Below are 144179 nucleotides of genomic sequence, written 5' to 3' on the forward strand. Positions count from 1 at the left end.
GATCCGATCGCGCACCTCTCCGATCCCCTCGTCAATCTTTTTCCCCAGTTGGTTTTACCAACCGGGTCTATAAATAGATCTTTTGTCCCGGTTGGTAGCACCAACTGGGAGTAAAGCGTATGGCGATCTTTTTTCCCGGTTGGTGTTATCAACCGGGACTACAAATAGATCTTTAGTCCCGGTTGGTGTTACCAACCGGGACTATTAATATATAATCCCACATATCATACACACATTGTGTCTTGGAGTTCGTGCTACAGCTTGGTACAGATCTATAGCCTGCTGTTCTCCTCTCTCATTGTTTATCTCATTAAAATATGTTTATAGCCGGCTAATACCTTGCTATTGTACCTGCTCTAAGAGAAAGGACAAGCGAGTGACTATTTAGCAGCTGGGCTGCACACAAGCCCCCAAGAAAAGGTGGGATCCGCTAACTAGGCTAGGAGAGGAGTTAATGACGTCACATGCAGCTATAAGGAACCGATAAAGGTAAAGCGAGAGAGAGAATTTAACTTTCTCTTAGGGCATTCATAGTGTAAGGACGTGCGGTTCCACCCCACGGCAGAAAACCGAATATTCGGCGCCACATCAACAATCCGCGGAGCCAAACGAAGTTCTGGGAGCCAAAACTAGACACTCGTTCTTCACCTCGCCTGAGGGCTTGTGAAGCATGGAGGAATGTGTGCAACCACGTTGTGGAGGACGGAGCCTCGTGTGGTGTGTCTTCAGCGAGGGAACACCCCCAACACCATCTTTTCCTTTCCCGTGCTCTTCTTCCTCTCACGCCCTCACCCCGATTAATCCCACATCCACGGAAAGAGAGAGGAAGGCATTGCCAACAAGGCTGCCACCGCCATCGCCACCACCTTACGTCTGGCCGGATCTGGAGAGTGAGATAGTCTCCGTGCCGGCTACAGTCGATTTGCGCCGCCGCAGGGGAGCACGTCGGCCTGCCGCCTCGATTTGCATGGAGGGGACGCTGGTGGGGGTGGGGGTACAGTCGATGCCACGAGATCTCCCCCCGAGCTCGTCACCCTACACGCGCCACCCCATCCTATGACAGAAGCTTGCCGGCCACGCTCCGCCGCAGGATCCCACCGCCGGGGAAAGGAGCGGCGCTGCCGATGACGAAAAAGGAGCGGCAGCCGGAGTAGGAGGAGGGGAGGCAGCGTTGGCTGGAGGAGGAGGGGAGGTGGCGACGGCCGGAGGAAGAGGAGGGGACGCGCGCCTGGCAAAGAAGGGGGGAGACGCACGGTTTCTCGTGAGGGAGAGGATAAGGGATAGAGGAGAGAGGGGGAGGGGGAGTGGGTGGTTTATTTTTTTTTCTAGATTTTAGGGTGTTCGGTGTAAATTTTGTATCTCTATTCAAATAGAAAAAAAAAATAGAACTAAAAAAAGGTGTTAGGGGCTGAAATATAAAATTAAGCCACTCATAGAGCCACTTGCACTGTGAAGAATCTAGATTTTAGACTCGTAGCATTGGTCTATGTGGCATTGTGAGGCTCCTCAGACTTGTGTGACGCACTGTGAATGCCCTTAGATGTCTCATTTTACTGCAGAGATAGCACTCCACCTCAATGGATTTCCCTCGCACAGCCTAGGCACAAGACTGCCTAACACCAAGCCGTGAATCCACAACTACGAGGAGGGGTAACCAGCAGAAGAAGAAGATATGCAAGAGTATTAAGCATACAAGAACATCAACAACACAAGCAAGGGGACGGGAGGGGAGAGCACAGCTGGGCCGCCGCCGCCGCTTCTCCTCCCACCAGATCTGGCGAAGGGGAGGGAGTCGCCGCCGGGCTAAATATTTTGCTAATTACCAATATAAAAAATATGCAATTACCAATGTGACAAAATCTGGTTGGGGTGAATAGGAGTTACTCGATGCATTGGCTCGAATCGAGTAATTGGTAATTGGCTTCCGAAGTAATCTATTTATACCCTAGATTACAAAATATGCAATTACCAATGTGACAAAATCTGGTTGGGGTGAATAGGAGTTACTCGATGCATTGGCTCGAATCGAGCCGATACATCGAGCCGGCCTTTTATTTTCATTCCTAGGACCTCAAAGGTGCTGGTTCTTAAACTAAAACTAAACCAACACCTTTGAGAGAACTCAAAGATGCTGCCTGCTGCCTATCTAGGGTTGACAACTGGCACATTGTTAATGACCAAATTTGGTAATCCAAGTATCGGAGATGAAGAAGGAATTGAAACGGAGTTCAAGATGGAGATCGTTCCGGAAACAGAGTAAGGATCGGCTGGAGTCCGAATCGGCTGCAATCAGGATCGGCATAGTCCGAGTAGGACAAGGTTAGCCGATTGATTCGAATCTGACAATATGACACGACATACATTGTCGGGTTGGGTTGATGTACTTCTTGAGGATGCCACGCATGGTTAGGGTACTAGGAAGGCAATTGTATCTATTAATTAGGATATTTCATGTAATTTCCTTAGAGATATGTTTGGGCAAAATTCTGCCGCAAAGACTTTTGGTATCTTAAAGTTTGTTAGAGATAGGAGTCGTGTCCGATATGGACATATTTTGTAATCTCGGGTATAAATAGACCCTGAGCCCCATGTAATCAATCTAACACACGTTCTATACAATCTCGGCGCATCGCCACCCTTTTACTTTCGTTTTGTTTCGACGAGTTATTGCTTTGGGGTTGAGCTGCATCGGTTTCGATCTTCAACAAGAGGTAAAATTTGTTATGGCGGCTTGCGTTCTCGGGATTAGTGCTTCTATTTTTATGATACTCTAATATTGTTTATGTAATTCATTGAGTTATCATATATCTTACATAATCTTTGGCAATATTGCTATCTAACCTTCAATCGGCTAGCGTCTGTTACTAGAAGGTAGCCGGTTAGGTTATATATTAACGTTGACTTATATTATATAAGATATCTACCACTCTATGAAACATTCAACAGCTTGATTATGTAGATATTGTCTTTCTTTTCATATTTATAGCTGCATCAGTTGAGTTTGATCTTATGAGGCGTGATTAGAATCTCAATCTCTAGCCTGCCTTTGGTTGCCGATTAGGGTAGCATCGGGGTTTCAGCCAATCTTACCTGATTTAACTAATATTTATCTTGTGTGCTTAATTGACATGTTAAATCTGCCCTTTATGTTAAGATCTTGTTGCATTTAAATATATTAGGCTTCGGTTTGGTATATTCTACTTGCTTTAATATCTTAATATATAGTAGTATCGGAGTATTAGCTGATACATGCTAGATCTATCTGATCGGTTATGCTACGAACATATATAGTCTTGTTGTTAATATATATTTCGATCCAAGTGATTTATACTGTCTCGGCATGGCGACTGATCTATCCCAATCACTTGATTTAAGTATATATCGACATAAGGATTATATATTGTTAATATCTACATCCGATCGAGTAGATTTAGTTCTTTTTTACTTATTCATGATTGCCGATCGACTCACATATGACATCGGCTCAAAGATAATATGATATGTCATCGGCAACTAGCCGATCGGCTATCGTTTATGGATTTAACCGCGGTTTCTTTGTCTTTGTTTCTTGTCGATTGCAGGATCAAATCAACTGGCACGCTCGTACACCTAAAGGCAAGCTTTTGGACCTGCACTGGATTTAAGCAGATCTCCAAGGCCTCATGTTTTTACATCAACACATGCATAAAGCCTTTTTCTTTTAGTAGTGTTGCCATCAAACCTTGAATATTCATCTTCTCATCATGCTACCCTAAGCGCTGATCCTAGCGAAAAATATTACTTGAATACAGATATTGGCTTTCATTTTGCGAATTGGAATTGTATATCCTAACTCATCCGGTACGATAATCATTGTTAGTGCGACAAGTCTTTATTTGTTTTCCATAGCAGTGGTGCATCAGCTTCACGTTCACCAGGAAAGGAAAACCAACACCACTCAATTTTCGATACTACCGTACATTAATCTCTAGGACATTAGTTAAGCAGACAGTACATTTATTTTGTTGAGCAGCGCAGACAAACCGGATTGACTGGTTACTTGGGCTTGGCCATGTTGGTTACAAATAGAATTCATATCATGGCGTGCTTAGATGTGGAATTTGAGGTGGTGTTTGGATCCAGGGATTTAACTTTAGTCTCTGTATTTAGACACTAATTTAGAGTATTAAATATAGACTACTTATAAAACTAATTACATAAATAAAAGCTAATTTGCGAGACAAATTTTTTAAGCCTAATTAATCTATAATTAGAGAATGTTTATTGTAGCATCACATAGGCTAATCATGAATTAATTAGGCTCAATAGATTCGTCTCGCGAATTAGTCCAAAATTATGAGTTTTATTAATAGTTTACGTTTAATATTTATAATTAATGTTCAAACATCCGATGTGATAGGGGACTTAAAACTAAAACAGTCCCATCTAAACCGGGTCTGAGTGCTGCATGTGCTCGGAAGTCGGATGAAAAACAGAAGTCTTGATTCCGCAGATATCAGCTGACAATCAATTAGTTACCAGTCCATTCGGTCATAGTCCCGCATTGATGCCGCCTGGAGTCCCCACGTATATATATCAGGCTCATTTATGCAACAGTATCGACGGTAATCATCATCATCCCCTTCCAGTCGCAAACGGGAAGTTTCGTACGGGGCTGCGTATTAAAACGCTGCCAATAATTACACGTATACTTTGAAACAGAAATTTTGAGAGCTCACTGGTTTCTCTATTCTCTATTTATTCGAGTATGTGTGAAGAGAATAAAATGGCACTCGCGTGCATGTATATAATATGGAGTACGTAATCTGTATGCCCTTGTAGTATGGAGTTTCAAAGAAAAGCAAATAATTAGCATGTGGTAGTTGCAAAGTCAGCAGTCGACGATAAATACTGGGAATGATGAACGGTCGCGTCTCGCGTGCCTACGGCGACGTCGCCGTAGATGCCGACGGATCACCGGCAGAGAATTCATTCCGCAGGCAGACGTCCATCAATATTGCCCTGACCCAAAAAATGGCTCCAACCTCCTGGCTGCCGTGCGCCACTGTTGGCTCGTCGCCTGCAAGCATATGCTGCGGGATGGCGCGCCACCGCCACCGCGCGCTTCCTCCTCACCGCAATTCTTGAGCACGCCCAAGCCTGCGCATGTCATCCCGTCCACACCACCGCGCGAATAATATGCGTGACCGCGGTATGTGGGTGCCATGCATCTTCACCGCCCATAACTAATTAACGATCGATATCGGATACAGTTTACGGGCCTACCAAAACTGGAGTGATATTCTTTCAAAATAGTAGATTTCGTAACATATATTTTACACTTTGAATTTCATATCTGATACTACATAAATCTTGTATATTTTTTTAGCAAGGGCGATTGCCCCTATTTCTATTACCAGAAATGAAACTTAGGGCATGTTAGTTCGCGAAAAGAAAATTTTTTAGATGTTATATCAGATGTTTGACCGGATGTCGGAAGGGGTTCTCGAACATGAAAGAGAAAACTAATTTCATAACTCGTATGGAAAGCACGAGACGAATCTTTTAAGCCTAATTAATCCATCATTAGCATATTTGGGTTACTGTAGCACTTATGGCTAATTATAGACTAATTAGGCTTAAAAGATTCGTCTCACGATTTCCCCTCTAATTGTGCAATTATTTTTTTTAATCTATATTTAATGCTCCATACAGGTGTACACAGATTTGATGTGATGTTTTTTGAAAAATTTTTGGGAACTAAACCAGGCCATAGTAGCTTACAAGGTTCAGAGAAGAAAGACAATAAGAGACAGCATAAAGACTAAAAAAGACAGACAAAAGGAAAAGGACCAGGTTTTTTGCGCAACAGGAGTTCCACACTATCAAGCATATGGCCTTCCATCAGCCGAAGCAGAAGACACACAAAAACAGCCCTTCAATTTAGTTTAGTCTGGACCAACCTTATCTATACCTGAGTATGTGCTTTTACAACATTTTCATACGGGTTTAGGTAAGGTGTCTACATTCTATCTGGACATAACCGCCGGAGGATCATTCATGCATAAAACGCCGTCAGAAGGAAAAGTAATTCTGGACCGCATTATAGAAAATACTTCCTTTATGACGCCATGCGATGAACCTCCACTAGAGGCATCCGTGTCTAAGATAGAGGAGCCTTTAACAGTCGAATCACACCCTGAACCTTCCACATCGACCGACTCGACTGATGAAGAAGTTCCCGAGCCGCCATTCGTTGAGAATAAAGAAATTCAGACTCCGGATCGTGCCGCAATTCCGTTCAGGGATGGTTTTGATGAAGATTACGGCAACACCCTGAATTATTTCAGTAAAAAGAAGCCGATCGTTCCTTTGCCACCTACCGATCCTTTGGAACTTGGGTTCTTAAGGGAAACTGTCCGGGAGCTGACATCCATAATGAGTGACGAATGGCTAAGGGAGGCAGAGCTTTCATCCGAAGTAATTCTGATAAATACCGCTCCCCGAGTTATTCCTTGTCATCTAGAAGGGAACGATGTCAGTATCCTTTACAGCCCAACTGTCGGGGTTAATCTCGTCTTCGACGCATTTGCATTCACTTACCTAAGCGATAAAGCAATAACCCCGACAAACAAAATTTGAAGCACCCGAATGGAAATTTTTCAAGCCATTCGTAGAAGGATTCGGGATTGTACAAGACATAACTGTCTACTTTGAAGATAGGGAGGCAGTCTTGGATTTCTATGTCTTTGAAATCCAAGACTTTGACATTCTGATTGAGCTGCCGATTGAGCAACTCATCATAAACATGCCCCGATCAGATAGCCTCAAGATAACTTTGGGAGGGAACGAATTTCCAGTTCCATTATCACGAGCAAGGTTCGCCTTGACCGACTCACTCCTAGAGAATGAGTATGCGGAGGAGGTTACGGCAGTTGCCCCTCACGAGTCTCCCGAGACCCTTCTGGAAAATGAAGCGGAACCCAAAGAGACTCGAGCTTCCAATCATGGAACCGCCGCCTCGACCTCCGATTGAGCTTAAATATCTGCCTCAAGGCATGCGCTGTGCTTTCCTCCACAACGACAAAGAAGCTCCTGTCATCATAAGTGACAAGCTTTCTGAAGACAAGACTCAACGTCTTCTATCTATGTTAGAAAAGCATCGTGCCATTCTTGGCTATTCCCTCCAGGATCTCAGAGGGATTAATCCCGCACTTTGCACTCATCGTATCCCTATTAAGCCTGAGAGTATTCCCTCCAGGGAACCTCAATGACGGCTTAATAATGCAATGCGAGAAGTCGTAAAGAAAGAGGTCCTAAAACTCCTGCATGCCGGGATTATTTATACCGTTCCATACAGTGAGTGGGTCAGCACAGTCCAGGTTGGGCCGAAGATGGGACGAATGACGGTCGTTGCAAATGCTCAAAATAAACTTATCCCGCAACAAACCATAACCGGATGGAGGATGTGCATAGACTACAGGAAGCTCAACAAGGCTACAAAATAGGATCATTTTTCGCTACCCTTCATTGACGAAATGTTGGAACGGTTAGCAAATTGTTCATTATTTTGTTTCCTTGATGGGTATTCTAGGTACCATCAAATTCCCATCCATTCGAAGGACCAGAGTAAGACCACGTTCACATGTCCATACGGCACCTATGCTTATCGTAGGATGTCCTTCGGACTGTGCAACGCTCCTTCATCTTTTCAAAGATGTATGATGTCCATTTTTTCAGACATGATTAAGGACATTATGGAAGTCTTCATGGATGACTTCTCTGTCTATGGAAAGACCTTCGGTCATTGTCTATAGAATTTGGACAAGGTATTGCAACGATGCCAAGAAAAAGACCTGGTACTCAATTGGGAAAAGTGTCACTTTATGGTCCGTGAAGGGATTGTTCTTGGTCATCGAGTGTCCTAGCGAGGAATCGAAGTTGATCGTGCTAAAATCGATATGATTGATCAACTTCCTCCTGCTGTGAACATCAAGGCGATCCATAACTTCTTGGGAGACGCCGACTTTTATAGAAGGTTCATCAAGGACTTCTCTACAATTGCCTGAGCACTGACCAACCTGCTAGCTAAGGATGCTCCCTTTGAGTTCGACGATGCGTGCCTAAAATCCTTTGAAATACTCAAAAAGGCACTCGTCTCTGCTCCAATCATCCAACCTCTCGATTGGACATTACCCTTCAAGATTATGTGTGATGCAAGCGACTTTGCTGTTGGTGCGGTTTTGGACCAAACCAAGGATAAAAAGCATCATGCAATCTGTTATGCTAGCAAAACTCTAACCTGAGCTCTGTTGAATTATGCAACTACTGAAATGGAGCTGCTCGCGGTTGTTTTTGCTATCGATAAGTTTAGATCTTACTTGGTGGGAGCAAAGGTGATAATTTACACTGATCATGCTGCTCTAAAATACCTGCTCGCTAAGAAAGATGCTAAACCACGCCTCTTGCGATGGATTTTGCTACTCCAATAATTTGACATAGAAATTAACTATAAAAAGGAAGTAGAAAATTTAGTAGCAGATCATTTGTCTAGGCTGCAAATTATTAACATGCGGGAACAACCGATAAATGATTTTCTAAAAGATGACATGCTAATGACGGTGCGCGACTCCAACTCCGTGGTATGCCAACATAGTAAACTACATGGTCTCAAAGTACATACCACCGGGAGAAAATCAAAGAAAACTGAAATCCGAGAGCTACCGTCATATATAGGATGAGCCATACCTATACAGGGTCTGCTCTGAAGGTTTATTAAGAAGATGCGTGCCAACTGAAGAGCGACTTAAGATCATAGAACGATGTCATGCCTCGCCTTATGGTGGCCATTATGGTGCATTCCGCACCAGGCAGAGAATTGGCAATATGGTTTCTACTGGCCAACAATGTATGAGGATTCAAAGGAATTTGTTAGAAGATACCCAAGCTGCCAGCGGCAAGGAGGAATTACTGCTCATGATGCAATGCCTCTTACATACAACCTATAAGTTGAGATATTCGATGTATGGAGTATTGACTTTACGGGACCTGTTCCCAAATCCCGTAATTGCGAGTATATTTTGGTAGCAGTTGATTATGTCTCCAAGTGGGTTGAGGCTATGCCGTGCAGTGCCACGGATGCGAATCATGCTAAGAAGATGTTCATAGAAATCATCTTCCCAAGGTTTGGTACCCCAAGGATGGTCATAAGTGACGGAGGATCACACTTCATCGACAAAACCTTCCGAGACCTCCTACGAGACATGGGAGCCAAACACAATGTTGCTATACCTTACCATCCACAGACCAGCAGTCAAGCAGAAACATCGAACAAACAAATCATGAACATTCTGCAGAAGACGGTCAACAAAATGGGAACGGGATGGAAGGAGAAATTGTCGGACGCACTGTGGGCATACCGGACAACATACAAGACACCCATTGGAATGTCTCCCTATCAGATCGTCTACGGGAAGTCATGCCGACTCCCCGTAGAACTTGAGCACAGAGCCTACTGGGCCATCAGAAATTGGAACATGGATTTTGAGGGAGTAGGAGAATGGAGGAAAATGCAGTTAGCTGAACTAGAAGAATGGAGAGAAAAAGCATATCACAACTCCAAGATATACAAAGAGCGGACAAAGCGCTGGCATGATAAACGAATAAAGAACAAGAAATTCAAGCCAGGAGACAAGGTACTGATGTTCAACTCCAGGGTTAAGCTATTCGGCCATAGAAAACTACAAAGCAAATGGGAAGGACCGTTCGACGTCATCGACACCTCTTCGCACGAAGCAATCACACTCCGCGACGACTCAGGTAACATAATTAAGGTAAACGGTCAACGTTTAAAGATTTTTCTTGAGCCGAATGAAACTTTAGATGAAGTGGGTATTATTGAACTAATTGATTATGAACCATGATGATCTCATCTAAAACATGCTTAATTTCCTGTATAGTTGTCATTTTTGTGCTTAGCTTAGGTTTGTCTGGGCCCAGGAGAAAATTGGCGGCCAGCCGGACCCACCAGGGTTCGGCCAAACCACGGCGGCGCCCGTTTGGTCCCATTTTCAAATGATCGTTTCCCCCGCTCACTTTTAGTTCGTTTAGATGCGCGTTTAGAGGTAGAACGATCGGATCACGCATCAGAGTTAGTTCTTCTTCCTCCTCCTTTGCAAAAGTTTTTCCACCAATTTGCTCAATCTCCTCTCAACCCAATCCTTTGATCCATCAACTTGTGCCATTCATAGCTGGCAAATCTCTCATGCCATACATTGGCTCCACCTTAAACTACACCTATAACCTTAAAGGAGAGCCAACACGGGTGAATCAATTGATCCTGGTGAAAAACTACACGATCGAAGGAGTGAACGCACTCTGGGCTCAACCCCTTGCGACGGTGCCGGGCTCCCCAGCAAATTTGGAGCCCGTCGATGAGCTCCCTCGGTTTGGCCGAACCCATCACGGCCTCGTTTGGCCCCCCGTTCGGCAGTGCGCTCCCTCTCCCCCCCTCCATGTCACAAAGACAAAAGTGCGGGGTGATTCGCCTGCACGATGGCCGACGATGGGCGAGCTCAGTCTTTTGAAGGCGAGACGTCTTTTCCAAGACGACGAGAAGGCCGCTCCGCCTTCCGCTGAGCGGTATGTGGGCACTCTTTACACTAAGGTAGGGGATGAGGTGCTCCACAAGTATACCACACCCACCGCCACTCCATCCACCACTAAGGGGGACTGTTTTTGCAATTGGGGAGTGCGAAGTCCCGGCGGTGGGTATGGCAATAGCTTACTCTGGCCTTTGACGACATCGGAGAAGGAGGGGGCAGCAGAGTCCCGTAGCCCTCCACCTATGAAGGTGAAGCGTCATTCGATGCCTCCTCCTATCATGAGGGCGCCCGGGCAATTCGAAGATAATGAAGTAAAATCGCAGGAGCCCTCGGTCCATAAGCTCGCTGCTCAAGTGAACAAACTTCGCAAGGAGAATATTGAGCTTAGGGACAGCAACGCGGAGCTAGAGGTAGAGCTTGCTGAGCTTAGGAATAATGTAGATACCCTTAGTCGCGGTTTGTGCGCTTAGATAAAGCGTGCATTCATAGAGATGGAGAAGGAGAATAAGTATTTTGCTAAATAGATGTCTCCTTTCTCATGAATAAAGTAGTAGTAGGTGCTTGGTCTTTTGTTCTCAAATAATGTGGCTCATTGGTTTTAACACCAATGTTTGCCAAGTTGTTTTTGTTTCATGATTAATAAAGTTTAGGTTTCAAATAAAAGTGGGGGAGATACCTCGGCTTTTTGACATGCAAATTCAAAAAATGAGACTGAATATCTGAACACCTGATGTGCACTGGACTCTGCAGAAAATTGCAGAGTGATTGGGCACTAGAGTTGTTCGGCCGAACCCACACTGGCCCCAATCACTCTCATTTTTCACAGGTAAGCAAGTGAGCACGTCTACTGCCTATATATCTCCACCATTGCATAGTACAAGGGCTGGGAATTTAGAAAATATTTGGTTCAAGCAAAATTGAAAAGATAAAATTTCCAACTAATGAAATTCTTCCTATGATTAATCTTGTATATATTTTATTCTTAGCTAAACTTGTTACTTGTGAACAACCATCCATGTTAGGGAACCTTATGCATCTAAGTAATTGTTATATGAGAGATGGTTAAAGATGAAAGAAAATCTTGCTACATTTGCCATGACTTTTGGGAATTTGTTTTTCAAAATAAAAATTCTTTTTCAATGCTCATTCCTCTAATTGACTTCATCTTATACCTATCAAGGCCATATGCAAGTATATCAATGATAAACCTTATTACGCATATGATTGCAGCTTTGTCAAATTTATATGACTCGTGTTAGATATCCTTCATACTCTCATGATCAAGAGGCCATTTCCACTTTCATTTTCATTTCCATATATATAATCAAGCTAAGCTTCTACATTGGAAGTTGGCTTCCCAAAAAAAAATCATTCAAATAAACTCCTATTCAGACTATGCTTTCTTCTCCTAAAAAACCTTGGCAAAAGAAAGAAAATGAAAAAAAGGAGGGAAAGGCATGGCTATAAAAAAAGAGAGAAATAAAGCTTGCCCTCAAAACATTGAGCATGATGAAAAAAAACAGTAGCCATGCCCCTTCCATATTTATGCAAGGAAAAGTGGAGAAGAAAGTATAGGAAAAAGGAGAACCATTTCTATTCCACCATTACACAAAATATTTAACTTTTCTTTTTACCACCTCAAATAAAGACCCTTGATCTAGAAGTATGACTAATAATCTTCCTGAGTCTGTATATTTGGCTTTGCAATATATATGATGCAGGTATGTCACAATTTATCCCTACCGAGCCCAACATATCAGCTTGTAAAATAGGGATAAAATATGGCACAATCTGCCTTGGTGAGGATCCACAAAGTCAAAAATACTTGAGTGATAGAGAAAAAGTCATTAAGAGGAAAAGAGTTGTTTTGCGAAACTTCATAAAATCCCAAGAGTTTGATAGATGAAGTAAGAAGGACTGGAATCAAGACCATTCCATTTACCAATTACCCAAGATGGTAAGTTAGCCACTGATAAAGTTCACAGGTATAGGTATGGTTTTGAATAATTTATATGCTTGAGTTATATCTTGGAAAACTTCATTCTACACCAATATTTACTCAGGGATGAGTAAAAAGCTAAGTGTGGGGGGTTTTGTTGGCGGCTGTTAAATGCCGATTATATACCACCAACATCTGCATAAAGTCCAGATAATAAAACATCCAACATACTGATAGGTGTTAAATCTCACATTTTCTACAAGTGTTAGTATATATTTGTATGTAGATGGTAAACCTAGAAGTTGGGAGGAAAATCAGACTAAAGTTGGAGAAGGAACTTATTCATTCAAGAGTAGGCTTTTTAACTTCCAAAGAATCAGCCCGAAATTTGCAGAAAAGGATAAGGCAGGTCAGGGGAAGTCCACAGGCCAAATCCTGGGCTTGTTGGGCCAGGCCAGGGTTCAGCCGAACTCACATCTCCACCGTCGATCCTATGGTTTGGCATGGACGTCCCAGATGCATTCCTAATGGCGGTTGCAGGGCACTTCGGACAATTCCCCATCCACAACCGTCATTACCTGCTCTATAAAAGGAGCTTCACTCCTTCACTTCTTCAGACACTTCCGAGCTTCACCTGAATTACAAGAGACTCTATTGTACTATTTGTATACTAGAATTAGGAAGAGAGTAGAGTAGAAGAAGTCGGGAGAATTCCGGAGCTGTCGGTAATCCTCTCTTATTTCTTTTATTCTATTCATAACTCTGATATTAATAGAATTATTTTTCCTGAGTATTTTAGATTTATCTTGTGAGAATTATCTCTTGGTTAGTTCGTAAATAGCATATGGGATTTTTGTCACTATAATCAACTAAAATATAGTGATTGCTTTGGTGAGTTATAAACACTAAGGTATATATTAATTGCTTAGACGTGGTGTTTAGGTAATTATTATCCAGTAATTATTACGTATCCCACAGTACGTTTGAGGTAGGTAGAGGTGGTGACAGCCCTCAAGAGCACTTAAGTCCTTCCTGTCCAGGTATGTAGTAGAGCGATATCTGGAAATAGCGGGTTCCCAGTGCCTCAAGTATCACGTTACGATTAAAGTTAAGCTTTTCCTAGACACTGTTTCTCACTGGTAAATCCTCTCTATCCTAGCCTATTCTTTGCTTGGTGTCCTTAGATGAACCGGAGGAAGAATTAATCACACACGTTCCCTTCGATTCGATACCCTTGGAATACTCCGTAGGTGAAGTGCTACATTGGTATATCAGTGCGCTTGCGGATTTTATCTGTGACCATAAGAATTACCAATAGCGGCATCTACCACTCCCTACGACGACGCGTCTCCGGGTGCCGCCACGGGTTGCACATAACGTGCTCAAGGTGTGGCGGTGAGTTTTTCTCTTTCCTAGCACTCTCTTTCCTCTGTCATAGTATAGAAATGACGTGTTAACTTTTATAGCCCGTTTATGCAGGACTAATGTACCCGCTTTAAGTGCATCTTCACTTTCCTCGTAAAGGTAACCTTAAACAATAAATTAATATTTATAGTACAATTCTTTATATTAGAAGATAAACTTAAATTAAGATGTTGCTATGGGCGATCTTAAGCTTAAGGCAATGTTACATACCGTTGATGTGAAAAGATGGCAGCAAAATTTTGTTGTTAACACATACTACATTTTCCCAACTTATGCTCCCTTCTTTTTCACGCGCATGTGTTCCCTAACTAGTAAACCATGCATTTTTGTGAATAGATATATTGAAAAGTTGTTTTCAAAATTCATATTAATCAATTTGTAAATGTTTTCACTAATATTGAATTGGTCATGTGCTAATTCATCGTTCCATTGTGCATGCTTGGGGTGAGTTCCCAACTCTTATTACCCAACACAACCTAAAGCTACACCACAAGGTACAAACAATTACGCTATTTTTTTATTTTTAAATTGTTCACGAAGCAGGTTAGACCGCTGCTTATGGACCAGTTTGACCGACGGTGTGTGGGCGGTCAGACCGGCAAAGTCTGACCCCGACTCCACTACATATTGTCGGGTCTTGGGTTTCCTTGTTCCGGAAGGTATGTAGAGGGGGACCAGTTGGACTCTAAGTAGACCAACCCCTATATTAGGGACAAGGTCAGTTCAATCGGAGGTATAATCTACTCTCAGCACAATTTAGCCAATTGAATCACCTTTTCAATATTGCATCTACTTTTCGCCTAGTTTTAGCCAAGTTCGTCCATCTTTGTCAATTTGTGCTGTAAATCGTCCGCCTTCACTGTGAGAGTGCGAAATCCTTTTGTAGTTTTGTCCCGTACACTTTCCGTTCGCCCATGAGACGAGTGTTACCGCCTGTTTCATCTAAATCGGCCCTGCTAGCCGGTTTAATCTATCAAAACTCATCTTGAGCTAGGTTGAGCTGGCTAGCCTGTTTATGTGTCCCAGTCATGATTGTCTTCTTGTCAAAAAAAAATTACCAACATATATACAGTAGTATTTGCCGATAAGTAGACCGAATTTATTGTGTTGGATAAGTAGAAGTTATTGTTTTGGATTGAGGACAACTAGAAGAACGATTTTTCATAGCGTTACCCTATAATTTTCGCTGGCGGCAATACGTACAAACCGCCAACAAAAATATAACGAGGGGGGGTTACGGACCGCCAACGAAAACCGATTTTTGCTGACGGGCACACTAAGAGATCCGTCATAAAAGAAACTCTATTTTTCGTAGTGGACCTCTTAAGTGTCCGCCACAGAAAACCTGATTTTAGGTGGCGGACCAGGAAGAGCACCACTACAAAAAATATATGTTTCACCGCTATTAAAAATGCACCGCCTCTCCCCCCCCCCAACGCTCCACGCTATTAAAAATCCATGCTCCGTCTCCTCGGCTCCCCCTCCTCTCCGGCTTTCTCCCTCCCACCTCTCCCCAACCTCCCTCCCACCTCCTCCTAGCCTTCTCCCTCCCACCTCTCCCCAGCGGCGGCTGGCTGTGGCAGATCTAGGGGCGACGGCAGTGGCAAGGAAGGGCGATGGCAGCGGTGGGGTGGACGGCGGCTGGCAGCGGTGGCGGGCGATGGTCCGGCGGCGGGCTCTTCGTCTCCCCCGTGGTGGCCGGCTGCGGCAAAGGGCGACGGCGGCCAGATCTGGGGGCGACGGCAGCAGCGGGGAAGGGGCAACGGCTGGCTGCGGTAAAGGAGGCGGTCGTCCGGGGGCACGGCATCGACGACGAAGACTGCGATGGCGATGGCAGAAGGAGCCGCCAGCGGCGGTGATGCTTGGCGATGGGGCTCACACATCGGTGCTGCTCGGTCGGCGACGGCGGCGGGGAGGCCGAGGAGGAGCGGCGAGCTCAGGCGTGGGTGGCGACGAGGAGGCGTGTGGGCGGCTGATCTGGCGACGGCAAGGTCCCAGGTCTCTCTCCCCCACTCCCCCGCTCCTCCCCTTGCCCTCTCCCTCTCTCAGATCTGGCGCAGCGACGGACTGGGCGGTGGTGAGGCGGATGGATTTTTTTGAGAGAACAATGGATGGAATGTTTTTTTTTGGTATTTTATTGTGATTTGTGAATGGATATGTTAATTTGTGATTTGTGAATGAATCTGTTGAATTTATTATGAATGGCTAGTATTTTCTCTTGTGGCTGGCTCAGTGTAACCCACTAGCGAAACTACATTTTCGCTGGCGGTCGTCTTAAGCCAGCCGCCAGCAAAAATGGATCTTTGCGGTCGTCTTAAGCCAGCCGCCAGCGAAAATGGATCTTTGCTGGCGGCTGTCTTAAGACGACCGCCAGCGAAAAATACTGGCGGCCAATAACCGCTAGCGAAAATCTTGATTTTTCACTAGCCTTTGCTTTGTGGCGGCTCCAAATTCCGCCAGCGAAAACCCAAACTGACCGCCACGAAAGATGATTTTCGTAGAAGTGGAGCCCTCTTGCTAGTGCAACAACTGTAAGTACTGGCTCCATCTTCTGTTGCTGCTGATGCTGCTTGCCCATCATAGTGATTCTCATTCTATAGGCGAGACGAGCTGTAGCAGTGTACTCGGCGTGCATTCATGACGCCCATGATTTGGCTCGTCCGGGTCGACAATTACCGCTCATCAGCTTTATTCTCCATGAGGTTGACAATTGATCGACTATTTGTGGCGACTCCCAAATCATATTTATTACCATCCGATTTGGCATCTACTACTTCACTAACAATTTATAATGCCATCATGCAGCTAGTTTACACTACAAACCTATCGCTGCCTAGCAGGGGCAAATCTAGAATGAGGGCGACGAAAGCTCAAGCCTCCACGGCTGACAATAGGACCACCATAAAATCCCCAATAAAACTTTTTATCACATGCACATACAGAATATACATACGAAGAAGAGATATATATAGCTTTCTCAAGTTTACTGAAACCCCTCGTTATTTTCTTCTTGATCCATCAGTGTCTAGAATATTAATTTGGGTCAACTTGACGGTCCTTCTTAGGGTGTGTTTAGGAGGTGAGATTGGGAACTCACCTTTCCCGCACGCAAAATAAAGCAACACATTTTCTTATGATTAATTAAGTAATTTATTATTTTTTTAAAAAAAATTGATTAATATGATTTTTAAAACAACTTTCTTACGTAAACCTTTTTTAAAAAAACACACCAGTTAGCAATTTGAAAAACGTGCACATGGAAATGAAGAAGGTGAGTTGAAAAAGATGGGGGAATAACACAGCCTTAGACACAGTACAAAACATATGGATGTAACTGTACAATATTAATTTTAGTGCGTCTGCTAGCTAGATCGAGTCTGTTTCGATCGGTTCTTCCATTGGTACACACACGTCCTAATCTATTTATACCGTGTACGTAGCACAAGTGCACAACTGGTGAGATTCTGGGCTGGACACATCAAATTGACGAGGGCCAGCGGGTCTCTCGTGCGCCCGTGCTTTTGCCTGTCTCTAAAACGTTGATCGGGTTCATGGTGCCATGTGCATTCTATCCCATGCACTGCAATGAATGAACTTAACTGACAACCACCGTATCATGCCAATTGATAGTAGAAGCAGTATTAGCTAGCTCTGGCCCGTAGTTGCAGAGGAGTACTATACTGACTGGCAAGAGCTAAAGAAAACTGTACTATATATTCAGTGCTGTGGCGGCAGGAGAACGCACATTCCGCTGGTCCAGGCAGAGAGACCAATGGCGTCTTGCTGGGAGCAGCTGCAGGGCCTCTGCGCCGCCGGCCACTTGCGTCGCCGCTGCCGCGGTAGAAGCTTGGTCCTGCTGCAGCAGCTGCAGCTGCTGGGGGTTTTGGTGGTGGTGGTGGCCGGGGTTGCACCAGGCATCAGTGAGGCACAGGTGAGGAGCCGGTTCAAGGCGATCTTCATGTTCGGCGACTCGATCGTGGATCCAGGGAACAACAACGGGCAACTAACGGAGGCGAGAGCCGACTTCCCGCCGTACGGGCAGGATTTCCCCGGCGGGGTCGCCACCGGCAGATTCTCCAACGGCAAGGTCCCCGGTGACTTGATAGGTACTACTACGCACGTACACACGTACTCCTAAATTAATTTCCGAGAATAGCTCCGAACAAATATTTATCTATTGGTCTTTGAATTTTTTTTTTATGGAGGGAGTACTCCTTCCTATAGACGATGCACTCTCTGGATACTTTCTGCTAATTAAGTAACTGCACTTAATTGCTCTATTTTTAGCTATTTCCTCTGTTCCAAAATAAGAACAGCTCTATTAATTTAAACTGTGTGGGGCTACACTTATTTGCAACAGAGAAAGTATATAAGCTGTGACAGCGTGTTCGGGCTTATTTTGACACTAAATAGTCGTAGCACCATCATTTTGTGTAGCTTCGGTTTACAGCATGTTTATTTAAGGAGTACTCCACGTCCTATGGTTTGCACTATGTAACACAATTAATTATTATTCTCTAATTCTGTTTTTAAGTAGGAGTATGTTTTTGAGATAGAGATAGAGTACTCCCTCCGTCCCAAAATATAAGCATTTTTAAACTTGCATACAGTTTTTGATATGCTATTTTGACCACCAATATCTATAAAAATATGATATTTTAAATAAAAAGAGTTACATATTATGATAGTTTGTTTAATAATAAATCTAATAACATCAATTTTATATGATTGATCTTTTTTATTTTTTTACTACTAATAGTTAAAGTTAAAAATATTTGATTTTACAGTATACTAAAAATGCTTGTATTTTGGGACGGATGAAGTACCTCTTAATTGGTTTGCACCACACGCCCTATGCAACACAATTAATTACACGCACCAAGCGACACAGTTAGTTTGCTCACCGTGGGCCATAATGGAATGAGCGATGCCGCATGCTAGCTTGACGCGGCTTTGTTTGGATCCTCCGGGTTATTAAATAGCCCTCCGAAATCTTGCTATTTAGGAGTATTAAACGTAGATTACCGACAAAACCGATTCCATAACCCCTAGGTTATTTTGCGAGACAAATCTAATGATGTATATTAATCCATAATTAGCGGCTGATTACTGTAGCATCACTGTAGCAAATTATGGATTAATATACCTCGTTAGATTCGTCTCGCAAAACTAGCCTAGGGGTTATGGAATGGGTTTTGTCAGTAATCTACGTTTAATACTCCTAAATAGCCCTCCGGATCTAAACAGGGCGGTAGGTCAACACATTGTCATTAGATTGGTCGGCCGGTTGTCTCATCCACGGTTTATGCTCCAAAAGTATTTTTTATTTGCCGGATGAACGGATTAAATTAGTAACTAAGTTGGATCAACGCATCGGTCGGTTTAAGTTTCACGCACTTTTTGAAATTCAATACAGCTGGATTTATATTCTTGACGAAGTTTTGCTTCCACCATCTGTTGAAGTCGTACTCCAAATTTTGCTATCAAGAGTTGTATCTTACAACTCGTTTTAACCATTTTTCAGTTAAATTAAATATCTCTATTCAGAACAATTACAGTTGCAGTTAGGTCAATACCGTTATCGATCAAATTTAAATGCTTCTGCATTTTTTTTTACCCAGATGATGTTGTGTAAATTGTGCATTTTTTTTACAAAATTAACACAACATCATATTGATATCGCTCTTACATGTGTTGGTTCCCAATGAGGGTATTCCTACTTGTGAGAATTTTGAATATTTTAGAATATAATATTTTTTGTAAAAGTATTCCTAACTTTGTTTAAAATTCAATATTCTCCCAAATTAATTAAGTTATGCTGAAATTTAATTACTGTACTTTGAAAATTTTCAAACTACAACCTCAAAACTTCAAGTTAGAACTTTCAAATTTTGAATTTCTATTCCTCGCATAAGAAAATTTTCGAATTGCTATTTTATAATTTCAGAATAACAACAAATTATTTGAAAACAATGCAGTCTGATAGTTTCATATAATTAAATATATTCTTAAGTTCATTTGGATGCATGCCGTCGGTCCATAGTGTGATATTTTTCTCCTGCGACCTTAATGCAAACCACATTCCAACTACCCTACTGGTCACCATTAAACTTATGAATAGTTCTCGGACAACAGGGCTATAATGTATTTCGCCTAGTTGTGGGCTTGTGGCATGATTAATTTACTTGTCAGAACGTTTGGCTTTGTAGCCAATCCTGTAATAAACCTTTTAGAGCACCTTAGGCTCTGTTTAGATGGAACTAAAAAACTTTTTAGTTCCTATCACATCGGATGTTTAGACACTAATTATAAATATTAAATTTAAACTATTGATAAAACCCATTCTATAATCCTGGACTAATTCGCGAGACGAATCTATTAAGTCTAACTAATTCATGATTAGCCTATGTGATGCTACAGTAAACATGCGCTAATTATGGATTAATTAGGCTTAAAAAATTTGTCACGCGAATTAGCTCTCATTTATATAATTAGTTTTATAAGTAGTCTATATTTAATACTCCAAATTCATCTGATATGACAGGGACTAAAGTTTAGTCCCCGGATCCAAACACCCCCTTAGTAAATGAACACTAAAATGCAGTAATAGAGTGTCATTACTCATTGAATTCCTATAAAATCAAAGGAAGGTTACATAATTATAGTTTGGATAACACATAAATTTGTGTCAACGAAAGAGAAAATTAAACATGAGGTAGAACCTCATGTCCAAAATTCATATGAAATAGCCCATTTCACAGGAATTTCAAAGAAATTTGAGAGAGAGATTCCTTTGCTCCAAAGGATCATATAGTAAAAAAGAAATTCATAGGTATCAAATCATCAAAAATTCATCTAGTTTTCCTTTGTTGCAAAGAATCTCTTAGCATAGAAGTGTATTATAATAGTTGCGTACATTAATGAAGAACATAAAAATATTATGGCGTGCATATGAAAAGATTTATCGCGAAAAGATGTTATAAATTTTTAGTACATAAGAAGTAAAAATTCATCACTGAGTTTATCCTGGTTCAATGATTTGCCATTGACATTGTCAATTTCCGTAATATACTACGACTTTACTAAATTGTTCTACAATATGCCATTGTATTGCATTTCTTTCAAAAATACCTAAAATACCCTTATAAGAAGGTTTGAAAAAAATATGCCTTTTTATACATTATCTTTATACTACATGGAAGTTTGTGTATAAGTTTTTGTGTGCTTTTGTTTTTTAATGTAAACTAGCTAAATGCATGTGCTTTGCTACAGATAAAATTTATTTTTCATGAAATGTTCCACCTGTCGTGTTGCTATGGAAAACATTTACCTTAATTTGATTCTATGCATCGATATCCTTAGATTGATTGTTATTAATATAAAGAAGCTCAGGGGGTGATTTCTAAAATTTACAATAGGAGTAGCTATAAGGTGACAAATTCACTATTCCCCCACTAGATCCTCTTAAAGTAGCATAGATCATCTTTCATATGGTAAAAAAAATATTTTTGTGTTGTTATCTTTTGTGTAAGCAATTTCACTATCATAAGCCAAAAAAATTTAAATAAAAAATACCAAGAAAACTTGAAAGTTATATACAAACTTCCAGGTTGTGTAAGAAGGCTACACTAAAATACGTAGTTTTTCAAACTTCTACTGAGATAAATCGATTGTTGACGTGGTACATTTTTAAGGGTATTTTGGGTGTCTTTGAAAATAGTCAGTCCAATGGTATATTGGAGACCAATTGATGAAGCCGTCGGTATATTATAGAAAACATCAATATCTATGGCAAATTATTGAACTGAGACAAACTCAGTGACATGGAGTAGATTATCCCTAAAAATTATTATATGTCTACAATTAAAATAATGTTCATTATATGATTTGCCACGATGATGTCATTGAACTACACTAGGATTAAAAAAAATAATGGAAAGGACTTGGTAGCTATAAATGATACACACTGCTATGGAACACATCTTTTACGTGACCAGGCACTCCACCTGTGACTAAAGGCTTTGAAAAATCGACGATCTTCCCAGATAGGTCACAAAAGTTGATTTTTATAGTTACAGCAGGCTATGGTTAAGCGGACTACGTGAGAAAATTATTTTTTACAGGCAACTATATGAAGCCAACCGACTGGAAAAAATATTTTCAACAAAAAAAAAACAATGTATGCAGCTGCCTTATGAATGACAGTTGCCAAACCCATATCCATAGATCAAGACACAAATTAGAGAGAGAACAATTCACATGATTGGAAAATGAAACAAATCAAGTTGTTCCATAATAATTTGTATTCACAAATCCAACCCAGATTCACAAGCATACATAAACATCAGAAGCAGGCCAGATCGGGTTCGAACATATTTATTCTCCCCACACGGATGAAGGCACTTGTAGCAGCAGCAGCAGCCCTCCTTGCTCACCTCCTCACAGCAGCTGGTCATCGTCGCAGCTACCATTGCCACCAGTTAGCACAGCCCTCGCATCGGGCCTGGAGTGGCGCAAGGCCAGCATTGTCACCGCCAACCAAGGGCTTCCCCGCGGCCGCTAGTTACGTTCCTCCTCTTCGTCGTGTCACCACTAGCTCAGGCAGTATGAGGCTACTCCTCCCCTTCACCATCACTGACACCCCTACCCTTCTCCTTCGCCGCAGTCGCCTTCACCAAGCCCTCCGCCGAGGCTCGCCCTCGAGCTTCAAAGGTGACCTCATTGTCGCTGCCCTCTTCTGAAATCAGTTATGCCTAGATGTGGTTCGTTGACAGAGGATAACTTAGATGTGGATATATAAGAGAATTGTGGTGGTAAAATTTCCTAGTGGGTTGAGTGAAGGGTGGTCGAGCCAAACCATAACTTTGGTAAGAAAAGGTCACCAAAAGTGCAATTCACTCATTAGTCATTTTAAAACCGCCCTCTATGTGTCATCATACATCCTAGATTAGCCTAACTGCAATCGGCTACGAACAAGACAACTTGCAATTTTTTTTAGAAGCGTCATGCAAGAATAAAAAAAATTAAAGGGTCCATCTGAAGAAAGATGAGCAACAAACATACAAGTTCTTTACAATTATTACATATTCGGTCATTCCAAAATATAACATACTTTGATTTCTAACGATACCGTATAATTACAATATCAGATTGTTTTGTGTTACATGGTTAGCAAATCAGGATTGTAGTTATGTCTTTTTTTTCTTTGTCCGTATATTTTTTTTACTGGATTAATCATTGATTAAGATTAAGTCAGAACAGAATGAGTTTATTACCGTATAAAAAATAACCATGCTATATGTTGTATATATGACTTCAATATTTGTTATCATACAGCTTCTAAGTTGGGCATTAAAGAGCTATTGCCAGCTTACAAAGATCAGGACCTTGAACTAAATGACCTACTTACTGGTGTGGCCTTTGCCTCAGGAGGCAGTGGATATGATCCCCTCACTTCTATATCGGTATAGTTTTGTTATTAGCTCAAAACTCTCAGAAAATACTTCGAAACAAATTTATATTTCCTCATAATGCACCATAAAAAAAGACATTTCGTTAATTGTGAAATACCAATTGATGTATACATGTGCATATGTAATATTTTGTTATGATCATGCAGACTGCCATATCGAGTTCAGGACAACTCAATTTATTCAGTGACTACAAGCAGAAGCTTACATCTTTGATCGGAGAGGAGGCAATGACACGTATTCTCTCAGAAGCAGTTTTCTTTACTGTCATGGGAGCAAATGACTTGCTCAACAATTATTTTACGCTTCCTGTGAGGCGGCATCAATATGACATTCCTGGCTACGTGGACTTTGTTGTCTCTAACGCAGTTAACTTTACTCTGGTAAATAGTTATTCTATTTTTCATCCATATTATTTTTAAGCCATTTTGATTACATGGAAAATTACCATTTATTTCAGTTGTAATGTAAGCACTGCAACGTTTAAATATCCCATATATTTCTGTGATCAGCAGAATGTGTAAGAATATCTTCATCTCCCTCTGCTTTTAATAATTCGTATAGTTGACTATTACTTGAATCCTTCAAATGGATTAAAAAGGCCCAATAATTCTTTCCTCGTATTTACGAAAAATACATCACACAATTCTATAATGTAGCATTATTTGTATATGTTGTTATTAATTTATTGCTAAAAAAGAGTAGGCAAAGTTTAAAACCGGAAAGTCCAATAACATCTCTTTGAGAGTGGAGGTGGTATTTCGTATTTTCTATCCCTAGCAAATAAACATTGTTGTGTTATTACTTCCATGAGTGATATAAACTCATTTTCAGTTAAAAAGAACGAGTGATATACACGCGTTTTTATTACTTGTTCTCGAGTTGGTGTTATTAGAATTACTTGACATGTTATATTTCAACCATCTCGTTGTCACTAGGTTTTCATCTTATTAATAGAAACAATTTAATTTAGCAAGTTAACAAATGGAAATTCTCACCATTAGGAAATTACTTTAGTTCGTCGTTTTCAACATGTTTTACAAACTTGCAAGCTAGCTAGATTGGGCTACTTGTCACCAGATCATTGTATGCATTGAGTTATTTAAAAAAAATAATGCCATCATTTTATAAAATAATATCGTTATAGGTACATATTTTAGATAATAAATATTGGCATTTTTACATTGTAGATTATTTCATGGGATGATCCATTTATTTTCATTCTTTCACACTAAACCTATCTCTTGTACAGACAATGAATGAGATGGGTGCTAAGATGATTGGGTTCGTTGGTGTTCCACCACTTGGTTGTTGTCCCTCACAGAGAACTGGTCCATCAAGAGAATGCGAACCATTACGAAATCAAGCATCAGAATTATTTAATACTAGAATGAAGCAGGAAATCGATCGACTAAATGTCGAACATAATATTGATGGTTTAAGGGTTGTTTATTTTGACATATACTACAATTTGCTCGACCTGATCCACAATCCTGGTTATTATGGTAAGTTTGTAAATTCTCTTTAGTTATTCTTTTCATTTTAGATAAACAATGAGATCTAAAAAAACATACTACTACAACTATATTAGACACGATAACGATAAGCGCAACACTTTCCAAAAATAGAAATACCGCGTCTTCTCCCTCACACGTAACTTGTGCATCCACCTGTTAGCACCATGCAGTTTATATGCTACATCGTCTAGCACTATTGCACTAGTATTTTTAAAACCTTTTATGGCTTATATCTTTATAACTGTATATTTTTTTAATCTTATTGAGCCATCGTACTCTATTTAAAATATATGTGACGAACGAGTACAATATTAAATATATTCAGATTATTTAAAATTTATTTTTGATTTTAACTCTTTTAGCAGTGTTTTTACTTCGAATACCACGATGAGTTACTTGCCTCTAGCAACATAGTTACCTTTAGTAGCATGAAGGGTTAGTTTCTTCTAGCAGTGTAGTCACTTTTAATACCATGAAGAGTTACATTAATTTTTAGTTAAGTTACTTCCCTCCAGCAGTGCAGTTCCTTCTGACACAGTGCAAAAAGTTACTTCGAATATCAATAGTTACTTCTAATACTGTGAATAGTTACATCTATTTTCTAAAGAATCACTTCCTAGATGAAATAAATTGCTTTTATCGAAAAACAAAAATCTCCCTCTCTCTCTATATATATGGCTTACCTCGAATAAAAAATATTATGTATTTACTTGTGAATCTACACATTACATACGAAGATCTTTCTGTTAACACATATATGTAATTACTTATAATGCTATAAAAAGTTACTTCCATTTTAGAATTCAGTTACTTCTAGCATTTAAGTAAATTACTTCTAAATATTTTAAAATATTTAATATTATACTCATTTCGTCATATATTTTGAGTGGAGTTCAACGGATCTGAAATATATAAGTTAGGTATATAAGTTAGGTAATATATGGTTTGAAATATATAAGTTAGGTATATTTCCACTGAACTCTCGCACCAAAAGTATGCATTCATACACCACGCGTACATGATAGCATTAATCGGACAACTTCGGCAGGCGTCGCACCATAAGACTAATCTATGCACGCACACAAATTAGATTTTGCATACTATATTTATAATAATATACACATATACTAGATGTGTAATTAACCTACTATATAACCGCCGATTAAAAAAAATCTAATCATGACCGACCAAATGTATTGATCAAAACGAGTGTATACTTGGCACATATGTATGATTAAGAGCATGTATACAAAAGACTTTTACTCCATTTATATACTATCACCGTACAACCCTGACCTCTTAATATATAGGCATGTCTACGAAAATAAACATATTTTCACGTATAGATCTGCAAAATAGATTTTCACATACGACTCTTTACTCTTTACTGGACATCGTCCAAATCCTTTTACATACAAGTTTTCTTTTAGCCCACCTGAAAAAAAAGGGGCTATCTAAAAAAGTGTTTTTTAAGTAGTGAACACTAACTTCGAAGATATGTTCAACTCAACTTGCATAAATTGGCAAAGACTCGCAGCTTGCACAAGCAAGCATGATTAAATTTAAACCACTAGAGACAGTTTTTTGTGTATACGTAGCTTGCATGTGATAGAGCAACTAGACTTTGGTAATGGGTTTTCTGTGAGTCAAATATATTTAATTACACTGAACATCATGATGATTTTTTATGCAGGTTTCAAGGATACATCTGATGGATGCTGCGGCAACACAGTGCTAAATGCTGCTATATTCATTAAATATCACAGTGCATGTCCAAATGTTTATGATTATATTTTCTGGGATAGCTTCCATCCTACCGAAAAGGCATACGACATAGTGGTTGATAAGCTTATCCAGGAAAATAAGCAGTATCTGATGTAAATGAAATATATTATCTTATATATTACATGTGCTTAAACGGAATATACAACGACTATAAATGTATTCTATAAGTGATTTCAAATTAATCATAACTCTTATTTAGGAAAAAATAACATATATGCTGGTGAGCTAGCGTGTGAAATTCTAGAAAATCAATATATATTGAAAATAACTTAGCTGATATTAATAATGTGTAAAGTATATTGAGCCTTCTCTGTAAGAAATGTTGTAGGGTAGCCCCTATACTCGAGTATTTATAAGATTTGGAGTAAATGTAAGAATATATATATTTATACACCCAAGAATTTTCCATTTAGAGATTTAACTATTCCATGAAAATTATTTTCAATAACAGAGGGTGGACCTACTTGTTATTTTGATAGAGGAAAGGAACTATGATAAGAGGGAATATATAGTGCAAACCTAAAAATATCATAGGGTCTTAACCATAAATGTCGTCCACATAAACATGATTAAAACTTTTACCTCGAGTAAACCTCTATTCGTAGTTAAATCTAGGAGTAAAATTTGAACATTCATTTTCTTTAATTTATGGTAGTTTTAGTTTTTATTGTGCACTAGCAAAAATGCTTGTGTGTTGTAATAGGTGAATGCAATTGTCACGATTGATAAACTCTTGCAGTTTAAATGATAAACTGAAACACAACAAACAAAATAATAGCAAAAACAAGTCAATCCAGTTGCGCCCACTTCATGCGCCATCACAGAAGAATTCTTATGTACAACTTTCCATATCATCAAGCATCAGTATTTTGCTATATATTGTTAAAAAGATACTCTCATCGACCAAAGATAGAAATGTTGATTATTCAATTAGTGAAAGTTTTTTTTCACTCTAGATGGAATGAACTTAAACATTGATAATTTCAAAACTAATATATTTATAAGGAGATAAATTAGGAAGAAAAAAAGGTGGAAACAAGAGAAAAAGGGGAGAAATGAGGAGAACGGAAGGGGAGGGAGAGGATCATGATGATTAGGAGGAAGGAAACGGAGGTAAAAATATTTAGTGGTAAGAGTTGGTGAATATTTATATACAGGTGAATTATGGACGAAAAGCGATGAAATAACCTCCGGCCAATTAGACGTGAGTACACGGATTGGAAGACCCACAAATTAGTGCAAAATTGACACAACTAAAGTCTATTCACCGTACACTGCCATAGGGGTCTACCTGCCAGTCTCATAGCGAAGTACGGTGGCCAGATGTGGTGGATATGGTTCGACCGAACCACCAACTGCACTCCTAACCATCAGCTTCCATGTGGCAACTCCCCATCTGTCCCCAATGACGGTTAAGGGTGTTAACTGCCTTAACCACTAACCTACAACTGTCGTTAGCCTCTATAAAATGAGGAGAAGCTCTCACTCTCAATAAACAAAACAAGTGGAGTACAACTCACTAACACATTTAGGCTACTCTCTAGCAGAGTTAGAATATAAGAAGAGTGTCAAGGGAAGCTCCAAAAGGAGTGCCCCAAATATCGGATTTCACTTCAGGATGTTCTGGAGATATTTGCCTATCTTTGGGAGAGTCCTAGAGGAGCGCCGTAGTTGTCGTATTCATGATCTTGTACCTCGATGGATACTTCTTTTACATAAGTATTTGTAATCTCCTTTGGTATTTACTTGTAGATTGTAGTGATCGACAATAATACTTATGGGGTGCACAATAATAACATGTGGATTATACTGGTTAAGGCCCTTAAGGAGAGGTAATACCCTAGTCCAATTGTAAGATCTTTACCCTTCCAAAGAAAATGCCTACGAGCCCTATCTATATTATCAATGACAACATAAGAAAATAACAAAGAGCACTTGTATTATCAATGACAACATAAGAAAATAACAAAGAGCACTTGTAGTAAGTATGCATAGTATAAGAGTCAATTTATCCCCATGGGAAAGTGAAGTGAAAGTGGCAACCATATTCTCCTTTCAATTTGGTCTGTGAGAGGAGAGAAATCAATCACTTTTGGCTTTGAAGCACTGAGAGGGATGCCTAAGTATGTGAATGGAAGAGAGATCAGAGAACAACCATAAGTTGAGGCCAACAAAAGAGAACAACCATAAGTTGAGGCCAACAAAAGAGCATTATGTTCATCTAGATTGAGTGGAATCATACCAGACTTTGCAAAATTCACCTTTAACGTTGTGGATGAAGAAACTGTCTGAACAAGAGCTTTGAGAGCTATTAGGTGAGGGGCTGAGGCTTGCATAAACAGTGAAGTGTCATCAACATACTGCTTTATGGGAAAATAGTTTTTGGTTTTCTCATTTTAATTAATCCTGCAATTGGTAGTTGTTGATTTAAGATTATTTAGGGTGCTCTTGAAACTCAATTAAAAATTGAGGGACCAATTTAGAGCATGCAGAACTTAATTAAAATACTTCAATCTCAATTAGATTTTTTCTTGGACGTATTTTAGTATTTGAATTTCTTTTAGACTTTTACTATTTTTTATTATAACTTTTAGAAAGTGATTTTTAACTTGGGATGGATTTATCAGGCCGTGACATGCTTATATGTAGGGTTGAAAGTGATTCAGATAATTTTCGTCCAACCGGACCTTTTTTCGGATTCGGATAGTTTCGGTCGGATATATCCGGAAATTTTCGAATTCGGATATTTTTTTGGGATATGAAAACGAATATGACTAGTAGAGTGCCCGTGCGTTGCAACGGGTAAAAAATAAAATAACAATAACCATTAGTTCATCTTTCAATTTTCATGATTTAAAGAAGCATTTATTCACTTAGAGCCAAAAAAAGATGGGATTTCACCACCAGAAGGAAATATTTTTTTTCTTTGGCTTTAAAGAGTGAAGATAAAACCACTAAAATTTCTATTAAACTGAGAAAAACGCTACCCATAGTGTTATGGACCATGCAAGCTTCTATGCAGACGAGAATGTTAACACAAGCTTCTATGTAAACTGAGAAAAATGTTGCCGCATAATTTGCATATAAATAGTTCTGATCAATGTCAAATTTCCATCAAGAAATCTCTGCTACAATTTCACTTCTAATGAACCTGCTAATCTCTCTCCATGTCTCCAGCTCGTGCCATAAGCTCCCACTCCCATACCCCCACATAATCCATCAACTCCTTTTCCTGGCAAGTGGCTAGTACACCAAGGCCACACGCTAGAGTGATCTAAAGCCTGCCAAAATGAAATGAGATGAGAAGCCACATGAAGAACTTTGGAAGCACGATAGCCAAAATAACCAAAATTTGTCACCTTAAAGCAATTATTGGAACATTTAAATAAAAATGAATGTATTGTGCAGGCCTATGTTTTGACAAACACATGAATTTGAAAATTTTGCAGTTTGATAGTTTGGAGCTAAAACTTGGGCTTGTGCAGGCCTGCGTTTTGAGATAAATTAAGCTAGTAATGTGTGATGTCATGCATAAATCATTCTGAACTTTAATAGTCTGAAACTTGCACATGTATTGATTATGAAATCTGAACATGGGCATGCATTTTTTTGTCAACCTATCTGCACAGATAGCTCCCATCCACTTTGAAGGAAGATCTGACAATGACATACTACAGTGCACAGATGAACACAGCACTGCATATTTTGGTCCAAATATAAGAATGCTTATTACACAAACACCATAAGATGGCACAATCCAGTTCATGAAAGGAAAACACTGAATTTTCTTCCTTTGAAAAACAAAAGGTGCAATTAAAGAATAAAAAGCAACAAATTTTACCTGGAAGCGCAAATGTGTCGAAGCACTCAGCACCCTTCCCCTGCCCTCGCCCTTGATATGTTGGCAGGTTCTTCACTGCACTGAATTGAACTTTGCATTCACCTGTCAACTTAGCACTTACAGACAGAAATATCCCGAATAGGATAATATGTCATTTATGAATTGTGCCGCTGCAATAATCCAGCTATTGAAAGGAGAAAGTGTAAAATATGGTTATCAAATCAAGAAGACTGTCAAGTTAAATGAGAAGCGGGAAAAATTCATACTCATTAGTCAACTGAATAGCGATTTGAGTAGGAAGCATATCATCCTCCTAGGGGAAGAAACGTGCAAACATCAGAAAAACCGTTTCGCATCAAAGTAAAAAACTCATAGATACACTACCAGGACAGGCTTAACAGCATATGAAGCTAACAATTAACAGATACAAAATCCTGGAGGTGTAATACACTTTCTCATTAGGCATATATTCAAACTTCAACTATTCTCAATGCTCACAAATATTGCCTTAAATTACAAAATTAGGTGAGAGGAATAAAAAAACCAAACCAAAATCCATTTAGATAGGTCATGCCTAACTAAATGCAAAATCCATTGTTTATTAGCCAAAAAGTAGGTGATTTTTTTAGAAGAATAAGCCTCTCAGATTAATCCCTCTGTCAATTGAGACATAAGGCTTTCATTTACTACTTAAAAAAAATCGTAGTGGCGGTAGTGACTCCAATCCTGACAGACACACGTAATATGGATAGTTTGATCGCCAAATCCAATGGTTCGGATAACAGGCAAACATGTGCTTTCTCTTTGCATCTACGCCCATCACAATGCAAAGCAACTCCCCCTCTCGCTTCCTGGTTTTTCTCCGCATCTGCTGCCACCACCATCACCGCAAGTCTGCAACCTAGCCATGGCATTGACAGCCTCCCACAACGCCTTGCCGCCCCTTCCTGCCCTCCCCCATTGCTCCAAGACACCACATCCCCGCCCAAGCCGCTTGGCCGAAGCCCGTGCTGCGCCGCCACTGCCCTCCCCCTGTTCTCCACGTCACCTCTCCGCCCAACTCAAATCCTCCATGCCATCCCCGCAACACACCGCTTCGCTGTGGATGTTTGAGAAAGCACATCTTAAATTAACAGCATCCCAGAAATTATTAGTAGCAGAGTGTAAAATTCACTGTCGTTCCCCTCTATCAATGTCACACCCTGAAAATTGTTAAATTATAAATTGTTGTGAAAAAGGAATTTTTAGAATTTATTTAATAATTAAAGCAAGTGTGTGAATAAAATCTATGAAAAAATTGAACATAAACTTGATCTAGATAAAATTTTATTGAATACTTTGTATGCCCAAGTATTCTCTGGATTTTTTTCAGAATTATTTGAGTATTGGAATTATTTTTAATAAATGAAAGATCATTTCAGCAATTATTTAAATTAAAAAGTTAATTAAATTCTCTTCCTCAGTCTGGGCTGAATCCTGCCCACTCCTCTCTCTCCCTTCTCCCTTCCGCAGCCCGTGCCTCTCCCTTGGCCGAAGTCTGCATTAGCTCCCTCCTCCTTCTTTCTCTCTGACCCCTGGGGCCCACTAGGCTACAGTGCCATCTTCCTCCTCCAGCATCTCTCCCGTCCCGTGACCGTGAAGCCGACGCCGCATCCTCCGCTCGATCCGGTGCATCCCGTGCTCCGTTTCCAAAATTGGTTGCAAAAACGGATTCCCCTCAATCTCCTCTATCTTATCCCTAAGAAACCCCTTTAAATACCGTTGTATATTGCGTGAATTCGACGCGGTTTCGAGCTCCGTTTTTCCGGCGAATCCTAACTAATCCGTCGCCGATTCCATCCGTTCCCGAGCCGACCTCTCCCTCTTCCGGCTATAAATAGCAGCCCCTCGACCTCCTCTTCCGTTTCCTCCTTTTTCCCGAATTTTTCCCTAACCCCTTCTTCTCCACCAGTGTTCGCCGTAAAGCCGCCGTCACAGTCGTCCCGATCTCGCCGCCGCTCGAAGCTCGTCGCCGGCTGCCGTTCGTCGCCCATCATCATGCAACTGTGGGTAAGGACTGTCTTGTTCTCCTCTTCGCTTTAGTGCTCTCGCTTTCCACCGTTGTGTCATCATTTGTCGTCGCCGGCCATCTCCCGTTGCCGTTTTTCGTCGCCGTCACCATTGGTGAGTTCGTCGTCGCGTCTTCTCTCTCCCGGAGCTGTCCCCTTATCGTCGGAGCGTCGCCGTTCAGTCCTCGTTGCTATCCAGAGCCATCCGCCGGTGATGATGTTATCGCTGACATCCACATCATCTCAAGCCATTGCAAAATCAATATAAATTTTGTTATCTCTTTTCAATGACATATTATTCCTTTTTAATATATGTTACCTACGATCTAATCTATTTTCGGAGGATGTTTTAATCTTTTGTCTCAGCTATAAATCATCTGTAAATTGTTTAATCAATTTGGATTAGTCTTTTCTTTAATAGGTTTAATTGGAATTAAATCTTGTAAAATTCATATCTAACTCATACGAACTCGGAATGAGGTCGTTCAAGTCCCATAATTCATCTAAATTCAAGCTCTACCTATTTATGAACTTTAATTGTACTGTTCATTTGGTTTTTATTAGTGTTATAGGTTTAGTTTTCCGTTGTTTCGGAGGATCGTTCGTTCGTTGGAGAAGTTCCTGAAGACGAATTGAAGACGCTTTTTCGCAAGGCAAGCATGTTGAATCCGTTTAAAGCTAATGTTTTATTTCAAGTTATGCATTATTTTAGAATGTCATCGGGTGGTGAACCTTTCTCATTTAATTATGGCCGAAGATGGCTTTATTTTCCTATGGGTTATAATTTGACTAGCATCGACCTTATATATCGGATTGGTTCAGCTAGATGTTATTTATAGTTGCTTAGCCGTGCTTAGAAACATTAGCTCATTAATGGGATAAATTATGCTTCACTATTACTTATGGTTATATTTAATGGTAGCTCACGATGGTTAATCGTGTTATGATAATTAATTGATAATTAAAATATGATATATGGTGGGTTGTGAGCACATGGTTTTGAAGGTCGTGCTCATGACAATTAAGGACCGGTTCGCGAGCTACTGTTGTAAAATATTAACCGTGCCAACAACATGCCAGCGTGGGCAACAGCTTTACCTTTTGTATAGCCTGGTTCATTACGGGGTGCCAGACTGAGAAGCGGCGAGAGGTCCGTGGGGGTCGCTGGGGAATCCATGCCTCTGGTTTTTGAGGGGGTGATTATGATCCAGGAATGGTGCACTGTGGTGAGTTGTGTTGGGCAAAGGGTATTGTCACGATTTCCCCATTTGCAGTGCCGTGGTGGTACTTCGGGGCATGGCAACATGTGTGGAATCGTGTCTTGTGGGTACAGTGGTACATCTCTGGCCAGAGTAAAACTATTCGAATAGCCGTGCCCGCGGTTATGGGCGGGTCTAACAATGTTTTTCGTGATTAGTCCCACACTACTCATTAATGATAACAATGTGATAATTAATTTGACTCCTGGTTTAGAATGGATAATTCCTGGTTTGGAGGTTTGATCTGTACGACCGGGGTTGGTTGTTCAGGTTTGGTTGGGCCTGAGCAGCATGGGTGTGCTGTTCAGTGTTGATTAATATTGATGATTAATTACTCTACTGTTTTACAAATTTTTAAATCTTTGCTAAATACTGCTTTCGCAAATGAACCCTATATTATGCCATCCTTTGGTATCCTTGTGCACTTGCATACTTGCTGTGTGGCTTGCGGAGTATTCCATGTACTCACCTTGCAATAATCATCAAACCTCAGTTGAAGAAAAAGGATCCAGAAGGAGAAGACCTTTGGTTTAGATCCCAGTTGAGCTGCCTGTGGGAGTGGAGCTGAAGCTTCGCTAGGTTTTATTTTTCCGCTGCAGTTTTCTTCATGGTAAGGACTAAGTGCCTCTTATGTAAGTATTTATTTGCTTTAGTTATTTTGATGAATCTGTATATTAAATTGTCAGTTTGTGTACCTCGGTTAAGTCCTGGACGAGGGTCTTAATGCACAAATTAGTTCGGAAATTACTTATGAATTTCTGGGCGTGACAATCAACTATCCTTCTCTCCCATAGTACCCAACCTTAGAATCGTTTCCATGACCCTGAAGGCTGAAGCAATAGAATAAACACGGAGCTACTTTGCATTATCATTTCGGTTTAACTTTGTAACATGGTAAATCATAAAGGTTACCTATGGGATGACAAATCCCACATCATTTCCCTGGTGGTCTGCATTACGATTCTGAATTCTAATACCTCAAATTTCCTCTACATAGAAATGACAACAATATATTAGTCGAGTTCTGCATAATCAGCCGCACTGGTTTAGGCCTCAGATCAAGATTGTTTTCAGTTGCATGGATTGATCCGAACAGCAAGTACTGCACCAAGAGAGGGAACACTTACGCTAGTTGAGGTCATCGAATTTCTGTGAAAGGTCGTCGTACCTCTCACCTTGGCTTAATGGTGTAGGAGGATACGTGGGGCAACCAGTATTGCATGAATAATGTCTCGCGGCGCTAGGTAGGAATGAGCTCGCACTCCAGAACGGCCTCGTGGACCTGCCGGACGGTGGCCTTGAGGAGAAGATGGGCAACGGCTAGGAGCGGGGTCTCAGGGGGTGGATGCACGTCGGTGAGTGCTGCGGCGCCGATGGAATGGAGGTGGCGTGAGCAGGTGCGTGGGAAAGCGCGAAGGCAGCGGAGAGGAGATGGAGGAGAGGACGATGGGCCACCGGGGAGAGCTGTGGCGCCACTCCTCCCTCCCCTTCCAATCTCAGCCACCGTCACTCGAGCTCCCGCCACCTTGTGAGGCCAGATCGATGGTGAAGAGAGGGTTGTTGGCGGCGTTCCTATCGATTTGAGGTCGGCGGCGCTTGCATCGGGAGGGACTTGAGATGGCAGTGCGACAGTGATATGTGATTGATGAAACTTGAGGCAACTGCGAGGCGAAGGTGGCTATGAGAGGGGAGGGAGACGGAGCGGTGGCCGGCGGCAAAGACTGAAGGCCTGCGAGGTGGCGGTGGCTATGCAGATCGGCGAGGGCGGAAGAGGCGATGCGCAACGGAGGTGAAGGGGAAAGAGCGCAAAGAAGGTGGGGGAGGGGTCGAGGTGCGAGTGGCGGAGGGGGAGGCGATCCGTAACCGAGGGGATACGCGACGTAATCTGGACCGTTTGATCCTGTGATCCAACAACCCTGTGGGTTGGGGTGGGGGAGCGGGCGGAGGAGGAGGAGAGCGAAGGGATCGATCTGGCCGTTGGATCTGGTGATTGTACGGATAGAATGGTGCGTGTCCGTCAGGGTTGGAGTCACTGTCACCACTACGGAATTTTAAAGTAGTAGAGATATAGGTGATATCCATCGGAAATCAGATATCCGTCAGATATTATCGGGTATTTTCCATCGGATATCCGACTTACACATAAGGCCCATAATACAGCCCAACCCAAAGAAGAGGCAAATCAAACTTCTTGGCAAAAATGAATTTCGATTTGAATTTTATGATACTAAATGAACTCATATGAAAAAGTTGTCAAAAACAAAGTTGTAGAACTCATTTCTCCATCCGAGTTTGATTGAACTATATAAAATTTGAATTTTAAAATATAAGAAATTCAAATAATATTTTTGGGTAGTAACTGATTTCAAATGGAAAAATTGTCAAAAACAAAGTTGTATTCTTATCAAGATCTATAACTTTTATTTTGATCATTTTTCTATATGACTTTGTTTGAACAGTTTGAATTTAAATTTAAAAGTATGACAACTTCAAACAATATTTTCAAATACTAAATCATTTCAACTGAAAAAGTCATCAACTTCAAGTTGTATAACTCAACAAGATCTATAACTTTTATTTTGATCATTTCTTCATCCGGTAAAGTGATAGTAATATTGTTCATAAAATTTGCATATCTCTCATTTGCATATCTCTCATTTGGTTTTATAAAATATAAGAGAGAGATGTAAATTTTATGAACAATGTTACTATCACTTTGTCGGATTAAGAAATGATCAAAATAAAAGTTGTATGTCTTGATGAGTTGTACAACTTTTATGTTCATGACTTTTCAGCTGAAATTATTTACTGCTTCAAAATATTATTTGAAGTTTTAAAATTCAAATTTTTAATTGATAAAACAAAGTCATAAGAAAAAATGGCCAAAATAATAGCAGTAAAAACATAATAACATGATAGAGCATAATTTAGAAACACAATAGCAAAAATCGTTTGTTAGTAGTGAGGGGTTTTTATATTCTGATTAATATAATATTCGTCACCGTATTCGTTTCGCTTCGTATTCGCTCCGTATTTGTATTCGATAATATTCGATTCCGTTTTCATATCCAGATTTCTGATTCCGATTTCGATTTCGAAAAAATTATGAAAACGAATATGACAGAGCAGTTTCCGATCGTATTCGATCCGCTTTTATCCCTATTTATATGTAGTGGGGTGGACTGCTCACTTGTACTTCCATTGCCATCTATTAATTACTCAACTTTTTGTTATGTGTGGCAGGGAGATGGAAAGCTGAACGTATGGGCGATAGTCAGATAGGGATCGGAAAGATTCGACCAGGATTTAGTTTGATTGTGAAAAAATCGGGTCCATCTGCTCAAAATCTGACGGTTAATACATATATAGTGATGATGTGGGGTGAGCTGTGGAACAAGCTATGCCTATGGGTACCAAATATTGAAAGAAAGGATATCGAGAGTTTTCTCACCGTTTCTTGTATGCGACACGCGAGGGATGCAAACAAAGCAACCGCATCCTACTATTTGCGACACGCGTGCGTGACACAGCTGCATGCACGTCGCAGCACGTCCAAGTAACTAAGCGTGTTGGCTATACCTATACTCCCTCCGTCCCAAAATATAGCTATTTTTAGCAAGTGTCTTGTTCCAAAATGAACTATTTCTTCACCTACCTCCTCCTCTCAACCAATCACAACCATTCTTCTTCACCTACTTTCTCTTTTCAACCAATCACACACTTCCTCCAATCATTCTCACCTACTTTCTTAATACCCGTGCCAACCTCAAAAATGGCTTCATTTTGGGACGGAGGAAGTACTATATATAGTCCCTCCATTTCAAAATATTTGACACCGTTGACTTTTTAGTACGTGTTTGACCATTCGTCTTATTCAAAAAATTTAAGTAATTATTTATTCTTTTCATATCATTTGATTCATTGTTAAATATATTTTCATGTACACATATAGTTTTACATATTTCATAAATTTTTTTTAATAAGATGAATAATTAAATATATGCTAAAAAATCAACGGTGTCAAACATTTTAAAACGAAGGGAGTACTATATATATCATATATATCTAGTGCGCATCGATCCCTAGTGGAGTGGTAGCACATGCCCCAGAGAGGCGCACACACCAGTGCAGCAATGAGAGGCTAACCGATCAGATCATCAAGCTCAAGCAAGCTAAAATCAATGATCGATGACGTGCCTAAGCAACAGTCGCCATGGATGCTGCCTTTTTGTTCGACCGATGCTGGTGCTGGTGATGGTGCTGGAGCTGACGATATTGATTCCGCCGGCTAGCTGTCTTGCAAGTCCGGTTCGGAACATCTCGGCCATCTTCATCTTCGGCGACTCGACCGTCGATCCAGGCAACAACAACAACCGCCTGACGCCGTCCAAGGCCAACTTCCCGCCGTACGGCCAGGACTTCCCCGGCGGCGTGGCCACAGGCAGGTTTTCCAACGGGAAGGCCATGAGGGACATGATAGGTATGTGAAAGTACTTAATTCGGTGGCACAAACAATCTGTGAGATTAATATATACCTCTGTGCGTGTTTTTGTTGTGTTTGTTTTTTCTGTTGTAGTATTGTCACCTATATATAAATTAAGTCTTAATGAAAAAGATACGCAGCGGCTCATCGCTCGAGCGTATTAATAAATGATTAAGCATCCTAGCTGACTTTAGTTCTTCTCTAGGGCTTGTTCCCTTATTCCCTTCCGAAAGGGAATTGGAGATAATTTAGGGCGAATATTTCCCTCATGCTCATATGGTGACTCGTTGATCGATCAAATATGGAATTGTCCTATGTTAGCATAGAAAATTATGGTGAAATTAGGGCGCTTTTTTTGCATATAGGTTGTGGGTGATCAGCTGCACGCAAAACCAGAAATACGATTAACATATGATTAGTTTAATATTAATTATTAAAAATTTAGAAAATAGATTTTTTGATTTTTTTTTCACGATTAATAACTTATTTTTTATGAAACACACCGTTTAGAAAATAGAAAACGAGGAGTATCTAATTAAGTTCAGTTAGCTCTTAAGAACGTTACCCTAGTTGGATACGCTAGTTAATTCTCATCCAAAATCTCAAGCCCATGATATCTATATGGATTTATATAGCATTTTCTTAGGGGAAAAAAACGTGAGAGAGAATTCATTAAATCCTATTATCATTAAATGGACTCTGTAGTTTTTATTTTATTTTAATTCAAGACATCAAACCGAGTGTAACTGAACTTATAACTTCTAAATTTCACAATTATTGAATTAAGTAATTGAAATGCACTACTATAAAAAGACACATAGAGACGACATCATAGATACCGGAACAGCTAAAACCGACACTTAAAATACTTTTCCCACCCACACAAAAAACCACAGGGGCACGCACCAGCCGCAAAAACCGGCACCTATCTTCCTTGTCAGAGAAATGTACGCTCACTTCCCATTGTCAATAAATTCCATGAATAAACACACAAGTATGTATACACAAAAAAATTTAAGAACAACGATCAGATGCCTACTCTATTGGTGGAGAAAACACCTAGGTAGATTGAGCAGGTCGGGCGGCCACCCAGTGCTACAGAGCACTTTTTTTCAAGCAAATTTGCCACCGTTTTTTCAATTTTGCAAGGATGCCACTCGAATGATAATTCCAGTGGTATTTTTGCATTTTTTAGTGGCAGTTTTACAATAACGATTCAAAGCAATGGTAAATTTGTAATTGACCCTTTTTTCAAACGGCCGAAGTCAGTCTGCAGCCACTAGCCAGACGACTGCTCAATCGCCTGGAGCATGGTGTATGTGGAAATCTATATTTTGCCCTTACGGGTATAACAACCCCATGTGAAGAAGTATTTTGCACGCGGGCACGTAAAGCCGCCATCCTATGAAATGTTTTTGGCGAAAAAAATTAAAATTCAAAAACACAAAATTTCCAAAAACCCTAGCTCGATTTGATCCCATCACCACCGGTAGTCGGTGAATCTGCCGTCTTTGCTGTAGTTCTCCATCTTTGTAGCCACCGTCATCGGATCCTACGTTCCCATCACCGGGGCCACCAGATCCGTCCACGGGGGAGACAGAGAAGCAATGGAGGGAAGAGGGCCCCGCCACATCAGGTTAAGCCCCTCGCATCGCCGCCGCCACCGGATCCGTGCAAGAGAACTAGGAGAAGTCATGTTGTGGAGAGGTTGCCACTACCTCTGGGTCCGCCCCTCCTGATGGAAGATGGCGGAGAAGCGATGGACGGGAGAGGCTATCACCGGACACGCCCTAGCTAGGGCTGTAGCCGTTGGATCTGTCGTCTCTAGGCTAGCCACTGATGGATCCGCTGTGCCTCGCCCCTCATGTCATAGCCATTGGAGAGGGAGTGTCATGGCCGACCTCTGCCGTTGCCACTAACCACCACTCAAGCCACCATTGCCGCCCACCTCTGCGCCGGCCGCCATCTCCGCCACCTTCCATCGCTGACCACCGCATCGGAGAGAACGGGAGGGAGTGAGTGAGAACTAGAGGCTAAGAGGAAAGGAGCATCGCAGCAAAGCTCCGACCCAGCCGCCGTCACCTCAGAGTTATGTAGCTAACCACTACACCAGACAGAACGAGAGGGAGTGAGTGAGAACGAGAGATAAGATAAGATAGCATGAGATAGTGAGGAGAAGCTCTTAAGAAAGGCCAATATGAAGGAAGGTGGCGGAGATGGTGGCATGTCTAGAAAAATCAATTTTTATAGCTGGACTTTTATGGAACACACCGGCTAAAACTTTTTTTGTATGGGTCATATTTTACGATTTTCGCATACGGGCGTTTACCGACACCGCTAAACTTTTTAAATATGGGTCTTATTTTAGGCTGTTTGTAAAAATAAAGGAGTGATGTATGTACAAACCATAATTATGCATACGTGCTGTGATAACTCAAACTCCTCCATCCACACAATAACATAATTTGACCCATCATGCCTTGTCCTTGCCATCTGCCACCATGCTCTATATAAAATTACTGTACCAATTTTGTTTCTGGTATCTCCATTTACTTGGGCATAATGGTAAGGTTTACATGATGTTTTAATTTTTCTTAAAGTCAAATTTCTCTAGGTTTGACTAAGTTTATAAAAAAAATATTATCAAAATATATCCAATGTTAGATTCAATGGTATTAAATTGGTGTTATAGATATTACTGTTTTTTCTATAAACTTATTAGTCAATTTGACTTAAAAAAAAGTCAAAAATGACTTATAGTATGAGACAGAGGGAATAGTTGAGACCAATCTTTGTTATGTTTTTATCAAACATGTATACTGTACTTGCAAACACTAATCTAATGTAAGAAGATTTGGAACTCTCAGAGAGAGTAGTTTGCAACCCGAACAAGAATTTGTATTTGTGTATCAAGAATTCTATTAGGATTTCAAAAACAGTTCACTTTGGGATATGTAAATTTGTGTATCTTGTCCATTTTACCATGAAAAATCAAGTTTTGATGAGTTTTTTTTATCTGAACTTATTTACTGATATTATTAATTGATTGAATAACATGGTAACTCCGTATGAATATCTGGTTTATTATAATTAAGATTATTTCGAACAGCTTCAAAATTGGGTGTTAAGGAGCTAATTCCTCCTTATCTCGGCGATGGTCTTCAACTTGATGATCTACTCAGTGGGGTAGCATTTGCTTCTGGGGGCAGTGGATATGACCCTCTCACTTCTAAAATAACGGTACAATTTTACTTCTTAGAACTTATGTCTCAATACAAACTGCTCTCTAATTATTATCCAGTTTCAATTTGCACTGTAAAGTAAGATTACAGTGTAAGACACACACACACACACGCATATACAGCTAATATTACTTCAGACGTATTTTCTGATTTTCAGACCGCGATATCAAGTAGTCAGCAGCTTCAATTATTCGAGGAATATAAGGAGAAACTAAAATCATTGGTTGGAGAAGAGGATATGACACAAGTTGTCGCAGAAGCCGTCTACTTTACCTCAATGGGGGGAAATGACCTTGCAAACAATTACTTCTTAATTCCTTTTAAACAGCATCAGTATGACCTTGGTTCTTATGTGGACTTCCTTGTATCTTTAGCAGTCAACTTCACATTGGTAAGAAGTATGGTCCCATGAAATGCATGATTTTTTAAGACAATTTACATATATTGAATATTTGAACGTTTCCAAGATAAATCACGCTTTGTGTACATCTGATTGGAATTTCTTGGTTGTAGTTGCTGATTTAGATTTACAGTGAATACTCCATTAGTCCTAAAATTTAAGAAGTTGTGGAGTTAGGCGTAGGAAAGTAGGTGGGTAGGTCACTGTATTCCAAGACAGTGAATGCTAAAAAATGATATATTTTGGGATGGATTGAGTAGTCCTTTTCCATTCTAAATTGTTTTATGCATCTGAGTTTGAATATGTAATGTAACATTATACTTGTTTGCATATTATACAGCAACTGAATCAAATGGGTGCTAAGAGGATTGGATTTTTTGGAATTCCTCCAGTTGGTTGTAGCCCTTCACAAATAATCCTCGGAGGACATCCTTCAGAAAAATGTGATCCAGAACGAAACCATGCGTCAGAGCTATTTAATTCTAAAATGAAAATGGAGATAGCTCGACTAAATGCAGAACTGAACATTTATGGGCTCAAATTGGCTTATATGGATTTCTACCGCTATCTGCTAGAACTTGCCCAAAAACCAGCTCTTTATGGTACGTTAAATTACATATTAAAATAAGAGAGAGATTAACTGTTTCGCACAAAAACAAATAATTACATACATAATTATTATGGAGTGTTAAAATATTACATGTTGAGCAACCGGAAAAGTATGTGGTGAATGGATATGATATAAATTTCCGAATGATAATTGATGATCTGCATGAGCGTGTCGCATTCAACTACTAATTATTAATTCTGGGAGGTGGTCTGTACGAACATTTTTATACTGACGCCGATCTGAAATTTTCCATTATACAGGTTTCAAGGTTGCAGCTGTGGGATGCTGTGGTAGTACCTTGCTCGATGCTAGCATATTTATTGCATATCACACTGCATGCCCAAATGTCCTTGATTATATTTACTGGGATGGCTTCCATCCCACTGAAAAGGCCTATAGCATTGTGGTTGATAATATGATGAGGGTAATTAAAGAGCATTTGATGTGAAGGGGATAATACTATCATATATTGTTAGTGATATGTCCTAGAGGCAATCATAGAGATGATTGTATCACATACTATGTTTTCATATTTATCCGACATTCACTGGTGGAGAAACCATCTTTCGTCGGTCGGCCGAATTCCACAATAGTCCCGGATGCAATAAAAACCGGGGCTAAAGATGATCTTTAGTCCCCGGTTAAAAAGAGTTACGGGCATATTTGATCTTTAGTCCCGGTTGGTGATCTTTAGTCCCGGTTCAAATGCTGTCAGGGCTTGTCAGCCCCCCCGGATCTTTAGTCCTGGCTAGTAACACCAACCGGGACTAAAGATCGTAACTTTAGTCTCGGTTGGTGTTACTAACCGGGGCTAAAGTCCGGTTAGTAACACCAACCGGGACTAAAGTCCCACCTCTCTATATATATGTCTTCTTCCTCCTCCAGCTGCCCGAGCAAGCTTCAAAATTTCTTCAAAAAAGAGGGGAGGTCATGCCAAAATTTCTAGTGAATTTATTTTGGTGATTACATACAAATCGGAGGTGCCTAAAAGGTTTGCAAATTCATCCTCCAATGTTTTTTTTTGTCATATTACATTTGGAGCTATGTTTTGCACACTTTTTTGTCTCCAAAATTTAGTTGTAAGTTGATGAGAGAGAAAATTTGTGTGGGGAAGAAAGAATATATAGAAATTTAGTTTATTTGCTAAAGAAGGTTTTATAAAATAGTTGAGAAGGAAAATATAGTGAAAGTTAATCTTAAATAATAGAAACAAACTAAAATGAAAATTAAAAGAAGTAAAACACATTAAAATTAGTTTAAAACTTTAGAAATAGTAAATAAGTAAAACACGTTGCGGATGATCTTGGTTAGATGTTGCAGGACACCAAGAAGGACTGCGAAAGTGAAAAGGAGCCCCATAAATTGAACAAGATGTTAGAGGACCACAGAACATTGTTGTACCCAGGTTGCGAGCAGGGGCATAAAAAGTTGGATACCACTCTGGAGTTCTTGCAATGGAAGGCAAAAAATGGGGTTAGTGACAAGGCATTTGGCGATTTATTGAAACTCGTCAAGAACATTCTTCTGGAGGGAAACAAATTGCCCGAGACAACGTACGAGGCTAAGAAGATAGTCTGCCCTCTAGGATTGGAAGTTCAGAAGATTCACGCATGTCCGAATGATTGTATCCTATATCACGGTGAGGAGTACGAGAACCTAGAAGCATGCCCTGTTTGCAATGCACTACGATACAAGATTAGACGAGACGATCCAGGAGAAGTTGACGGGCAGCTAACAAGCAAGAGAATTCCTGCTAAGGTGATGTGGTATTTCCCTATAATACCATGGCTAAGGCGTTTGTTCAAGAACAAGGGGAATGCTACAATGATGCGATGGCACGCTGAAGAGCGTCAACAGGACGGGATGCCGAGACACCCCGCCGATGGTTCGCAGTGACGAAACATCGACAGAAAATTTAAAGACTTTGGAAAGGACGCACGAAACATACAGTTTGGTTTGAGTACGGATGGCATGAATCCTTTTGGAGAGATGAGTAGCGGCCATAGCACTTGGCCCGTTACGATGTGTATCTTCAACCTCCCCCCTGGCTATGCATGAAGAGGAAGTACATAATGATGCCGATTATTATTCAAGGCCCCAAGCAACCTGGTAATGACATCGATGTGTACCTAAGACCACTGGTCGAAGATCTTAAACTGTTGTGGAAGAAGGAAGGTGTCCCCGTGTGGGACGAGGACAAACAGGAGGAGTTTAACCTACGAGCGCTGTTGTTCATAACCATCAACGATTGGCCTGCACTTAGCAACCTATCCGGACAGTCCAACAAGGGGTACAAGGCTTGCACTCACTGTATGGATGAAAGAGAAAGTACGTATCTTAAGCACTGTAGGAAGGTTGTATACATGGGTCATCGTCGATTCCTTGCAGCAAACCACCCGGTATGGAAGAAAGGCAAGCACTTCGAACATAAGGCTGACAATCGTAGGAAGCCTAAACATCGCAGCGGGAAAACAGTGTTTGCTATGGTTAAAGATCTTAAAGTAGTGTTCGGAAAGGGGCCTGGAAGCCAGCCTATAGAGAGCAAAGATGGTCACGCGGCGATGTGGAAAAAGAACTCTATATTTTGGGAGTTACCCTATTGGGAATTCTTGGACGTCCGCCACGCAATCGACGTGATGCACCTCACTAAGAACCTTTGCGTAAACCTCCTTGGCTTCCTAGGTGTATACGGAAAGTCAAAAGATACATTGGAAGCACGTAATGATCTAAAGCATATGGAACAACGCGGCGACCTTCACCCGGAACCAAAGGAGAAATGAAGCCATTACTTGAGTCCAGCCAGCTACACTCTTAGCAAGGCAGAGAAGGAAAGTATGTTTGAATGCTTGGAGAGCATAAAGGTACCGTCTGGATACTCCACGAATATCAAGCGAATTATAAGCACGAAGGAGAAGAAGTTCACAAACCTAAAGTCTCATGACTGTCACGTGTTGATGACACAACTGCTACCAGTTGTAATAAGGGGTATCCTTCCAGACAATGTCCGGGCAACAATAACAAAGCTATGTGCATTCATGAACGCAATTTCGCGGAAGGTCATCGATCCGGATAGATTAGAAGCCCTTCAGAATGATGTACTTCAATGTCTCGTTAGTTTTGAGTTGATATTTCCACCTTCATTTTTCAATATAATGACGCATCTGCTTTGTCACCTTGTGAAAGAGATCAGTATTCTCGGGCCTGTGTACCTACACAACATGTTTCCTTTCGAGAGGTACATGGGCGTTCTGAAGAAGTATGTTCGTAACCGTGCTCGTCCAGAAGCAAGCATCGCCAAGGGTTATGGAACAGAGGAGATCATCGAATTTTGCATAGAATTTATTGAAGACCTTCGCCCAATCGGGATACCTGAATCACGCCATGAAGGGAGACTACGGGGAAAGGGAACTCTCGGAAGGAAAGCAATAATGACGGTAGACAACAATTTATTCCGTAAAGCCCATTTCACGGTTCTGCAACAATCTTCATTGGTAGCTCCTTACATCGAGGAGCACTTGGCTCTAGTTCGCGCCAAGAACATCGGTAAGTCCGATGCATGGATTACACGGCATCACATTGATACTTTCCCCGCGTGGCTACGACAATATCTCATGGGTAACGAGTCGATCAACCAACAACTTGCCTTCCTGGCGAGGGGACCGTCTGGGTCGATCGCGACATTCTAGGGATATGAGATCAATGGGTACACATTCTACACGAGAGCCCAAGACATGAAGAGCACGAACCAAAACAACGCTGTTCGTGTCGATGCCATGGGACACGATGTAACAACTGACACGTATTACGGTGCCATCGAGGACATATGGGAACTTGACTATGGTCCTCTCAAGGTTCCTCTGTTCCGGTGCCAATGGGTTAGGTTGACTGGTGGAGGCGTAATGATTGATGACAGTGGGATGACAACGGTTGACCTTAACAAGGTTGGATACTCGGACGAACCTTTTGTCCTTGCCAATGATGTAACGCAAGTCTTTTACGTGAAGGACATGTCTAGCAAAGGAAAGAAGGGCAGAGGGCCTGACGAGCCTAAGCGTCACGTGGTTCTCCCAGGCAAAAGAAAAATTGTCGGAGTTGAGGACAAGACTGACGAGGATTACGATGAGTTGGATGGGCAACCCCCTTTCACGGTGACGATTGACCCTAGCATCCTCCTATCAAATGAAGACACCCCTTACTCATGTAGCGATCACAAGGAGGGAACGATAGTGAGGAGAAAGTACGTGCGGTCAACCGTCACCGCCGATGTATTGCCGTAATTATTGTGTACATGATGTAAACTATTTTGGATGTATTGATTATCCATATAAATCAATTGTTGTATGGCATATGTTAATTACGCACGACTATTAGAGGTTTTAACAAGTTTAAATCATGTATATGCTAGTTATATGCGATAATTACAATTTTTAAAAGTTTTAAATCACGCAGGTGGCATTTTCATATGTTAATTAGAGTTTTTAACAATTAATTTAATATCATTCATATGCTAATTATATATGACTATTCGAATTTTTAAAAGGTTTAAATCATGCATGTGGCATTTACATATGTTAATTAGAGTTTTTAACAATTAATTTACTATCATTCATATGCTAATTATATATGACTATTTGAATTTTTAAAAGTTTTAAATCATGCATGTGGCATTTACATATGTTGATTAGAGTTTTTAACAATTAATTTAATGTCATTCATATGCTAATTATATATGACTATTCGAATTTTTAAAATTTTTAAATCATGCATGTGGCATTTACATATGTTAATTAGAGTTTTTAACAATTAATTTAATATTATTCATATGCTAATTCTATATGATTATCCAAATTTTTATTAATTTTAAATAATGCCGTATGTATATACATATGTTAATTAGAGTTTTTAACAATTTAATATCATTAATATGCTAAGTATATATGATTATTAGAATTTTTATTTATTTTAAATCATATATTTGCTTATTACGTTTTATCAACTTAATTTATTACAGACAACAATAATTTTTCGAAGTAATTGTCATTAATTTTTGTATTTTAAATAATTTTAGTGCATTATTTTCTATTTTAGAAACACATATGTAATGGAAATTTATATTCAGTGCGCTTATCAGTAGTCCCGGTTCTTATCCCTAACCGGGTTTAAAAAGAATTTGGAAATAGCGGGAAAATATCTTTAGTCCCGGTTGATGAGAACAACTGGCTCCCGGTTGTTCTCATCAAACGGGAATAAAGATCTAGGGGACCAACACTTAGAAGTTTTTGCCTGATCAATCTCTCTCGGCTTCTCCTTCGCCGCCACTGCCTAGGGCATCCCCGCACCGACACCGCCGTCGTTTCTCGCCGTCGTCTCGCGCTCGTTGTCGTCGCCGCCTCCGCCTCCTCCTCCGCCGCCGCATCTCTGGGGTGAGAGCCGCCGCCGCCTCCCTCTCAGCTCTCTCTCTCCGATCTCGATCTCTCTCTCTCCCTCTCGGTTGACGCCGGCCGCCTCGTTGCCGACGCCGACGCCGACGTCGTCACGACACGACACCGCGCCACGACACCGCGGCGGCATGAAACGCCGAGACGCCACGACGCCGCCGCGGCACATCACTGGCGCCGCGCCGCCACGCCGCCGCGCACCGCCGCCGCCGCGCCGTGTCGTAGGCTCTCCGGACCTTCCATTATAATTGAGAGATGAAGTGAATAATTCAAATCATCAAACAAGCATAATGAAATATCCGACGCCTCGAGAGAGGAATATTGGAGATATTGCTAGGCCTTTAGCCTGCCAGTCAACTTCAGCCTGAGATGTGCCCGTCAAACCACTCGAAGGCGGCAACCAGATGTGTTACACATTCAGGAGACTTGACAAAAATGGCTAAAGTTCTACAACATCTCAAATATTCCTAACTCATACTCATGTGAATCTAGTTCCCAGGATGTGCACTAGATTCACACTTTCATCTCAAGCATGATTAGACATAGCAAACACAAATAAGATGAAAGCGATTGTAAACTACATCTACTTTAGTTACATTGGCCGACTGGCCAAAAAAAAATATATATATATAGAACAGCGGAAGCTTGTCTACCCAATCCACAAGCACACCGACTAGGGGTTTACCCCATTAAGTTCAAGTCCTAGAAGAAGCAGTCGATCACCCGCATCACTCAAAGGCTAAGTCTAAATCCTGCAAGCAAAAGTTAATTCAACAGCAAGAGTCAGTACATTATTAGAAATAATGTACTGGCTAGCACCAAGACAAGCCTAAGACCCTACTTGCAAGGCATATAATCAAGGAAGGCATAATATGGTTCTTTTTAGCATAAAGCAAGTTTTATTTGCATAAAACACATTCAAAACGGATTTGCTTTCAAATAAAATTTCAGCAAGCTAGTACTTAGCATATGGGCATCAAAGTAGGCATTAATCATGTATAAATATTCACCTCATTGCCATCCATGGCAGCAAGGAGATCATTCTCAAATCTCATCACAATTTGAAGGTAAATTTCAGCATTTAGGAGAATAAACACAAGTCTATACTCAATACATATCCACACGCCGCTCATGACCGCGAGCACGGCTAATCGATTAGTTTTAACTCTGCAGAGTTTGTACACTTTACCCACATGATGCGAAATAATAATCATGCAAGAGCATGGCACGCGATACATAAGTACCCGATTTATTACCCACAACAAAGTTTTTCCAAAATTCATGATTTAGCCTTACACCAGCACGATACGTGTTCCTCCATCCTAGTCATACTAGAAATATGACCTAGAACCGTTAAGTGGCGGGCCCATGCCTTGAACTTAACGCCGTGGTGGCGGACACAACGGGAACCCACCCACGTGGCACAATACCGTTGTATTGGACAGACTTAGTCACCTAAACTACCACGTCGGGGTAAATAGGAAGTTCCTCTGAGTTATCCGAACTCATACACACCGGCCTACCAGAATGTAAGGCTAAACCATAAATAATTTACTAAGCTTGGGCTATCCCATACTAGCACATGTGGTTGTACTGTATACGAAATGAACTGACATTGAGTGAAGTCCTTAGGTCGGTTTGGGCGCACTCTCCCCCTATCGGTATACAACTAATCACCATATGTACACCACTTGAGGCCCAAACCTAAAATCCATGTTTTCCACTATTTTATTTATCAAAATCACAAGTTTTAAAGTTCTGTCCAGATTAATTAAAAATCAATTTTCATGTTTGAAATGAGCCCATAATGACAAGGAAGACCATTCTAAGCATGGCTAAGCTTTATAGTAACCTAGTGTCACCAAAACTCATATATAAAGTGGTATAGCCATATTGTTCCTAAGGTTAGGAATGAGGAATATGGATATATGTGGAGTTAAGGTGATAATGCAAATAATAGGAGTTTATCTAACAAGTTTAACAAAATTTTAATTTATTAGTGTACAATCGACATGCAAGATTTGCAAACATTTTCAATAACCTCCAAAAGATAGGTTCAAAGTGATCAAAGAGAGGGAGATGGGACTTGCCTTGAATCAGGAAAATGTCAGCACCTAAATCACTTCTTCACCGATTAAGCAATCATCTATACAAAGTACACGTTATGCAATTAAACACCGAAATATGCGAAAAATCCAAAATGTTCTAAAATGCGTGATTTGTGCACAGAGAATAGGTACTGGTATAAAATGAATTTAGGTGAAAGAATTTCTATTTTATCTCATTTTATTTGGGAGTTATGAATTTTAGAAGTTTCGTCGGTATAGTGTAGGATTTACTTAGTTACTATTGTGAAATGCTGTTGTAAGGTGATTCTTATTAAGTTTATGTTTGCTGGGGTGAATATATTTGTTTTCTAAGACTAACACATTTGGTTTCATAATTTTTAGAGTTAATATGAATTATTTATGTATTTTACAAGTTTTAACGTGTTCTAGGCATATATTCCCTATGTGTAAATGGCTTTGGAGATTTAGGTCCAGAACTTGCTCTAACTTGCTAGTGTTGTATAAAATGTGTATTTTAGTTAACTAATCTAATCTTAGTTTATAAAATTTAGTGTTCAAATTACTTTACTTCACATTTTATAAGCTAGGGGATGTTCTATGTTAGAAACTTAACATATCAATCTGGAGATTATTATATGAGTTAAGGATACTAAGTTTTGGTGGAAGGGGATGGATCTATGCCTTCACTGGTTCAACAAGTTTTATTTGGATTTATTTGGAGCTACCATGCATATATATACTTTTTCATATGTATTGTTTAACCACTACTATGTGTTTAGTTCCTATTCTACCAAATTAAGGTTCAGAGCCATGGTCTGTAAAGAGGGTGCTATAATTCACTCTACTAAGTTGAAGTATATCACTTGCTGGTTCTATAGAAAATTTGGTTCACTTCATTTTGACTATAGATGAATTTTCTACAAATGTTACAATTTAAGGTATGCTCCATGTTGCTTATTCCTTACTTAAATACTTAGGGGTTTTCGTTATACTGTAAGTATGTCTTTTTATTTTATAACATTGAAGTGCACAACCCTATGATTCTACTGAATTTGGGTTTACTCAAAAAGGATCTAAGATGAATTTTATATAAACTTCTAAAGTTCAGCTTATGCAAAACTAGTCATTTTAAAGGTAATAGTTTTAGAGGCATTCGATGTATAGTATGTATACTATTTCATTTTGCTTTATAGGAGAACATAAGTTGGTGGATCTGTAGAAACTGAGTTTGCTCCAAAATGAGTTGAAATGAATTTTGTATGCATTTTATAAATTTGTGCATGCTTTATGTGTGATTTAACTTGGATAAATTTTAGAGGCTAAATTTGTACTGTGAGTGCAAGTTTTTATTCCATAACACTAAAGTTCACAATTTGGTGAGTTGACAGAAATTTGTATCATCTTAAAATGAGCTATATTTAATTTTATATGGATTTTACAAGTTTTAGGTACTTTCCTTTTATAATTTCAGATTTTTGTTTCCAAGGGGTCCACTGTCAGTGAAAGATCAATATACAAAAAGATCCCTGAGGTTTCTAAGAATCAACCCGCAGACCTAGCCTCATATGTCAGTGAGTTGAAAAGTTGCACATTAATCCTTATAGTTGTTTAAATTCTCGAAACAAGGTCCCTGACTTCTTTTCTCATGCACAGAGGCAGAACAGCCATGGCTGAGCTCGATCTCGAGCTCACCGGCGACAAACGATGGCTCGTTTGGGGGTGCAACCAAAATACAAAATGAAGATCATGTTATTGCGATTCCATTCCTCTACTTTTCTCGGTCAGTGGACATCGGAGTAACGCCGGCGGCGAGTCCGAAAGGAGGATGTTTTCGGGTGGTGATGCATGTGCTTCTACAATCATGTATTGGTTAATTGGGTGCATGCATGTATGTTCTATAGGCTGAAGGGTGCTCACCGAGATGCTAGACATGGCTGGGGTAGCTAGGTTGATGACGGCGGCTCGTGTAACGGCTCGGCGGCGGCAAGAACCTCCGGGTGAACGGCGATGGCTCAATCAGCTCCAAGAACTATCATGCATGTGTGTCCATGAGGTTAGAGAGGCCCCAGGGATGCTACTGATGCATGGAATTGGGTTGGTACTCACCGGAGGGGGTGGATTCGGCAACGGCGACGGTGACCGGAGGTGGAGAAGACGGTGGACGATCTCCACACTCGTAGCACCATCCTTCGAGATTCTTGAGGGGAAATGGAGAGGAGGTCGAGGCGAAGACGCTGGCGCGACAGCTTGGCCCGGCTTGGTCCAGATAAGCGGGAACGGCGATGATGTCACTGCGGCGGTGCACAGAGCGCGCTCCAGAGCTCCGGTGTGCACGGCAGCGTTCCCGTCGATTGGCTGCACCAGAGAGGATGAAATCAAAAGGAGAAATATTCGGCATGGTGAGGAGAGTATGGAACGCAAGAGAAGAGGAAACGACCGCGGCTCATCAACGATTGCGGCCATCATCTTCTTCGCGGCCGGCGATGGAGAACCAGTGGAGAAGAGCAGCGAGGATGCTCTCCCTCGGATGGATCGGCACTGGAATGGTGGGTGAAGAGTGGCGACGCGTCTGGGAGAGGCAGAAATGGAGCTCGTCGTTTTTAGGGTGTCGACACGTCGTGGCCACGCGTCGCGCGGCGTCTAGAGCCGGTCGGCGCTCGATCTCTCCCTCTCAGTGTTTCTCGGTCAGCTAGGGAAGTTGCACAGAGGAAGGGCAAGCCAGAGGGACTGACAAGGGGGCCCAGGTCGAAGTAAACTAGGTGGAAGAGAGATGTGTAGGCAGAAACATGGGTGAGCTTGGTTTTTGGACGAATTTCCGGAATTATTTTCTCCTCTAATTTTGTAGCTTCAATACTTAATGTGTTGATCAGATTAGCTAGTATTGATTTTACTGGAGGTAGGTGTATGTACCTAGTTTCCATTTTCTTTGGTTGCACTCAAAAATTATGGATAGATTACTCACAGAAATTAGAGGAATATGGGTTCTTTGGAAACTAGTTCGAATTTTTAGGAGACCTAAACAGAGAAGATAAATTCTGAAAAAATTATTTTTATTCATGATAAATGACCTAGTATTTGAATAAATTATTTTACTTATACACTTTTATGCAGTTAAATGCACTTTTAGACAAAGTATGGTTTTAGCCGATTAAGAACTACAGTTAATCTAGTTTTTATTAGTTTGACTGATTTATTTGAGGTACCAAATTTAGTTATTAAATTATACCAAAATTACAGTGAGTTGTATGTGTTGAGTAGAGCCTACATGAATTTTCCCATGATTTTATCTTGCATGAATTATTTTAGATAATTCGCAGGACTTATGTCTTATATGTGTTTCTCTTTCCTAAATGCATGTAAATGTTTATAAAAGTTATATTTGGACTCTCATTAACCTGAGGTGATGTTGATATGTTAGAATCACAGTTTACCTTACACATGTCATAAGCTCCTTCCCTATTTATGCATAAGTTTACTTTAGTATTAAATTAAGAGAATGCTTATAGAGATGATTAAGATAGAATATACCCTATATGATATAATTTATTTGTTCACTTTCATGTTCATGACATGTCTTCAGATGGATGTCCAAATTAGTTTTGTGAGGCTTGACATTAGCCATGTTGATATTTTTTTTAAGGTGTATGGTTTTTATGTATTATTTTCCATTAGTTAACACTAGGCCCTAATGGTTTAGTTGTTTATCTAGATCTTAGTTAATATTCATGAGACCTATTATGAAATGCAAATCGAAAATCCAAATGCATAAGAAGGACTCAAGTCAAAATATGATTTATGCACGTATGCATGCTTTCACTTGGGTTGCATCCAAGTCCTAGGTTAAAGATGAAAAAGTTTTTAATTTGTTCTCAAATTTTATTCATGCAAGAGTTGAATCAACTCCACCTAGGTTTAAAATGGAAATTTTTGGTTTACAAAATTGAAGAACTTCCCTTTCAACTAGTTTTGATGGAAATTCCTTAATCCTAAAATTCAGGTATGTTACACGCCGCCACCGCGCAACGCCGCCGCCGTGCCGCGCGCTTCGCCGCCGCCGCGAAACGCCGCCGCCGTGCCGCGCGTGTCGCCACCGCTGTGCAACGCCGCCACCGGGCCGCGCGCCACGCCGCCACCGCGCCGCGCGCCGCACGCCAATGCCGCGCCGCCCCGCCCCGCCCCTGATCCGCTGCCGCCACACCGCCGCTTCGCTGCCGCCACGGCATCAAACGAATTAACGTGAACGTGCACGAACGTGAACGAACGTGAACTAACGAACGTAAACGTGAAATGCAATATAGGCAAGTGAATAAACGTGAACGAACGAACGTAGGTGAATGAAACGTGGCCTTAACGAGAACGCGAACGTGAACGATCGTGAACGAAACGTGAACGTCAAATGCAATATATGTTACTTTGCGTTTATCCTAATACATCTTTTTGTATGTTGCGGAAAAGACGTTGTCGGAGTCGTCCCTCAAGCCGGAGTGGTAGCTAGCCCTCGAAGGAATTCACGCAGGCAAGTGACGATATTATATCGCAGAAGGTTATATTTGTAATGCAATTAAGACTATTAGATTTAATATACGACACTTAGACTTAGTTTTAATATAAGATTATTATAGTTTTAATACAAGATTATTAGATTTGTAACTAGACTTAGCATATAAGATTGTTTAGGGTTCTAATATACGACAGTTAGACTACGCATATATCACTATTTGAGTTTTAGTATAAGATTATTAGATTTGTAATTAGACTTAGCATATAAGATTGTGTAGGGTTCTAATTTACGACATTTACACTTAGCATATATGACTATTTGAGTTTTAGTATAAGATTATTTGAGTTTTAATATAAGATTATTAGATTTGTAATTAGACTTAGTATATAATTTATTGACTAGCTAGGGTCCTATAATATACGTCACCTAGACTTAGCATTTATCACTATTTAAGTTTTAGTATAAGATTATTAGATTTGTAATTAGACTTAGCATATAAGATTGTGTAGGGTTCTAATATACGACAGTTACACTTAGCATACATGACTATTTGAGTTTTAGTATAAGATTATTTGAGTTTTAATATAAGATTATTATATTTGTAATTAGACTTAGTATATAATTATTGACTAGCTAGGGTCCTATAATATACGTCACCTAGACTTAGCATATATCACTATTTGAGTTTTAGTATAAGATTATCACTTAGCATATACGTCACCTAGACTTAGCATATGATTGTTAGCATATAAGATTGTTAAAACATAAATGTCTCATGACTTAGCATCTGTTTCCTGTATGAACAGATGGCTGATCGCGATGATGAACAGATATTGTACGATACAATCGCGGAGGGAAGCAGCCAGTACTGGAACGAAGAAAAGGGGAACAAGGATCCAAACCAGTATTTGAATGAGGAAGGGAACGTGGAGAGGGATGCGGAGGGGAACCAGGAGGGGCACGTGGAAAGGGATGTGGAGGGGAACCAGGAGGAGGAGGCTAGTGGAAGTCAACCCTCCGCTGGACAGAAGAGGGCACGCGGGCAACGAGGTGCCGCGAAGAAGCTTGAGGGTCAGCACATCATAACGGAAGTGGACGAAGACGGCCGACCTAGTGCCCCGGCAGAAGCCGCCAAGAACTATGTACGTCATAGCGGTTGGGTTGTGCAGGATAACGTGCCTGTCAGTACGGTGTACTGGCGCAGAACAAGGGCATGCGGAGATCATGAGAGCTTTGTCCCAGATTCGGAGAAAGAGATGCTGTGGACCACAATGCTCGAGACATTCACCCTTCCCGCGGGTACAGAGGACAAAGTGAAAAGGTGGACTCTGAAGAAAATGGCAGAACAGTTTCAGAGCTTCAAGGGAGATCTATACCAGAAATATATCCTGAAGGGGAAGACACCGAACTTCGACACATTCCCAAAGCTAAGGGATCACTGGGACGAGTTCGTTGCATATAAGACAGGTGAACAAGGGCAGGCGATGATGGAAAGAAACAAAGAAAATGCCGCCAAGAAGAAGTACCATCACCACTTGGGGTCAGGCGGCTATAGCGTCGCGATGCCGAAGTGGGAGGAGATGGAGGCTAGCTTGCTTGAGTGGGGTATCGAACCGGCCACCGCTAATTGGCCGGAACGATCGAAGTTCTGGTACTATGCTCACGGTGGAACGCTCAACCCAGCAGATGGCTCCCTGGTCTTCGGCGATCAGATACGCGAGGCTGCGCGTTGATTAACAGACGCAGTGGAAGGCTCTTCTCAGGGCACGTTCCGACCGGACAGAGAGAAGGACGAGCTGTCACTCGCCCTGCAGACTCCAGAGCATCCAGGACGAACATGAGGGAAATGGGTGATTCCTTGGAATATTGGGTTCAAGGAGGACATCCACACATACAGGAGTCGGATGAGGAGCAAGAGAGATACCGAGGCGAAGATTGCAGATCTTGAGTTCAGGGTATCGAGCTACGAGCTCAGCATGCAAGAGGAGGTGGCAAGGAAGGTTGATGAACGCATGGCCGCACATCGGTCCAATGATCCCCAGCCGACCATTCCTCCTGCAATGGTGAGCCCGTCAGGAAATCGTAGCAGTTGCGCCTCAACAGGGCAGGTAGGATCACAGAGCATGGACGCCATGCAAACCCAGGACAAAACCACCTGCCCCGTTGATGACATCACTCAGCGGACACCATGTGAGCTGCATATCCCCTTCAAGAACTTATCAATAAAGGTAAGCTCGTAGTTTATAGATTTTAGATTTGGCCATTCCGCTTGTTGCTGCTTATATATGTTGATTACTAATAAATAACCTCTCACCACATGAAGGTGGCGTCGGGCATGGCCATCCCAACGGACCCTTCAGGTACTTCCACTGCAAGCCGATTCCAGCAGGATACTCCAAGGTCGAAGTTGAGTTGGTCGAAGGCGCGTACTAGGACTTCGAGCTAGATTACCCTGGAGGAGACGGTGAGGCGCATCTACGAGACACAAGCCACGCCATTATTCTATGGCGCAAGCGGTACATCATCCTCCCTGGGCGACAAGCGGCGTCTCGTGCACCATCTCCTCCGGCTCCTGCACCGTCTCCTCCTCATGCTCCAGCACCGTCTCCACCTCAGGCTCCTGCACCGACTCCTCCTCAGGCTCCTGCACCAACTCCTCCTCAGGCTCCTACACCGACTCCTCCGCAAGCTCCTCTTACGGCACCTTCCAAGTCAAGGGCCCCCCAAGCTCCACCGCCTGCCCCCACAAAGGCAACGAAGAAGGCGAAAGTTGACGCCGCCAAGAACAAGGACCCGGGGTACGATTGCACGCAAGAGGAGCTTGACGCTTACGTGGCATCAGAAGTCAGGAGACAATTCAAGCCTCGAAGTCCAGAAAAGAAGATTCCTATAGACCCGAGTGTCAGGAACTTCTTCAGGGGTATGTCTGCACCTGCCAAGGAGGCCATAAAGCTATCGGACTATGAGTGAACACTCAAGAAAGCATGTTCTAGAAAGTCCAAACCAGTCCCTCAGCTTGGAGAGCAACCAAACCAGGAGATCGAGCCGTTAGTGACCGGTCAAGATTTTGGAATACAAGACTTTATTAATGACACCGGGCTAACTACAGATCAATTGCTAGGAGACGCACCAATCGAAAAGGCGGAAGTGAAATACATGTACGAACTTGGTAAACCGCTTGTCAAGCCTGAGCTGCTGCAGTCCCTACCCACACAAATGTACAAGTTCCATCAGGTGTACATGGAGATGAGCGCCACCGATAGAGAGATGATCGGAGCGAGGATTAGGGACACGGACTTCTTGCAAGGAGATGACATTCTCTGGATCAATTTCAAGGCAATCTACGAACTATACCAGCTGGACGCCCTCGGCGTCTCTATTATGAGTTGCTGGATTTTGTAAGTATATCGTTCAGTTAGATTTCTTACTACGTCTCCTTTAATTAATTAGGTCCTTGTATATAAGTAGACTATATATAATATATACTCCCTTTTATCGTTGTAGAATGGAGATTCAAAGAGCCCGACGGCGGGGGGTTTTCGATACTGGATTCATCGACCCTCGAAAAGTAAACGTCGCAATGCTCGACCAATATCCGCAAGCCACAGAGGACAATCTCGTCCATCTCCTGAAGGCGCAGCTTTACAAGACGTTCATACTGTTGCCGTACAACACAGAGTTAGTTTAATTTTAACTGTCTTCCTATACCAAATTTCATTCCCGTACGAACATGCTAAGTGTTTCATATGTAATGCATCCCACGCACATTGCAGATTCCACTGGGTGCTTTTACTCTTCGACCTAGAGGCCTGCACCGTCAACGTATATGACTCAATGGATAAAAAAGAGTCTACGTTTGACAAGGTTTTCGAACTTATAGACAGGTACTGTCATAAGTTCCTATGTTAATTAGGAATCTTGTAATAGTTAATTGCTACTGCGAATCATAGCTTTAAACTCCATGTAGGGATTGGTATCGGTTCCGTCATTTGGTCCGCGGCAAATGGAGAGAAACACTTAGGCGGAAGTTCAAATCTCCTGTGAGTACACATGCTCTACATTTATATTTCTCCGATTCAAATACATAAAAGTGTTATATTAATTAGATCTCTCGTCGTTCGTCATTTATTTATAGTGCGGAAAGCAAAAGCAGGGAACTAACTTGTGCGGCTACTACGTGTGCGAGTATTGCCACTGCCTTGCAGACCAAATCATCACCACAAGAGAGCTCGATGTACGTACAAATAAATTCAAAATTTCATTATGTATCGATTTGTTGTTTAATTACTAATCAATTTCATACATTCATATAGTTTATTCGCATGAGGGATAACCTGATCACACACAAGGAATTTATCGCGGCGGTTCAAGAACAACTCATGGGATTCATCAACGAACAAATCCTTGATCCCAAGGGTGAATTCTACTACGACGGAAAAACAATTCATAGGTCCTTAGCTTCTGAGATAGCGACTACTACTACGTCGAAATCGTAGCTAGCTAGGACATATAAAGGATTGTAATTAATACATGACTATGTTTCTATATGCATGTGTAGACATTTTCTATAATGTAAATATATATTTTGGTCAAATATATATATATATATATATATATATATATATATATATATATATATATATATATATATATATATATATATAAACCATGCAGCAAATGGGCCATGCAAAAAAAAAGGTCAGCTCGATCTTTAGTCCCGGTTATTTCACCCGGGACTAAAGATAGCGATCTTTAGTCCCAGATTGGTAGTCCCGGTTTGGAAACCGGGACTAAAGGGGGTTACAAACCGGGACTACAAACGCTTTCTCCACCAGTGATTGTTCCTTGAAATAGATAACTCCTTATTGGTTAATGAATATGTGATTCTTTCATGAGACTCTTTATGTTGTTTGTTACTATTTCTAAAGGATCCCTGATCAAATATCATATGTGGAACAAATATGTTTATATGATCAGCACATGTATTAATTGATGATCATGTCTCATGGATCATGGTATAGAGATACCAAATTAATAATGCGGACACATGTTGGTGATGGCGTGTGGATACCGGTAGAGGCGCCGCTGGTTTGAGGTGCTGATCGGCGTGGGAGTACGGCGAGGAGAACGCACGAGGAGGAGAAGGTCGAGCCAGTGCGATTTACTACTTCCTCTACATCAACGTGCGCTACTTCGTGAGAGTTCCTTCGACTTCTCAGTGTCTTCTTCCGCTGCACAGCGTATCGAGTGGTAACGATCTATGATCTAATACTTGCATGGTTCCTGGTTTACGCGATAGAAAATTTTGATTTATGCTATCGTAGCCTACGCGTATCCCAATAGTGGTATCAAAGCCGCCATGTATAGTTTATGATCTAGATCAATGCATATTGTTGATGTGCGGGTGTAGTAGATGAGATCTATTATGTTGTATATGAGTTCTTAGGTGATCGGAACATGAGATGAACCGATAGCCGATGGGTTGATGAGATCAATCGGTATGTGTGTTGGTGACTTCACTGGAATGTCTAGTACTCACCAAGGCCGAGCGCGATAGTCCGATGTCCACTGGAACCGCACGCCAATGAGAAAAACGAGCCAATGAGATTGACTCGGTTTCGGCATAATTTGATTACACCGTTAAGGTTTTCACATGGCGAATCGTAGATGAGATCTATGTACCCCGTGACCTTTTCAGGGAGCTGCCCTGAAACCCGCGGGGGGTGGCTCCCCCCTCGACCCCCCGCCCGCTAACCGGCGTGTGCGTTGCCCCTTAGATTTCGCTTGGGGTTTTTATATCTATCTTACTTTATTGCTGTTATATATTTGATATGACATGGTAGGATAGATTACCTCAGAAAAATTAAGTGTAATTTATGCTCTTCCAATAATTGCACCTATTATGGTTGTGATCATATGTGATGGGTTTGCCATAGCAAAGTGTCACTTTTTATCATGATAAAATAGGATAGATGTCGAACATCTATATGCGGAAATTATTGGTTTACTTGACAAGGTTATCAAAACAGTTTTGGACCTTGGGGCATAGGTTGGGTTGGACATGGAGATGTCACCCCAACAGCACAAGAGTCACATATGATGTGATTAGCTAGGTGTTGCTTACCTATTTTGATAGTTGTCTAGCTGTGATGCCAAAGCTCACTAGACACTAATAAAATGAGGATCTTGACTCACTATGTTAGTAGAGGGAATTTTGTTTCACAATACATAGTGGGAGTATCTTTTGTTAAATTGTTTAATTAAAGGTTAAATGTAAACATGGTGCTGATTTTGCATACATATATTTCTATTGTAGATCATGGCAGCTCCTGCACCATCCAGTTTTAACTTGCGGTCTATTCTTGAGATAGAGAAGTTGACTGGAACAAACTTCATGGACTGGTATCGCAACCTGAGAATTTTTCTCAGGCAAGAGCACAAAGAGTTTGTGCTTATAGAGCCTTTTCCAGCTAACTTGCCCAACAATGCTCCTGCTGCTCAACGTAGGGAGCATGAAAAGCGATGCAATGATTATCTTGATATAAGCTGTCTCATGCTTGCTACTATGTCCCCTGAGCTTCAAAGGCAATATGAGGCATTGGATGCTCATACGATAATCACGGGACTACGTAACATGTTTGAGGACCAAGCAAGAGCTGAGAGGTTTAATACCTCAAAGTCCTTGTTTGCGTGCAGGCTTGCAGAAGGTAATCCAGTGAGCCCACATGTGATCAAAATGATTGGTTACACCGAGAGTCTGGATAAGCTTGGCTTTCCTCTTAGCCGAGAGTTGGCTACTGATTTGATTCTCCAGTCGCTCTCTCCTAGCTTTGAGCCGTTCATAATGAATTTCAACATGAACAACCTGAACAGGACCTTGGCAGAATTGCATGGGATGCTAAAGACTGCCGAGGAAAGCATTAAGAAAAACTCCAACCATGTGATGGTTATGCATAAGCACAAGCCCAACAACAAGAAGAGTGATCAAAAGAGAAAGCTAAACTCTGATGAGATCACGAGTACTAGCAACTCTAAGACCAAGGTTCAAAAGACAGGGCCCGCTAAGGATGCAGAGTGCTTCTTTTGCAAGGAGACAGGTCATTGGAAGAGAAACTGTAAGAAATATCTAGAGCAGCTCAAGCAGAAGCAGCAGGATGGAAAGAGTTCCACCTCAGGTATTAATGTTATAGAAATTAATCTTGCTACTTCCTCTACTGATTCTTGGGTATTTGATACTGGGTCAGTTGCTCACATATGCAAATCGTTGCAGGGGCTGAAAAGAAGTAGGAGCTTAGCAAGAGGCGAAGTGGACATTCGCGTGGGCAATGGAGCAAGAGTTGCTGCTGTTGCAGTCGGCACTATGCCATTATCTTTATCGTCAGGATAAGTTTTGGAGTTAAATAATTGTTATTGCATTACAGCTTTGTGTAAGAACGTTATCTCTGCTTCTTGTTTGCAAGCAGAGGGTTATGGTTTTAGATCTATGGAGAATGGTTGTTCAGTCTATTATAATGACATTTTCTATTTTCATGCACCCATGATGAATGGCTTATACATTGTGAATCTTGATGGATGTTCAGTCTATAACATTAATGCAAAAAGGCAACGTCCTAATGGTTTGAATCCCACTTTTATTTAGCATTGTCGCTTGGGTCATATAAATGAGAAACACATGGAGAAGCTTCATAGAGATGGACTTCTACACTCGTTTGATTTTGAATCATTTGAGACATGTGAATCTTGTTTACTTGGCAAAATGACAAAGTCACCTTTCACGGGTCAAAGTGAAAGGGCAAGTGAACTATTGGGACTAGTACATACTGATGTATGTGGACCAATGAGTTCAACTGCCAGAGGTGGTTTTGGGTACTTTATTACCTTTACCGATGACTTTAGTAGATATGGTTATGTCTACTTAATGAGGCATAAGTCTGAGTCATTTGAAAAGTTTAAGGAATTTCAGAATGAGGTACAAAATCATTTGGGCAAGACAATCAAGTATCTACGATCTGATCGTGGTGTAGAGTACTTGAGCCTTGAATTTGGCAATCATCTAAAGGAGTGTGGAATTGTTCCACAACTCAATCCGCCAGGAACGCCTCAGTGGAATGCGGTGTCTGAACGGAGGAATCGTACATTGTTGGACATGGTGCGATCAATGATGAGCCAAACTGATCTATCGCTAAGCTTTTGGGGTTACGCTCTAGAGACAGCTGCGTTCACACTAAACAGGGTTCCATCAAAATCAGTGGATAAGACACCATATGAGATATGGACTGGGAAGCGTCCCAGTTTGTCTTTCCTAAAGATTTGGGGCTGTGAGGTCTATGTAAAACGTTTGCAATCGGACAAACTCACACCTAAATCAGATAAATGCTTCTTTGTGGGGTACCCTAAGAAAACGAAAGGATATTATTTTTATAATCGGAAAGAGGGCAAAGTGTTTGTCACTCGACACGGTGTTTTCTTGGAAAAGAGTTTATTTCAAGAAAGGATAGTGGGAGCATGGTGCGACTTGAAGAAATTCAGGAAACACCGGAAAACGCTTCAACGTCCACACAACCACAAGCTGAGCAAGATGTTGTTCAACAGGTTGAACAAGTTGTTGTTGAACCAGTTGTGGAAGCACCGGCTTCACGAAGGTCCGATAGGATACGACGTACACCTGCGAGGTATACGTTGTTAACTACAGGACAACGTGATATATTGTTGTTAGAGAATGATGAACCTACTACCTATGAGGAAGCAATGGTGGGACCAGACTCTGAGAAATGGCTTGGAGCCATGAAATCCGAAATATAATCTATGCATGTCAATCAAGTTTGGAACTTGGTTGATCCACCTGATGGTGTAAAAGCCATTGAGTGCAAATGGATCTTTAAGAAAAAGACAGATGTAGATGGAAATGTTCACATCTACAAGGCACGATTGGTGGTGAAAGGTTTCAGACAAATTCAAGGTGTTGATTATGATGAAACTTTCTCACCAGTTGCCATGCTAAAATCTATTCGGATTGTTTAACGATTGCTGCCTATTTCAATTATGAGATATGGCAAATGGATGTCAAAACAGCTATCCTCAATGGAAATCTCGATGAGGATGTGTACATGACAGAACCCAAGGGATTTGTTGATCCACAATTAGCTAAAAAGATATGCAAATTGCAGAAATCCATTTATGGGTTGAAGCAAGCATCTCGGAGTTGGAATATTCGTTTTGACGAAGTAGTCAAGGCGTTGGGCTTTGTCAAAAACGAAGAGGAGCCTTGTGTATACAAGAAGATTAGTGGGAGCGCACTGGTGTTTCTAATCCTATATGTAGATGACATATTATTGATTGGGAACGATATTCCTATGCTTGAATCCGTTAAGACATCGTTGAAAAATAGTTTTTCAATGAAGGACTTAGGGGAAGCAGCATATATTCTGGGCATAAGGATCTATAGAGATAGATCAAAGAGGCTAATTGGATTAAGCCAGAGTACATACATTGACAAGGTGTTGAAGAGGTTCAATATGCAAGATTCCAAGAAAGGTTTCTTACCGATGTCACATGGCATTAATCTTGGCAAGAACCACGATGTCACATGGCATTAATCTTGGCAAGAACCAGTGTCCTCAAACGATTGATGAGCGAAACAAGATGAGTGTGATTCCATATGCCTCGGCAATCGGATCCATCATGTATGCTATGCTATGTACACGTCCAGATGTTTCATATGCACTTAGTGCAACAAGCCGATACCAATCAGATCCAGGTGAGAGTCACTGGATAGCTGTAAAGAATATCCTGAAGTACTTGAGAAGAACTAAGGATATGTTCCTAGTCTATGGAGGACAGGAAGAGCTCGTTGTAAATGGTTACATTGAAGCAAGCTTCCAAACTGACAAAGATGATTTTAGATCGCAATCTGGATTTCTGTTCTGCCTGAATGGAGGCGCTGTGAGTTGGAAGAGTTCCAAGCAAGATACAGTGGCTGATTCTACAACAGAAGCCGAATATATTGCCGCTTTTAAAGCAGCAAAGGAGGCTGTTTGGATAAAAAAATTCGTTTCTCAACTAGGTGTGATGACTAGTGCTTCTAGCCCTATGGACCTCTATTGCGATAATAGTGGTGCCATTGCACAAGCCCAGGAGCCTAGATCGCATCAAAAGTCCAAACACATTTTACGGCGGTATCACCACATTCGCGAGATAGTGGGTAGAGGAGATGTGAAGATATGCAAAATACATATGGATTTGAATGTTGCAGATCCGTTGACAAAGCCACTCCCTCAGCCTAAGCATGAGGCACACACTAGGGCAATGGGTATAAGATACATTTATGATTAACTCTAGTGCAATTGGTAGACTGTTAGTGATATGCCCAAGAGGCAATCATAGAGATGATTGTATCACATACTATGTTTACATATTTATCCGACATTGTTCCTTGAAATAGATAACTCCTTATAGGTTAATGAATATGTGATTCTTTCATGAGACTCTTTATGTTGTTTGTTACTATTTCTAAAGGATCCCTGATCAAATATCATATGTGGAACAAATATGTTTATATGATCAGCACATGTATTAATTGATGATCATGTCTCATGGATCATGGTATAGAGATACCAAATTAATAATGTGGACACATGTTGGTGAACATGTCGTTGGATAGACCCAACATGAGACACTGCAAGAGCCATATGTGTTGTGTCATCAGTTATCTCATTTAGTGTTGGTGTTGAATCCTTAGACCTGAGATTATCATGGTTCTCAACATATGTAGTAGCTTACTTAGGGACTGCTAAACGCTACTCCGTAAATGTGTAGCTATAAAAATAGTTTTCGGGTATGCTATGAAACATGTAGTGCGATATGAATAATCAAGATGGGATTTGCCCCTCCTATGGAGAGATATCTCTTGGCCCCTCAATGTTGTAGATTATGGAAGTGCATGGCCATGCCAAAGGTGATTGAGGAGTCAATCACAAGTTATATAATCTATCAACAGGTTCGAGTGAATGATTGAGCTATTAGAGGATGGCACATATCTAGCCTTGAGCTTAATCGATATTGTGAGGCAATTTGGTTCATACAAGTATACACTAGACGTTCAGCCGATATGATCTTTATGTATGCCCGGTGGGTCAATACGTTCTGCTAGGGGCCGCTGTTGACGCGTGGACCGAAAAGGAGTTTTCGGGTTACAGCCAAGTATATATGAACCTACAGGGTCGCACGCTTAATGGGCCGGAATAAGGGGATTGGATGGAGATCCAATATGAGCTTACTTCGGATAAGGGATCCGAATAGGAATCCTACAGGCCTTGGAGGCCCGAGTGATGGATCCTATATATTCGTGAGGGGTGTGACCGGCGGAGGCATTGCATCATGTGAGAAACCCTAGCCGTCACTTCCCTCCCCGAGCAAAACCCTAGCCGCGCGCGGGTGCTAGCACATCTACGTGTGGCGTTTCGTCCCTGTACGTGTTGATACCGGTAGAGGCGCCGCTGGTTTGCAGTGCTGATCGGCGTGGGAGTACGGCGAGGAGAACGCATGAGGAGGAGAAGGTCGAGCCGGTGCGATCGACTACTTCCTCTACATCGACGCGCGCTACTTCGCGAGAGTTCCTTCGACTTCTCAGCGCCTTCTTCCGCTGCACAGCGCATCGAGTGGTAACGATCAATGATCTAATACTTGCATGGTTCCTGATTTACGCGATAGAAAATTTTGATTTATGCTATCATAGCCTACGCGTATCCCAACATATATATCCCCTTATTCATGAATTTCCCTTCCACTATGAAGTATTTTGTGTAGCGTAGTATATGCTTTAGAATGTTAGTTGGACTGCTCTTATTTTTATTTATCTCTGTGTTAGAATGATGGGCCGGTCTCAGTTATCTTAATATTTATCAATAAATTGGATAGGCCAAAGAGCTTGTTGTAAAATTGATCTCTAAAATTTAAAACCTTGTAAACGATACACATGGTTGAATGTACTATTTGGCACTTTGGAATTTAAATTTCTACTCTTGCATTCAAAACAATATCCTTATCAGAATTTTCATGGAAATCCTAGAGCTGATAAATTCTTAGATATATGGTAAATTTTCAAGCAAACCATAGTACTCCACACATTGATAATAACAACGTAGGCAAATTTTACTACAGTAGACCATCATTTCATGGTTTTAGCTCCTGGATATGGTAGAAGTCAATCTTTAAGAGAAAAAAAACTTTTGAAATATGGTTATTTGCTGCTGGACAACATGCTCATTACAATATTTATTTTCAGTTTAATAGAAAAGAGAAACAGTATGCAAACACAACATTCCCTTGGCCCCAATTGTCATATTCTCCGATTGGTATCGACGGAAGCAAATCTACGCGTGGATACATCGGAGTTGGCGATGGAGTCGGTGACCAGCTAGACAGACAGGAACAACTTCAATCGGTGTAGCGCCTTCCACCATGTGCTCGCTAACCATCTTCTCCCTCTCGATCACCATAATGGCTTTGGCCTCACCCACGCACGCCGACCATGGACAACCTCGCCTCATGCATGATGACGCTTTGTTGTCCCTCTGTTCCTTCCACTGTGGTCTCCCAGGGCAGGAGTATTGAGTAGGCAGGAAGATAAACGGTATGACAAGTAGGGTCAAGACTATTTTTTTGACTTTTTATACTATTTATCTCTTCTATTTAGCCAGAAATAAAAAGTTTTATTTATACAGTGTACAACAGTAAACAACCATATTTTTTAAGTTTTTTCTTCTTAAAATTTAACTATAGATATATTCACAAACTAAAACCGCGAGGTAACAATGTCCTTGGGCAAAATTTTCCAACCATCCCTGTTAAATTTCTTAGTACGGTATAGCGAAGCCTGATGCTGATTGTAAATCAATCCTTTCTCAAATCTCAAGCCGGCAGGTTTGCCAATTGATGATTGGTCCACGTGTCATTATTCACTTGGCAGATAAATCAGCATCTAAGAGTAAAAAAAAATACTGAGACGAGCAGCTGGCGTACTGTAAGGAAATGAAAAATAACAGGGTTACCGCATGCAGTGTTCTGCTGCTGTGTTGCAGCTCCGCATGCAGACAACAGAAAAATCAGGATCAATCGAGCGGAAGGAGCCCACATGGCTCACCCTTACATTGGTTAAATTACTCATCATATAGAGAGCGCGCCATTTTCAACCTTACCAAATTTTGATAAGGTTGCTAAAAAAAGTAACTACATTTAGTTTGCTGTCAAATTTTAGTAACTATATAAGAAATCCTGCCAAAATTTTGGCAAGTGGCATAGTTGGTAAGCTTTTTTTTTGCAACAAAGGACTTGTTCACTTTGATGCCATTTTTAACCTTACCAAATTTTGTTAAGTTGCTAAAAGTGGCTATATTTAGTTTGCTACCAAATTTTGGTAACTATATAAGAAATCCTGCTAAAATTTTGGCAAGTTACTAAAATTTTGGCAACTATACCAAAATGGTAAGGTTTTTTTTGGCATCAAAGTAAACGGTCCAGAGTTTTGGTTTCAATGAGCGTAATAATTGTACCCTGCATTTGCAATAAAATTGTTGAAACAATAATGCATCTCATATATATTTACACACTTATCTATACTAATATAAAAAACACTAGTTCATCAAACACCTCTCTTTCTACCGTTAGATCTATTTATCCAAAGGCTTATATGGAAAGTTAAATCAACCTTTAATTAGCGATCCCACGTCGTGATAAGCAGCAGTTGTAGCGATCGGTCAAAACGAAAAAATAATTTGTGTTGCCGGCCCTAGCCCGTCGGCGCCGACGCCTCCTCCTCGACGTCCCCTCCATTGCTGGCGGCGGAGATGCAGAAGGTGGTGAGCCTGACGAGAGGGGGAGGGGGGGAGTGTCGTCGTCGCGGGCGGCGTCGATGTGGTGGAGCACGGACAACGGGGTGCTCTTGCGGTCGAGGGCGTCGTCGAGGGGGGAGGAGGACGACGACGACGAGGAGGCGCTGCGGTGGACGGCGCTCGAGAAGTTGCCCACGTACGACCGGGTGCGCCGCGCCGTCCTGCCGGTGGTGGACGAGGGCGGCGGCGGCGGAGGGGGATGGGAGGCGGGGAAGAAGGTGGTGGACGTGCTCAGCCTCGACCCGTAGGAGCGGCGGGCGCTGCTCGAGCGGCTCGTGCGCGTCGCCGAGGACGACAACGAGCGCTTCCTTCTCAAGCTCAAGGAGCGCATCGACCGGTGCGTACAGTACTTGCACATTTCGTCACGATGTCGCCGTGGCGGTGGTCGAGGTTGCGGGTTGCCTGCAGGGTGTTTGATGAATTGCGCGTGGTAATTTGATGTGCAGGGTGGGGATTGATATTCCGACGATCGAGGTGCGGTTCGAGCACCTGGAGGCGGAGGTCGCGTCGGCAACAGCGGCCTCCCCACCGTCCTCAACTCCATAACCAACAACCTCGAGGAGCCGAGAATGCGCTGGGGATTCTACCCAACAAGAAGCAGACCATGCCCATCCTCCACGTCGTCAGTGGCAGCGTCAAGCACCGCAGGTGAAAGAAAGAAACATAAGCATCACATTTTCATAATCGCTTCTGCTTTACATAACGTTACGTTTGTGCTGCTCTCATGGTTTATTTGGGAAATTTTGAAAGATTGTAAGGTATTTGCTTGAACATATTTTTGTATGGGATGCCGGTTCCACCGGAAACGAAATGCTTTTTCCATTAGACATGTCCCTGCAAACTGTAAAGTTTATTTGTCTTTTGTTGGAGCCTAGATTAACCAAGAACATTTGGAATTCAATTTCTATGCTTCTCCTATAAAACACGCACCTTTGATTATGCAGGATGACTCTACTGTTAGGACCGCCCAGGTCTGGCAAGACCACCTTGCTACTTGCTTTGGCTGGAAGGCTCGGCAAAGACATCAAGGTTTCAAACAAATTTTCTTTACATATTTTGCAATAACTGCGATATAACGATGCGTTTGGGCGTTTGGCAAACCAGTCCGTATTCCCACAGATGTGTGCACTTCATCTTGAATATAGTATATGGTTAGCCAAAATACAGAGAACATACTTTTGTATGTATATTTGTGTATTGCTTGAAAATATTCCTAGGAGCAATAGCGATTGTTGCGTGCTTTGCCAATCAGTTAGGTACATGGACCTATGTTGAATGGGAGACGTAGATAATCTTGGCATCAAAACATAATCTTGAACTTACCTTTTCAGTTACCCATTATAGAATATTAAAATTGCTAATATATACTGTTAATAAGTGAACATCAAATATTCCAATATATTACTATTAAATCATTCGGGAGCACAGTGCTTAGGTTGCTTCCGAATTTTCTATATTAGTACACAGGTCCTCATTCTGAAGCATTTTTCAGGCAAAAACCAACTGTACAGGTTTCACAATTGAAGAGAGAATCTCATTTGAAACAAACCTTTTTTGTCAAAGGCTTTGTGGATACTTGCATAAAACAGCACCCAAATGATGCTGCTTTTCTTGAAGAAACAACAATTGTTGAGCATTATGTGAGATTGTTTTGTTCTGTTCTGAACTGTAAACCGCATCTAATTGTGTGTCCCTGGCGCACTTTTGTTTTGTTCATGTATGTATTTGTATGTGGTGTGGATGCCTATGCGCTGAATAGGATCCCCCGTGTTGGTGCAGATGTTTGAACTTTGTGGTGGTTCTTACAGACCTGAGTAGCTTGGATCCACTTGTGATGTAGTCTATGGCTTTTCATAACATTGTTTGCACTGACACTATGACACTATGCAACTACTTACTGCAGTTGCTTTGTATATATATCTCGACGAAGTATGAAACGCAATATATACCGACATGGATGTATATCATATTAACATTTACATTGTTAAGGTTTTTTACCACGGAAATACATTCATTGATTATTTAACATGATTTCATCCTATGTGATTTTTTCTCGTTGCAACGCATGGGCACCTAACTAGTTCCTGTAAAAATACATGAGCATCTCCAAGAACTGAACAATATATTTTAAAATTGATTAAATAATCACACTCACCAGCAACACATATTTCACCTACCACTAGAAAAAAAATAAATAAATCGCAAATACAAGCACACGTACCAAATTTATGATTTAAATCTAGGTGGTTAAGTTTTACCACAAGAAACACCATCTAACACATATGTAGCCTATCGCTGGAAAATACTAAACTATAAATACAAACGCACTAAATAAGTCTTGACTTAAAACTGGTTGCTTGGGTTCCACAACGAGGAACATAAACAACTAAGTATTGTTATGAATGATGAACATTGGAACTCCTCACAAAACAAAAATGTGAACACTTTATTTTTTCTAAAAAAAATATCAAGACCTAATTTTCATTAGTAGATAATTTAATTATAATTTTAGACAAATCAAGGAACCATGGAATAGCATGGGCGAAAAAATAGATAATTTAAGAATTTTCTGAACAATAAGCTCTAGTATATTAAATAGTAACTCGAAATCTCATTCAACAATTTATTTCAATGTATGTTTTTTCATAAGTTTCCAGAAAATGAAATTGATTCCTATGGATTTTTGTGATTGCACTACTCAATAATAGGTACGGGCCATAAAGCGAGCGCGCCAATTGACCCGCTGAATTTCTAGTATTTCCTAAGCCTATCAGCAGGCTATCAGCCTGCAAATAACTTTTGCATCCTGACGGAGGCCGCTATCTCTTGCACACAAAGATGCCAAGTCATGTAATGTACCACGTAGCGCTTAGCATTTTTTAAAAAGGAAAACAAAAGGTAGCCTAAGCCTAATGCTTAAGTGTGCTCAGTAGACGTAACCCTTTTATGATAAAATAAAAAAATAAATAACAGACTTAAAAGTTTTGCATTTTGATTTGAATTTTTTAATTTAAGTTGAAAGTTTTGAGTTTTGAGATGAACGTTTTGAAACTTTCAACTCAATTTTGACAACTTTTAACATAAACTTCAAAACTTTCAACACAATTAGAATCTTTTAATTCACTTTTGAGAATTTTCAACTCAAATTTCAAAACATTCAAGCCAATTTATGAATCTTTCAATTCAATTTTGAAAACTCAAATTTCCAAAACATTCAAATAAAATTTTAAAATTTCAGCCCTATTTTTGAAGCTTCCAGTTCAATTTTGAAAACTTTCTGGTTAAATTTTAAATTTTTAACTCAACTGTGAACTTTCAACTTAATTTTCAAATTTTAAGTTGAAAATTTAAAAAAATTGAATTGAAAGTTTTAAATTTGGAGTTGAAAGTTCTAAAATTTGGGTTGAAAATTTAAAATTTTGGATGATTTTTTTTTAATTTTGAGTTGGGAAGTTTTAAATTTTTTTACGATGGTGAAGGCGTACAACGCGTCATACGCGTGCCACGATTGTATGTGTGATATGGTGATGCTCACGTCTGCTCCCATGTGGGCCGACAGTGTGCCCCTTACGTGGCAATGGGTCGGCGTGGGACTACGTATCGGCGTATCCATGTGGCAAGGAATTCTGGAGCCTAGCACTGTTTGGTCCATCACCCACCTAAAGTGACATAGCCTACCTCCAAGCACAGTGCAATAACAATACCTAAGACTAGAGATAGGCCCACATTGCTTGTCTTTTTACAATTCCCTCCATCCTAGAAAGCATGCACTTTCATTGTTCAAAATATATCCCACAAAAGTTATCATTTTAAATCTTGTTAACAACCCTTCGCTCCTATTCAAACAACAACCATATATGTTTCAACACTCCAGTATTTTGGTGGAACAAAGAAGGAAAAGGGGATACAAGTTGCTAGCAAACAGGTGGGACGAGAAGGAGGAAGAGAAGGAGAATGAGAAGGGTTGCCACCGGCATCCAAGTCATCGCCGCCACCGCCGCGAGCCTCAGCTCGCCAATTGATCAAACCTCCCTTTTTCGATGCTACTCCTGCTGCTTATATAGTGCTCTCCCTTTGCTTGCTTGGGCATGGCTTTGAGAGTGGTGACAGCCCATTGGCAGCACAATTGGGTTCCTAACAATCTCCTCTTCTTAAAATTCGACTTGTTTGCAAGACGATGGCAAGTAAAATTCTGAAAGTGCCAACCGCCTAGGTCCCATGGCACTTGTAGCTCTTGGCAGATCAAAATGCTCAAGTCATCCTTATCATTATTGCTCTTCCTTATAAAGAAAATTTTCCTCTGCAACTTAGTATCTTTGCTTCCTCCATAGTGCTCATATTTCCACAAGCTTAACTAATTTGCCTCTAACTTTCAGCTTTCCAGACATAATTGCCTAATTGGTGTAGCAACAGGACATAGCAAACAATTGGTAACATTTGATTTGTAATTTTGTAGAATTGCTTGTCAATTTCCAAGAATGATTTGATGGTTGGAATGAAAACATTCTTCCATGCTGAAATTATATTCTTGATTGCACTTGGCTTGATCCCTTGCATTCTCCACTTCTTTTAGTATAATTTGAATTCCATCCTTGCAGCCCCAAGTATCTTGAAAAATGTTGATATCCAAGCTGTTCCCAACACTAACAGGCCTTTGCTCAATAGTCTCAAAGTATTGTGCCATCATATAGGAGATGAATGGATGTTTAGCTGACTGCAACAAGTCATTTTTCTTATCATCACTTGGATCTTGAGTTATTAACACCAACAAGACAATCTCTAATTCATGCATCACCACATATGATTTGCTTGCCCGCCTTCAGCTCAAACAATTTAAATTGAAACAGAGAGCGATAACAATGACCAAGCTCCATGCAGGTTCTTTATGGTTGGCATCATAATCCATTCACTAATGTACTGCATATGACCCCAACAAATTAACATCTTCATCTTTGTCTCAGTGGAACACACCCTCCCTAATCGAAGTTGTTGCCTTATCTTGTAAATTGAGAACCCCAGCAGTACATAAAATCCAAAGTGCCTAATAGGGGGAAACGTGCACTACAAGTACCTCATTGATGTGTGTGAGGGTGTCCCGATCTTTCAATGAGAGGGATAAGTCAATTGGGGGAGCGACGTTGGCGATCCGACTACAACTATCCAGGGATGTTGCGCCTTAGCAATCGTTACACCAACTCCAGAGGCGGTCGTGAATCTCGACAGATGCACGATCAGCCCAACCACGAGGGTATTTGTTCCTGCAAGCAATCGAGAACCAGCAAGAACAAGATGAACAAGCAACTCAATTTGCGAATCAAAGATATTAGATTGAATCAACAGAAGTAACAAGTAGGGTTCAGTAACAAGCAATCCGGCGAAGTAGCGATGTTATACTTTGATCTAAACAAAACCCGAGTGTTCTTGGCGGCGGCCATAGGTATAAGAAGAGGGGACGAACGACCACAGGGTCGTGCTCCAACCCTAGGACGTGCCCCTAATAGGCCCAACTTGATACACAGCCCATTGGGCTAAAAGAGGTGACGCAGCACCACGGACAGAAAACAATCGGGAGTAAAATACAATTGCGGCCGCTCCAGAATAGATATGGACATGTGGTTGGATCCATTTGAAAGTAGATTTGATAAGCTTTCCATAAAGTACTTGCATGCCCAAATCGAAGTTCGCATGAAGTCGTGGCGGCCGTCAGAAGTTGGCGTTGTCCTACAGTCCGAATCCACCCCGCGCGAATCCTCTCCCCTTCGGATCCTCTCCATCGTTCCTGAGTAAAATAAGAGTGCACGCATCTCCGGGGTATAAAGAAGAGAAACATGAACTCAAGAAAGAACTCACCTAATAGTTGAGTTGACGTGCACGTGTGCGGATAATAGGACCATGAAGTTATACTTGTGGGGTGTGGATGTATCGATGGTGTTGATGTCCTCATCACTCATGGGCCAATATCCAATATTAGCATTTTGCATTCAACACAAAGAATCTTTTCCTGGTAGCAAGCTCATGCATTCTAGAAATTCCAAAGATGGTGCAGGTCACGTAACTAACCAAATCCTGTTGTTCCTTCCAAACAAATAGAGTAATAGCCACTCTAATTTCCCAGGACTTGCATTGCTCAAGTCGAATCGGTGGTGGCCATGGTGACATCAAACCTACACTTGTCCAAAAAGAATCGAGTACATACCATGGAATGTGCCATACCTCCCCTCTCTAACCACACAACCTAACCAGGGAGGTGGCCAAGGGTTTCTCTTGGGATGCCCCACCAGCAACTTGTTGTTACCTTTGAGGCATTTCATCAAACACTCACTGGGCATCAACTTGATAAGGTCCATTTCAGCAATCAACCATAGCGAGGAGACTTCGGATGATGCATCAGGTACTAGAACACCCTTAGAAACACCCATCATGGTCTGGCACGTAACCCTGGCGTGGTCTGCACCACCCTTTGACATCAAGGCCAACCGTCAAACAGTTGGTGAGCATCGCCTTGGTACTATCAAGGATGTTGATGTTGGTGCCGCCAATGGTGCCATCAGTAGATAACAACTCCATTGATGACACGGTAGAGGTGACACAAGTAACCACGATAGCCACAGTGTGATCGGACTTGGCATCGTAGCTGGAACATATCATCGAAGAGTTGGTGGGCGTGACCTTGGGGAGGTCCATGGTGACAAATGTAGGTAGCTTGGTGCTTGTCCTCTCTGTCTTCTAGCTCTCAGGCAGCTGTTGGAGCAAGTACCTCACCAATGTGACTTGAATTTGCCACTACCCAAGTGATGTTGTTGTTGAAGCATTCCTGTCATAGGCTCTCCAGACCTCCCATTATATTTGAGAGATGAAGTGAATGATTCAAGTCATCAAACAAACATAATGAAACATCCGACGCTTCGAGAGAAGAATATTGGAGACATTGCTGGGCCTTTAGCCTGCCAGTCAACTTCAGCCTGAGATGCCTGTCAAACCACTCGAAGGCGGCGACCAGATGTGTTACACATGCAGGAGACTTGACAAAAATGGCTAAAGATCTACAACATCTCAAATATTCTTAACTCATACTCATGTGAATCTAGTTCCCAGGATATGCACTAGATTCACACTTTCATCCTAAGCATGAAAATACATAGCAAAATACACTTAAGACGGAAATGATCTAAATCACAACTACTTCATAGTTACATAGGCCGACCGGCCAAATAAATATAAGAGAACAGCGGAAGCTTGACTATCCAATCCTCAAGCACACCGACTAGGGGTTTACCCCATCAAGTTCAAGTCTTGGAAGAAGCAGTCGATTACCCGCATCACTCAAACACTAAATCTAAAACCTGCAAGCAAAAGGTTAATTCAACAGCAAGAGTCAGTACATTATTAGAAATAATGTACTGACAAGCACCAAGACAAGCCTAACACCCTACTTGCAAGGCATATAATCAAGAAAGGCATAATATGGTTCTTTTTAGCATAAAGCAAGTTTTATTTGCATAAAACACATTCAAATCAGATTTGATTTCAAATAAATTTCAGCAAGCTAGTACTTAGCATATGGGCATCAAAGTAGGCATTTATCATGTATAATTATTCACCTAATTGCCATCCATGGCAGCAAGGAGATCATTCTCAAATCTCAACATAATTTGAAGGTAAATTCAGCATTTAGAAGAATAAACACAAGTCTATACTCAACACATATCCACATGCCGATCATAAACGCGAGCACGGCTAATCGATTAGTTTTTAGACTCTACAGAGTTTGTACAGCTTTACCCACATGATGTGAATCGCTCTAGTTCGTCCGGTACCCGTCAGTACCACCATACTCTACACATTGAGTACGGTCTAGAGGTCACAATGAGGCTTTTACATTAAGTATTGTCTAACCTTGCATGAGCACGATACGTGTTCCTCCATCCTAGACCATACTTGATATATGATCTAGAACCGTTAAGTGGCGGGCCCATGCCTTAAACTTAACGCCGTGGTGACGGATACAACGGGAACCCACCACGTGGCACAATATCGTTGTATTGGATAGACTTAGACGCCCATGCCGTGAGGCGGAACAGTACACTCGTCCCCTCACGGAAATCACACATGTATGGAATTTATCATCCTACGATCACACGCTTAGGAACAGTACACTCGTCCTAAGATTCAACACACACATGGGTAGTTCCTTTAGGTAGCCCACAGTACACTGATGGCCTCTACCTATACTAGAACGGCCTCCCGAACGCAAGGTCAGACAAGTGCTTAACTTAATAGGCCAAGGTTCCCCATAAAAACACATGTGGATGTACGGTAAATATAATGAACAGACATTGAGTGAAATCCTTAGATCGGTTTAGGCACACTCTCCCCCTATCGGTACACAACTAATTACCATATGTGCACCACTTGAGGCCCAAACCTAAAATCCATGTTTTCCATCATTTTATTTGTCAAATACTTCATTTATTCATCCCTGTCCAGAATCTTAATAAAATCATTTTTCATGTTAATATGAGCCCAAGTGATAAGTAAAACCATTCTAAGCATGGCTAAGCAGTATAGTCAACTAGTGACAATGTAACTCATATTCCAAGTAGTATTAGGATATGATTCCTAAGGTTAGGAATGAGGATATGGATATATGTGGGGTTAAGGAGATAATGAAAATAATAGGAGTTTGTCTAACAAGTTTAACAAAATTTTAATTTATTAGTATACAATTGACATGCAAGATTTGCAAACATTTTTAATAACCACCAAAACATAGGTTCAAAGTGATCAAAGAGAGGGAGGTGGGACTTGCCTTGCAACTGGAAAATGTTAGCACCTAAATCACTTCTTCATCGGTTAAGCAATCATCTATACAAAGTACACGTTATGCAATTAAATACTGAAATATGCGAAAAATCCAAAATGCTCTAAAATGCATGATTTGTGAACAGTGGACTGGTATTGGTCTAAAAAGAATTTAGGTGAAATAATTTTTATTTTATCACTTTTTATTTGGGAGTTATGAATTTTAGAAGTTTACTCGATATAGGGTAGTATTTACCTAGGTAGTGTTATAAAATATTTTTACAAAGTGATTCTTATTAACTTTGACTCCACAGAGATGTAGGGATGTGTTTTCTAAGACTAACACATTTGGTTTCACATTTTTTTGGAGTTACAATGATTTTCTTATGAATTTTACAAGTTATAACGTGTTGTAGGCATATAGTGTCTTGAGAGTTTTATGTCCTTGATTGAGTTGAGTAAAAGGAATAATTTGGTTAACTAATCCAATTTTTAGTTCATAAGCTTATGGTCTTATTATCATGGTTCATATTTTTATAGACTAGGGGAGCTCTAGTCTATGCTAGCAGTATATTATATTAACCTAGAAATTACTATATGAGCTATGTTCTTCTAAGTTTTGGTGGATGGGGATGGAACTATGGCTCCACTGGTCCTAATAAATTTTATTTGGATTTATTTGGAGCATATGTATTGTATAACCACTATTATGTGTTTAGTACCTATACTACCAAATTAAGGTTTAGAGCTATGATCTGAACAGAGGGTGCCATATTTCACTCTAATAGGTTGAAGTATATTACTTTCTAGTTTTATAGAATCTTGGTTCACTCCATTTGGACTAAATATGAATTTTCTACAAATTTTACAAATTGAAGGCTGCTTAATGTTGGTTATTCCTTACTTAAATATTTAGAGGCTTTTATTATACGATAAGTATAAAATTTTATTTTATAACTTGGAAGTATATGTTTTGGTGATTCTACAGAATTTGGGTTTACTCAAAAAGGATCTAAGATGAATTTTATACAAACCTCTAAAGTTCAGCTTATCTAAAACTAGTAATTTTAAAGGTAATAGTTTTAGAGGCATTTGATGTAAAGTGTGTATATGTTTTATTTCACTTTGTTTTTAGAGAACATGTTGGTGGATCTGTAGAAACTAAGTTTGCTCTAAAATGAGTTGAAATGAATTCTGTATGCATTTTATGAGTTTGTATAAAGCATGATTTATCTTAGATGAATTATAGAGGCTAAATTTGTACTGTGAGTGCAAGTTTTTATTTCATAACTTTAAATTTTATAATTTGGTGATCACAGAAATTTGAATCATCTCAAAATAAGCTATATTTGATTTTATATGGATTTTACAAGTTCTAGGTATCTCTCTTGTATATTCTCAGATTTTATCTCCAGGGGGTCCACTGTCAGTCTCTTACCGTCTTGCAAAGAAGTCCCTATACTTTATGTGAACTTCACTTAGGTCCATGGGTCTACATGTCATTGGTTTGTATGTTTTCATATTTAACCCTATGATTGTTCAAATTTTCAAAAAAGTCCCTGCCTTCCTCTCCAGTCGGGCAGAGACAGGGCAGGCCATGGCCGAGCTCGATCTCAAGCTTGCCAGCGGCAAACGGTGGCTCGTTTGTGGGTGCGACCTAAAGACAAAATGAAGGTCATGTTATTGCGATTCTATTCCTCTACTTTCCTCGGTTAGTGGACATCGGAGTAACGCCGGCGGCGAGTCCGAGCGGAAAACGTTTTCGGGTGGTGGTGCATGTCGTGCTATAGACTTGATCTACCCAAAGAGATGCATGCATGTATGTTTTATAGGCTGCAGGATTCTCACCGAGATGCTAGACAAGGTTGGCGAAGCTTGGTCGTCCGTAATAGCTCGCGAACAGGTCCGGCGGCGGCAAACTCCTTCGGGTTGACGGCGACAGCTCAAACTACTCCAAGATCTAGCGTGCATGTGTGTCCATGAGGTTATTGAGGTCCCAGGGATAGTGTATACGCGAATAATCGGACAATGGCTCACCGGAGAAGATGGATTCGGCAAATGGCGACGGTGACCGGTGTTGAGGAGGACGACGGCCGATCTCCTTCCTCGATGCGCCATTCTTCAGGATTTTTGAGGGGAAATGGAGAGGACGACGACGCGAAGCTGGTGGCGTGGTGGCTCGCTCCGGCTTGGTCTAAATCGACGGCAACGGCGACGATGTCGCTGCGGCGGCGCCCGGTGCACGCACTGGAACACCCGTGGGCACGGCGACGTTTCCGTCAAAGGGTAAAGTGGTAGGCATGAAGTGAGGAATACGGAACGAGAAAGAGTTGGTGATGACAATGTCTCGACGACGGGTTGCGGCGTCCTTCTTCTTGGCGGCCGGCAACGAAGAGATGGAAGAGGAGAGCTGGAGCTCTCCCTCTCGGTTTCTTCGGCTTAGAGGTGGAAAATGATGTGTGGAAATGCAGCTGGGAGGAGGTGAAGCCTCGGCTCGGTGCTGCCACGTCGACGCCGTCCAGAGTGCGCTCGGCTTCGGCTTCTCTTTCTCCCTCTCGTTCTCTCTGGTCGGTTGGGGGTGTTGCATAGGGTTGGAGCTAGTCAAGACACTGTCAACTGGGCCCAGAACGAAGTACACTAGGCTGGAGTGTGGGGGATGGGTAGAAAACTGTGTGAAAGAGATTTTTGGACGAATTTTCAGATTATTTTCTCTTCCCTAACTTGTTAATTCATAGATTAATTTGTGTTGCATATGAGTTCATGTGGATTTTATTGGAGGTAGATGAATGTACCTAGTTTCCATTTTCTTTGATTGTACTCATAGTTTAGATTACTCACAAAAATTAGGAGAAGATGGGCTCTTTAGAAACTAGTTTGAATTTCTAGAAGACCTAAACAGTGAGGATAAATCCTGGAAAAATTATATTTATTCATGATAAATTACCTAGTATTTGAATAAATTATTTCACTCATACACTTTTATACAGTCTAATGCATATTTTGGTGAGGGTAGGTTTTAGCCGATTAGAAATTATAATTAGTGTACTATTTGACTGGTTTGACTGATTTATTCGAGGTATCAAAATTTAGTTATTAAATTGCACCAAAAATATAGTGAGTTGTATGTGTTGAGTAGAGCCTACTTGAATTTTTCCCATGATTTTATCTTGCACAAGTTATTTTAGATAATTAGCAAGACTAATCTCTTAAATGTGTTTCCCTTTCCTAAATGCATGTAAATGTTTATAAAAGTTATATTCGGACTCTTCTTAACCTGAGGTGATGTTGATATGTTAGAATTACAGTTTACCTTACACATGTCATAAGCTTCTTATCTATTTATGTATAAGTTTACTTTAGTATTAAATTAAGAGAATGCTTATAGAGACGATTAAGATAGAATTTACCCTATATGAGTTAATTTATTTGTTCACTTTCATGTTCATGACTTGTCTTCAGATGAGTGGAAAAATTAGTTTTGTGAGGCTTGACATTGGCCTTGTTGATATATTTTAAGGTGTATTATGGTTCCTATGTATTTTTTTTCCATTAGTTAGCACTAGGCTCTAATGGTTTAGTTGTTTGTCTAGATTTTAGTTATTATTCATGAGACCTATTATGAAATGCAAATCGAAAATCCAAATGCACATGAAGGACTCAAGTCAAAACACGTCATATGCAAGTATACATGCTTACACTTGTGTTTGCATTTTTTTCCTAGGTTATAAATAAAAAAGTTTTAATTTGCCCTCAAATTTTATTTAGTTGCATGAGTTAGATCAACTTCCCCTAGGTTTAAAATGGAAATTTTTGGTTCACAAAATTGAAGAACTTTCCTTTCAACTAGTTTTGATTGAAATTCCTTAATCCTAGAATTCGGGTATGTTACAATTCCGTCAAACACTTGGGGGACACTGGAGGAGACGAGGTCGGGGGTGTTGAAAATGATGCAGAATTGAAGTCAGCGGTGGTCGCCTTGATGGAGGCACTCATCTCCTTGAAGAACTTGTTCCTATTAGCTTATATCTCGTCCAACTTCTCCAAAATTCAATCAATCTTCTCTTCACACGTACGCTTGGCCTCCATTTGTTCAAACTTCTTCAATATCAGATCTAGAGCTTTGTCTAGCTATTTCCCTCTTTGTTCATGATGGAATTGATGGGGACGAGTTCAGATATCCTCTAATCTTCCTTGGACATGTCAGGCTGACTAGGCATTCCATCGAATAGGTTGTGGGCGTAAGTGTCATGGGCACCACCCTTGCCCAAATCCAACAACCACTTGCATGGGGTGTTGCTGCAATACTCCCCCATCGACTCCATGCTAGAAATCCCACGAACCAACAGCTCTGATACCAAATTGTTAACAACCCTTCGCTCCGATTCAAACAGCAACCATATATGTTTCAACACTTTAGTAGTTTTGGTGAAACAAAGAAGGAGAAGGGGATATAGATTGCTAACAAACAGGTGGGACGAGGAGGAGGAAGAGAAGAAGATCGACGAGGGTTGCCACCGACCACCCAAGTCATCGCCGCCGTCGTCATGAGCCTCAGCTCGCCAATTGATCAAACCTCCCTTTTCTGGTGTTGCTCCTGCTGTTTATATAGTGCTCTCCCTTTGCTTGCTTGGGCCTGGCTTTAAGAGTGGCTGACAGCCCATAGGCAGCCCAATTGGGTTCCTAACAAATCTTCACCAAGAAATTGGGGACCTTCTAGGAGTTTTCAGTAGGACTTGTTCTAGCATTCATTAATCAATTAAATGTAAGAAATTCACTAATTAATTAATCACGATTTTTGTTTACATCAACAATTGCATAACTAACTTAAATGAACATTACATATCCGAATAAGCAACTTGTACTATATATAAAATATCCACAATTCCACGCCACGTTGACCATCTCAATCAGGACAGAGTATATACGTCAATTGTACAAGTTTACAAGACAACTAGGAGATGCAAAGCACGCAAGACAGGAGGCAGCTTCTGGAAAGGAAAACATCCACGTGGGTCGGATATCATATTGTTAATAACCCTTCGCTTCGATTCAAACAACAACCATATATGTTTCAACACTCCAGTATTTTGGTGAAACAAAAAGGAAAAAGGGGAGACAAGTCACTAGCAAATAGGTGGGACGAGAATAGGGGTGGACAAGAAAGCTCGAAACTCGTGGCTCGGATCGGCTCGTAGCAAGCTCAGCTCGGATCCATTCGAAATCGTAGTCTTAATGAGTCGAGTCGAGCTAGCCTTTTAGCTCGTGAGCTTAACGAGGTAGCTCGCGAGCTGCTCGTTTAGCTCGTTAGTATAAAATATCACCATATCTTAATGAACTTAGTGTTTCTTTACTAGTGCTTAGTCTTTTAGTTACATCAAATCTATTCATATTTAGTGAGTATTATATTAGTTAGTGTTTATTATTACGTTAATACATAATAAAATGTTAAATTTGAAATTATTAATATGATATTAATGAGATATAGCTCATTAACAAGCCTAACGAGCTTACGAGCCAGCTCGTGAACCGAGCCGAGCTAGCCTTTTAGCTCGCTAACATTAACGAGCCCGGCTCGTTAACACAACTAACTCAACTGAGCCAAGCCTTAACAAACCGAGTTGGCTCGTTAACACAATGAGCTCAAATGAGCCAAGCCACCCCTAGACGAGAAGGAGAAAGAGAAGAAGATCGACAAGGGTTGCTACCGGTCACCTAGGTCGCCGCCACCGCCTCCGTGAGCCTCAGCACGCCAATTGATCAAACATCCCTTTTCTGGTGCTGCTCCTGCTGCTTAATAGTGCTCTCCCTTTGCTTGCTTGGGCCTGGCTTTGAGAGTAGCTGACAGCCCACAGGCCGTTCAATTGGGTTCCTAACAAATCTTCACTAGGAAAGTGGGGGGCACCTAGGAGTTTACAGTAGGACATGTTCTAGCAATCATTAATCAATTACATGTAATAAATGGGACCACATATACATTTGTTGATAAATTTTCTCCTAAAAATTTAACAGATGTAATTATAGTACAATTATAGTGTAATTACACTGTAACTTGCATGTAACTACAGTGTAACTTGTATGTAAGTTTCACGTAATTTTGAATCGTTAAATCTATTACTCCCTCTATTTTATAATATAAGTCATTTTAGCATTTTCCACATTTATATTTATATTAATGAATCTAGACAGAGTTTATACGTCAATTGTACAACTTTACAAGACAACTAGGAGATGCAAAGCACGCAAGACAGGAGGCAGCTGCTGGAAAGGAAAACATCCACGTGGGTCGGTCTTATTAAGCCACGTGTACCGGGAAACCGATCCCGTGCCGCGTCGACGGGAACGTCGCGAACAGCATGGTTCCGACGAGCCCTCCGGCGAGCGGCACGTCGGTGAGCACCTGCCTCGTGTCGTAGGACATCACCGGGTAGAAGCAGGCGCCGACGTTGTGATCGAACATGGCGACGGACAGGAAGACGATCAGGGACAGCACGGCGTGGAAGAAGTCGATGAACCTGAGGCGGTAGGTCGCGGCCACGTCCGGCGGCGGCGGCGCGGTGCCGTCGATGACCCACAGGCCGGCGCGCGTGGCCACCACGTACCGCACCGTCCCTTTCCCGTCGTGGAAGCTGTCCGTGAAGCAGAGGAAGAAGCACGCCGCGGCGCAGAGCCCCACCAGCCACGCCGTCATGACGCGGTTAACGTCCTGGCACTTGCCGCCGTTGGTGAACACCGGGGACAGCACCTCGAAGACGAGCACCGCGCCCGTGGGCAGGTGCTTGGCGAGCTCCGCCGTGCTCCGGAACGCCCGCGTGATGGTCCGCTCCAGCCGCGTTGTCTCGTCGTCAGAGCCGCCATCGCCGTCGCCGCCCGCCAGCAGCAGCAGAGGCTCCGTCTCTGGCTGCACGTTGTGGCGGTTGGTTATGCCAACTGAAACGGGTACAGCCGAGCTAGAAGCTGGCGGCGCGGTGGCAGCTGCTGCCGATGAAACGCTGGCCGCCGGAGATGACGTCGCCGGCTTCTGGGACTCGAGATCAATTTGCTTGTTTGATGCCATGGCAGATCAATTCGATCTTGATTGATGGAAGAATATGTGCCTAATTAAATGGTAAGGGTGGATTTATGGAAGGCTCACTTTGTGGAGTGCACGTACGAATTGTTTAAAGCACAAGTAAGATGAAGCCGGCAAGAAAGCTTAATTGTTTAAGACTTATCACTGGCACAAGATAGGTCATCAGTAAGCCTCATAGCCTCATCTGTATCGGGATAGCGTACCGGCACGAATACCAAAAGTCACTGTTACGAAAAATCATATGTATCGAGTCCCTTGCCATCACGGATGACAGTCACGGATGATATACCATGAAGATCATCATAGGCTTATCGTCAGATAGTTGTTTGTGACAGGAAGCGATCAAAAGATTTACAGATTATATATGGAGATGAGATTTTGAATCTTCTTGATATGTGCTTATATATATTCTAACTGCAACGACTGAAACTTTTGGGTTTGTTTTTGTGCTAATAGCGGGAATGGAACGTTAATTAGATGGCCAACCGTAGTTTTTATAATTCGAATGGTTTGATCGTGTCCAACCTTGGTTAAGCATAGTCTATATAGACTTGTAGCTTGACTTTGGCAAAATAAAATATGGCCTCGTACACAGTACTTTAATTTTATCCGTATAAAATTAAATGTGGAAGTAGCTTGATGAGGCACATAATAATGTTTTACGATGTTGGCAAGCTGCAACTATATATTCTAGGATTATCGGGGTATTCACTTGTTCTCAGCTTATGTCACAAAGATTACTTTTTGAATGTATCCTGAATACAGGTCTGAATTTTGGTGATCTACCGAAATAATCCTGTGAGCGAAGTTGCGTAGTAAGGAAAATCTCACATTTTATATGGTCTGAGTTATAGAAAACCACATGTGTAAAGACATATAGCACAAAACCACATGTTTTAAATTTATGGTCTAAATGATTCACAAAACCCCACGTTTATTAAAATCTAGATTAATTTCAGCATATGTTAAACAATATTTTAAAGTAGTGAAGATTTAAATTATCAGTCCAAGTCAAGAACTTAATAATTACAAAATTCGTATAAACTCTACGAATTAGAATTTTAAATAAATTCGTGCTCAAATGCATAAGGATGGGGTTGGTGAAACTTTAGAACCATAATGCACGGGATAAAGTGTCGCACGTCTTCAACTTTTACCTAAAAACATGGGGTTTTTGAATTTTACTAAAAAAAAGTGTTAGAAACAAAGATTGTTGCAATGGATGATGAGAAACTAGGGTCCAGATCTTCTGTTATGTGGAAGTAATTCTCGATGTGGCGAAAACTTGACACATACGATTTGATTTCCGATCAACATGGTTTGAACCCCGTAATGGCGGCACCACGTCTCTTCAGGTTATTAACCGTGCAATTCCCGGTTAATCTCATCGCGAAGGTTAATCCCTGCATATGAATCGAAGAACACTAGCGGGAATAATGTAAATTGCAACTGAATATGTGAATGATAAGGATATCAAAGTTGGGGTTTTATAAACTGAACTAACTAGTAGTGAAACTGCAATGATAGAAATAATCTAAGTAAAACCTAACTCTAAACTATGATGGCTACTGGATATGTATACATACATACATACATATATACATACATACAGAAGTTAAATTGCACCGGTTCTAATGGTTGGGGGTCGAGATATTTGGTATTGTGGTTGAGGAATACAAATTAGATTTGACGACTAATTAAGGGAGTCGAAGTGAACTTATTATGTGTTCTCCACACCGGACGATCGTATAGTTAAGCCCACAAACAAAATAAAAATGCTGGAAGCACATTAGTGGTACTAACGGCCGAATACTTGGGGCAAGTCTGTTAACCAGCCCAGCACTATATCAGCAAATCAAGACATGGATTGGCACAAAATGATATCTCATTCAAAGCCCATAAAAGTCACTTCACCAAGCCGATTAACGGTTGCAAAATTTTAGCCAAAAAAGGGAAAATCATCCATGGAAAAATAATACTTGATACCTCCTTTGATCAAGAAAGCATCTACACAGCCACGTTTTGCAAGCATGATTAATTTTCGGCAAAATTTGTTACAAGATATACAAAAATGGTGTAATTAGCCAGGGGACACTGTAAGAACACGTATTTGCCGTAAGACATTGCAAAAAATGGTAATTAGCTAATAGACACTCGCACCATTATTTTATTATTTTCGGAAGAATAGGTTAGAGAAACAACCATTAAGGACAAGTTTGCACTTGGCTCAAATGAATCCAACGTGGGCCCCACATTTAAGCCCCTCTCCCTCTCTTTCCATATGGGAGGGCGGACCAGCGAGACAAGGCCCCTTCGGCCGGCTGAAGGTAGGCGGTGGTGGTGGCATAGCCGTCGGTGGTGACCACGACAAAACTCTCATAGGTGCCGGTTTTTAATTTGTCGGCACATATTAGGTTTTTTATAGTGTTTATTGATATGAAAAAAAACGAAGAGGAAGAAAACACGAAATACTATTGGTCCAATTATTAACAGTGAGATGAAAAAGATGTATTTGTATTAAAGAGGTCTACTCGACAAATTCTTTTGGATAAAACTACGTGTTTAGGGACGGCGGGAGTACCTTTTATGCCATATATATACTAGCATCAAATAAATAATGTCGCTTAATTGTTACATTGTCAATAATTAAGAAGTGTGATCCTCCTGTTGGAAGCTTGGGATAACCGGTCAAAGTGGTCCACCGAGAGCGGACACTGATGGCCCGGTCTTCGAACCATGCGTGCATCAGTACGCTGTTGCCTATCTCGTCGCGACTAGCGACGTTCTTCCCGCAGCACATACAGCACATACAGAGATGCGGACCAGGACTGTAAATATATACAATGCAAATATGCAATAGTTTTCTGGCTGGTCCCATCTCTTACTCAAAAACATATATTCATCCAACGCTGATGCAATGCCAATCCGGAATTGCTATACATATGACGCCATATTTCTTTCCCGTTTACAGTCAATTTTTTCACTGTGCAATTAGTTCAGAGATTCGTGCATGTCGAGACTCTAATGCCATCGTAACTACTACTATTGCTGATACTATCTCAAATCTCTAATCATTACGGAGTAAAAAACAAGATTCCATGCACAGATGGCATGCAAAAGGACAAGAAAAGGAGAAGCGAAGATAGGGAGCTCACCGTCAATGTCTGTTTTTAATTACACTGCAGTTACAGATATAATTACAGTATAATTGTACTATAGTTACATGTGTAATTCCTATGTAACTATAGTAGTTACACCTCTCTTATATACCACTTACATATGTAATTAGTATGTAATTTTGGGATTTACATATGTAATTTTAGTTCTTACATATGTAATTTTGGGGCTTACATTGTAAATACACTAAAATTATATATGTAATTTAGGGACTTACAATGTAAATACATGCCGACTATTTTTTGATAAAAAATATGACGCCATAAATATAGCTACTCCCTGCCAATCTGGCACGCATGTCGCAAGCAGTCTCTGCCATCATTCTAAACGAACTACTACCATCAACTCGGTATCAGAATATAAAATTTTACGAGCTTAACTCGGTTTTTGAAAATAGATATAATTAAATGAGAAAAATTTGTGATTGGATAAAAAAGAGTTAGGTAGATGGAGTGGGAAGAGAATTGGTGGACAAATTATTATATTTTGGCAAAATTGGTTACAGGACACTTAAAAAAACGTGTAATTAGCCGTGAGACACCACAAAAACATGAATCGGCTGTAGAACATTGCAAAAAGTGGTAATTAGCTATTAGACACCGGACATATTATTTTATTATTTTTAGTGGAAACGGAGAGAGAAACAATCGAAAAAAGCCAGATTGCCCTATGTAGGCCAAGGATGTCAGCCCCTCTAATTTCTTGTCCTCTTCGTCCCGACGATCCTTTACAACGACCGGCGCGGCGCGTAGAGCAGTGCGTCTGGGTCAAGCTCGCTCGCCGTGTTGAACATGGCGGCACGCGCGTCCTTGCCGAGCTTGTCTTGGTAGAAGGAGCCGTGCAGCATCTCGTTGTTGACATCGTAGTGCCGGAACTTGCCTTGTACCGGGTGAGCAGGACGTTGATGCGGCTGCTCACGGCGGCGAAGAGCTCGTCGGCGGGAAGCGCCTTCACCCACTGCTGCACTGCGTTGTCCACCTCACAGAAGATGCAGTGGCCGCGCACGCAGATGCCGTGTTCAGAGCAGAGCGGGAAGCTGTTCGACATCAGCCGCAGCCGCACCTCCACGCGTCGGCCGCCTTCACCTTCACCACCACATCGCGCTTGCGCACCTGGATGACGTACAGCATCACGCGCGACGCCGGCTTGGACTCGACGCGGAACGACCCGCCGATCTCGTACCACCGCTCGTCCAGCGCCAGGACCTGCCCGCCATTGAGCCACTGGCTGTCGACGGCGACGGCGACGTTGATGTTCTGCGGCTTGCGGTGGCGGTGGACTTGCCGGTGCTTCCCGATGACGCGGAGGAGTGCGTCGGCGTGGCGGAGCGCGCTCTGCTCGCGGTGGGTGCGTCGCCGCCGCTGCCGCCAACGTCGCAGGTGGGAGCGAACGGTACGACGGCAGCATGCGACGTGCCATTCTGCTACTGCCAGGTGAGGCTGAGGCAGCCGGCATGCGCGGCGCTGGCGGGGAGGGCGATGAGGAGGCTGGAGAGGGAGTGCTCGCGGCCAGGGGTATTTCAGTACTTTTAAAACTCTTTCTCTTTCCGTTTCTACTAAAAATAATAAAATAATGTCTCGAGTGTCCTATAGCTAATTATCACTCTTTTGCAATATCCTACAGCTAATTCACGTTTTTACAGAGTCCCACAGCTAATTACACTTTCTTTAGTGTCCGGTTGCAAATTTTGCCTTATATTTTAGAACAAATTAAAAAACTAAAACTATTATATTTTGAGAAGGAGAAGTAATTATATTAGCCGGCTAAACAAGCGCCAGCTAGTCTAGACTGGCCTTCTCACACATCGGTAAGTTTTGCTACTGGTCTCCACTACGTCCTATAAAAAAATAAATCTAGTATTAGATGTAACACATTTTAGGACTACGGATCTGGACTAAGATATGTCCAGATTCGTTTTACTATAATATGTAATATTTAGTTATATATTTGTTTTTTTGGCACGGAAGAAGTATTATGGATGCAGAACCTCGTAAGTACTGTTGATACAGTAGTGTCTAACATGTGAGTCCGAACCTACATATCAAACATCTCCTGCTAACTATCAGGACTGCAGACATTTACTTTAACCTCTGATCTTTTATATCTTTCATATTTCCATATCTACTACTTTCCCATTTAAAAATACAAGCATTTTTATTTTTTAGCAAAATATTAGGGTTAATGAAAATATTCCATGTAAGTCCTATCGGTGATCAAATTTTGAATTTTGAATTGTTTAGATTCCTCTTTCTAGCACCTGATTAATTGGCTAAAGTTGTATGGACTTTCTTGTATTGGATTGGGTGTCCTAGAAATGCTTATATTGTTGAAACGAAGATACTACATATTTTAAGTCCTATAAATGCTTAATTCCTACAAATGTTCATATTTTAAACGAAAGATATTTTGTAGTAAAATATTTTTCTATAAAGTAAAATACCTAAGTCAACTTTCGTGATCATCTTTATTAAGTGATTAGCAATCATTATTTTCTTGCTTGCATGTCTGTTCAAATTTTGTGAGAAGACATGAGTTATGTTTACTATAGTAATTATATCTTGTTACTATGATTCAGTAGTAATATTATCGTAGAAGTGCAGTAGCACGATACATTACTGTGAAATTTATAGGTGTTACTGCACGTTTTTAGTAACATCATGATTAAATTAACATATGGTAGTAACGCTACTAGTATAATACTACTGCTTGTGCATAGCTAAATTTTTAAATCTAAATCTTGTGCAAAATACAGTGCTAAAAAGTGCATGTGCATGATCACAAGTTGACACAAGTGCTAAAAATACTTCTCTTTATTCATATAAAGATACATACTAGCAAGCCAATTACAAGTGAACTTTTAGAATTCTAATCTTTAAATAACAATATCTCTCACACCTAATCGGATCACCAACATCGCTGCATCCAATCGACTTATCCTCTCATCGAAGGATCGGGATACCCTCGCTCATATCAAGTGGAGATTGGGAAAGACGGTGGTGGCATGGAGGGGAGGCTGATGATGGCGGCAGCCTAGAAAGGACACGGACCAGAGCCACGGCGGCGACACAAGGGTGAGGTACGCAATGCCGACGCTGGCACGGAGGTGGAGGATGGGGGCGGGGGCGGCGTGAAGGGGAGGCCGAAGAGGGTGAGTGGACAGGGCCTCGATTGAGGTGTCCAAAACATAAGGATGATACGATGGCCTAGATCGAAGCTAATCGGACGGCTACGAACAGTTGTGTCACTGTTTTACTGTAGCAACGGGAGGAGGCCACGTAGCAACTGGAAAAATAATAGGTTTTATATGATATTTTTATCCAGATATCTTCCAAGATAGAAATGTTTTATCTCTTTGCAATCATAAATTGCATCCATTTTTTGTGAAGAACAAATCAAAGTTCAAAACATTACTATGAAATTGTACACTTAATCATTATTTTACTATTGCCACTTTGCTTAAAACGTTCTAAGCTAGACATCATAAAAAAATATCCATGGTTCAAACCCTTACAAAATAAAATCAATTTGCATGCTTTGACAAAATATAAAAAGTACTTTGGACTATCCAAAACAACGTGTTCATTTCTTTACAAAAGGGAGGAGTGACAGGAGTCATCCATCACTAACATACTTTGATAGTAGAAGTCATCAATTCACATTTTGTTGCTGCTAAAGGGTGAAAGTGTATCTAGGCCTCCAACTTATTGTGGTAATTAATAAATGCTGGTTAGAGAGGACTAATCTGGTTTGTTGAGTTTGTATTAGATAATTAGTCCTCGTTATTGATGAAATGAATGGTTCCCAGTAGATCCAAGAAAACCGTTTCCTTTGCTATTGCTTTTGAGTCATATGAAAATCTCTACTATAAGGCCTTATTCGGTTAATCTCCGTAAGAGAGGGATTAGAGAGAATTTATTCCACATATATTATGGTGTTAAATTATTTCCCCTTAATCTTCTTCAAACCGAACAAGGGCTAAAGGGATGCCATTTTTGAAACTTAAGGTTGGAAGTTGGTGCTCAAAACTTTTGCAAAGTATTTTTTATTCTCTGTGATTTCTGAAAAAAAAAACTAATTGGGAATTTGGACGGTCGCATCGGAATATCTGACCGATCAGAAAATCCGATTTGAGCAAACTTCTGATCCTTGATTTGGTTTGAGAAACTTATTGGAAATTCTGATCATGTCACCGGAAATTCCATTTCGTCGGGAAATCAGAAATTTTGAAAGTTCTGAGTCACGGTTTGATTTTGAAGAAAATATTGGATATTCCGATCGTCAGACGGAAATTCCAGTAGTACTGGAATATCCCAAATTCTGTTTTTAACTCAGTCTGTGCAGGCAAAAACTATCTGAATATCCTATACGACATCCTATACAATTTGAGTTTGGAGTAATTAACTCAGGTGAATCAATCTCAAGATGCTGTCCAGGACTGCAGGGTCTCCACTCAGGACATTCACAGTGCGTCACTCGCATATGAGGAACCTCGTTGTACCACGTATTCTAGAACTACAAGTCCAAAATCCAAATTCTTCAAAGTACAAGTAGCTCTACTAGTAACCTTAATTTTATATTGCAGCCCCTAGTACTTTTTCTTTCAGTTCACATATTTTCGTTAATTTGTGTGGAGGTCCAAAATTTGCAATCAACACCCTTGAATCCAACAAAGAATATAATATCCCCCTTTCGCCCTCTCTCCCTTATCCTCACGCCCACTTCCTCTTCCCCTCACGCCGGTGCACCCGCCGCCCGGGCAGCGCCTCGATCTCCTCCCCTGGCTGGTGCCCTGGCTAGCGCCCCCGGCTGGCGCCTCTCCTCCCCTTTCTCGGCCGACACCCCTGGGCGGTGCCTCTCCTCCCCACTGCCAGCCCTCACTCCCCACATCAGCGGCGGCGGAGGACCCCGAGGCGAGTCTCGGCGACGGCGTCTGTGTAGTGGCCTCGCACGGCCATGCGGATCGAGCCTAGCGCGGCTAGTAAGCTCTCAGCAGCGTGGATCTAGGCCGGCCTCACTAGCGGGCGCGGCTGACTACCCCAACCGGCGGTAGTCCTCGCGGAGCCAGGCGGAGCAGCGGCAGCGCTGTTTGGAGTGACAACTCGCCGAATCTCCCTTTCTCTCTGAGTTCGCCGGCGCCAAATCGATCTTCACCACCGCCGACGCTTTCCCCATTGAGCCTGTGAGCTTCTCCGGCGAGGACGGCGTCCGGTCGCCCTCCTCCCTGGGCAACGCAGCAGTGTGGAGTATGGGGATGACGACACATCCCTCTCATCTTCTCTCTTTCTCCCTTGCTGCACGGCTCGCTAGTGTGGGCCACTTATGCAAAAACTGACGACGAACCGGTGGCAAACTTGGGCTACGCGGTCTTGGCAAAGCTCCGCTGGTGGAGGAGGTGGCACCGAATATTCTGTTCGGCGTACTCAGGCTAAATGCCACATGGGAGCATTGTGAATGGCCTCATGAAACCAGACCTTGAAAGCCACAAGCCCACAACACCCTGCCCCTCAATGCACTTCATTCACCGCACCCACGTTTTCACCAAAACACCTGACTAGATCACTGACACCCTGCAGGGTTCACGCTCTGTACGATGGATCGACCACTGTAAAAATCAATCTGCCAAACAGCGATCCGGCCAGCCACACTGGTGGAGAAACTTTTTTACTCCCGGTTGGTACCCTTGTAGTCCTGGGTTTCCAACCGGGAGTAGTAATCCGGGACTAAAGATGGACATCTTTAATCCCGGTTGAAATAGCCGAGACTAAAGATCCATCTTTAGTTCAGATTGGTAACAACAACCGGGTTGGTTGTTGTTATCAACCGAGACTGAACAGGAGTAGTGGGCAGTCCAGATGATCCCCTTTTCTTTTTTTTCTTTTTTATTTTCTCCCGAATCGAGTGGCATGCACATCCCCAAATCAAACCCCAAATCCCCAAATCAAAATAACATCCCAACTCCACATCACAAATTTTAAAGTTACTTATACTCACAAATCAAATACATCACAAATCCTAAAAAAAGTACAAAGCAAATCAAATACATCACAGATTATACATCTCAGATCCATACAAATGTCCAATGAATTACAAAATTATACATCTTAATAATCACAGATTATATATAAAAAAAAAAGCTGGCTGCCTCCTCCCGCCGCTCGTCGCCGCGAGGCGCGGCCCCGCTAGCCGCCGCCGTGGGCCCCCCTTCCCCCCCCTCCCGCGGCCACAGGCCGCCTGCTCGGCGCCGCCCACCTGCCCGCCGCTGGATGGGAGGGAAGGAGGGGGAGTAGAGGGGAGGAGGAGGCTTGGATCGGATGTGAGGAAATTGGAGAGGGACGATCTTATCTCTAAATAGCTGGATGGGAGGGAAGGAGGGGGAGTAGAGGGGAGGAGGAGGAAGGGGAGAAAGGAGAGGAGGAGAGGGGAGGGGATGAGGAGGCTTAGATCGGATCTGAGGGAATTGGAGAGGGACGATCTTATCTCTAAATATTTAGTCTGGAACTTAACCGATCAGAGATGGGAGTAAATATATTTACTCTAACCGGGACTAAAGATAGATTTTTAGTCCCGGTTTGTAGTACCAATCGGGAATAAAGATCTAAATAAACTTTACTTCCGGTTGTTACTACCAACCGGGACTAAAGTGATAATCTTTAGTCCCGGTTGATACTACCAACCGGGACTAAAGATCCTCAGCCCCCTGACATGGCTCTGACAGAGCATAAACCGGGACTAAAATGATCTTTAGTTACCGGGACTAAAGATCAAAATTTTTATAACCGGGACTAAAAACAATTTTTAGTTCCGGTTTTTATTAGAACCGAGACTATTGTAGAAATCAGCCGACCGAGCAAAAGATCATTTCTCCAGTAGTGCCAGACCAGACGTTTAACCCTTCATCCGTTTCACAGCCACGCTCACGTATCAGCTACCCCGGATGACTGGTGATGAAATTGGTGGTGCGCAGCGAAGCAAAAACGTCCAGAATCCAGAGGGATTTAGGGTGGATTCAGGTGTGGGCTCCGATATCACCATCAGCCAAGCGCACCGGGAGGGGTCCTCCCCTACCCGGCGGCAGCATGATTGCGCAGGGCGAAGTGGCCGGCAGGGCAGGGCAGGAGGTGTGATGGGGCGTTGATGGATATGACCTCCCCCTCCCGGGGGTCACGTCGTTGCAGCGATGCGACGGGCTCCCGTCGCCCCTTTTGGTTTGGGTTTATTTGTGTAGCGGTAAAGCGTATTTGCGTTTTTTGCAATGCCCTCTTGAATTGGTTTCATCTCTTGTTATTAACAGTTCATCATTAAGTCTAGCTGTCGTACAGCCGTAGTAGCTTTGCTAGAATAGGCCTGACTGATCAGAGTGTTTTGTTCAATTGTTGCAATCATGGGTGGCGGACGCACCTGCTCATGAAAATACTATGTTTTAGGGGATAAGAATAATGACATAGGAGTTATCTGAAATACTACATGATCCCCCCCCTCTCCCCACCCACACACACCCTTTTTTTTAACCAGGAAACAAACGTTATTTTGTTTTTGAAAGAAACTGTTGGTCAGTAGCGACCCGACTCAAATAGTGTCAAGCATAAAAATGTAATGTTTAAATAAAAAAATGAGACATGTTATAATCTATATGGTGTTATCATTCCACTTTTCTTCTCGTTTTCATCAAACAAAATTTTAGTATATTTTCTTTCTTTGGTAAAATTACTATTTGATAACTAGTCAACATCTCGTATGTTGGTGCCAAAAGTATAAATATTAAAATTTTAATCATATACCAAATACATCGGTTATATTTAGAATCATAGTGACTTACCCTCTATCTCAAAAAACCTTACGTTTATATACATTTCCTATTAATTGCAGTTAACTGATATCCAAGACAATATCAGTCGATTGCCTCATTCGTCGGATTATTGTCATCCGATGGTCCATGACATGTCTTCTGCCTCCAGCTGAATCAACTTTTATATCTCATTAACTATGTGCTGTCGATCAATCACCCAACCACTAGAGACGATGTTAATTGAAGAGGGGGAGAAAACCGATGACTTCCTCGACGAGCCATATGCCGCCGACGCCCACACCTTCAGCAAGCTTACTTCATATTAGGCCGAGTTTACATAAAAACTTTTTCTTTAAACTTCTAACTTTTCTATCACATTAATACTTTCCTACACACACAAACTTTCAACTTTTTCATCACATCGTTCCAATTTTAACCAAACTTTCAATTTTACCGTGAAGTAAACACACCCTTAGAGTTTTGGAATTGGAATTGGAGATGCACAATTTTTATTATGGTGTCCAATCCAATCTAAATTCTTTGAAATAAAGGTTCAAGGATGATTTTACTCTACATATGTTTAGAGTAAAAGAAGTAGAAAGACCTATTTGGAAATCATGAATAAACACAATGATGTAGTAGCATTGTAAATTATTTCCCTTTTTCTCTTTATATATATATATAGAGAGAGATAGCAGAACTATTCTACAACCGGGGTTCTATACCCCCTCCCTCCCAAAAGCCAAACCCACCACCCATCCCTCCTTCCCAAGGTCTAAAATCCACCTCCCATATCAGTTAAAGGGTGGTCAAAAGCCTCCTCGCGCTAATCAGACCTCGGTCAATGCGCCTACTAACTTCCCCCACCATGCATCTCTTCTCAGCTCTCGTCGTGCATGAACGGTGCAGTAACATGATGGCCATTGTGCACTAACACTATGTTTTATATATAGTAACAACGCTAAAAAATAGTTAATATATAGTTATGACGGATCTACTTTTAATAAGTATTTTTTTCTAGCATCATGGTACAAACGTTTTTTTAAAAAAATAGTACAACACGTGAGAGATTTTATTCTTCAAAGATTCACTTCATTGGAATTCGACTCTCCACAAGCGGTAATACCATAGCATAGCATTATTATTTCTATTGTCTGTTATGTATTACTGCAATCCCATCACGACATTACTGCAATAGTGCAGTAAGGACTAAGTTTCAAGTAACACAACATGTTACTGCTATTTCTTGATAATGTTACCGTAAGAACATATGTTAACAACCAACACTACTACGTAAAGCATTTTTCCGTGTGGTCAAAATGATTTTTCCTTGCGGAGGATTTGTCCGTCTGCACCCAAATGTCTGGAAAAATCAATTTTTTTGCTTACGGGTGGCCCAACCGCATGGGATAATCATTTTCCCGTGCGGTCCACTTATCCTGTGCGGTCAAATTATACCGCCCACATGGAACAAAAGAAAACCAAAAATAAAAAAAAAACGAAAATTGTGGGCCTGCACGCAACCGGCCACCGCAACTCGTCGGATCTGGGCGGGGCCCGTTCGTCGCCGCCTCGCCGGTCGCTGCCTCGCCACGCCCGCCTGGTCACCGTTGTCGCTGTTGTGCCCGTCCGCTGCGACAGCGAAGGTGAAGGTGGCGCTGTTGGGCCGCTGCGGGGAGTCCGGGCGGCAGAGCCAGTGGATGATGGAGGCGGCCTCGCGGACGCGGCGGCGCAAAAGGAGGTGCCCTAGGAGCGGCGCGGCGAGGGGCAGCGGCAAGGTGCGGAGTAGGTGGTGGCGGATGGTGGTGAGGAGGCGGCCGGCGGCGGGGACGTTCCCCGCAGAGACAACGACGACGGCCGCTGCCTCGACGACGTCCGCCGCCTTGACGACGACAATGTCCGCTGCCTTGACGACGCCCGCTTGCCGCCTTGACAACGCACGCAACGATAGCGTCGTCGTCGATGGAGCCGAGCGACGACGTGCGCGACAAGGACGACGACCAGGAGGAGGTCTCGCCGCCGCCTTCCTGTTCGGCATCTCATCCGGTCACCGCCTCATCCGGTCACCGCCGCGCCCGGCCGCCGCCATCGTCGGCCCGATAGAGGGGAAGGGGAGGAGTTAAGGTGGGGAAAGGTGTGGGGATGCCAGGTGTGTGGTTGGGAAAGGAGAATAAAAGGAAGAGATAAAGTAGAGAGAGAGATGGGAGTGGTTGAGGGAGAAAAACGGAAAAAAGGAAGAGAGAGGATGTGAAAATTTTGAAGTGGGTTGGAGGGAAAGGAGGGAGGTATTTTCCTGTGTGTACCACTTAAAAAGCCCACACACAAAAATTGATTTTTCCGTGCGGTCCTCTTAAGTCCCGTGCGGTCGGATTAGGACGTCTGTACGGGAAAATCGATTTTCCCGTGTGGGCGAAAGCCTAGCGCCTGTCCCCTTATTGTCCCATGCGGTTCCACTTACAGACCGCATGGAAACAAAAGGGGGCGGCGTCCAGAAAAATCTATCCTGTAGTAGTGCGAACCACCTTGCTTAATACTAGTCAAAACGAATCCATCGTATCCAATCTTGGTCAAATCCCTAAGTGGACGCAACATTCGTTTCGTGAAAATTGTGCAGTAACACTAGTGCTTGAACATATGCATTTTGTAGTAACCAAGCGAGTTACGACAGTTCCCTGAAAGCGTTACTGCTAAAAGGAAGGGGGAGTATGTAGATGGAGGGAGGAGGCTGGTTTTCTTGAGGGGAGGGAGGATAATTTTCTGGGAAGAGAGAGATATATCGGGAAAAGATAGAGCAGAGGGATCATGAGGGGCAAAGAGAGATTGGGATTATATTTTGGTACTACAGTATAATTTTGTTACTATATTTATTTCACGATGTTAATATAGGTTTGGAATAACACATAGTACAACTGGTAGTAACATGTGAGAGTAAATACTATAATTTAGGAATGGTAGTTGTATGGACAAAAAATCAATAGTGTGGCGGTGGCTTCTACTCATGAGAATTAAATGATGATGTGTCTTATGTTACTCTAGTAATCTATAATTCACATGGTGATGTTGCTGTAGCAGTGCATTAATATTTTTGCGATAGTGCAACAAGACGGTTTCAAGTGTACAATAACAACCATTACAGTATCATTACTACATGTGCCAATACTATACGGATTAGCACATGTTAGAAGATAAAATTTTACTAAAAAAAAAATTCATCACAAGAAACATAGTCTACTGGTTAATGATTTGTGGTGATTAAGTTTTTTTTGACCGGGAACTATCAGAGCTTTGCCTAGTAGTGTATTTTCATTAAAAAGAATAAAGTATGTACAAGTTGTGGTGATTAAGTTGAAGATCTTACGTTCATTTCCGATTGAATGCAATTTTAATTTATCCAATAGAAAACGAGGACAGAGAGAGGAATCGAGACTTCTCTCTCCTCAAAAGAAGAGAGGCGTGAGACTGAGTACGGATCGGGAGGGAAGAAGGGAGCGCGATAGAGAGTTACGTGACCACGACTACTACGGATATAACCGTTGCTCACATCATGTATGAACAAGATGATATCAAGATCAAGTATTCCAAGTGCGGGAAACCGATTCGGCCACCTCCTACACTGCTGACTTTAAATGGCTGTCGAATCTGCATACAATCTCCGCTTTTGACCCGAGAGTACTTGATGGAAAGCTCTCAGAGTCCTCTTTGCAACGCATCCAGCCTCATCGCCAAATTCCATCCTAGTCATCTGCAGATGAAGAAACAATGTGCTACGTCACCTGTCATGGGCCTTTGGGCTTGTAACTTTGTTTGAGACCCGGCCCAAGTGGGGCCCATGTGGGGTGCATCCCAACCAGGGGAGCATGACCTTAGGCACCCCCAGGTCCTCCTTCCCTCTCTTGGGCCGAATCCGGCCCATTTCCCTCCCCCTCTCTCTCCTCTCCCTGCGGCCCACTCGGCCTCTCCCCGCGCGCGCGCCACTGACGGGCGGGCCCGCCCGCCACCCTCGCTGACGGGTGGGGCCCACCCATCATCCCCTTCCTCCCGCCGCTCCGCCCGCGCCTAGCGCCGCCGCCGCCGCCAAATCCGCCACGCTCCGCCGCTCCCGTTCAAAATTGAATGGGGAAATATTTCCCCCGATTCCCTCTCCCTTTCCCCACATTTTCCTCTCTCTCTCTCTCTCTATTTCAGATGGAAACCCCCCCTAATCCCGCCGGCGCCATTAATGGCGGCCGGATCTCCCGCACCGGTTTCCTTCCCCGCCGGCCGCCCTCTCTCACTCCCAACCCTATATAAACCCTCCCCGCACCTCCCTTGTCTGTTTCCGCCACTCGCCGCCCTTTCTCCCCGCCGGAATCGAGCTCGCACCGTCGCCGTTGACCTCCGGCCGGCCCTATCTGCTCGCCGGGACCATCGCCCGCCTCGGCGTCGTCTCCTCCGGCTTCGCCGCACCACTGCCGACCCCGTCCACCGCCTTGCCGAGCTCGCCGACCGCCGGAACGCCACCGTCCCCGTCAACCCGAGCCGCGCCACCGCCTCCCTCCACTCTGGCCGCCTCCTCCGTCGCCGCCGTCAACCCGGGGTGAGCCGTTGACCGCCGCCTCTTTCCCCCTTCCCTTCCCCTCTCTTGGCCGCCGCTTCGCCGTGCCTATGGCCGCTGCCGGCGACCATAGGGGCATGGGCGCTGCCTCCCGCCGGCCGCGCCGACGTGGCCGCCTCCGAGCGCGCCGTGTGGCCGCCTCGTGGGGCCCGGCCGTCAGCCGCCCATGCTCTCAGGTGCGGCTGACGCGTGGGGCCCACGGCGCCGGCTGGTGAGCTGCGGGTGCTCCCGGTCCACCGTGGACCGAGAGGCTGCCGCGTGGGGCCCACCACCCCTGTGGACCCGGCCGCGCGCCCCCTCCCCTCGGCTGACGCAATAAACCCTATTTTTAATTAAAATTTAAATGAAGAAATTCACAAATATTCACTTAAAGAGCATATAAACTTCAAATGGCCATAACTTGGCCGTTTGAACTCGAAATTGGACCGTTCAAGTCTCTAATTTTTCCTTATGAAGTCAAGAACCCATTTTTGTACTTTGTTTCTTCTTGTTATATGGAGTTTATTAGAGTAAAATCCTTTTTCTTTTCATTGGTCGTGTAGACGCTGCAGCTTCGGAAGATCCGCTCTACGTGGAGGTTGAAGCCGACGTTGGGGAAAGCGAGCAAGGCAAGTCACATCATCCTTGAACATATTGAATCCTAGGTTATAAAATTATTTTGGTTTAAATTACTGCATTATCGCTTTATTTAAATTCCCGCGTTATCACTGTTTTGTTTAGCCATGCCTATTTATCTTTGTTATGACCTTATTATTATTATTGTCATTGTTATTATTACCTTGTTCACCCTTGGACAAATAAAACCCCAACTAGTGGGTACTCTATTCATGGTTCCACTAGTATGAACTTAGGTAGATGCTTCGCGGATTAATTAGGCAACATTAGGTGGTTTTATAACCTTAGACTTTGGGAATGCTCATATCATTTGGACACTATAGAATGGTTGGACTATGTGGAAATGGACACACACCTTCCCCTCTGTTCAAAACCCCCAAAATGGTTTTCGATTGGGCTCGAGGTGCGTGGTTTTGATAGAAGCACCTCGGCCACTATAAGGACCGGTCTTCGGGCCTCTGTTGCAAAGCACTACCGTACTTTCACATGTCTACTGGGTAAGGCTTAGTTTGTGGCTTAGTCTGGTTATAAACAAAGGTACACGGATGGAGATGGACGAAGTCGGGGCTTGATGGACATCTCTAGGACAAATAAAGGCTACACGAGCTGCGCCCGGTAGTCGAGATGTCATGGCACAGGGCCGGTGTCCTGCTGCTAGGGGCTCAATCCTGCCTACCTGTCCCGGGGGTTCCGGCCGTAGGCGGGGTTGGGTCGGTACTCTTGTTTATGGCTAGGATGGGTTGGGAACTATGTCACGTCTTTCGTCCGTATGCCGTGGTGGTATGTGGCACGTGGTTACACGTGAGGAAGATGTGTCTTGTGGGTAAAGATGTACACCTCTGATCAGAGTATAATCTATTCGAATAGTCGCGCCCTCGGTTATGGGCAAGCCTAGCAATGTACCCAAGTTAGTGTTTTAAATTCTTAAAACCTGCTTAACAACTAAAATGTGGAATGGTTGGCCTGGGTTGGCTTGGGACGAGCTGGGACCTGGGTTTGGTTGCCAGTTCGGTCTGAATCATCGTAGGCCTTGGGTTAAGGCAGGTTCGTGTAGGTTCACGGCCTTGTTTAATAACATTGTGTAGCTCTAGGATCGTGTTTACAAAATGGCCCTGAGCAACTAAAAGTCTTTTTAATGCTGTTTACTGCAAACCCTAACCCCTTTATTATAACTCCCTTGTACTCCTTTGCATTTATTCTGCATTCGTGGGTGTGTCTTGTTGAGTACGGTGGTTGTACTCAATCTTGCTCAATTTTTCCCCAAACCCAGAAGAGGAGTTCCTGGAAGATGAAGGCTTTGGTGTCTAGCTCGTGCCTGCCGTCAAGTGCCCGTAGTCGTCGCCCTAGTCTTCTACTGTTTTCCGTTTATCTTTGTGTGTGCTGGGCCTTCGTCGCCCATGTAATAAATTAACTATTTACGCTTCCGCTTGTTAAACTCTGAATTGTATCAACTTTTAGTGTACCTTGCCTCCTGGGACAAGGAATAATAAACGCACGTAAGGAATGCCCGTTGGGTTAATTCCGGTCGTGACATGATTCTAGGGTTTTGTTTGATTAAAGTTTAACCATTGCTACTTGCCTGCAGCGGGCGTGTCAGCTAGACTTCCCGTCTGCTTGTTCTTCGAAACCCCAACTTATCATTTGTATTCAATTCCTATTTGCAATTCAGATTGCTTTTATCTTTTTTGCTTGTTTTTTTGATTTGCTTGTAGGAATAAGGTTGATCTGCACCGGCAAGATCAATAACCCACAGAGAGGTGTATCGATCGCAAAGGCACAACACAATGTCTCGTACGGTTGTAATCGGGTCATCAATGTTTCTCCCAAATCGTATTTATCATCAACTCACCGAAAGATCGGGCCAACAACAGCCTTGGGTGTCTCGAGTGGAGCTCAGGGTTCATCAAGTGGTATCAGAGCTTTCGTTGCTCGGTATGTTTTTATCTACATATTACCAGAAAATAGCCACAAAAAAATATTGCATCCATTACCTAGCCATCTTTGTGCCACTGCATTGTTCTTTTCAGTTTTTGCTTTGTTGAGTTTTCTGTTGCATTGTCGCGTCAAGTTGCTGGACTTAGCGTAGTACGTTTAGGCTTTCGAGTTCTTGTCATGTCTATTACCACTGTCGTCGTCGTCGCCCTGTCTTTGTTGTCGTCGGGACCTATGAAAACAAAATCATCTTTCCGCCAGGGTTCTATTTTTCTAGTTTTCAAAAGTTTATGTCGGTTAGTTTTAGAGTTGTTGAGTTGCACCTAGGGTTTGTAGATCCTGCCGTGTGTTTGTTTTTGCCGTGCATGTGTACGCTAGAAGAAGGAAGGGGGAGAGATTTTTGTAGATTGGATTCGGCTTCCATAAGTGAGGACGAAGGAAGGTGAAAGTCATTTCTTTGATTGGATTTGGTTTCCACTTGTGGGGGCCCAGGCCGAACCTTCCACTCTGTCGACTCCCTCCCTCCCAGCCGACAACTCCCCTACCTCCCACTGTACCTCCACCTCCCAACCGGTTGTGCCGAGTTGCACCTTGGTGAAATTTTTTGGAGTGTCAGATTGAAGATCCGTTTGCAAAAATGGAACTTATGCAATGAGAGCATTACATTTTTGTATAGTTCTAATTTTGGGTTTGGACTTTTGCATTTGAGTCCCTATAATTTTTGTATTTACATTTGAGTCCCTGTAATCTTGCATTCAGGTCCTTGAGTCATTTTTGCTAAAAAAAGTGAGAAAAAGCAGAAAGGTGCTTACAAAATTGAAAAAAAAATTCCGCACCAAAAAGAAAAGAAAAAAAAAGGAAGAAGAAAAGAAAGAAGAAAAAGAAATAAAGAAAAAATAGAAAATAAGTTGTTATCTTTGAGCCGAATTTGATATATCAGAGTTGTGCTTGAATTATTTCTAGTGCTATCTTGTGGTACCGTTCGTGTCTAGGCTCGCGTCTCTAGTCCGTTCTAGCCTAGGACCAGCACGGTACTGACTTTGAACGATTATTCAACTTTGTATTCTCTAATTTGAGCATCTGTTATTCCTTTGCTACATATTTAAGCCTACCAAGAGCTCCACAGATTTGATTGCAGCCGCACAGCAAGTGTTTGCCAAGGCATCGATACATCCAACCTCCATTAGGGTGCTTGGTTGAGTCGGTGTACGTCACCATTCCGCTAGCTTTGGTAAGAACTTGTAAGAGCTTGGTAAAATGCTTAAGTGTGTGTGATATTGGAGCTTCCACTACCTAGTAGTTGATAGGAGTGTGCATATTCTTGTGTATGTTTCTTGTTTGCTACTAACCATATTGATTGGGAGCTAGCAGTAGACAATGAATTTGACAAATATGATTTTTCTAATGCTCAAATGATTAAGGCCGCTAGTAATAAGTTCACCTCTTCTACATTATATTGGTGGAGTTATGTGAGTAACAAACCTGAAAATTGGGATGAATGCTAAAACATGATGAGAAAGTGTTTTGTGAGTTTATATTACAAATGTACTCTTCATGATAAACTAGAACATCTGAAACAATGTGATAGAACTGTTAGAGAGTACATCCATGAATCTAAAGTTTGTATCATCTACAGTGATCTAAAAGAGTGAGATGAAAACATAATGCGCAGATTTTTCAAGGGGCTTAATTCTGAAGTTCAGGTTATGCTTACTAATGTGACATAATCATATTGAACACCTATTCATTCTTGTTTGTAGCATTGAGAGTCAGATCATATCAAATGCGAGTAAGCATGAACAATGTGATTTATCTGCTATTTCTGAATCTCCTATATCCTTATGCAAAGATGATGTGCAAACATTGGAGGAAAAATCTTTTGTCTCCCCTGTTACTAACGTTTTGCAGGGAGTTCAGCACATTCAACAAAAGGAGGAGAATGGTGTACTTGAGAAGAAAGATGATGAAGCACCTGCGATATCTAAAGAAAGTTTGCAAGGTAAATTAAATGGTGCTGAGATAAATGAAGGTGAGTATTCTCAAGCTGAGCTACACAAGTCCACTTTTCATGCTATAGTAGAGCAACCATTAGTGGAACCATTTGCTGAGATGTCTTTGTCACAAGTTGATTTACTTGTTGTTTCTTGTGATAAAGAAGAGTTGTGTGATAATGCTTCACTTATATCCATGCCACAACTAGTGAATGAACATGCTATTCCTACTGTTAATTCTTATTGCGCTGATTTTAAGCATGTTGTTCACATTGCTGATGAAGTAGAGGAACGTGAATTGACATCTTCTTTAAATACTTTGAGCTATGTTTAGTTTGATGATTCTTGTAAGCTCGATAATTTGAAGGAGAAATTACTTGCTAAATCTGATTTCCCATGTCCAACTAAAGCTATTTTTTATATCTTTGGCGAATATGATCATAGAGGATTATATTTGGTGCATAGAATTTTTATCTGTTCGGATTTAGGGAGACATGTTATTGCTAATCACACTACTTCGAGTTTCTCTAGTTTTGATCGGATGAAATAGGTTGTTTTGTATGGACTATGTGAAGAGCACCATATGGAAAAACCGAGGATGGTTTTCCATGAAGAAGGGGAGGATGATGTGACCAAGGCTACTACGGATAACATCATGGATGAACAAGATGATATCAAGATCAAGTACTCCAAGTGCTGAAATCCGATTCGGCCACCTCCTACACTGTTGACTTCAAACGGCCGCAAATAAAGAAACAAGGTGTTGTGTCACCTGCAACAGATGAAGCCTCATTGCCAAATTCCATCTCAATCATCCGCAGATGAAGAAATAAGGTGTTACGTCACCTGTCATGGGCCTTTGGGCTTGTAATTTTGTTTGGTTCCTCGGCCCAAGTGGGACCCATATCAGGTGTGCCCCAACTAGGGGGGGCACGACCCTAGGCACCCCTAGGTTGTCCTCCCACCTCCATAAATAGCTAGGTACCCCTTAAGGGATTCTTGGGTTTTGTTAGATTAAAGTTTAGCCATTGCTACTTGCTTGCAGCGCGCGTGTCGGCTAGACCGCCCGTCTGCTTGTTCTTTGGAACCCCAACTTATTATTTGTATTCAATTCCTATTTGCAATTCATATTGCTTTTACCTTGTTCTTGCTTGTTTCTTCGATTTGCTTGCAGGAATAAGGTTGATCTGCACCGGCAAGATCAACAACCTACGGAGAGGTGTATCGATCACAAAGGCGCATCACAACATCTCGTACGTTTATAGTCGAGTCATCAACGTTTCTCCCAAATCGTAGTTATCATTAACTCACCGAAAGATCGGACCAACAACAGCCTTGAGTGTCTCCAGTGGAGCTCAGGGTTCATCAAAGAGTGGATCGAGAGGGGATTGAGGGCATGAAAGAGCGCGAGGAGAGAGTAGAGAGAAGAGGAGGAGGAGGATAGGCGCACATGAGGGGATGGGAGGGAGGAGTGATGGTGGGACAGAGGTAAACAATAGTTATTCTAGGGGTCGGCGTATAGTCTTGTCCTTAAAATATATATATACTAGCAAAAATACATATGTGTTGCGACAGGTGGAGATAATTTTCACAATTGATAAAAATTCTACCAATTTAAACGGCAAACTAAAACAAGACAAACAAAACAATGGTAAAACAAAGTCAGAAATCATACTCCCTCTATCCAAAAATCTAAGACCTATTTCTTTTTGCACCAAGACCAAAAAGCAATTAATTCATTCACCATGTGATAAAACCAATGGACATGCAACCAATAAGTACTAAAATGACTTCTTGGATTCTGATAAACAATTTAATTTAGCACATAATGGCGGTTGTCGATTTCTAGGAACAGCAATAAAATTTATCTGGTGGGGAAAATCAAGGAGAGATGGTGACACAGATGTTTATACTGGTTTAGGCCCTCGATGTGAGCTAATACCCTAGTCCAATTATATGTGGATTGGATCTATGTCCGGTATGAAGTGGAGAATGCGTATGCCGGGTTGTGATGACCGGCTTGCCCCAGATCTCGTGACCCCTACCCCCTCTTATATAGGATGAGGAGGAGGGTTTACAAGGAAAGTATCTAGCTGATTACAACTAGATCTCCCTATTCTATCTATAAAAGATAGGTATATTTCCAGGATTTATATCTTATCCCAAGAATATCTCTTTCTTTATTTAAAGGATAGCCGCATGGGCCTAGGGCTCTTGGCCCACCCTATGCCACATGGCCCAAAGGCCTCTCCTTGGGTACCCAGGTACCGTGTAACTCATAGTGACTAGCTACAAATAGGACTTAGACTTTTCGAAAAACCAAAGAATAGAATAAGTCTCAGACTTTTGGATGGAGAGAGTATATAGTATTGAACCCGGTTGCGCTCGCTTCATACGTCATCACACGAAGAATCCCTTATGTACACATTTCCATAGCCTCACAAATCTATTGGGTGAATATTCCATAAGTTGATGCATGTCTATTCTGCTATACGTCATTTATTAAAGATTGAAGTTTTGATTATTCAAGTAGTGAAAGTTTTTTTTTACTTGTAGATGAAAAGCATTTGCAAAATAACAAACTTGCGACATACACACCTTAATGGTAATTTCAATAGAAAAATATTTGTGAGTAGAGAAATTTGAAACAGAAAAAAAAGAGAAAAGGAGGAAAAAGGGAGGAGATTGGAAACGGAAGGAGAGGTCAGGATGATCGGGAGAAGAGAAAAGGAGAAATAGGGGAAAAAAGAGAGAAAAAGACACTGATTAGGGGAGGGGCGTGTGGCGCTGAGTGGAGGCACGCTGGATGGGGCGGTGGGATGGTGTGGGCTGGCTGGGTTGGGTGCACTAGGAGAGGGAGAGGGAGAGGGAGGCGTTGGGCTAGGAAGGGGGTGTATAATAGTTGTTCTAGAGTCACGTCGAAATGGATACCGTGATATAGAACCAACTCAAACACGGATGACGTATCAAAATTTTGGTAGAAACATCTTTAATTTTTATAATAGTAGAGAGATATATATTAAAATAATTGGGGTACCATGGTGTCCCGGACCTAGCAATCAAATTGAGAATATACCCAATTTCAATGAGTATGAATTTCTTTAAAAATTACTAACATGTTTGAACAAGTTTGAATTGAATTTGGATATTTTGTTAGATTTTGATTCTAGGTATGTACTATCAAAACATATAATTAGTTAGATATGTATAAATAGATTGTGAATTTGAGTAGGAATCAAATTCTTATATATAGGTATATACTCCAAAGTATTTTTTAAAAAAAATCAGATGTTTGAGTCAATTTAAGTATTGCATACCTTGGTGCCTAGGCACCATATTGCCCCATCTATATAGAGAGCACAGTAAGAGTGTCTCCTATTGTTTATTGTAAAAAAAAGGTGGTACGAGGGGTAGGGGTGGTGAGGTGTGGTTTTAGAGGGATGTCTAGGGTGGTGGAAGAAGGGCGGGGTGCTGATGATGATAGCACGGAAACCATGGGGATGGGGGTGGGCGGTGAGCCAGTGGCAAAGGCGGGGTTGCCTCGCCGCTACTTAGAGCAAGGAGGAGTAAGGGGAGTGAGAAGGGAGATCCTAGTTGGTTGGGTAGGGCTTGCCAGCAACGTTGGCGACTTTCTTGCACCGGCGAGCCAGGGAGGGGGGCGCCCCACTGACGGTAGGGAGATGATGGCACGGGGAGATCGTGAACTGTGAGAAACTTGGAAGGTGAGGCATGATCGGAGAGGTTCATTAGCAACTGTAAGAGCACCGGAAGAAAGAAAAAGAAAGAACCAAATCTTGTGGCCGGAGGTGGAAGAAGACCTCAACAACCTTAGATGATGACCGATGGAGGAGAGAAAGTCAACTCACAAAACTTAAAAAAAAAATCAATCGCCTAACTCATAACAAGCACAAGCCTACTCCTTCCGTCCCATAGAAACCAACCTAGTACTAGATATGACACATCCTAATACTATTAATCTGAACATATATTTATTTAGATTCATTGTACTAGAATGTGTCGTATCTAATTCTAAATTCGTTTATTTTTGGAACGGAGCGAGTAGTTTTTGATCGACGGGACTACACAATGCGTGTGCACTAATTAGTTCTAATCAACTATCATCCTGTCAAATGAACTTACCATGTATAATAGATGAACTATAATGTTATCTCTATTTTTCTTCTTCTCTCTATCTCTCACCTTCTTCCTTCAAGGCTTCTTGAAAGAAAAAGAACGCTTGGAAATTGAAGTGCATCAATGGCTCGGATTAAAAGTTAATTAACAGGGACAAGACAAACGTCACTAGAGGGGAATTTTCGTCCATGGGAAAGTTCAGCCCATCTCCAGCCATGCCCGTCCTCAAGAGCGATGGCGATCACTGCATTTGGAGGTCAGTCGATATCCAGCCGCCTCATCTATCGACGAGACAAGACGACGATCGATTTGCGACGGCAGTTTGGCTGGCGATGCCTTCCTCCGTCAAGCAGCACTGGCCCCTCCTCTGCTAGCCACGCCGCCGCCGATTCCTCCGCCCCGCTCGGCCGCTCCTTCCGTCTCGCTGCTACCGCGCGCGCGTGCCCAACCGCCTGTGAAGCGGGTCCAAGGTACGCAATGCTAACTGTGTCCCCTCCCTTTGTCCGCCGCGATGCCGCCTTCCTCCGCTAATGAACACTGAAGCTCGCTTTTCCTCCTCTGATGAACACCGGAAGTCTGGAACTCGCGTCAGCAGTTCGCTAATGACGCCACACTCATTCACTTCCCTATGGACGGAAATACCCCTCGATAACTTTTAATCTGAGCCGGTGACATGCTTTACCCTCTGCGTGCGTTTTTTTTTGGTTGAGGAGCGTAGAAGCACACCTCTGTATGCATTTACCAATCATTTTTATTTTTCAAATTGTCTGTACTCCATATAAGATTATAGTTCATTATAGCCTAGTTTTAAACTTGCTCTAACGATATTTTGCGCGGCTGATAATTAGAGCCAACCAATAGTCCAATAGTAGTATTGTACTACGAATGTCATTTACTACTGGTGTCTAAAGATTGAATTGGCCGACATATATTCATTGATAGCACCTGCATCAGACTGTAGAAGCGAGTGCACAGCCTGTTGAGAAATATGTTGAAAGGTGCATAACTCTCAGTCATTATCTAAAGAAACATCACCCAGCTCAAGAAACATCACCCAGCTCTGTTCTTTGGCCTCCTTTGAATTTTGGCAAAGGAATTGAATTTGAAGTTGGTCTTGTATTTTGTGTTTCATCGGCCTCCAAACCCAGTAAACCCACACCTGATCTACTAGTTGTCACTAGCAAGTAAACCCAGCCAAAATGAACAGAATCATTGAATTCAACCCTTAGCTAGTTCTCTGTCATCGTCGTCTGCAAGACTGAAATCACCTTCATATTATCTGAAGAAATGGGACCACCCCCAATGCATATGATTCGTGATTCCCTTTCCCTCCTCCCCTCTCACAGTCTCACTTTTCGATCTCTGCGCTGCACATACTCGGTGGTAATCTTGAAAGCCATCACGGTCTCTGCCCAGGAACAGCGATAGCTAGCTGGTCCCTGCAGGAAATGGCCAGCCTCTGATACAGTGAGAACCAGCTGTACTTAATGGTGCTACCAGTGTACGTGCTTGCGTGGGGGCCATGAAATTGATGAAAGAAAATTCAAGAGAGAGATGCATGCCATCAAAACTAGCAGTGGTAGTAGTCTAGCAGAGATCAGATCACCATTTGTTTGGTATTTTTCCTCTGACCAATTCGGGATGACTGACCTCAAGCCAGAGTGTTCCATGGAGCTAACAGCCTCTGGTCAGTTAATTACTATTATGCACAATTACACATGGGTGCACCCCCATGGTCGCGTTTAAGTTACTTCACGTTGGAGAAAACTGATTTGGCCTAGAACCTTACGCCATTGGTGTGAAATTGCACCATGGTGCATGTCTGATGAATCTGTTTAAATCCATTGAAATACATTGAAAGAATTCTATCAGAAACCCCGCTACAAAAATAGGAAATAATGTCCTAAAGATGGGCTTTCAGGGAAAAGCTTGCAAAGAGTTTAGTGTAACTTTTTTTGTATAAAAGAAAGTATTTTTGGCTAAGAAGGCGAAGAGCATCTCTGTCATCATCGGCGACAACCCAACATCTCACACTAGCTTCACTTTGGACCATGTTCTAACACAAACTTGCTTTTATGGAACGAACAAATTAGAGAGGTAAAGGGAAAAGAAACTCTCTAGCAATCAGACCAACATTATGGATAAGGCTTTTCACTGAGTAGGATCCGTGCTAGCATCATCAATTTGGAATCAAAATAATCTACCAATCCAGACACATTTGAAAGCTGCATGATTACCCAACTTCACGCAGTAATGATGATTTCTCCGCAGCATCTGTGCCACGAGTGAAGAGTGACAAGCTTAAAGGCTCAATATAAACCTCTGAAGTTGCATGATCAAGTTACAACTTAGCTGGCCCGGTTGACCCCATCGATTTTGCTACATGTATAAAGGTTAAGAAAAAAAATTATTTCGACACACAATTGCAAAATCCCATGAAGTATGATTAATTTTGGGTATGTTTAAAGCACCCTTGGAGAGATATGAACCGTCCATTTAATTTAATATAACACACCACAATTAGTTCTAGTACATCTGATAAAATGGTAGGTTTGGAAAAAAAATAAAATGCATGGTAAATAAGTAATTTATTCCATCTGTAGAGTAAATCGACTGAATTTTAGCTAACTACATGTGTGTTTCTTCGTCCGTAATGCACGCTTGTTCCCTAATGCCATGCATATATCTTTCCTGATTTGTTGGCTTATTATTTGTTTTTAATTTGAGGAACGCATATAACAAGTAGCCATGAAACTACTCCGCTTCTTTCTTCCTCTTTCCTTCTTCGATCCGATCGAACATGATTTATATAAGTTAATTTACAGTCTAATTAAATCAATTGGTGATCCTCAGATAACATGGTTGCATGCAAAATTCAGTTTCCACATGCATTATTAAGGATGTTTACGGAAGCTGGCATTATTTAGCATCACAATATTGAGAGAGAGATACCGGCAACCTCACCGGCGGCGCTCATCGACCGAGTCGCAAGTCTACGACGGATGGACAAGATAACCTTCGCGGGATTGGATTTAGAAAAGTAATTTCAACATACCCCTATTACTACTATTTTAACAAAATATCCAAAATAACCCTATAAATCAACGGGACATGTTAATTCCACTGCCTTACTAACACTAAGTAATTTATTATTATTGTCAAAGTACTGTAAAAGCACCCTAATTATTAATGATATATGTACTGTTGCAGTAATTTGGGAACAGGCCGGGGAAAAACGGAGAGTGTCAGGTACCGTAAAATCTCGATTGTTGGTATCCTCTTAAACTGCACGTAGGGGCGGAGCTACAGACTACAGTGACAGGGGTGCACAGGAACCCGGTCGAAAAATCAATTACCTGTAGTTATCTCATGTTCACCACTTGACACCCCCTCAGAGCTCCTGCGTGTACCCCCAACCATCAGGCCGAGCAGCAAGCCAAAGAGAAGCTTGCATTCTTGTAGCTAATTAAGTATTCTCGTGGCTGCATCATACTCCTATATGCTCTCAGCTCTGTTATATCACAGGACACAGGTCTACAAATTGGCCATGCATGGAGTGTAGCCGTCAATTTCATCCAGCATTTCTTAACCTCTCTTTTTGCATTTACAATCACTATCAAACAAATGGAATATCCTTACCCACCACACTACCAAAGGTCTCATCAGCCATTGATTGTAGTAAGCATAGTCAGGCATGTTGCATCCCTTATAATTTTCTCACGATCATTCTGATTTATTGCAAGCAAATTAAGTTAACAACTTTGCATGTTAATTAGGGTCTCAATGGGATGATATTGGTTGCTCTTATCAAAATTGAGGGTTACTTTTCAATTAAGCATTTTAGATGATAAATTAATTGGAGGAAAGCTTGGGTTTAGTTGAGGCCCTTAACGCTTGAGATGCAATGTCAAGTAAGTTGCTTGACTTTGCAAGAATCAAACTATGGTATAGCATACAGGACAATTTCATAGCTTTTAAAATATGATGTATTTACATTAGGAAATTCTGTAGTTTATGTAGTATAATATAATAAAGCATTATTTTTCTGTTTCTTTAAGCCAATGGGTTGGACTAAGTACTTATCCAATTCTGGGAACCTTCTTTGCTTTTGATTTTATTCTCAACATGTTCGTTGCACTATACTAATCGATGTTTTCATTGTGTTCTCCATTTTGGTAAGCACTTTTTGTCACTGCATTTTTCTTTCTGCACAGACTCTTTCTCACATTGAATTTGCTGATGCTAAAATGTAATGGATATACTACTATTTACTACAACACTGCTAGAAGAAAACATATACCACTAAACTATATGAAGCTATGGTGTACTCCCTCCGTCCCAAAAAAAAAAAAGACAAACCCTGGGTTTTCATATCCAATTTGACCGTCCATCTTATTTGAAAAAATTATGAAAAAAATTAAAAAGATAAGTTACGCATAAAGTATTAATCATGTTTTATCTAGGGATGGCAATGGGTTGGGTCGGGCACGGGTAGAGCAAAACCATGCCCGACCCGATGCCCAACATTGCCCGCCGAAACCCTACCCATTAGAGTTAGCGGGCAAAACTCCATGCCCGTACTCATGCCCGGCGGGCGCGGGTATGTCTGGCGGGTACCCAATGGATCTCACATGAATAATAACTTAAAAGATATGTAATTTAACCAAGAAAAATAAAATCAATAATTTACCAAATTATTGGTTATCAACGATAATTTGAATTACATCACAACTTAGTATCAGTTAGCATCACGAATGAACCAAGAGAAATGGTATAAGAATTAAAAAATGAGTCAAAATTAGATAATACATATGTATCGGGTCGGGCATGGATTACCCACGGGTAAAAAATAAAACCCGCCTATTACCCATAATATCTTCGGGTCTCGGGCGGGAGTGTCCATGGGTAAAAAGTCACACCCACACCCGTACCCATCGGGTCGGGTATCCACGGATACCCGGAGGGTATCCACGGATACCCGGACCCATGGGTAAAATTGCCATCCCTAGTTTTATCATCTAACAACAATGAAAATACTAATTATAAAAGAATTTCATATAAGACGGACAGTCAAACATTGGACACGGAAATCTAGGGTTTGGCTTTTTTTTGGGACGGAGGGAGTGTAGTACTACCTTCGTCCCAAAATAAGTGCAGCCATAGGTATCCGTGTCCAACGTTTGACCGTCCGTCTTATTTGAAAAATTTATAAAAAAAAATTAAAAAAATAGTCACACATAAAGCACTATTCATCTTTTACATTTAATAACAATAAAAATATTAATAATAAAAAGTTTTCAAATAAGAAAAATGTCAAAAGTTGGACATAAACAATGTAAAATTACACTTATTTTGGGATGGAGAAAGTACGGATGCACCCCTCTATGTTGCTCTAGCTCTTTTTTTTAAGTGGAAATGAATTTAACTTTGAAAGCCGGTATTTGAAAAAAAACACTCAAAATAGAACTGGGGAAACAAACATGCAACACGCTCCTAACGATGCTTGTTTCTACAACGACAAATTCAGGTTACTAGTAGAATATTTGCCAATTGGAAAATATCATCCCAATTGGTCGTACGTATCCTACCTACCACGCAGGAGGCACCGTGGCACCGAACAGAAAAGTGACGCTGCTGCTCACTTGCTTGCACCGGTCGAGCACAAAGTTTCTCCATTTTTGTAAGACTCGCACCAAAGTTTCTCAAAAGCTATAACGTGCAAGGGAACACGACGTCACACCGCACCAAAGCAACGCTACGCCGCCGGTGGCGACAAAGCCACCGAGTCCGAGACCAAGACCGACGTGACATATCCCAACGTCGCCTTGATGATCTCCCCGTTCTTTCCGCGGTCAAGTCGGAAAAGAGTCGCGAATTACGCAGAGGGATCTTGACCGCGATCGGCCATGTGTAGATCGATCCGACACAACACAAGGTCGAAAGGTTTCGTGAGAAAAGGTTGCCGGGAATCAACCGGAGGAGCGATCGGTTTTTGGACGTTTGGTCCTTGCAATGCCGGTGGTCAGAGGTTACCAAGCTCCAGTCAACACACATGACGCAGGGCATCTCGCGAGCGCACGAAAGCGAAGGGAGAATTTAGAATTTAGGACGGGCTCGTGGGATGGGGAAACTGGCATCGTACTACAGTTTTTGAGGCAGGGTGATCAGATTTGCTGGCTTTTGGTCTCTCTCTCTCTCTCTCCCGATACGGTGACATGTTTTGCTATATAGCCTATAGGTATATTTTATTCTAACTTTTTTGTATTTGTACCGTTGCTAACATTAGGGTGAAAATTTTTAGCGTGTCACATTGGATATACGGATGCACATTTAAAATATTAAATATATACTAATAACAAAATAAATTACAGATTCCGCCTGTAAACTATGAGACGAATTTATTAAGCCTAATTAATTTATCATTAGCAAATATTTACTGTAGCACCACATTGTCAGACCATGGAGCAATTAAGCTCACAATTTACACGCAATCTGTGTAATTAGTTTTTTTCCTATATTCAATGTGACAGGGTAAAAACTTTTGCCAGAGGATCTAAACAGGCTCGAAGTTGAATTGAAGTTGTCCTACAATTGGAATTAGTATGTAAAAACAACACAATTAATTACTAACAGATTAAAACAAATAGATGCCTTTGGATCGAAGGTTTTTTGAATTGCAGAAAACAGGTATTGAGTACTATAGGAAATTTTACCGTTCATCCCTTTGGAACAAAGGTATTGAGCCCCCCATTTTTTTTTAATTTCCTTTGCTTATACCCAAGGCTCTTATATAAGCTATAGTGTCAAATGACGATAACTTCACAGCTCATTAGTAAGATTCCATGACTTGACGACTTTAATTACCCGTTGCAAACTTGCTTATGTTGTTCCTTCAAAATACGTGCTTAGGGCATGGCCAACGGTGGCAGCCTACGTTACCTACATATGGGATACGGATACACGATACGGTGATACGGGATATGATATTTTTCGGAAAATAAAGATACGGGGATACGTTTGTATATATATAATAAAAATACAGAAAATTATAAATTGAATTGGGGAAACTATAGTATTAGTGTAGCCGATTGGTGATTACAATGTAGCAATCATCTCTAATTCCCTTTTGTAGCTAATTCACGTTGATTAAGCCCAAACTACCAGCTTCCAATAATTCAAACAAAAAAAATCAACACATACACGTTTATAACTAAAAGACTAAATAACTGATGAATCTGCAGGAACATTAGCAGCCGAACTACCGCTGGATTGCTAGATGTGCTAGGGACTGAACTTCCAGTTCCAAAACCCATTGCATCTTTTAAAACAAAACATAGTTATTGTTGTGCCCAGAAAATAAGGACATTGCAGTCTTGCGGATTCATTCAAGAAAAAAGCTGAAGAGCGTTGTAAATCTGAAAGGCTAAAAGATGGGATTTATCTTTTATTACCTCGTATGGGGAACAAGAAAAGAAGAGCTCGGTTGTGATGGAGCGCTTTGCTCAGCATCAGAGGCGTTGTGTTGGTGGCAGCGGCCCTAACCCCTGGCAGGGCATGACGGCGGTCGGCGGAGATGCTGCCTGCGTCTGGCAGCAGCGGCCCTACCAGTACGGGGAGGTTCTACAAGCTGACCCCGAGGAACTGGAAGTTGGGGGTGACTATTTCCCTGTTGGGGCCGGAACACCCGGGCCTGCGGGGGTGGGTTGGATTTTTGGACCCATGGGTGAGCCTCCAAAACAAACCGAACTATCCCCACTCCACTCCAAACCCTACACTCCCCGCACGCGCCTGTGCGCGGTGCACCGCCGCGCACTGCCGCCGCCGCCGCCACAACCGCGCGCCGTCACCGCCGCGTGCCGTCACTGCCGTTCGCTGCCACCGCCGAGCGCCGTCACCGCCGTTCGCCGCCACAGTCGCCGGACTCACTCAAGAAGGTGACTCATCTTTCATGTTTCTTGAAGTGGCGTTCTCTCTCTGCTTGGTCGAGCTCCGCTGATATATGTTCTTGCTGTGGGCAGGGAGGTGGCAGATCTGCGGTTGCGTGACCTCCATCTTGGATCTCGGTGAGCTGGGGGGACTGTTCTTGGAAGTGGTTCTTGGGAGCATCCTGGTATGGTACCTTGGCTATTTTTGTGCTTTTTCTTTGTTTCAATTTTTAGATAATGTGGGTTGGTTCGATTGGAGATGCTGAAGAGTGGTGGGTTTCTGTTGGGTTTAATGCCGCAGCTGGTGTCCCATCTTAGTTGTCTCATGTGATACATACTCTGCTGGATTGTAGTATGTGTGCCATCAGACATCAGGATTAGTCACAATAATTAGGTCTTAACTCTTGAAAGGTAAAGACTTATGAAGCTATTGCCAAATTAGCAGTACCAATGTCTCATCTAACCTTGAGAAGTCATCTAGATCTCTGGTATACTGCAATGCTACTGAAAAAGAAAAAAAAAAGATGTTGGAGATTTGAACAAATTGGAATTACACAAATTGATTGCTAGCAATGTTCTATTATTCGCAATTAATTCTGTCAGATGGTTGTTTATAATATATCAGTGCAATTGCACCCTTTCCCAAGTCCCAACCTCTAAGTCATGTTTATTAAGCATGCAGCTTTTTTGCTGCTTAATGGTGACTGTTGAGCGCATCTAGAAAATCCAGCACTTAAACTTTTAAGCTGTTGGTCAAAGGATAAAACATTTTGAATGTCAGTTCATTCAGTTCCATATAACTACTAATCTGTTGATTTAGGTGGCTGTCTTTCACTGTAGTATTAAGTAGCTAACTATTTTATGTGTTGACATGACATGAGGCCTGTCTTTCTTGTTCAAAGATGTGATTTGATATTCATTATGTTATTAGTGGAGTTTCAAAAGGTGAAAAAAAAGTGCACAAGAATATTTATGCACGGTTCTTTGAAAAGAAACATGTCCAGCCCCCAAATGCTAGATGCATGATTACGGTGTATAACAGGTTGCTGTTGGGTATGCTTATCATTTCACTAGTTTTTAGCACAAGTAGTAAATGTAAATATTAATTCTGCACAAGTAGCAAATGTAGATATTAATTTTCTATTCTTGTCAAACATAGGTTTATTAAACATGTCTATGCAAAATTCTGAAAGTTCATCTGCCAATAGTTCTAGTCATGAGCTGCCTTCACAAACACGTAAGAGAGCAAAAGTGTGGGAACATTTTGAGCAGGAGCTTGTCATGATAGATGGTCTTCCAAAAGCACAATGCAAATATTGTGGCTTAATGTTGTCAGCGACTAGAAAATCAGGAACTAGCCATCTCATAAACCATATTTGCGAATCTTGTCCACTAGTTGATGGTGAAGTTAGAAATAGGTTTATATCAACAGTTAGGAAACAACCCGTGGAAAATTTTATGTTTGATCCTAAAAAGACTGAAGAGTTGATGATAAAATATTTCATCCATGCTGAGATACCATTCCATAAAATTGAGGATCCCTACTTGGATGATTGGATGGCATCCATGCAGCCAACTTTTAAACTTGTGGGTCGTCAATCAATCCGCGACAAGATTTACAACTATTACAATAGGCTGAAACAAGAATTGCATGCTGAATTAGAGAATCTTGATTCGCGTGTATGCCTAACATCGGACATGTGGACCTCAAATCAAAACCTAGGATACATGGTTGTCACAGCCCACTATGTTGATGCTGAATTCAAAATGAAAAAGAAAATTATAAGTTTGAAGCCTGTGAAGTATCCACACACTAGCTTTGCAATTGAAGAAGCCATGATGAGGTGTTTGACTGAGTGGGGCTTGAGTAGCAAACTGTTCACCTTAACTTTAGACAATGCTAGTAACAACACCGCTGCTTGTCAAGAATTAGTGAAAACTCTCAAGGATGAGTTGGTTTTGGAAGGCAAACATTTTCATGTGAGGTGTTGTGCACACATCCTCAATTTGTTGGTTCAAGATGGGATGAGGGTGATTCGTGCAGCAATAGATAAGATCTGTGAGATCCTAAAGTACATTGAGCATTCACCCTCACGCATTCAAGCGTTTAATTCAATTGCTTCTAGTAAAAGTCTTCCTCCAAAATCTGGTTTCACTCTTGATGTACCAACCCGTTGGAACTCGACCTTCAAGATGATTAGAGAAATATTGCCTTACAAGGCTATCCTCAATAGCTATGCCTCTGAAAATTGTGAACTTCTACCAACTAATGAAGAATGGTTGCATGCTGAATCAATTTGTGAATTTCTTAAGGCTTTTGAAGAGGCTACTAGAGGTGTATCAGCTCATAGGACACCAACTGCACACACATTCTTGCCCCATGTTCTTTGTATCCGTCATGCTTTGAGTGATCCTGATTGGCAAACCAGCGATCTTTTAAAACGATTGGCTGCTCCTATGCACACCAAGTTTGCAAAATATTGGGATGAAAAATTGGCAAACAACTTCAATTTGGCACTTGTCATTACCACTGTGTTAGATCCAAGAAGGAAAAGAGACTATTTGGATTTCTTTTATGAGAAGGTGTCTCCCCATGGTTCTAATGTTGAAAGTAAAGTGGACTCTATTATAGAGGAGATGAAATCATACTTTCATGTATATGAAGGAATTGCAAGAAGAAGGGGTGTATCCTACATGTCACAGTCTAGTGAGAGAGTTAGTGTTGTAGGCTCACCTGTTTTGGGAAAAAGAAAGCTAGAGCATGAATTCACCCTCTTCAAGTCAAACCGAAAGGTTGCACATACTCAGAAGTCAGAGATTGATACATATTTAGAAGAAGTATGTGAGGATGATAGTGAGGATTTTGATGTTTTGGCATGGTGGAAGAAAAATTCCAAAAAGTTTCCTGTGTTGGCAATTATGGCTCGAGACTTTCTTGCAATTCCACTTAGCACCGTGCCCTCAGAGTCCGCTTTCAGCAGTGGAGGAAGGATTCTTGGAGACACAAGAAGCTCATTGACACCAGAGATGCTCGAGGCACTTGTTTGTGCAAAAGATTGGCTACATAGAGCCAAAAAACAAGGGGATTAAAGGTATAATATCTCACGCCTTGTATTTCGTCTCAGACTTTGTGGTCTGTGCCATACAAATAGTAATTGTAGATGTGTTTTCATTTTATATTGTTTGATTAGTCACAAAATCTAGATTAATTTGTCTGAGTGCCCACCAGTATTACTAATATTTGTGCCAAATTTTCTTTGATCTAGGTTCGTACTGAGTACTGACCATATGATGTTTTGTGAAGAAGGTTTGGTATGATGGCTGTTTTTTTTTTACAATGGTGGGGTCCCTGTGCTCAGTAACTTAATGTTGTTTTTTGTTCATCAGTTGGTGAAATGTTAGGCGGAATTTGTAACACCTTGCAATGCCTTTTATATCTATTAGTTGTATCCTTACTTGTATATATTCTTATTTGAGCAGCTAGAGCATGTTCAGGAGATAGATGAGAGCATTGTGTATGTGAAGGATAAGCAAGGAAGGTGGCCTCTCTCTTCTCCCAGAGGGGCAAAAAAGGCCCCAACCTTGTTTTCTTCCTCTCTTTTTTTTTCCATTTCTTGAAAGTCCTTGTGGTTGTATATAGTAGTATAGATATTTAGTTGAATAGTGGGGATGGATGGATTCATTCTTCATTCTTACTAGTGTGTCCACTAACTCATGCTAGTCATATCTTATAGAAATAATAATATTCAACTTGTAATCATTCAATGTTATTTCTGAAATATAAATTTCTGATGGCTTCTTTCTCTTCCAGATTATCTACAACTGCATATGGATCAAGGCATAGATGATGTTTTGGTAGTTTTTGTTGAAGATATAAACCTTATTATGGCCCTTATTATTGCTGTAGTAGTGAGCAATTGACTTAATTGTAATTATATGACATCATTAGTCTTCTGGTATTCATTTCAGTGCTGGATCAGCTAACAAACAATGCGATGCGTATCATTCTGAGTATTTTTTTTTGTTTCATTTTCTTGTTTTTGCCCAATTTTCAGTGTTTCAGCAAGCAATGATGTTCTTTTAATATTTCTGTTTTGAATTAATTGTCTGCACGTGTGTCTACACTGCTGCTCTCTATACTGTAGCTGAGATCCATGGCTAAAGAAGTAACGAGGCCTCCTGGCTCCAAGCTCTCTGTAGTGTAGCTGGGATCCATGGATTGAATCCATTCCAGTGAAGTGGGCTGAACCCATTTTAGTGTAATGGTTTGGGGTGGGTTGGACTGAAATCTGATGCGGGGTGGGTTGGTTTGGATTTTGGAGGAGAGGAAATGGGGTGGGTTGGTTTGGCATGCCATTCCATGAGGAGGTGGGCTGGGGTGGATTCAAATTGGATCTCAACCCACTGGCAGGCTTAGGTGAGTGGTGGTGAGGCCCCACAAAATTTCGGGTGTGGGGACAGGGATGGAAAGCTCAGGGCCTGTTTGGTATAGCTCCAACTCCTAAATTTAGCTCCAGGAGTTGGGTCTGGAGTGGAGTTGTAGAACTGCCTAAACCCAGCTTCACAACTCTAGTTCATTTTGTGAGAGAGCTCCACCCAACTCCACTCCTAATTTTGGTGGAGCTAAAACTGTTTGGCTGAGCTCCAGCTCCAGTAGGGGTGGAGCTGGAGCTGGAGCTGTGCCAAACATGCCCTCAATTGAAGCAGTAGGTGGAATCATATATAAAGTAAACCAAACCCTAAGTCCTTTCTTCTACTCTTTCACAACCACAAGCCCCTAAGAAATCAATCCTATCCTTATTTGTCACATAGGAAAAAAAGGTTGCTGGGAGCTAGGACGCCAACATCTGCTTCTCTGCCTCGGCTCATCTCCACTAGCTGGCGCCCCACACCATGCCACCCTCCCACCTTCCTCATCACTGCGTCACCTCGAAGTCACCCGCCTCATCCCTTCATCACCAGCACAAGCCGCCTCACTAGTCGTCGCTCGTTGCCACATCACCTCGACGCCACGCCATTGGCTCGTCGCCACCCAGCAGCCACTGCCTCAACTCTGGTGGTGCTGGCCGGCCACCGCTACCTTGACGCTCGCATCCTACTTGTCTCGACGTCACGCTATCAACCCACCACCATCCCGCGTGTCTTGCTCCTCTCGCCATCAGAGGGAGACTAGTTCCATGCAAGATAGCAGGGCCCTAGAGGTGTCGCCGCCACGGGCTGATTTTCACCCACTCAGTCATCCGGGGCCGGGGGTTGGTCAACCCGAAGGGAAAAGTGAGCAGGGATGTTCTTATCCTCCCCACTAAACGATGGAGCTAGGTAGGAGGGGGGTTCCTTTAGCATGTATGCACCCCTCAATCTAAATTCAGACACTTATATCAGTCTAAATTTAATCAAAAGTATATTAAAACAAGCGAGTGATATCACTCTCCATTTTGTTCTAACTCCAATTGCCACCCCTAATCGGGAGACACACCGTGGCTGGTGGCGTGCCACCGTAGAGTACAGTGCGTGCCGCATCCAAATCCGGACTGGCGCATTACCCAACCATGGAATGCAGCGGTGGTCGCGTCCCCAAGCAGAGGAGACCGCGTCCCCGAACCCAACCACCGCTGCGACCCAAACAAAAGGCTGCAGGGCCCAACCCCTAGCTACGGCTCAGAGATGCCTGGCCCCAGCCCTACTCCCTCGCCCCAGCACATGTGTTGACGCCCAGGCTCAGGCTCAGCACACACCCAAATACCCAATGGCCATGGATAGATTCATCATCCAAACATAGATAATGAGAGTGCTTAGCTGTTGCAAGTGGCAGACAGGGAGGGGCTAGTCAATGGCGACTGCTTTGCTTTGCACCCAGCGGAAAAGCAGTTTTTCACTAGTGCAGCGGATGGCAGCTCCCTACTAGTACTCGGCTGGGTGGGAGGGACCCAAAAGCTGCAAGATCTGGGAGGCGTTTTAGGGTGGCTGTCGACCTTGTAGCTAAGCTAGCTTGCTGTCCGGTTAATTGATTGATCTACCAGCTAGGTCGTGTGGATGTTGTAGTGGAGCTGTACTCCAGTTGTGTTTGTCTTTGTCCCTCATGAACCAGCGCCAATTGGACGACCTGCACTTGGTTGATACGAGTACAATAGTAATGATAACAACAATATGATTAACCTGAAAAACAATCCAGGATTTGCCTGTCTATAACTAAGGATTTGTCAATCATCGCCTTCAGGCTGCAGGAAGAATCCAACTGATTAATAAGTGATTTTATATTCTACTTACGTGGATTGCTGACATGACATGTATCCCAGCCGTCTATACATCCAGGTCTAAGCAGAACAAACACTTCGTCAAAGGAGAGTTATTCGACTCCGTACAGCAATTTGGTCCTGTACGGTTGCCGTACACGTCCGTTTGGACCTGCCACGACAAACCCCGAAACGAACTGTACAGACCACAACTTTCAAGCGGTTGAGAAATAACGCGACCAAGCAAGGAACGGGAAAAACCCCAAACGGCAAGACAGTGTCATGGCAGAATAAAGGTGGAATGAAATTGAACGACGATGCGACACCATTCACAGTTTCACAGCCAATTGGGATAAGTATCTAATTGTGCAATATGTAATGGATCAACAATGCTACTAAAGTTTGACTGGATGGCATTTTTTATAAATCAAGCCATGTGAACCTACCAACTTGGCAGTGTGGATCAATAACTTATTTGCAAGGAAATGAAGGAATGATGAAGCTGAATGTTGAAGGAAGACCTAACATGTGGCAAAAACAAGCAGATGTTGATGGGGGGAAAGAAAGAACTATAGCTGCACTGCACAACATCATGATCATCAACGAAAAAAGGAATTTAGCACACACATGAAGCAACCCCAAGAGATTTACATATACTCCTCCCTAATCTATCTGATGTAACTTAACATGCTATTATTTGTTTGTCCACATCACATAACAGCACCAAGCATGAAAGAACTTCATCACTATTACACGACAAAGCTTGAAAACTCTCAACTCACTCGTTAGCTAACTAGGCATACCAGAGGTTGTGTTCGGCTGGAATCAAAAGCCAACTCCGGTGGCATTGAGGGGCCTATGCCGGTCCTTCCAGAAGCAGGCATCGGGCGCCAGCCGTGCCGAGGATCGCATCGGCTCGGATTTGCAGCGCTTCAGAACAAACGGTGCATATGTTGCAGCGCCAGTAACCAGTGGCAGCTCTATCTTGAACTTCTGCTCCGCAGCTTCTTTGAGTGGTGATTTCTGCACAACCGGAGGTGGCATAGACACCAAGTTTGCTGATGCAGGCGCTACACTCTCTTCTGTGTTCTTAGCATCACTGGTTCCTTCAGCATTGTCTGTATCCTTGAGCTCCTCCGCTGGAGCGGCATTGCAACCAGCCTTTTGTTGGCGGCGGTTGCGGCGGTTCTGGCCCTGGTAAGACTTCCAGTGGACGAAGTCCGTGCTGCAGACCCATGTCTCCTTGGAGACCTCCATAGAGAGCTTAGGCTCATACATCATCAAGAGGAGGCAATCTGGCAATTCACCACTTTTCTTTCTTCTCTGCTTCTGTTCTTCGACCACATCTTGTGCCTCAACACCTCCGACTTCTACCTTCTCACCCTTCTCATCAACTTGTGTCTCTTGTGTTGTTCCTTCTTCCTGTCCATCCAATGTTGCTTCTTCCTTTCCGTCGTCATGAGATTCAAGAGTTTCCTCTGCACTGTTTGGGGCAGCATGAACAGCGCAATCTTTTTCCGACTCTGGCTCAGATGAAATTTTCTGGCCCTTTCTGGATCCCATCAGCACCTTAGGCTCTGCAACAAGATGTTCCTGCTCAATAGAGAAGCTCCATCTGCGGCCATCCCTGTCGATGGAGAAACTAGCTCTCCTTGAGTCCTTCAAGCTCGAGAAGCTTGACCGACGTGCTTCTGTCTCGGCTGAGAAGCTGTGCCGCCGCCCAACCCTGTCACTGCCCGATGAGGCCCTACTACTGCTACCTACCCGTCTGCGGCTGCTCAACCGTCGCAGTTTCCTGTCCTCCTTCAGTGCTGTCGATGGGGAGCAGCAATTGCTTGACCTCCTGCCCTTCATCTCTTGCTCCTCTTTCTCAGGTCCTGGAACAGAAACTTCTTCCTGAGCTTCCGCCACAGTCTCCACCATCTCCAGCAACGGCAATTGGATATCCCTCCCTGTAGCTTCTCCTGACAAAGCTACCTCCAAAACTGAGTCCTTCCGAACAATTGGTGCTTCCTCTGGCTCAATCTTCTCTTCATCCTCTCTGCAGTCACCGTACTCGCTCGCTTCTTCACCAAGATCTCCGCATTCAGAGGTCTCCACTGCTTCCGTCTCCAGTGGATCTACTTGTCCTGCTTCACAACCATCATGTAGGGAACCATCACACTCACGGCATCCAGCTTCTTTAGTGGAAACCGCTGAATCACGAGCTTGCTCTTTGCATTCCTTATCTGTGTCAGCACCATCTTCGTCTTCCTCATCCTCTTCCTCCTCTTCGTCGTCGTCGTTTTCGTTTTCATCCTTGACATTGTCAACCTGACTGACATTTGCCGCTGCAGGGGAGCCCCAGAAGCGAGTGGCTAATGCAGCCATACGAACAGGGTCCGACCTGCAGCGCATCAGCAGCAGCGCGTTTCGCGGCGGGATGCAGACGCTGACCCTCCCTTCCTCCTCCTTCCCAACCACCAAGATCTCGTCCTTCTTCTCCACTTCCACCTCCCCGACTACCACCGTGCTCTCCTCCTCCTCCACGTCCCACCCTTGCATCACGAGACCGACCTCTGAAGCCTTTACATCCTCGGCCGGCACGACGGCTGCTCCCTTGCCGATCTCATCGTCTTCCTCCTCCTGGATCGCCAAGAGGCACCTGGCCACGGCGGCTCCGCAGAGCCAGCTCCCGCTGGCAGGCGGGCGCCGACGCTTCTTGTCGGCGGCAGAGAGAGAGCCGCGCTCGCCGGCGCCGGCGGCGCGAGACGGCGAGCAGAGCGACCGGCCACCGCAGGAGCCGAATGTCTTGAGCGCCTCGCAGATGTTGACTGGGATCTGGTACACCCAGCCCTGGTTCTTCCCCGCAGGACCGTCCCGGTCGTCTCCGGCGCGGCGGAAGCTGGCCTCCGCGCTACCGCCGCCGCCGACACCCCCGCGCCTGGACCGCGAGCGCAGCGCGGCGGCGGAGGCGTGCTTGGGCTTGCGCTTTCCTCCCTTGACGCGGACCTGGCCGATGCAGGTGACCTTGGGCGACGAGGGCTCGGCTGGCTCGAACCCGCCCCGGCCGCGGCGGCCGCCGGAGGACCCCGAGGGGAACATGGGGGACTGCCCACCTTTCAGGCTCCCGCTGTTGCGGAGGCGACGGCTGAGGGAGGGGTGGAGCGGCGGAACCGGCGCGCTGTCGGCGCCAGCAACGGCACCGGCTCCGCCGCCGGTGCGGCCGGGGCTGAGAAGCTTGGAGGAGCTGGAAGGGCGCAGGGTGGCGGGCGCGCCAGAGGATGCGGAGGCGGTGGAGGGGCGGGAGGTGAAGCAGATGAAGAGCTCAGTGCCACCGCCGCCGCCGCCGCCGCCCCGGTCCGAGTGCTTCTTGCGGCGCATGAGGGGGGGAGGGGATGTGAGGCGTGTGACCTCGCTGTTTTTTTCTCCTCTCTGTATTTATGAGAGGAGTGAGGCGTTGCTGCTGTGGCTGGCTGCGCTAGCGTGTTAGATGCGGTGGAGGGGAATAAATTAGGGTTTGTTGGTGGTGGCGCTGGCAGCGGAGAGTTGGAGACCGGAGAGGAGAGGCGAGGTGTGCGCTGTGCGGGAGGAGGAGAGGGGAGGTGGTGGAAGATACAGATAATGGTGGTGGTCTCGGGTGGGTCTGGGTCTGGATGGCCATGGGACTGTGGGAGGCAGGAGCAGCGCCCGCGCCACGCTGGGTTTGTCCTCCTCCGGCTTGGCGATGGAAAGTTAAAAGGAAAAATAATATATATACCTATTTTTAACCTTTTTAAAATTAGGCATCGTTACATTATCAAGTTTTGGTAATTATAGATTAAATATGATATTGTCAAATTCTTTAGACATGACCAATATATCGTAATAAACTAAACACCGCCTTAAATTTTGTCGATTTTACCAAACAATGGTATAATTTAAAATGGCATGAATCTGAATAGGCCCAAAATGTTTTTCCCATTTTGTTTCTTTTTTCTTTTTGTTTTTCTTTGGAGGACTGATTTGCCCATAGTTTTCGGATTGAGATCATATACATTACTAAGTCAAAAAGAAGTGGACCTATCCATGAATAATTTTTTTTTTGCATATGCATCATGTCGCCTATCCAAAATAAAAGGTTGAAATGTATGAACAAAAAGTTTTCAAAATAAGTTGTTATGTATCCCGTCGTCTATTCAAGCTTTACTTCACTGCCTCCGCTCTGGAGCCATCATCGAGTTATCGAAAATGCTTACGATCGGACGACCGATCCAGCGCAAACTATCGGACACTTGGACGATGGACGCACCGTACAACTCTTTTTTCAGATTATGAGCCAACATGCATATTGTCTCTTTTTCAATACCAAAACCTTTCTCTCACATAAGATAGCACACATACTACTCTTGCCCTCTCTCCCCTACACATGCATGCATTTTTTTTAATAAGCTTTAAATGTTTTTTTCCAATAATCATCTATCAAATTTGTGATTCGATTACACCATTAATTCATTTTAATTAAATCTGTATAATAAGATATCACATGACTATATTCTGATCGAAATATTTTATTTTTATTTTTTTTTGCAATAAATGTTTTTTAAGTTTTTCACATTATTTTATTTATATATTTCAATAAGTATTCGATTATCCTACGCCTCGGTCGCCGAGGGAGGGGAAAAATCGGTCGCTCCCCCCTCCCCCCATGACGCGCGTGCGCACGTGCGCCCTGGGCCCCACGATGTGTCACTGACTACCTACTACGTGTCTCCACCACATACTCCGTTGCAACAAATTACCCATATATTTTGGAAACTCTCTATTAAGGGAATTCGTTTTATTTTTTTTCCAAAAAAAATGTTTCACCTAGTGTACTCACAATGTTTCACTATGTATATATCTAATATTGCAGAGAACCGAAATATTCTTTTGCAACAAATCACCCACATATTTTGGAAACCCTCTATTAAGGGAATTCGTTTCATTTTTTGTTCCACAAAAAATGTTTCACCTAGTGTACTCACAATGTTTCACTATGTATAGATCTAATGTTGCAGTGAACTGAAACATTCTTTCGCTATTTGCTGAAACATTGTTTTCATGTAAGGTGAAAGAACGTCCGATTTAAACGATTGAAACATTTTCGATCTACTTAGTGAAACAATCTCGATATACTTAGTGGAACATTGTGCAACATTTCAAAAGAAAATCAATAATAAGCTTAAAAAAATTCGTTGGAATATATCCACGTGTGGTCTTGTTTTAAAGATTTAATTGCGATAAATATAGTGATATAATCGGATCATGCATCGGATAAATATTTTAGGATAAAAAATAGTTTAGAGTTAGTAGATTTTCATACTGCATGAGGGAAGAGAGAGCAACTGTGATAGTGTGTATGCATGACTGCATGCTGCAGAGAGAGCAGAGACCTATAACTAGAGACAGCTAGAAAGCGCATTTGCATGCGGCATAGACCATAGAGACAGAAAGACTAGTGCATGGGCGTCCGATTTTTCGCTATTCCTCGGACGTCCGACGCGTAGTTATCTCCTCGAGTTATGACATCATATTTTGAGTTTTGTAGCATATATCCATAATTATCATCTTCCCCGACGTGACGTTGATTTCAAACCTACCTGACGGCCATTGCTATTATACCAAGCTGCAGTCAGGGGATTTGGAACATGAAAAACATATCGCGTGATCGATTGCCCCAGGCGATCAGTTTCCCTCCCCCCACGCAGTTTCCCTTGTTAGCACCGCTTTACTTTCCTATTTTAGTAAGTTTATACATCTAAAATTTGTGCACCTAAAGTTTATACGTCTGAAGTTTATATACCTAAAGTTTATAGATCCAAAGTTTATAAGTCAAAAGTTTACATACCCAATTCAAATTTGAATTTGAATTCAAATATTTTTTATATATAGTATTTCTATGCATAAAGTTTATATGTACTAAGTTTACGGTATAAAGTCTATACTTATCTATACATAAGTATAGAGTCTATGAACATAAATAAGAGTATTAAAAAAATTTTTCTAACTTATGTTTTCTTATTTTTTAAAAAATTTATGGTGTAGTAGGAAGAGAAGAAGAGAGGGGGAAGGGGAGAGGATGCGGGCTTTCCCGATCGCGCGCCCTCGGCGCGGCGCGGGCGATCGATCGCGCATTAGGAAGACCGGAACAATAATATTTTCTCTTCTCGCATCTCTTCGATTTGTTCTATATCTTTGGAATGTAATAATAGCGTTTGCAACATAGATTAAAACAAAAATAGTCTGCAAAATGTCTAAAAATAGTTACGCTAAATGAGATTATCTTAATCCATCCAAAAACCAAATTGAACCCTCACTATTTTGCTTCAAAACCTGATTTGACCAAAACCCAACCATTCGCCAACCCAAAACCCAACCGTCTCCCTCTGCTCATCATACTATGCCGCTAATCCACACCATAGGTCCACGTTTTCTTTTTTTTTTTTTAGTATTTGTTGCAATCTGACTAGCCACTAGCCCACTATACATCTTCAACCAGCGACAAACATTATTGAGTTCTTCTACATCATGTTGCTGACAAAAGATCCACGCTCCCATCCGCCCTAACACCTTGAAAATTTCGATTCTAAAATATGAAAGCGAAAATTTGAAATAATTAAAAACTTTTTCCAAAATTTCGTCATGCTAATATTTATTAAATTTCCTTTTTCTTTTCCTGGTTGTGCCGGTGCAAAAAAAAATAATAAATAATTCCAAAGGATAATTTAAAAAGGAATAAAATTCAAACACATTAAAATAACCATGAGTATAAATTAACATAGATTAAGAAAATACTTTGCAATAAAATCAAACAATAACTAGTTACTAAAACCTTCTTTTAACTAAATCTTTTAAGAAATAAGCTTTTCAGCAAAAGTATAATTTCGATCCTTCATTGGACTGGCCTAGCCCAACAAGACCCAAACCCTAATCCTTTTAAACTCTATAAGTTTAAATTAGTTCCCTTAACTTGTTCCTTTTTCCTTTCAAAAAAGTACACCGAAGGTCCCTTAACTTGTCATTGAGCTACAAAATTGTCCCCCAGTCGTAAAACTAGATTATTTGACATCCCTAACGTACAAAACCATTCACTTTAAGTTCTTCGGTGGTTTTAACACCGATTTCGTCCGACTTGGCGGCTGAGTCAGCATAGGACCCACGTGGGCCCCACATGTCAGGATGCCACGTCAACACCCTTTCTCTTCCCCCTCCTCTCCCTTCCTCCTCCTCCTCCTCCTCCTCTCTCTCTCTCTCTCTCACTTTTCTCCTCTCTAGGCAAGCAGGCCGGTAGGTGGGGAAGAGGTCGCCGGGACAAGCCAGGAGAGGAGGAGGTGGCGGGCGATGAGGCGATGATGGCGGTGGCTGCGACGCGGGAGGGGAGGCTGCCGTGCCGAGGTCAGAGTGTCCCTTTCTCCTCTCTTTCTCTCTCTCTCTCTCACTCTTCTCGTTTGGACAGGGCAGCTGACGGGTGGGGAAGAGGCTGATTGTCAGCGATGCAAGATAGGAGGTTTGGCGGCCGACGACGTGGGGGAGGCGGCAGCAGCGAGGTGGGAGAAGGGGAGGGCGTCGGTGGCAAGAGCACTGGCGGGGAGAGTGAGGACAATGGGGATGCACCGCTGCCATCGTCCATGGGCGCGGATCCCCTTGTGTATGCCATCGAGGTAGGCTACTGCCGCTGCCACCATAGGCTAGTTGGCGAGGAGGAGGATGGGAGGGGTCCTCAGGCAATCGTGTGGCTGGCCGCCGTCGGCCACCATGCTCCTCTCCCCACCTTCCACCACCGCACTCACCGGTGCAGGCGCTGGCTCCAGATCCACGAGCTCCCTGTGGGACGAAGATGGTGATGATGTGCTCCCACCGTTCTCTTTGCTGTCCCCCGTGCTCCCGCCGCCGTCGCTTTCCCCTCCTCCCACGTTGCCGGCCGCTGGACCTCTTTCCCACCTGCCGGCTGACTTGCCCAGAGAGGAGAAGAGAGAGAGAGAGAGGGAGAGAGAGAGAGAGAAAGAGAGAGAGAGAGAGAGGAGGAGGAGGAGGAGGAGGAAGGGAGAGGAGGGGAAGAGAAAGAGTGCTAACGTGGTATCCTTGCATGTGGGGCCCACGTGGGTCCCACACTGACTCAGCCACCATGTTGGAGAAAACCAGGGTGAAAATGTCACACCCTGAAGTTCTTTCCCCAAGCCTAAATTGAATTTATAAATCACCTTGAGAAAATACCGGAGTCAAAGCAAGAGAAACCCTAATATATTAATGCTAATAATAATCGGAATTGGCATGTGGGATTTTTCTTGAGTTCTACATGTCGAAATATGCTAACAAGATTTTTATTGGAATTTTCAGAGCTCTAGAAATAATTTTAACCAATTAAAAAGGAGCACAAGCATTATTTAATTCCCTGGAAATTCTTTTCCTCCTTTTTCTCTTTTTTTCTTTTTTCCTCTTTTTCTTTTCGGAATGGGCCGCCGGCCCATTCTCTCCTCTCTCTCCTTCCCGCTGGGCCGACCGAAGGCCGAGGCCCAGCTGAGCCGGCCACCCGAGCCCTCCTCTCTCCCGGGGTCGCCGACAGGTGGGGCCCACCTGTCGGGTCCTCCCCCAACCTCCAGCCGCCGCCACCGCGCCCTGCAACCGCCGCCGCGTCCATGCTCCCGCCTCCTCCGGGCCACGTCAGCCACGCCCGCGCATGCTCCCGCGTCTCCCGCACCCACTCTCCCTCTCTCCCGCCCGCGCCCGCGCTCGAGACAGTCAGGATTCGATTTTCGAAACCCGCCTCTCTCTCCTCTCCCACTTCCCCCACGTCGGCTGGCGATTCCCGCCTCTCCCGGCCACGTCCGAGCTCCCTCTCCCCTATTTAAGCATCCCCACTCTCCCCTCTTTCTTTTTCCCCATTTCGCCAAGCTCTCCCGTGCCCTCTAACGCCCTAGTGCCGTCGCCCTCCTCTCCGCCGCCGCCGCCGCCGCCGCTCCGGTCGCCGCTAGCCGCCGTGCCAAGCCACGCCGTTGACGCCGTCGCGTTCGCCGTCGTGCGGGCCATCTCGTCCACCCCTCCTCCGTTGGAATCCGCCGCCGGAACCCACTCCGCATCGTGCGTCGGTGAGCATCGCCATGGCCGCCGCCTTCGGCCAGCGTCCTCGCCCTCTCCCTTTTGCCTCTCTCCCTCTGTTCCCTAGGTGGTTCCGGACCTCGTCCCGCCGTCGCCATCGCCCTCCGTCGCTCACCGTCGTCGATCGTCGTCGGTGAGGCCCCTCCTCCCCTTCTCCCTCTCTCCCGCGCCGCTTAGCCGCCGCGCCGCCGCCTAGCCGCTTAGCCGCCGCTATCGCCGCCCGCATCGCCGCGACGCCGTCGCTCTCTGCCGCCGGCCGGTTGCCGCCGGTCGCCGCCTCGCGTCGCCACTGCACGCGCGCCGCGCCGCTGCGTGCCATGGCCGCCGGGCCGGCTTGAGCCGTGCCCGCGCGCGCCGGCCGCGAGCCGCATCCGCCGTCCAATCTACCGGATGGTAGATCGAGGCCGTTTGTTCGGCCGCCCATGTGGCTGCCGCGTGGCCGCCGCGTCGGCGCCACATCAGCGCCACGTGGTGCGCCGTTCCCATTCCCGGTCCGTGGACCCAGTCCACTGCGGACCGCCACCCGTGTCACTGCCATGTGGGGCCCGCATGTCGGCGCCGCCCATCTCTCTCCCCGGGATATATTTATTGCGCAATAATTCAATTAAGGATTTTTCTGTTTATAGTAAAAACACAGTGAATATTCTAAAATTCATATTTAATTCATCCGAGCTCCGTTTGAGCCCATTCAAGTATCAGTAAATCAAGAAGTAGAATCCATTAAAAATGGTTCTGTTCTCTGTTTTAGTAGTCTTATAGCCTGTTTGTATTGTTTGCTTTGTATGTCGCTTAGATTCCGGCTCTCCCGACGCTCCGGTGTACTTTGAGATAGTCGCCGAGGTTCCTCCAGCAGCAGAGCAAGGCAAGTCATGCTTGTCACTTGAACATGTTGATCCTATATTGCAAACGGTCTATTGTTTTCCTTCAAATACTGCATTGTTTTGCAATAATACTATGGGATGTTTACCTACTGTTACAGCCATGCTATTTTTGGTACCTTGCTGCTATTTTTGGTACCTTGCTCCTTTGATAGCTTGGGTTATAAACATGACTAGAGATTGGATTAGGGATTGCTTAGCCATGCTTAGTTCAACTAGCACATAATGGGGAAAATCATATTAATGTATAGACTGTAGGCTCTAATGTTAATGTTGGATTAGTGCCACCGCTTCGGTGTTGGTTAATTAAAATAAATCACATGGTGGGCTGTGGGTGCATGGTTTTGTTGGTCGCGCCCATGGCGTATAAGGACCGGTTCGCGGGATGCCCTGGAAGAACTTATCGTACTTACCACAAGCCAGCGTGGGCAACGGCTGGGCTTGTAGTGTAGCTTTCCTCTAGTTAACGCATCTAGGCAAGGGTGGGCGTGATGGAGCGGGGCGGGCCCTGCGACGGCCTCTGTCGCTTCTGGATTCACCTAGGCACGAGAGGGGACTGCCCGTTGCCCGCTGGGGACGGGGGTGAAACCTGAGGTGTGGTGTGCTTGGCTAGAGGGGGTTATGCGAAGGGTCCTGTCATGGCCTCTTTCCGGTATGTCGTGGTGGCATGTCGGTGCACGGAAACGTGTCGTGGGGCTGTGTCTTGTGGGTACAGTTGTACACCTCTGATCAGAGTAAAACTATTCGAATAGCCGTGCCCGCGGTTATGGGCGGTCAACCAGATTCACCGTGATTAGTCTCACCCTAGTGTAGTCTGATGGAACCGATTAGTTCAGGTGGTTGGTTGGGCCTGTTGCAACGTGGTGTAGTGTTGAACAGTGGATGGTTAATATTGATTAATTATTACAATTATTTTACCGCTTTCAACTACTCTTTATAAATGCTCGTGTTATGCAAAAGCACCTCTCTTGCTATCCTTTGGTAATATCCTGCATCATACCCCCGTTCCGGTATGACTTGCTGAGTACAGTGGGTAGTACTCAGTCTTGCTCTATTTTCCCCAACCCAAGAGTTGGAGTATGCGTTAGATGGTGGTTTCTCCGAGGAGTAGGCTTCGTCCGTGCCGTCGAGGATGCCTGTGGAGTGGTGTTCCCGCTGCCGTTCAAGTCAAGGCTTAGCTCCAGTTATCTTTTGTTTTTCCGCTGCATTTATGTAAGACTTTTATAATGTTTGTAAGACGTGGATCTGTATGTCAACTTTGTCGTTTGTGTACCCCGGCCGGTCCTGGACGGGGATTTTAATGCACATTCTGCTTGGAATTCTATTCGGGAATTTCTTGGCGTGACAGAAAACCACTAAAGGACCTAAAGTGAACGGTTCTAAAAGTAGTGGGATGTCATATATATATGGTTTTTGATTAGGGGACGATTTTGTAACTCGATGACAAGTTGAGCGAACTTCGGTGTACTTTTTCCTAGCCCTGTCCCAATTATTTTCTCCTTCCGACCTAGCCCACTGCTCACCAGCCGAACCCTCCTGCAGCCCTAGCCAGCTTGCTCAATGGGTCGGGCAAACTGAGCCGAGCCGTTGGCCTCGGCTTGTTCCCCTTCACCTTGATGGCGACCTGCCGCCGCCCAATCCACCAGAGTCCAGGCTGGCCTGTCCGCCAACAAGCTCATCGACAGAATCCATTGTACCTGCCGCTCCTCGCCACAATTAGAAATCGCAGCGCATTAAAAACCGGCACCTTTGAGGCTACATAGGTATCCATTCATCAAAATGGCATCCCACGAGTGTGCGCTCTGGCGGGAAAAAACACTATAGGTGTTCTTTCTAGTATTTTCGGCATCTATAGTGCCATCTTTTTTTATGTTATGTTGTAGTGACAGCTACATGAATGTATTTTGTCCTTTCTTGGCCTATTTGGTCTATGTGGACAGTGATTGGGCCAGTACGCCTATCAAAACCTACTTTTGCTTTCTCCCTACGCTCTAGCCACCCCTAAAGGCTTATAATCTTACCGTGCCATGACTCTTTCACAGTTTCACTGTCCTGTAACCTTCGACAGCCCTTTGTCATCTTGCACACTTCACCATAGCCCACAGGCATGGCTTTGCATACTCCCGCCACTCTTCGCTAGTGCTCAATTGCTTCTACTATTATGGCCAAGGCCTTGTGACCTTCGTGTTAGAGTATATGGATAAGATCGTATTGTATCCGGTTTGTTATGGTAGGATAGGATTAGTTTCCATCTCTATCTCTTTGAGTTTACTTAAGATACAATCCATGTACTCCTATATATATCGGCCCCTGAGGCTCGATACAATGTGCGATCTGAGGACGTGGTCAACCTCCATAAAATCCACGTCCTGCCGTCGCCAACCTCGTCCACGTCGGCCATCCCCCGTCGGTTCCCCGTAGCCTGCCTCCGTGCCATGCACCTCGCCGTCGTTGCCCGAGATCACCGCACAGGACCACGACGTGGTCAACCTCCATAAAATCCACGTCCTGCCGTCGCCAACCTCGTCCACGTCGGCCATCCCCCGTCGGTTCCCCACAGCCTGCCTCCGTGCCATGCACCTCGCCGTCGCTGCCCGAGATCCCCGCACAGGACCACCTCCACCCGCTGTCGGCGCCATCTCCATCAAGTTCCACCGTCGTCGCCATGGTCGTTGCGGCATCGTCGGCGCGGCACAGGGTACGGGGGGACCCATCCCTGCCGGCTCCTCCTCCGCGGCGGCCGCCGCCGCCTAGGGAGCTCGTGGCCGCCGCCGCCACCTACGCCCGCAGGCCACCGGTTCACCATCGACACCCCTTCCGTTGACGCCCCCTCACGGGATCTGGAGGTCGTCGTCGTTGCAATTGATGCTATCTGGCCAAGCAATGGCCTCGCCATCGTCACCTCTCCGCCCGAGGACCGCCATCCTCTGCATCCCAGGTCGTCTCCGCCCATTCCTCGTCGTCCTCCTCCGGCCACCGACACTACCATCTCCTCCTCGGACTACTCCTGACGTGAGCTCGCATCAGCCTCGACCATCCACTGGTTGTCGCCGCTGTGGTGGGCCACCTCCCGGCGTCCCCTGTTAGCCAACACACCTGGAGTCCCTGCGCTGTCACCGGACTGTGAGGTCCTCTCCTCCATCGACCTAGAGACCGGCCTGCCGAACTCCTCTCTCTCTCTGTTTCTCTCGTTGAGAGCAGGGAAAGGTGGGGATGAGGTTGTTTGACTAAAGGTCTATGGACTTGGTGTATGGACCATCGAGGTGGACCAGCTGCACAGGTGCTGCTAGCCTGCTACCGTGGACTACTGCTGCTGCTGTACCTTTTCTTTTTCTCCCGATCAGAGATCGGGTTTGTGTTGCCTACCGCCTCATCAACATCTACGTGACTCCGACATCGGCATTTACTTTGTCGTCCTACCCCACGCATCATCGGCTTGAGGACCCGTTCAAGCGCTCGGCTACGACGATACCTTGCCGCCGATCATCTTTGACTACGCGTCTGCGCTATCAAACTTCGGGTTGCCGGCTTGCCGCTGCGTCACCCCCTCGGGCCACAGTGTCGCCGCGCCTGGTCCACCTCCACTAGTTGTTGGAATGCTGAGAGGCGCCCTCCTCAGCGTGGCCTCACCACCAGTGGAGTTCTCGCCGCTGCATTGACATCGAGCCACACCTATGTCGCCCCTTCGGGTCATAGCGTTGTCGCTCTTGTCGTCTTCATCGTCGACTGCGTATCGACATCCTCGTTGTCTGCACTGGTCATCTTCAGCCGTTGGGTTCTTCTTTGTCTACTTCGAGAATCACTGCTGCATCTCCGGGATGCCACTGTTGCCATTCTAGGCTGGTGGTTCAGCCGCCCCTACTTCGGCTACCAACATCGTCGTCCAGGTCATTGGTCCCACTCCATCGCCTTCTACTTCGTCCGTCATGATTCATTGCCAGTGTCGCTGTATCTTCCTCGACTACACTTCGCTCTTCTCTGGCAACTGCGTGTTGCTCCGGCAATTATTCCTCTACGCCGTTCTCGCGCCGCAACCGTCTTGGAGGCCTTCTCTACTAGTCCTCTCCGACATTGGCGTATGATTCATGGTGGTCCCCTATCTCGCCTGTGCGGTATTGGCAACACTGGTGCGCACGTTCGTCCCAAGTTGTCCCGGGGTCTGGCAAACCCTGTGTGATGTCTCGTCCTTCACGGTTCGATTACATCGGCTCTTCAGCATCATCATCCTCAATGACTGCCACGATCGTGTCACCTTCATCTTCTTCAGCGCGTCCTCGCTCACGACTACTCTACAGCGCCCCAAGCACGCCTTGCCGCTCGGCTACCTCGACATCAGCTTCCCCACTTCGGCTACATTGACCACGGCTACTCTACGCACGGCTTCATCGACCACGGCTCCCTCGCATCCTTCGCTTCAGCTACATCGGCAATAGAAAAAAGGGCTATCCAAGTGTCCGCATTGCTCACGCTTGGGCTAGGGGGGGAGGGGTTGTTAGAGTACATAGATAATATCGTATTATATCCGATTTGATATGGTAGGATAGGATTAGTTTCCATCTCTATCTCTCTAAGTTTACTTAAGATCCAATTCATGCACTCCTATATATATCGGCCCTTGGGGCTCAATGCAATGTGTCAATATTTGCTGCATTCCTCTCTCCCTATACTATCCAACACTGCCTCCAACATGAGATGTTTCCTATTTATTTTAATTTGGAAACATTTATTGGATAGTATTTTTCTTTGTCTAGATTAAATATTTTCGAAGTCTATTTGTGTGACCGATTTCTGAGGTCTATTCTCTCTCTTTCATACAAATTTTGGTTCAGTCCATTCCCTCCTAAATGTATCTAAAGTCGACAAATATATCCTGTCATAGTGTTCTTTGGGTTTTATATCTATTTTCCTTTGTACTTTCCATTTATTTGTTTTTGTTTCATTGTATGTATGTTTGTGCTTCAGAGCTTCAAGAAGCAGATTTTGTTCATGGATTTGAGGAGGCTAGTTGGGCTTACTTTTATGTAGCACATACTTTTTGTTCAAATTATTTCGTACTTATAAAACTAGATATCCATATGATTTTAGATCACTTATTTATTGGTTATACCCTGAATCATGGTAACCATTGGTTCATCTATCATGATCACGTCTGATCAACATGGGCTAGGTGAGAGTAGCTCGTCCTGTTGAATCATATCTCATGAACGATGAAGTAGATTCTCATGTCAAGAAGTACTAGTATATGTTACCAGCATTATATTTCTGAAAGGTTTGATCACGATTTGCAGGAGAAACAGACTGAAACAAATGAACAGGAATGGGCCAAGGGAATTTTGTCACGCCCAGAAATTCACGAACGAGAATTTCAAGCAGAATGTGTAATAAAAACCCCTGTCTAGGACCAGCCAGGGTACACAATTGACAAAGTTGATACACATATCCACGTCTTACAAAAATATGAATAAATCTTACATATGCAATGGAATTTAAATAATCGAGCTAACTAGCCAATTGAGCTCTCAGGTAAGCGTAGCATCTCGAAATCCACAACATCCTCGATGACAGCAACATACCTACCCCTCCAAGTAATCACCATCCGTATAATACTCTGCTTCTGAGGATTAGGGGAAATAAAGCAAGACTGAGTACTACCTGTTTACACCCAAATTTGGCACTTAGGGATAAAATAGGAGAAATTGCCAAAGTTTGGAAGTCTGCCGGTTTTCCTCTGTGGGGCCGGTCTGACCGCCGTGTGTGGGCCGGTCAGACCGGCTGTATGTGGCCGGTCTGACCGGCAGAGTCCTAGTCCAGGTCTGTTTCGCCGGGTCTCGAAGTTTCCTTACTCGGGAAGGCATGTTTCGGGTTTCCTTTGGATTCTATCCCGAGTTGGACGTGAAGAGGGCCTGTAGAGGGCAAGACCAACCTCTATATAAGGGACATGGCCGGTTCAATTGTAACTAACAAATCTACAATCAATCAATCGAATCGTTTTTCATATTGCTTTTAGTTTTCTCTTAGTTTGTCCATCTTTGTCGATTTGCGCCGTAAATCATCCGTTGTCGCTACGAGAGTGCGACACCTCTTTGTAGGTTGTCCTGAAAACCTTCCGTTTTACCCATGAGACGGGTAGTTATCTAGAATCGGCTCCGCTAGCCGGTTTATTTATCAAAAACCATCTTGGTTTAGCTTTTGCTAGATCGAGGTGGTTGGTGACTCTAGGATCATCGCAAGGCGTTAGGTGCTGCGATCGTGCTTGTCAACTTGTCATAAAAAGTTACCAACACGATTTTTGGTGACTCCACTAGGGAAATCTGCTCAACGTCATCTCAACTTCGACTTCGCCATGACGAAGCCCCCGTCATCCAAGGCGGAGGTGGAACCGTCCAATGTGATACCAATTACATTGGAGGAGCTCGATAGGGAAGCGCGCAAGTCCATGGAGGAGTACCTTAAGGAGGTCACACATGAGGCATTGATGAGGGCGTGCACTAGGACTCGTCAAAGTGTGATCGTCAAGCCTGGACCGCGCATTAAGCCTAATTTCAATGTGGTAAGTTCTAAAGAGGTATCACAATCTATCTAACAACAAATTGCATCTACAATAGATTCATCTATAGCTACATTGAATACTAAGTTAAATGCATCTATTGAGAATCATGTTGAAGGATTTTTGAGGACTAAATTCAGCCCTCTCATGGCCGATTTTATGTTCAAAGATAAAGCCTCTACCAGTGCTAGCCAAGCCCCTATAGATCAAATAAGTAGTAAAACCGATGGGGCGAAGACACAACAAACCGGTGAGGGGTGGACGGCGCATATAGCCGGTCTGATCGGGCTAGATGGCCGGTCAGACCGCGACTTCGCCGCCGGTCAGACTGGCCAGATGGCCGGTCAGACCGGGTATTACCCCAGCGGTCAGACCGGTCCTCATATTGGTCTGACCGTGCCTCTGGACGCCGGTCAGACCGGCGCAATCATCCCAATACAGGGGGTAGATCCAATGACAAACAATGCGTATTTGTATCATCTTAGAACATTTGATCCCCCTGTATCTAAAGGCACTACTAGTTCCCAAATCCCCCCCCACATGTTCCCAATGCTTACAATGATGTTTCCAGGGGGTATCCTCCCGATACTAGGCAAGGCCAATATAATTATATTGCGCCGCAACCACAACCTATTAGGCCACCAAATCCACCACCAAACCAACATAGGCCTGATAATATGGAGGAATTGATTAGTGGGATCATTATGGATAAATTCGGGATTGAAGCTAGGAATCGTGCTAAGGTTTACCAAAAGCCGTATCCTGACCACCATATCCTCGTGGTTATAGAGTTCCCGGATTTACCAAGTTTAGTGGTGAGGATAGTAGGACCACATGGGAGCATGTAGGTCAATTCTTAGTGCAATGTGGAGAGGCTAGTAGTTCCGATACTTTTAAATTGCGCTTGTTTTCTTTATCTTTGTCCGGTACTGCTTTTACATGGTTTACTTCTTTACCGGCAAATTCTATTCATACTTCGGCTCAATTAGAACAAAGATTTCATGATTAGTTCTATACTGGTGAAACTGAGCTTAGGTTATCTGATTTAACATCGGTTAAGCAAAAGTATAATGAATCTGTCATTGATTATGTTAAGAGATTTAGGGATGTTAGAAACTGATGTTATAGCTTGAATATAACTGATAGAGATTTGGCTGATCTTGCTTTTAATGGTTTAATTGCTCCTATTAAAGAAAGATTAGATGGCCAACAATTTCTTGATGTTAGTCAACTCATGCAAAAGGCTCTAGCTCAGGAAAGCCGGGTTAAGGATAGTAAAATATTTGTTAGACCATATGAGGAGAAGCCTAATGTTAATTCAATTGATTACCCTGAGGCTAGTGATAGTGATGGTGAGAGTGATCATGATATGTATGTTGTTGAGTGTTCATGGACAAACAAAAATAAGCCTTTTGTTTGTTCTAATTTAATTCTGACTCCTCGGAAATATCGGCAAAGTGAGGTTAGGTGTAGTTTTGATGTGGCCAAATGTAACAACATTTTTGACTATCTTTTGCAAGGAAAACAAATTAGATTACCTAAAGGCCATGTCATACCATCTCAAGAAGAATTGAAGCGTCGAGCTTATTGTAAATGGCATGATTCTCATTCTCACTCTACTAATGATTGCAATGTGTTTCGACGACAGGTTCAATCGGCCATAGATGAAGGACGATTGAAGTTTACCGATGGTTCCAAGATGAAGCTTAATCATGATCCTTTTCCGGTGAACACAATTAATTTTGATGATAAGAAGGTATTGATTCGGCCGGCTGGAGCAAGCCGAATCTGCTATGGGGAAAGGAGTGATCATTGGAGAGCCTAGGCCAAAGATGATGGTGCTAAAGAATCCGGAGGTTGGTGTCTGGAAGGAGAATAGGAGTGAAGCTTCTAGTTCTAAAGTTCCTAAAAAGACTAAGGTGACCTTCGATATGCTTTTGGATAAACATGAGAAGTAAGGTGGTGAGAAGGCTTGTAATAAAGGAAAAAGACCAAGATCATCTCCTAGGGAATGATTTGGTCATTCACCAAGATGGTTGGAATCATCTACATATCATCGTCCTCAAGACATGTCATGGGGACCTTACCCAATGCCGCCGCCGGGTTATCATTATCCTTACTACATGCCATGGGGGGCAACACTGCCAATGTTCAATCACATGCCTCCAATGCAATACAGCCAAGGATGGGGAGGACCAAGGAGGCTAGTTCATGAGCGTTTGTCTTCACCAAACAATGGCCAGTTTTATGGTAAGAACCGGGCCAATGAAGAAAAGAGGGAAGGAAAGCGCGTTAAAGTGGAGACTAGGACTTCGGAGGTGATTACCATCAAAGTGGGGTCTCATGATGCGCCAATACCTTCTGGAGATGAAGTTGGAGAGTCTTCAAGCAACAAATCCGAAGCCGGGACCAGCTCATCACAGTCGGCCGGTCTGACCGCAGCCCTACAGCCGGTCTGACCGGGCCATCTGGCCGGTCTGACCGTCGGCCTAACATCGGTCTGACCGGTCCATCTGGCCGGTCTGACCGACGACCCAATGTCGGTTTGACCGGCGCTTCTGGCCGGTTTGACCAATGGTCTAAGTCCGGTCTGACCGGGCTTCAGCGCTGGATCGATAGGAGATTTGCAAAGAGTTGTGCGGGGGGCTTCATCATCTTCGAGTAGACTCAACAGGGGGCATTATTTACCTCCTAGAACAGAGCCGAAACAGAGGTAGATTCCTAAGGATTTAACGGCTACTCAAATGAGGAGGTTGCAACATCTTCGGGCCCAAGAATTAAGAGAAAGAGAGGTCAAAGAGCGAAGGGATAGAAGGTTCAATGAGTTGCGACCACCGCCTACAAAGTTGTGGAGGCGTAAGTCCATAGACATTGAAGAATCGGTTGTTGTAGAGGAGAAGGAAGAACAATCGGTTGTTAAAGATGAGTCATCTCCAAAGGAAGACATGGATATCAACATGGTATGTATGTTACCTATGGAGTTTTGCGCTATGGATGAAGCCGAAGTTGCTCAATTTTCACTAGGTACTAAAGATGTGGTTTTTGAGAAGCCCGATGAGTCAAACCGTCATATGAAGCCTCTATATCTCAAAGGTCATATTGATGGGAAGCCGGTCTCTAGGATGCTAGTGGATGGAGGTGCCGCCATGAATTTGATGCCATACTCGTTGTTCGAGAAGTTGGGGCGTGGAGATGATGAGTTGAAGAAGATCAATATGATTCTCAATGGCTTCAATGGTGAACCAACGGAAGCGAAGGGTATCTTTTCGGTGGAGCTTACCGTGGGAAACAAGGCGCTACCAACCGCTTTCTTCATCGTCGATGTGCAAGGTAACTACAATGTTATTTTGGGTCATTGTTGGATCCATGCCAATTGTTGTGTGCCTTATACCTTGCATCAATGTTTAATTCAATGGGATGGCGATGATGTTGAAATTGTTCAAGCGGATACATCGGCTGAAGTTGCAATGGCCGATGCTACTTTTGAGTGGCGTCATGGGAATATTCAATGCTTGTCGGGGATGGATCTTTCTAGCTATGATTTCATTAGTATCTCCAATGGCAACTTTGTACCTATTTCTGTAAAGCCGGCTAGTTTAGCACGGCTAGGCCATATAAATTTATGTAATGAGTAAAGAAGCTAATTTAGAGTGGAGGGTGCAAGAATATCGATCTACAGAGAACGATATTGGTGAAGCTATTGAAGATTTTGATGAAGTAGAGAAGCTTGGTCAAGGGTTTACATCGGCTGATCCGTTGGAAGAAGTTGGCATAGGTGATGGAACTAAGCCAAGGCCGACTTTTGTAAACAAAAATATGAGAGCCGATTATAAGGTGAAAATAATCGAGCTACTTAAGGAGTATGTGGATTGCTTCGCATGGGAGTATCATGAGATGCCGGGTCTTAGCCGTGAGCTTGTTGAGCATAGGCTTCCAATTAAGCCGGGTTTTAGGCCTTATAAACAACCACCTCGTCGTTTAACTCCTTTGCTATATGACCGAGTCAAAGAGGAGATTGATCGGTTATTGAAGGCGGGGTTTATTATGCCATGTCGTTATGTGGAGTGGGTGTCTAGTATAGTCCCGGTGGAGAAGAAGGGGGGTGGGAAGATTAGAGTTTGCATAGACTTTAGAGATTTGAATAAAGCTACTCCCAAAGATGAATATCCTATGCCTATAGCCAACATGATGATCAATGATGCATTAGGTCATTATTTCTGATACTAGAAGAGCCGGTGCTTGATTTTAAATCTTTGTGCGAAATTGGCAAAATTGCAGACCAGGGGCGGTCTGACCGTGATTGCACGGCCGGTCTGACCGGTGACCAGGGGCGGTCCGACCGGCCACATGCCGCCGGTCTGACCGGCCGTGCACGGCCGGTCTGACCGGTTCTGGACAGAGCGCTGGGGGGCACGCCGCAATTGATTCAAAGGCTAAATTAATTGTAAATTCGGACATTTGTGCCCAAGAAACAGAAGAAGATTGGAGGATTCCTTTGATTAGATATTTGAAAGACACTGCACTTAAGGTTGATTGAAGAATTCGGCGGCAAGCGTTCAAATATACATTGCTTGATGGAGATTTATATCACTAAAATATAGATGGAGTTCTATTGAAGTGTTTAGATGATGATGAATCTAAAGTGGCTATGGGAGTTCTATTGAAGTGTTTGGATGATGATCAATCTAAAGTGGCTATGGGAGAGGTGGATGAAGGAATTTGTGGAACTCATCAATCGGCACATAAGATGAATTGGTTGCTTAGGAGAGCGGGGTTCTATTGGTCGAGGATGATTGAAGATTGTTTCAAATACTATATGGGATGCAAAGCTTGTCAATGGTTCGGCAATGTTCAATTGGCGCCCGCCACCGTGTTCAATCCTATTATCAAACCATGGCCGT

The 144179-nt window shown here is 42.8% G+C and overlaps 4 protein-coding genes, 4 long non-coding RNA genes and 1 pseudogene across 11 annotated transcripts; 4 read left to right on the forward strand and 5 right to left on the reverse strand.

The window, feature by feature from the left end:
• Positions 1-17410: 17410 nt before the first annotated feature.
• Positions 17411-26901, forward strand: LOC4340980 (GDSL esterase/lipase EXL1). 2 transcript variants are annotated; one of them, XM_015787067.3, is made up of 5 exons: positions 17411-18053; positions 23284-23411; positions 23567-23800; positions 24670-24922; positions 26628-26901. In XM_015787067.3, exons 1-5 carry the CDS (start codon positions 17720-17722, stop codon positions 26813-26815), a joined length of 1137 nt encoding a protein of 378 aa, XP_015642553.1. In that variant the 5' UTR covers positions 17411-17719; the 3' UTR covers positions 26816-26901. The 2 variants fall into 2 exon arrangements, with proteins under 2 accessions (XP_015642553.1, XP_025881754.1); XM_026025969.2 differs by lacking the exon at positions 17411-18053 and adding an exon at positions 20106-22659.
• A 5252-nt stretch (positions 26902-32153) lies between these two features.
• Positions 32154-37317, forward strand: LOC107281327 (uncharacterized). The gene is made up of 4 exons (XR_001546622.2): positions 32154-32609; positions 33173-33261; positions 34361-34477; positions 37111-37317. It is a non-coding gene; the product is annotated as an uncharacterized lncRNA (long non-coding RNA).
• A 610-nt stretch (positions 37318-37927) lies between these two features.
• On the forward strand, positions 37928-43262 carry LOC4340981 (GDSL esterase/lipase At3g14820). Of its 2 annotated transcripts, XM_015787142.3 has the most exons (5): positions 37928-38347; positions 41460-41590; positions 41750-41983; positions 42333-42594; positions 42863-43262. In XM_015787142.3, exons 1-5 carry the CDS (start codon positions 38056-38058, stop codon positions 43048-43050), a joined length of 1107 nt encoding a protein of 368 aa, XP_015642628.1. In that variant the 5' UTR covers positions 37928-38055; the 3' UTR covers positions 43051-43262. The 2 variants fall into 2 exon arrangements, with proteins under 2 accessions (XP_015642628.1, XP_015642629.1); XM_015787143.3 differs by lacking the exon at positions 42333-42594.
• Positions 43263-48576: 5314 nt separating this feature from the next.
• LOC107281200 (uncharacterized) lies at positions 48577-52680 on the reverse strand. The gene is made up of 4 exons (XR_001546550.3): positions 52216-52680; positions 52027-52138; positions 50131-50186; positions 48577-48792 (listed from the first exon to the last, which is right to left on the reverse strand). It is a non-coding gene; the product is annotated as an uncharacterized lncRNA (long non-coding RNA).
• Positions 52681-68346: 15666 nt separating this feature from the next.
• LOC107281355 (uncharacterized) lies at positions 68347-70496 on the forward strand. 2 transcript variants are annotated; one of them, XR_010741839.1, is made up of 4 exons: positions 68347-68836; positions 68946-69147; positions 69444-69528; positions 69992-70496. It is a non-coding gene; the product is annotated as an uncharacterized lncRNA (long non-coding RNA). The 2 variants fall into 2 exon arrangements; XR_010741838.1 differs by lacking the exon at positions 69992-70496 and having other exon boundaries at positions 69444-69746.
• A 5025-nt stretch (positions 70497-75521) lies between these two features.
• Positions 75522-79774, reverse strand: LOC9267491 (uncharacterized). The gene is made up of 4 exons (XR_010742026.1): positions 79339-79774; positions 79150-79261; positions 77309-77364; positions 75522-75842 (listed from the first exon to the last, which is right to left on the reverse strand). It is a non-coding gene; the product is annotated as an uncharacterized lncRNA (long non-coding RNA).
• Positions 79775-83441: 3667 nt separating this feature from the next.
• Positions 83442-84461, reverse strand: LOC4340983 (protein DMP4). Its single transcript, XM_015786593.3, has one exon. The coding sequence runs from the start codon at positions 84353-84355 to the stop codon at positions 83594-83596; it is 762 nt and encodes a 253-aa protein (XP_015642079.1). The 5' UTR covers positions 84356-84461; the 3' UTR covers positions 83442-83593.
• A 12086-nt stretch (positions 84462-96547) lies between these two features.
• Positions 96548-97486, reverse strand: LOC107281271 (uncharacterized; annotated as a pseudogene).
• Positions 97487-123350: 25864 nt separating this feature from the next.
• Positions 123351-126147, reverse strand: LOC4340984 (uncharacterized). The gene has a single exon (XM_015785512.3). The coding sequence runs from the start codon at positions 126118-126120 to the stop codon at positions 123583-123585; it is 2538 nt and encodes an 845-aa protein (XP_015640998.1). The 5' UTR covers positions 126121-126147; the 3' UTR covers positions 123351-123582.
• Positions 126148-144179: the final 18032 nt, after the last annotated feature.

This window comes from Oryza sativa, chromosome 6, assembly GCF_034140825.1.
Source record: "Oryza sativa Japonica Group chromosome 6, ASM3414082v1".
Taxonomy (NCBI): domain Eukaryota; kingdom Viridiplantae; phylum Streptophyta; class Magnoliopsida; order Poales; family Poaceae; genus Oryza; species Oryza sativa.

Coding starts and splice junctions, on each gene's coding strand:
- LOC4340980 (XM_026025969.2), top strand. CDS start 22,218: ATGAAACAAATCAAGTTGTTCCATAATAATTTGTATTCACAAATCCAA. Junction 22,660..23,283: donor CTCGCCCTCGAGCTTCAAAG/GTGACCTCATTG, acceptor GTTATCATACAG/CTTCTAAGTTGGGCATTAAA. Junction 23,412..23,566: donor ATCCCCTCACTTCTATATCG/GTATAGTTTTGT, acceptor ATGATCATGCAG/ACTGCCATATCGAGTTCAGG.
- LOC4340983 (XM_015786593.3), bottom strand. CDS start 84,355: ATGGCATCAAACAAGCAAATTGATCTCGAGTCCCAGAAGCCGGCGACG.
- LOC4340984 (XM_015785512.3), bottom strand. CDS start 126,120: ATGCGCCGCAAGAAGCACTCGGACCGGGGCGGCGGCGGCGGCGGCGGT.
- LOC4340981 (XM_015787142.3), top strand. CDS start 38,056: ATGACGTGCCTAAGCAACAGTCGCCATGGATGCTGCCTTTTTGTTCGA. Junction 38,348..41,459: donor GGCCATGAGGGACATGATAG/GTATGTGAAAGT, acceptor TATTTCGAACAG/CTTCAAAATTGGGTGTTAAG. Junction 41,984..42,332: donor TAGCAGTCAACTTCACATTG/GTAAGAAGTATG, acceptor CATATTATACAG/CAACTGAATCAAATGGGTGC.